Here is a 144179-nt window from a genome sequence, read left to right as displayed (position 1 = left end):
TTCGATTCTCTCTATGTGCATGTAAACGTAGTGACTGAATGCTTCGAGTCTGAAAATGACCTGTGGGAGCATTTTTTTGCTGTGTTCACACTTATACCGGTACGAAAGTGGTATAACTGTATCGATACAAAGTATACCGGTACAGTTTAGTGCATCTGTCCACACTAGCGAGAAATGTTTGCGGTTTTCTTTCACGGTAGTTGAAATGCGCGTGCGCGAAATGTTTCCGTGGTTACCGAGTAACTTCCTTTCGAGAATATATGGCATCCGTTATTTCGAGATCTCGAGAAAACAAAACAATTATTTCATGATCTCAGCTGGATCACTGTACCGTATCTCCGTCGGTAGAGACGAAGCCGGGCCAGTCTTCTGCGGAGGTGCCGCGGACTAATTTTGAAATGATCCCTTATTAAAAGACTTAATGCAATCTCTCCCTGTGTCAACCCCTCATCAAAATATTGCCTTATTAGGTGATCGATTATTCCAGACATTCTAATGACCAAAGTTGCGTCTATACAGAATGAGAAATAGCCCCAAAGTCAGCATATCACAAGTCTCTTGGTGCACCTGAATGAACCATTTCTCAGCTGTTTACTTGAGATCATGAATTGTTTTGTTTTCTCAAGATCTCGAATTAGTTGTGTTTTCTCGAGATCACAGAATAATTGTTTTGTTTTCTCGAGATCCTGAATTAATTGTCGTTATCTCGGGATAACAAGGTGAATAAAAAAAAAAAAAAAGGATTATATGAAGGGCCTCTCTCGGCTTCCGTACGTATGAAACCGTGTGTGCGCTTTTTGTCAATGTACAGTCTGTATTTCTGGTGGTCATTTATTCAGTCAAATCGTATAAAACGCGCGAGACAGTTGAGAAAGAAACAAACGAATCTCCGTTCTTCACTATTTTATTCAGCGAAGACATCGATTGAGGTGTGTGACTTTGCACATGCGCATTATATTTGTATCGATACAGAACCGCTTCATCTGTCCACACTACAGCGAAGCGCTACAGTACCGATACTGTACCGGTACGAAACCCATACATTTGTGGGTTTCGTACCGATACAGTTATACAGTTACAGTACCGGTATAGTTGCTAGTGTGGACAGGTGTTGCAGTACGAAAGTAGTTTCGTATCGGTACAAAATCCCTAGTGTGGACAGGGTATTTGAGTCATGTGTTAGTGATGTCCATCACCATGGTGGCCCAGTACCTTGCTAAGATGTATATAATTTTATTTATTTTTTTAAATGGCTTTTCATTTTATTTGTCACCCGTCAAAAAATATCCTGAGCTTGGTTGTATGTGGTTTAACATGTTTGTGTTTTGTCCCTTGTTTAGATGCCAGTCCTCTCCTCTCAGCCCTAGTCATTCTGAGTGTGATTGTTATTCTGGGATTGTCTGCAGCTGTGTGGTTTTTCCACCAAAGGAACAGCTCTGGCTCATTGTTCCCCTCTTTCGAGTACCATCCTCCTTTTAGATCATCCCCGGCTGATCAGACATGTTTGGTGGAGGCTGAAGAGCTCGAGGAAACTTCCTAAAGCCGGGAGTCTTGGGTCTTAATAGTGTCATTGTGTGTTCAGTTTCACCCCATTAGGAAATCAAATGACACCATGGAAGACTAGTTGCATTCTACACAATCAGCTGTTACCTTTATATACGCCAGTTACCTAAAGTGATTCTGCAGTTAGCGAGTAGCTCTGGATCCATCCGAGTGATCCATTGTTGTCTGCTGTGATTAATGCATCATAGAGAAGTGAATTCATTGATGGTTGCTATATTTTTTTGGCTCAAATTTTTGTGACCTATCTGGGAAATGTTTGCCAACTATTTGGGCGATTTTTCTATCTAGATGTTACATAAACAATGACCGCACACTTCCTAATCTTTTTGATTGTTCAGGTATTTGTAAAGCTATTTTGTTGAGGTCATGTTTATAGCGTTCTTGTTCGTCGCAGTTTCTGGATGCTTCCTTTTTTCACAATACAGCATGCCAGTATTTTAGACTGTTTGATGCTATTCTTTACAGACAGAGCAAAGAATGACCTCGAGTTTTTAAAGGTGGGTTATTATTTTATTTTTTTTGAAACCTGTTTGAATAATCCTGAATTCGGAAAATGCTCTGTTTTTGTACAAAATATCTGTCTGATTTGACAAAGGGATTTCTTTTATTTTCTTGATAATTCGTATGCTACATTTGTAATATTAAATGTGATAATTGCATCATCTAAAAGTGAAATTGTGCCTTGGGAGAGAATCTGAATGAAATAATCAGCACAGCAAAAAAGCAGGTCTTTGTAGTCTAACAAGCATTAATGTCACTGTTTTATTCAGGATTGCACTTTGATTATGATATTCATTTTGAATTGAAGGATAAAATCTCTTGAGCCTTGTTTTGATAGATTTTATGCCATGGGCCAGGGAGAGAGTTAAAATGCTTTTTAATTGCAGGTTGTATGCGTACGTGTATGCACCCTGTCTTGTTAGCCTTAAATTGCAGTGCTATTGATCACTAGCATTGAAGGTCACTTAACATTTAAAGTGGGAAATGTTGAATAAAAATCAGAATTTATCATTGTTGGAGTTTTGTTCCTATATTACACAAGTCAGGTGTCATTTTATGTAAGACGCACAATATGATTTGATTTTTGTGCACAAAAAAAATTAGTTTTGTTCCCTCTTGTATGTATACCCTTAATCAGAAAAAGTGGGGATGATATTTTGAAATTAAAACTGAAAACAAGGATTTATAAATAATCTTTGACCTATATTGCACTCAAAACAATACAACGGTGATGTACATCATGAGTTTTTTTTTTTTTTCCTCAAAATCGGCACATTTCATTTTTGATTATTGCAACACCTTTCAAAAACAGTTGGGTCATTTACCACTTTATAATGTTGCCATTCCTTCTGCCAACACTTAAAAGATGTTTAGGGACTGAAGACACCAAGTGATGAAGGTGGTGTTTACATTAGACCGTATCGTTTTCGTTGCAGATGCACTGTCCGTGCACATTAAAACACCGGAAAACGACTCCACAGGCGGAACAGTTTGAATCCGCCAGGGCCCACGTATTCAACCCAGTACGTATCTGATCCGGTGCTGTGTAAACATTGAGGAACGAGGATACGCAGTGCTGAGCTCTAGCTGACGTCGTCATTGGACGACGTCACTGTGACATCCACCTTCCTGATTCGCTGGCGTTGGTCATGCCACGTTGGTCATGTGAATGAGCAATACAGGAAGTGTGTTGAGGAAGTCATTAAGTGAATGAGCAATACAGGAAGTGTGTTGGTTACCATAGCACTAAATAGTCTTGTTGTAATCGCAAAAAACGGCCGTTCTGCGAGGTGAAGAGTGTACCGAACACTGTTAGATCCTTCTAGCATAAACACGAAGGCCATACACGGTGTAAAAAAGGCGTCATTGTAGTACCAGTACCGCTGATAACAGACTGGCATACTTCATTTTTTACAACGACATCCTTCCACTTGCAAGTGGTGAGTGACTTGCGCATGCCCGATATGCACTGGGATCATGTGACGTGCCGTCTAATTAGTCATGTGATTAGCGTATTGGTGTTGCTGTGTACACGGGGAACGGTTTTGTTGCGGGCACAGAAATTGTGTGTGTACGCGAATCGTTTTAAAAACGTTAATCTGATGATCCGCTGATTCGAAATAATGTAAACAGGGCCGAAGCGTTTCAGGTGTTATTTTGCCCCATTCTTCCTGCAAACGGGTCTTAAGATGTCCAACAGTATGGGGCCGTCATTGTTCCCTTTTTTGTTTCAAAATTCTCCCCACGTTCTCTATTAGGGACAAGCACCCTCTTCTTCCACAGCCATGCCTTTGTAATATGTGCAGAATGTGGTTTTGCATTGTTGAAATATCCCTGGAAAAGATGTCATCTTGAAGGCAGCGCATGTTACTCCTAAATCTGAGTGTACTTTTCTGCATTAATGCTGCCATCACAGACATGTAAGTTGCCTTTGCCAAGGGTGCTGACACAACCCCATACCATGACAGATCCTGGCTTTTGGACTTGTTGATATTAACAGTCTGGATGGTCCAGTTTGTTTGTTTTTTTCCAGGGCATATAGTGTCCATTTCTTAAAAAAAAAAAGACAAGGAATACTGATTTGTCTGACCACAATACACGTTTCCACTGTGTGATGGTCCATCCCAGATGTCTCTGAGTCCAGAGAAGTCAACGGTACTTCTGGACACAGTTAACACAAGGCTTCCTTTTTGCACAGTAAAGTTTTAACTGGCATTTGTGGATGTAGCTTTGTATTGTAGTGCTTGGCAAAGGTTTGCCAAAGTAATCCCGAGCCCATGTGGTTATATCAGCTGTAGAAGAATGATGGTTTTTGATGCAGTGACGTCTGAGGTAGCCAAGATCACGGACATTCAGCTTAGGCTTGCGCCCTTGCCCTTTACGCACCAAAATTCCTCCAGATTCCTTGAATTGTTTAATGATCTTGTACACCATAGAGGGTGAAATATCCAAATCTCTTCCTTGAGTAACATTGTTTTTCAACATTTCATTAATTTTCTCACACGTATGTTGACAAACTGGAGATTCTCGGCCCATCTTTTCTCCTCAAACGCTAGGCCTTTCCTGGATACTGACTTTGTACCAAATCATGATTACAATCACCTGTTGACATCACTTGTTTCATATCTCATTCTTATTAAATTGTTTTATCCCATTACGCTAGCCCTAAATTGCTCCCACCCCAACTTTTTTTGGAATGTGCTACTGGACTGAAATGCAGGATTTGATGTATATTAACAAATGAATTATCTTGGGTTCATACTGTCTGCAATGAAATACAAATCAGAATAAATTTAGAAATCATTGCTTTTTTTAATTTGCATTTTTATTCTGTCTCAAGCTTTTCTGATTTTTGGGTTGTATTTGGCGGGCGGCACGGTAGTGTAGTGGTTAGCGCTGTTGCCTCACAGCAAGCAGGTTCTGAGTTCAAGCCCAGCGGCCAACGGGGGCCTTTTCTGTGTGGAGTTTGCATGTTCTCCCCGTGTCTGCGTGGGTTTCCTCCGGGTGCTCAGGTTTCCCCCACAATCCAAAGACATGCAGGTTAGGTTAACTGGTGACTCTAAATTGACCGTAGGTGTGAATGGTTGTGTGTCTCTATGTGTCAGTACTGCGATGACCTGGTGACTTGTCCAGGGTGTACCCCACCTCTCGCCCATAGTCAGCTGGGATAGGCTCAAGCTTGCCCTTGACCCTGTACAGTATAAGCAGTTATAGATAATGGATGGATGGGTTGTATTTGCAGTATAGAATACAGCTTAAGTTTTATGCATTTACAAACCCCATTTCCAGAAAAACTGAGATTTCCAAAATGCAATAAAAACAAAAATCTGTGATTTGTTAATTCACATGAACCTTTATTTAACTGACTAAAGTAAAAAGAAAATATTTTCAATAGTTTTACTGATCAACTTAATTGTAGTTTGTAAATGAAGTTAAAATCTGATGCCTACAACACACTCAAAAAAGTTGGGACAGACACAAACTAAGACTGAAAAGTTTATAGGATATTCAAGGAACACCATTTTGGTAAATTCCACAGTAAGCGGGTTAATTGGTAAGATGATTAGGCATAGATGACTTGCAACCACGTGATCAAAATGTGCTACGTCAGGAGCGTCTGCCATGATGGTGGATATACAAAGCAACTAGGATGGTAGCTGCTGTAAGTGTGTCTGTAAAGAATGCTGAATTTTCTCAGTATTACCATGATTTGAACTATCAAGCGAAGATTTAATACAAAGAGAAGATGGATATGTGTGGTTTTGACCCATATTATTTAAAAAAAGTCAGACTTTTCTGAAGCTAAGACGCTTCTACCGACCATCAAGTACGAATACAGGTAATTTCGTCCAATGCCTTTTTGTCCAATAGTTAAGATGTTTTCATCCAAAGCCTTTTTCGTACACACTATCAATTATTTTATATTTCAGGTATTTGTTTGTTTGAAAAAAGGAGGAATTCTCAATGAAATTTGACCGAAGCAAAACACATTTTTGTAAAGCAAATGAGTGTCATTGTACGTGCGCTTCGACACTAAAGACCGTACTAAGGGGTGTAACCATGTCGGCCCGTGCTACTTGCTGACCCTGGGATGAATTAACTCCCTTGTCATTGCAGGCTGCTTGCTTGCATGTCTCTGTTTCCGGCATATTAAATCTTCAGTCGTGGAGCAGCGCTCTTGCAGGGGCTTCGTTCACGAATACCAGGCCAAGGCGCAGTCCTACTAACCCAAGACCATGCTCTTTCAAAGGGGGAAGCTTAAAGGGAGGTGCCTGTAAAATTTGGCTCCACTGTGAGCTCTGTTGGCCGAGTTATTCATTTTTAAAGCGGACTGGATTGTATTAAATCTTTAGGCATGGAGCAGCGCTCTTGCAAGGGCTTTCATTTGTGAACACCAGAATACCTGAAATATAAAATAATTGATAGTGTGTATGAAAAAGGCTTTGGACGAAATGTCTTAATTATTGAATGAAATGGTCATTGGAGGCGGCACGGTGGTGTAGTGGTTAGCACTGTCGCCTCACAGCAAGAAGGTCCGGGTTTGAGCCCCGTGGCCAGCGAGGGCCTTTCTGTGTGGAGTTTGCATGTTCTCCCCGTGTCCGCGTGGGTTTCCGCCGGGTGCTCGGGTTTCCCCCACAGTCCAAAGACATGCAGGTTAGGTTAACTGGTGACTAAATTGACCGTAGGTGTGAATGTGAGTGTGAATGGTTGTCTGTGTCTGTGTCAGCCCTGTGATGACCTGGCGACTTGTCCAGGGTGTACCCCGCCTTTCGCCCGTAGTCAGCTGGGATAGGCTCCAGCTTGCCTGCGACCCTGTAGAACAGGATAAAGCGGCTAGAGGTAATGAGATGAGATGAGATGGTCATTGGACAAAGTGTCCTGATCCTCTCGTCTCCTCTCCATACTAAGCCTCAGAGTTTCCTCGCCCTCTTTCCGAATCACGGACAGAATTTGAAAAAATCGGAACATGCCTCGGTGATGAGTACTGTTGTGACCACAACTATATACAGCACAAAGATATGGCATAGCTAAAAGAATGCTTAAAGCAATGGAAAAACAAAGGGAGTTGCGCACATGTGACTGTTTTGTATGGAATGTCACTTGACCCCACATTTGTATATCCACCAACATGGCCGACATCCGGGTTTCTATTTTGCTTTGACGTCACTTGCAAGTCAAAGATAAAAGGAGCAGGCACCAAAAGCTCAGTCTTTGCAAGCAAGGATGGGTCGTGGTTCACCTCTTTGTGCCAAAATTTTTGAGAGAATTTTTAGTCGATCCAAAAAGATCATTTCTCAGTGCAAGATTGCAGAGAATTTCGGTCTTTCAAAATGTACAGTACATAATATTATGAAAAGATTCAGGGAATTCGGAGACATCTCAGTGTGTCAAGGACAAGGTCAGAAACCACTGTTGAATGTGTGAGACCCTCGAGCCCTCAGGTGGCACTGCCTGAGAAACCGTCATGCTAAGGTGACAAATATAGCCACATGGGCTCGGGAGAACTTTGGAAAACCTTTGTCACTTAACACAGTCCGCCGCTGCATCCAGAAATGTAACCTGAAACTGTATTACACAAGGAGGAAGCCTTTCATCAATTCTATGCAGAAACGCCACTGATTTCTCTGGATCAGAACTCATCTCAGATGGATCAAAAGACAGTGGAAAAGTGTGCTGTGGTCAGATGAGTCCACGTTTCAGCTTAATTTTGGGAAAACCGGACATCAAGTTCTGCGTGCCAAAGGTGAACACGACCATCTAGTTTATCAAAGAAAGATATAAAAGCCAGCATCTGTGATGGTATGGGGTGCATCAGCGCCCACGGCACAGGTGAGTTGCATGTGTGTGAAGGTACCGTTGATGCGGAAGCATATATTGGGATTTTAGAGAGACATATGTTGCCATCAAGGTGACGTCTCTTCCCGGGAAGTCCATGCTTATTTGAGCAGGACAATGCCAGGCCTCATTTTGCATGGGCTACAACAACGTGGCTTTATAGACACAGAGTGCATGTGCTTGACTGGCCTGCTGCCTGTCCAGATTTGTCTCCTACTAAGAATGCATGGTGCATCATAGAGGAGAGTCAGACAACAGCAACCACAGACTGTTGAGCAACTGAAGTCTTGTATTAAGCAAGGACGGTCACAAATTCCAATTGCAAAACTGCAACAACTAGTATTCTCAGTTCCCATACGATTAAAAAGTGTTATTAAAAGGAAAGGTGACGTAATGCAATGGTAATAATGCCTCTGTCCCAACTTTTTTTCAGTGTGCACTGTGCAGGCATCAAATTGTGCTTTCGTCAGTTAAATGAAGGTTCCTATGAATTTTTAATTGCATTTTGGAAAATATCCTAACTTTTCTGGAAATGAGATGTGTCATTGAAACACAGCAATATAACTTGCAGACAAAAAGCTTTAGTTATGAGAGGGTTCCATCACGCCATGATCTGACAGAACAAGTTGTTTCCGCTGTTTCCTACATGTACCTCATTTGCTAGAATGTACACTGAAGTCACTCAAAAACTGAAGTAAACTGAAATGAAAATGTCCATGTCTGTCTTATATGGATGATGAAATGCAGAACAGTATGAATTAGATCAGCAGATTGAGGCCAGGTTAATTACTCCTAGAGGCATTAATACATGCAGCGATGCGCCCTGGAAGTGACATTCAACCAGTTCCACTCCAGCTCCAGTGTCTCACGCTGGTGTTTACAGAGTCTAGCATTGCTATAAGTCTTTGGGAGCTGTAAATACTTCATTATTCATGATTAATGAGTACTTGTGGAATGATAAAGTTAATATTGTACTTTAGATTATAACTGCAGTCATACTGATTGGCAGCACTAATTCATATTATGAAAAGGAGAGCCATTTTCATGCAGTTGCTCACATAAATATTAGACGTGCCATCATTTCCAGTCAGCAATGCCTCATGTAGAAGAAGAAACAATTGTTATTCTTGTTTCCTCTTTATTGACACCATTTTAAATATAGAGAGTGACATATTGAGTTCTGTGTTAAATGTCATGTGCATATTGAGTCAATATGGGGATTTACAATATTGAATGATTCATTTCCCAGCATGCTTTGCGGTTATAGCACTTAGCATACAATGTTATGCCAAGTTGTGCTGTTTTTGTCGAGTGTGAAGTTTCTCACTGTTCCTGTGTACATGGATGGAGTGAGCGCTGTTATGTGAGGAGTCGTCTGCTTGAGGTGAAAGCTTGTGGCTTTACTACTTTTGAATATGGAACCCCAATATCTACGGTCAAGAATGACTATTCCTATGTTCGAGAAATTTGTAATAAATAATAACAACTTATTTTGAGTTATGTGTTCAAAGTCTGGACAAATCTGCCAAGGTTCGAGTATTTATTTTAGGAATCACATTATTTGGCAATAGTCATTGGTTTGTTAAGAATATAAAGTAGTATTGTGACCACTAGAGTGCGCTGTGTTTCATGTAAAATACACTGAGGGTTCCCTGTTTTCCCAGACATCCTCAGTGAAAAGTAGGTTAATTAATCAGACAATAAGTGTACAAAGATAAGTGCAAATTTTACCCTTTATAATAATTTATAACCCTAAGGGCAGTGGTGGCTCAACAGGTCAAGGCTCTGGGTTACTGATTTGGGTCAGGAGTTTGAACCCTGTTGGGCCCTTGGGCAAAGCCCTTAACCCTATTAGCTAAACCTATTTACATCAACCCCACATAGAAGTAGGAAAATTATGTAAAAAGAAGGTCCATCCATAACCGCTTGTCCTGTACAGGGTTGCAGGCAAGCTGGAGCCTATCCCAGCTGACTATGGGCAAGAGGCGGGGTACACCCTGGACAAGTCGCCAGATCATCGCAGGGCTGACACATAGAGACAAGCAACCATTCACACTCACATTCACACCTACGGTCATTTTAGAGCCATCAATTAGCCTAACCTGCATGTCTTTGGACTGTGGGGGAAACCGGAGCACCCGGAGGAAACCCACGCGGACACGGGGAGAACATGCAAACTCCACACAGAAAGGCCCTCGTCAGCTACTGGGCTTGAACCCAGAACCTTCTTGCTATGAGGTTAGCAACAATGCTAACCACTACACCACCGTGCTGCCCATGAAAAGAAGATGATCATTCATAATCCATTGGTGCAGTGCAAATATTAGCATTACAAATTATCAGATGACACCAATCATACAAGTGAGTTAGTTCATTTAGCATGTAGCTCCCATGAACAATATTTACCACGACTGCCACATTTTAAACACAAAACATTCGAATTGACATTTACGGTTTTCTTCATTGGAGGTCCCTGCTGAAAAATCCTGCTCAGTCTGAACCAAAACATACCCGATGGTTTAGACTATTTTCCAGCTTCCTTTCTTATTTGACTAAATTAGTCAGCAAATGTTTGATTTTCCAATTGCCTTACTATCGTGTTCTCATCTCATCTCATTATCTCTAGCCGCTTTATCCTGTTCTACAGGGTCGCAGGCAAACTGGAGCCTATCCCAGCTGACTACGGGCGAAAGGCGGGGTACACCCTGGACAAGTCGCCAGGTCATCACAGGGCTGACACATAGACACAGACAACCATTCACACTCACATTCACACCTACGGTTAATTTAGAGTCACCAGTTAACCTAACCTGCATGTCTTTGGACTGTGGGGGAAACCGGAGCACCCGGAGGAAACCCACGCGGACATGGGGAGAACATGCAAACTCCGCACAGAAAGGCCCTCGCCGGCCACGGGGCTCGAACCCGGACCTTCTTGCTGTGAGGCGACAGCGCTAACCACTACACCACCGTGCCGCCCTACTATCGTGTTATTTCCTACAATTGAATGGTTTGACCATCAGCTTGTGTTTTGGCAGCTGGTAACCACTCAGACGAAGATTTTTCAGTAAGGTCAGCGTATGTGTATGAATTTGAGGTTGTTGAGCTTCATGGCATTGAGTGCAGGATGTAATGAACAACAGCCACTTTCTGTCATTGTAATCACTGCTCCAAAGTCCACTAGGCTAAGTGCAGGTCAGCATATTCACAGAAACAGCCTGATGTGTATTATTATGACACACACATTTCCTGTCTCAATCTGAGCTGCCTTCGGATGCAGCTGAAACCGGATCTTACGAAACTGGTTATGGAGGTATTGTATGTAAGCCACTTCAAATGTGGTGCTTATTTTCCATTTGAGAAGAACAGCGAAAATAAATTCCTCTGATGAATACAAGTAATGCATAAGTAATGTATGATGTGTCCCAAGAGACATTTTATAGTATGGATGATTATAAAGAACTGACACCCTTCACCATTCCTTCTCGATATAACATGTGAATATTTGTCTGAGGCTGTCAGGGTTTAGAGTAACGAGAATCATGGAACATTGTGTCCTGCGATTTCTCATAATCATACTCTTTGAAATAGCAACCCAGTCATGCAGGGTGTGTGTGTCTGTGTGTGTGTGTGTGTTTTCCAACAGTCACTTGCAGTCTTATCTGCACTCAAAGTGAATCATCAGCAGAATAGCTGTAAGGTCAAACTGTGTCTCAAACACTGAACACCACACACATGCCTTCCAGAGGTTTGACTTCCTGATTCTACCATGTCAGTCTAGAGCTAAGATAAACGGCTATTATAAGTTAAGAAATGTAACGCTCTCCAACCTTCCCCACTTTTTTGTCTTTTTTTTTTGTTTGTTTCTCCTGCACAGATATCTCAGAAGACAAGAATTCTCTGTGACATTTTATCCCTTTCTTTCTTGTAGCTTTCCCAGGGATCAGGGGACCATTGCAACCTCTTAGGTCCAGACGACGGAAAAGAGATGTGCAAATGCAACAAAAGCCTATTTTATTGGAAAGGAATACAATTACTTCCTAAGAGAGGGGTAGACCGCAGGGGAAGAGCCCCCACACCAAAGTGCACTGAAATAACAACAGGAGAAATGCAACTACCCACTTCTTACATGCTGGCAGTTTTATTTTACAAGCCAACATGCAAACACTAATCTCTGAGATAAAGGTAGTGGCAGTGCTGTTTGGAAAAAGCATGATCAAGCAGTACAGGCTCCCTGCCTTAGTGTCGTCAGCTTGATTAAATGCAAGTCTTGCACAGATGCAGTATACAGTACATAGCATTTAAAAAAAAACAGTGCATTATAGCATATTTAAATTTTCTTACCCTGACATATCACATTCGTGTTGTTAATTTCTTGACAAAAATCATGAACTAGACAATAGCTAATATACACTGATTTAAAAATGAGCAAATTGTCTGTCCTTCCTAGCACTTTGCTCTTACATTGGTTTTCTTAAATTGCATGTTTCTTATCTTGCGTCGTGGTGATTAACGTAATTAATGGACTTCTTGGTATAACTGGAAAAAAGAACCCATCCTCTTTCTATGCATGAGAATGATGGCCCCAGCTTTCATTCTAATTACCCTGGCCTGCATGGCATGGTGCTTTTTTTTTTTTCTCTGACAGCCTTCAGCTTTTGTCTTATCTCTCCTCTCGCTGCTCTTGCTCTCTCGCCTGCCGTGGCCTGCTCGCCTCAAAATGGATGGTTTGTAGGGAACATGCATCACATGAGGCTTGTCACCATTATGATTATGCTTGTAATGGCCTATTTTTGATCAAATAACACGAAAGGGATCTCATTCACACATCCCTGCTCTTTGCCGCTGCCTGAAGGCGTTACTGCTGACCTGAAATTGCTAATTAAAATGGACAGTGGTGTGCATTAATACAGCATGTCATCTCATAACAGCTGGCATAGAAACGTGATCACAAGATAGGCTTTTATAGCTCCTGCTGCACGTCACAAATTTGATATTTGTTTCTCACACACACACACACACACACACACACACACACACACACACACATATGAGTCTTTAATGGCTTAAATAATTCTCTTTAAATGGGCATTTTGCACTAAGCCTGTTTTCGATTTTAATATGGCTAAAGGTGCTCTATTTCTGATGATTACACATCTACAAAAGTCAGCCAGAAGCCTCCATATCTATTTCTCATGTGGGATCCTTGTCCTGCCTTTTGCTTATTAACTACCTGCTCACTAACCCTGACCCAATTAATACAGCAAAAACAAAGTGGAATTAATATGGCCATCAGAGAGTGATAGTAAAGAAAATGGTGTGCCTACACTCATTTGTCTTCCCACATCATCATTGTACAGCTTTAACCTTTTCATGCATAAATTATTTATACGCATATTCAGATTCTTTTAAATATTTTCTCTTTTTTTCTTCCTTAGAATGGCATGATGTCGGAATTTTGATTCTGCCTAAATATTACTTACATATACTAATAAGTAAATGGATTGTCCCTGAGTAAAACAAGTTTAAATAGTGTGCTTGAAATAATATTAATTTGAAATTCATTTATTTATTTATTTATTTATTTATTTATTGTGGAGACTGGCACAAAAAACATTTTAACTTTCTTTTTTTTTAATGCAGAAAGTTAGTAAAGCTTGAGAATGATAAGTAATCTAAATAAGAGATACAGATTGTGCTAATTTACAGTAATGCTCTTAATTGTTTTGGAGTTGACTGACATATTTACTTAACGTGCCTTAAAGTGACTGTCCATAAGTGTGGACACTATGCATGGAAAGGTTAAAGTGCATATCCTGGACCAAATTCATTAAAAAAAATATATATATATATGAAAGTATGTCCCTTTAAAGGGTAATTTTGCACAAGGCCATCTGTCTACAGCAGAAAAAAATAAAATAACAAAACGCATCTGGAAAAATCCCAAGGGAGTCTGGAGCCAGATTCGTGACGTCACGTGCGGATCCGCCAGCAGGCTGCGAGAGCTTGCACGGTTTCAGTGCACAGCCTGTGTAGACCAAGTTTAGCAGCTAGCAATTTTGCATTGAAATATGGAATTGTCACCTGAGCGCAATGTGGGAAACGATGAGTACTAATCCCATCAAGATTAGTGCTGCTACACCCTCCTACGATACATCTGTTAACCATTTTAATAATTACGTGATAACGTTGAAGAAATTTGCAGAAAACTACCAGGTCATATTCTCATAAACAAACCAGCGCTGACGTAGGATTCAGAGGGAGGTGTCCCACACGTGACGTCACGAAAATCAATGTTTCCCGGGAAATCCAAATGGCAAGTTTTTTCAGAGGCAGACCAATTCACCTCAAATGGCTTGATTTCAATTGAATTTTTCTGGTATTGCGCAAGGTAAAGAAAATTGCACAAAATGCAAAATGTGACAGATATTTGACCAAAGTTTAATATAAAATAGGAGAATTACATTGATCTTGCTCCTGAATTTACCCGTGATATGCACTTTAAAGCTAGACGGCCTTTTGATTTCATAAAATCGGTGAAATTTAGATCCCCCTGCAATTTGGTAATTGTAATATATTTTTTATTTCTGTAAAATCTCACAAAATATCAGGCCTTTCTGTGGCTGGGAAGTTATTTAATTTGAGGGGATTCCTGAGCAAATAATTTCCATAAAATCGCTCGCTTCACGCAGTCAAGCAGACAGAATAAGTCCATCTGTTTCTTTTTCTTCTTTTGGGTTTTATGGCAGTTGGCATCCAGTGTTGCATTACTGCCATCTAGAGGTTTACCTTTAACCATGCAATGACAGTTACATCATTCTGTCGCTAAACAAACAGCTGATCACACCGTGGTGCTCGCTGACTGCCGAAATGTATTAGTTTGGTTCTGCGCTTCCTTTCCTTTGCAACATAACGTCTTTTGTTCTCATTTTCCATTACTGTAGTCAGTCTTTCACGTTTCATTTGCATCCTCCATTGGTCTCTCCTGTTTCAAATTTGTATTCCACAATGCCTTGTGCGAATGGGGAAAGCCCACCATGTGATGCATGACGTAGTATCTTGAATTGGGTCATGGTGAAGCAGGGAAAAATAGCGGAGAATTTAGGGCCATGTGGCCCTAAATTTATTAATTGTTCTATTTTTTTTAACTAATAAAATTGGAAGTCTGTGATTCAAATTCAGTAGCTTGCAGTCCAATAAACAAAAATAATTGGGTGTCAGGGAAAATTATTTTTATGACCTAAACTTGAAAAATTTGAAAGGCAGTACAGCTTTTAGTTGAAGTTGAAGCTGGTCCTGTGACAAACATCATCCCAATTATAGAAGCTTTGTTTACTTGATGAAGCACAGCTAGCAAAGTGAGATCTAACCGGAAATGTTCTTTATGGTTTGTTTTTTATCTGCACCACATGTCAAGGAATATCTGTTTAAAAAAAAAAAAAAAAAAAAATATATATATATATATATATATATATATATATATATATATATATATATATATATATATATATATATATCATGCTTTCTATAATGCTGTGCTAAAGTTTGCTGTCAGTAGCATGATGTATATGTATACAGTACATAATTTGCGATACATTGTCCTTTACAATCTATTTAAAAGCATATTACTTGTAAAATATTCCCTTTAAAGCATATATATGAATAAAGTACAGCATGAGGATCTAGTATAGTGTGTGTGTGTGTGTGTGTGTGTGTGTGTGTGTGTGTGTGTGTGTGTGTGTGTGTGTGAAAAGTAGATCCAGAGTAGGTGCTGTCTATTTATTACACTTCACTTCTGAGCTTGACTCAACATCTGTGACAATACAGATCATGTAAATATGTTAATTAGATATCATGGTGATTATAGCAAGATTATAGCTTGTGGCTGTCAGTTTAAGTTGAAAAGGCCAATAGTAACCAGCAGTGCACTGTAGACTGTGAGACACTTCTGTCCTATGATATAAAAGTTTAAATGTCAGATACTGTATATCTCATCTCATCTCATTATCTCTAGCCGCTTTATCCTTCTACAGGGTCGCAGGCAAGCTGGAGCCTATCCCAGCTGACTACGGGCGAAAGGCGGGGTACACCCTGGACAAGTCACCAGGTCATCACAGGGCTGACACATAGACACAGACAACCATTCACACTCACATTCACACCTACGGTCAATTTAGAGTCACCAGTTAACCTAACCTGCATGTCTTTGGACTGTGGGGGAAACCGGAGCACCCGGAGGAAACCCACGCGGACACGGGGAGAACATGCAAACTCCGCACAGAAAGGCCCTCGCCGGCCACGGGGCTCAAACCCGGACCTTCTTGCTGTGAGGCGACAGCGCTAACCACTACACCACCGTGCCACCAGATACTGTATATTAAATCTCTGAAAGTAAAAATACCATAGCCGTGTAAATTTGTTCTCATTTAGAACGAAAAAATCTTTTTTAACCAAATATATTGTTCTATAATGTCGTGAGAAAACTTCTAGTATATTATAATATATCCATATTGATTTTTTTTTAAACTCTGAGAGCTTGAAATGCCTACAGGCCATGAAGTAGATAGTGAGTAATCAATGTATAAAAAAGAGGTATTAAAAAATACAAGATTTCACCAGACAGCAGACAAAAACAAATGTATATTTGAACAGAAATGTATCTTAGCTTGCACTATATATCCTATATGGGCACAAGTTTGTGGACATCTGAAAATTCCAGTCCAGATTTAGTCCCTCTTTGCTGTTATACAGTAATAACCTCCATTCTTCTGAGAAGGATTGCCACTAGATTTTGGAATGTAGGGATTTGACCATTCAGCCACAAGAGCATTAGTGAGCTCAGCCACTGATGCACCTCAGCGAGATGTGTAAAACATTCTAGACCAGATATGATGTTTAATTTCATGAGGGAGCAAGTCCATATTGTTGTAAAAACCTCAAGCTGAGAGATCAGCTAGTTAGCAACATGGCACCAGTCAAGCTGCATCACATCTCTGTTGAGAGAGTTCTCTTCCTGTTTCTGAACATTTGTTTTGTTAAAGAAAAGGCTATTTATCACATTTTGTTTTGCAAAAACATTTTTCTACTATATGAAGGAATTTGCAGATCTGAAGGCATCAGATGAGACATATGAAGCGTACAGGAGCAGAAGATGGAGAAGCCACTTGAGAAAAAACGCAAAGGTGTAGCTAGTTTTTTTTTTCCCCAGCAATTGCGATTTACATTACAGCCAGCAATATCACGATCAGTCACAACATGTTAATCCTGTGGTTCCAATTCCCACTGGAGCAGTGGCAAAAAATTATTACTTCTGCCAGCTTTGTTGGAGGAGGTTATGTTTTCGCCTCAGTTTGTTTGTTTGTCTGTTCCCACTGTAACTCAAAAAGCACTAAACTGATTTAGATGAAATTTTGAGGAAAGGCGAACCATGGGCCAAGGAACAATTGATTAGATTTTGATGCAAATCTGGATATGTACTGTATGTGGATCCAAGGGTGGTTGTCTTCTTTGGTCTGTTCCCAACATAACTCAAAAAGTAGTGAACAGATTTTGATGAAATTTGGTGTACAGCTTTAGTATTATGCTAAGTTCAAGAGGTTTGATTTTGAGGTTGATAATATGTGGCTTGGTAGAGATATGCACTCTACCGAGTGCCCTTCTAGTTGTTAATGTTACTAGTTAGCAAAGGCTCAATTGACGTTTCAAATTTACTGTTTTGCTCCCATTCCTACACAACACCGTTACAGCATAATAGCGTTAAATAAACTGTTTTCAGTGTGAGTGTGAATGGGACATATGGTTTTATCAACCTCGGTTTGTGCATAGGGACACTGTCATGCTGCAACACTTTTGGCTCTTTAGATCCAGTAAAGTGAAATTTTAATTCTACAGTATACACAGACATCCTATACAATTGCGTACTTCCAACTTTGTGGCAACAGTTTGGGAAAGAGCCACATGAGGGTGTGATGATCACAAACATTTTTTATTTCCCATACTGTATCGTCTTCTTCTTTCGGCTCTTCCCTTAAGGGGTCACCACAGCGGATAATGTCCCTCCTGTCCTCCATATGTTTTTATGTAGCACCAACCATCCTCATGTCTTCCTTCACCACATCCATAAATCTCATCTTTGCTCTTCCGCTTTTCCTTCTACCTGGCAACTCCATCTCCAGCATTCTTTTCCCAATATACCCTGGATCTCTCCTCTGTACGTGTCCAAACCATCTCAATCTCGCCTCTCTCTCACTTTGTCTCCAAGCTGTCCTACGTGTACTGTCCCCCTAACATTCTCATTTCTAATCCTGTCCAACTTTGTCACTCCCAGTGAGAATCTCAACATCTTCAGCTCCACTACCTCCAGTTCAGCCTCCTGTCTTTTTGTCAGTGCCACTGTCTCCAAACCGTACATCGCTGCTCTTACTACTGTCTTCTACACTTTCCCTTTCACTCTTGCTGGCAACCTTCTGTCACAAATCACTTCCCATAGTATATATTGTCCACTAAAATTTAAAAGTTCTATGCAGAATGCTACAATAGTGTTTCATAAAGGGCTCTAAACAGAACCATTTTTGGAAGATAAGAACAAATTGAAAATTAATGCTTCCAATAACCACTTGAAGAGCCCTTGAGGAATCAATTTTGCTAGAAATGTAGAATATTGACCCATAACTGAGCTAAAGACAAATCACTTTTCACTGTCTATAAATTTGCTCTCGTTCAATGCAGACATTTTTCTAATCAGTCTTAAATTTATATGAGTAATACCTCTGGTGGGTTGTGTAATTTTGTAATCCTGTTATTTAAAATACAATATAAATATTTATTTTTCACTAGAAATCCCTTTTAACCAAAATAATTCATGAACATACCATAAGGATTATGTTAAGCAATAACTTATTATGGTCTTTACGGTTTGCTTTAATTTTAATTTCTTTTGTGTCTGGCTCTTTTGTGTCCAGCTGTGTGAGAGGCTCAGTAGCAGTGCTGGCGTGGTCGTGTGTGTGTGTGTGTGTGTGTGTGTGTGTGTGTGTGTGCGTCCACCACCTCTCACTGCACTCCTCTGATGTCTCATCATAAACACGCCACTCTCAGACCATGCATTAAATATTGATACGCATATGGAATGATGAAATTAAGGACATTTCTTATTTATAAATACAAATACAAAACTATCAGTAAGTGATACAGCGTTTGAATATTTGAATACATCAGTTCCTGCAGTAAGCATATTTGCTGTCACAGTCGAAGGAGAAATACATAGTGAAACATGACAGTAATGTATTCACAACACAACTACAGTTATAGGACTATTATCTAAAATAATCACATTTTAACCACTGAAACAATCAAGGTAATGATGAATTATATTTGAAGTAGGTTGACCACAACGTAGGAAATAATGCCTTTATTGTTAGTGATCTTTAACTAGTCATTAATGTTTTTGACAAAAGCTGAGCAGGGGGAAGCCTAGTCAAAGACAGAAATGACATTTCAGTGAAATATTGTCTGTTATTTTCTCCAGGTGCTGGAGCTCAGGCTTTCAGTGAAATTATCAGGTAAGCTGGAGAATGATTAAAATCTGTGTTCTTTAAATGTGTTCGGAGAAAATCAATAACAGCAAGCACAAGCCTGGCAGCTGATTACACCAGGATGCTCTGTGGGCTAATAGAAAAAAAAAAGAAAAAGAAAAGCAAATCAATCATCGCATTAATTTGTTTTCCATCAGTCCTGGGAGAAATCATCTTTATGCTTTTTTTCCCTGTCTCATTATACTTTTTAATCAAGACTCTGTTAAAGCTGCTTTTTAAAGTAAATAGGCTATTTGCCCTTCCCCCTACAACATACTTGTTTTGCAGTCATTGTACTTGCACTTATTATGCTACAAAAGGCTGAGCAGGCCTGACATTTCCATGGCATGCATAAGAGCTTGGTATGCAAGCCTTCTGTGATAATGACATTGCTTTGAGCTCGTCCCTCCCCCCCAAGCCTTTGCTAATCAAGATTCTCCAATACAATTAAAATCCCAGCAGCTCACTGCTAGGGTGACAAACGTGTCAAATCATTTCTCTCTCGGACGGCATCGAGCCAGACGGTGTTGTCTCTTCCTGCATCTTTAAAAGAAATGCAAAAACTGACCCCCCTCGCTCACAAGCATGGAAGATGGGGGAAATCAATGAGGTTGCGAGACAGCAAGCAGCCACAGAAGCCTGCTTTAAATTCCAAAAGCTGAATAAGGATATTCACACATCTTTAATTCAGGAGGGTCTGACTTTGTCTCTAAATGACTTCCACTATACAATTACCAAGGGCAGCTATTCTCTGCATGGAACTGACTTTTATGTGATCGGAAAGCATTAGTAATTTACAATCGTCCATTTTTTCATTAAAAAATACATCGTAGCATGATGCGCATTTGTAATGTGCATTAAGGTAGGTTGAATCAAGATGCAGCACTGTACATTTGTGCCGCAGGGATTATTATCCTTCCCAATCAGTAGTGTTGAAGCAACCATTAAAGGATTTCCAATAAACACTTCACATTTCTCATTAAGTTAGAGGATCCTATATATCCTCTACGTTTCACGTTGTCACCTTAGGGTTGAAAATATAGCAGCTTACATGGCTTGGACCCTTCTCATTTTCTGTGTACGACATGTTATGTCGATTTTTTTTTTTTAATACTATTTCACCATTCTCAACCCCTTTGCTCAAATCTCATCACACCTGGCCCTGTTCAACCTATAGATTCAAAACTGTCTCTGGTCCTCATTTGCATAACAGAAATCTCTCTTGAACCCTAAACTTGACAGACAGCCTTTTATCATAGGACATATAAACATTTTTACAGTATAACAAATACTTTTCTCTACATATTCCAGCTTGGAAGGAAGTTAGGGACATGGTACAGCTATGGAACAGTGATGTGTTAAGGGCACTGGTCAAAGAACCAACAGTGGCAGATTGGAGGGGTTGGGATTTATACTGTCAGCATTAATCCAGATCCATAACAGATGAGAAACTTGTCCCCCCCCCCCCCCCCCCCCCACACACACACACACACAAGGGATTTTACACAACATTTCCCATAAGACGTTAGAGGAGTTATACATATTTTGTGCTATATGAAGTCTGCTGTACAACAGTCCAGTAATATTATATGTTCATTATCCTGGGCACGATAGTTTGTCCAAACATGTAGGTTGCATATACAGCTGAGTGCAAAATTTTAATGTGCTTCAGAAACATGAAGAAATTGAATTTAAACCAACAGGACATGTACGGTGTTATATTTCATATACAGTATGTTCCTTTGGGCGGCACGGTGGTGTAGTGGTTAGCGCTGTCGCCTCACAGCAAGAAGGTCCGGGTTCGAGCCCTGTGGCCGGCGAGGGCCTTTCTGTGCGGAGTTTGCATGTTCTCCCCGTGTCCGCGTGGGTTTCCTCTGGGTGCTCCGGTTTCCCCCACAGTCCAAAGACATGCAGGTTAGGTTAACTGGTGACTCTAAATTAACCGTAGGTGTGAATGTGAGTGTGAATGGTTGTCTGTGTCTATGTGTCAGCCCTGTGATGACCTGGCGACTTGTCCAGGGTGTACCCCGCCTTTCGCCCATAGTCAGCTGGGATAGGCTCCAGCTTGCCTGCGACCCCGTGGAACAGGATAAAGTGGCTAGAGATAATGAGATGAGATGAGAGTATGTTCCTTCATTATGATACTCACAAGAAACAAGGATCAAATATTGTATGTTGCTATGATAAATTTAAGAAATGTAGAATTTCAAACACTGTAAAACCTACAACTTAAAGTAGGAATGAATAAAGGACAGTGTAGTTTTGATGTATACTATACGGTATGTGTAGGTGAAAAGTAGGTGATTCAGCATAGGTGCTGTCTGTTTATTAAGCTTCTGGACTTTTGAGCTCGACTTAAAATCCCCCAAATAAAGATGTTAATTAGATACTCGTGGTCATCACTCCAAACTGAAAAGGCGTTGGATAATTAACTGATCATTCATCTGGTTCTGTGCATTGTAAACTTTTTGGTACAATTGTATAATTTCAAACGTTTGTATCTTCTATTCTGAATGTGGTAATGATTTTTTTTCTCAAACTTTCACTTTTATAGCTGCCGCCAATACAACATAACCTTTGAGTAGCTTTAGGGTCCTCTGAGGTGTAATATTAACCTCGACTTTCTTCAGGACGCTTCTGTTTTCACTCTGCCAGATTACTTGGCCAGTCTTTGCTTATTTTTCTTGACATTGGTCAGCTTTGCCAGATGTCCTACACTCCTCCTCAGATCAGTTCTAGAGACTAAGATTGTCATGACATAACTTCTTTCTTTTGGTTATTTTCAAACTAGTTGACGTTGGGGGGGGTGTCAACATTGTCAAGAAATACAAGTTCCTGGGTGTCCACATAGACAATAAGATGGACCAGACTAAAAACACAGAGGCTATGTACAAGAAAGGACAGAACCGCCTGTATCTTCTGTATCAGGAGACTCGGATCTTTCAACGTCTTCAGAACTGTACTGCAGATGTTTAATCACTCAGTGGTGGCCAGTGTCATCTTCTACATTGTAGTGTGTTGGGGCAGCAGGGTGAAGGCAGCCAAAGCAAATAGACTCAGTAAACACATCAGGAAAGCAGGTTCTGTCCTGGTAGTGGAACTCTGTCTTTGGTCTTTGGTGGAGGTGTCAGAGAGGAGAATGCTGAGGAAGCTACTCAGTATTATGGACAATGCCTCTCACCCCCTGTACGCCACAATGGAGTCATATGAGAGCACCTTCAGCCGTAGGCTGAGACCACTGAGGCGTACCAAAAAAATGCTATAGGAGATCTTTTCTACCAGTGGCCATCAATCTGTAAGTCCTTCCCCGTCTCTGTTCTGTAGGAAGAACAGCTCAAACATCAGACACTGAGAACAATCGTGCAATATTACTAATTATTATACATACAGGACACTTTTTCAATGGAATAAAAACATGTATTCTATTCCCTTCTAGCAGGTTTCATTCATTTGGTTTGATAGCATGCAATATTGTTATTGCATATCGCTTATCTTACGTGTATTACGTCACTCTACCCAATGGAGAATGAGCATTGAATATGGTTCACGATATTGCATGGTTGTCAAGACAACATGACGTCACACATTGGAGACGTAAAACTTCCACACTAGTGAGGGACTGTGACAATTTGTAAACAAACATGGCCTCCAGGTTTACTTTGTTAAATATGGAAGATTTTGAGAGAATTTTGAAAGAGAAAGACGCGTTGAACACCTGAAAGGAATGTGCATGTAAAATAATAATAATAATAATAATAATAATAATAATAATAATAATATTGGCTCAGGGCGGCACGGTGGTGTAGTGGTTAGCGCTGTCGCCTCACAGCAAGAAGGTCCGGGTTCGAGCCCAGTGGCCAATGAGGGCCTTTCTGTGTGGAGTTTGCATGTTCTCCCTGTGTCTGCGTGGGTTTCCTCCCACAGTCCAAAGATATGCACGTTAGGTTAAGTTAATTGGTGGCTCAAAATTGACAGTGAGTGTGAATGGTTGTTTGTGTTTCTATGTGTGTGTCAACCCTGCGATGAGCTGGCGACTTGTCCAGGGTGTACCCTGCCTCTCACCCATGGTCAGCTGGGATAGGCTCCAGCTTGCCCCCCACGACCCTGCACGGGATAAGTGATTACAGATAAAACAAACAAACAAGCAAACAAACAAACCACTCAACACCAACCATCATTGGCATTATTACTGTACTTTCCTACTCTTCTTCTTTTTAGTTTACTTACACTACCATTCAAAAGTTTGGGGTCACCCAGACAATTTTGTGTTTTCCATGAAAAGTCACACTTTTATTTACCACCATAAGTTGTAAAATAAATAGAAAATATAGTCAAGACATTTTTCTGGCCATTTTGAGCATTTAATCGACCCTACAAATGTGATGCTCCAGAAACTCAATCTGCTCAAAGGAAGGTCAGTTTTATAGCTTCTCTAAAGAGCTAAACTGTTTTCAGCTGTGCTAACATGATTGTACAAGGGTTTTCTAATCATCCATTAGCCTTCTGAGGCAATGAGCAAACACATTGTACCATTAGAACACTGGAGTGAGAGTTGCTGGAAATGGGCCTCTATACACCTATGGAGATATTGCACCAAAAACCAGACATTTGCAGCTAGAATAGTCATTTACCACATAAGCAATGTCTCATCTCATCTCATTATCTCTAGCCGCTTTATCCTGTTCTACAGGGTCGCAGGCAAGCTGGAGCCTATCCCAGCTGACTACGGACGAGAGGTGGGGTACACCCTGGACAAGTCGCCAGGTCATCACAGGGCTGACACATAGAGACACACAACCATTCACACTCACATTCACACCTATGGTCAATTCAGAGCCACCAATTAACCTAACCTGCATGTATTTGGACTGTGAAACCGGAGCACCCGGAGGAAACCCACGCAGACATGGAGAGAACATGCAAACTCCACACAGAAAGGCCATCGCCGGCTGCTGGGCTCGAACCTGGACCTTCTTGCCGTGAGGCGACAGCGCTATAACCACTACACGACTTCCTCTGGTATTACATACCGGTATATATTTATTACTATGTTGTTTTTTATTCTTATCTTATCTGATCATTTTGGGCAGTGGGTAGCATTATGTTTCCTAGATGAGATGGCAGTAAAGCTCGAGCTAACCTGATTAATGCAAGGGGTTAACAGTTTTTTTTTTTTTTTTAAATGCATGTTTAAAATTGGGTGGCACGGTGGTGTAGTGGTTAGCGCTGTCGCCTCACAGCAAGAAGGTCCGGGTTCAAGCCCCGTGGCTGGCGAGGGCCTTTCTGTGTGGAGTTTGCATGTTCTCCCCGTGTCCGCATGGGTTTCCTCCGGGTGCTCCGGTTTCCCCCCACAGTCCAAAGACATGCAGGTTAGGTTAACTGGTGACTCTAAATTGACCGTAGGTGTGTCTGTGTCTGTGTCAGCCCTGTGATGACCTGGCGACTTGTCCAGGGTGTACCCCGCCTTTCGCCCGTAGTCAGCTGGGATAGGCTCCAGCTTGCCTGCGACCCTGTGGAACAGGATAAAGCGGCTAGAGATAATGAGATGAATGAGATGAGATGTTTAAAACTAGGAATAAACAAAACAAGGGGGGTTTCGAAACTAGTAGTGCTCCAGCAAAGCTGCATACTGATGATTAAAATGAGCTCTTATTAGGGATTATGAACAGTTAGTCTGTCTGCATTTTATTCCCCTCCCTGCTGTATGATCTACAGGAACAATGGGCATCTGAGTAGCTCAGTCATGCTGACTCTTCTCCTAAATGCCACTTTTAACTCCATGACATAACTTTTCAGACAGGAGACAGGAGATAGTGTGGAACCTGTTATGCTGGAAGTTTAGGAGTTATGTTTTGAATAAAAGCAGGCGCTCAGACGGAAAGCGTGTGACGTCACGGCCGTTGGCTGAAACGGAGCAGAAGTGAACACAGTGTGAAGAGTCTCTTTTATCTGCTCACACACACACACACACACACTGCTCCACTCTCCGGCTCTGACATCTGCTCACTGGCGCGGCGCTTTTTATAAATCAGGAAGAAACACAGATCTGTGTGAAGACGGAGAACAGAAAGGTCAGATTATTATTATTATTATTATTATTATTATTATTATAGCTATCACCTCTAGTACTAAGCTTTGGTAGCACTGTGTGTGTGTGTGTGTGTGTGTGTGTGTGAGAGAGAGACTCTGTACATAGTGGGTTACAGCTGTTGTTTAGTGACATTGTTTACTTACAGCTTTGCTCTGATTATCTCACAGGCTCTTAATGCTCAGATAAAAATGAAAGATTGTTATTACAGAGACAGAGAGGCTATGCCGACTTCTCTTCTCCTTCTGCTTCTTCTTCTTCTTCTTCTTTTTTTAAGTTAGTTTCTTTAAGATAAAGCCGGGCTGTGTCAGCACTTCAAACTTATTAAACTCTCTTTCTGTTGGTTTTATTTCGTTTGTTTGTTTGTTTGTTTGTTTGTAATGCAGTGAGCAGGCTAACAGGGCTGGCTAATCTCACAGGGAGACTGACCTCTTTTGTCTCAACTCGAGACTTCATTCATGTGGTTAGGAACAACTGAGGAAGAAATAAGTCCCTGTGTTGCAGGGAACAAAAACAAAATATTTATTTTACAAATTTTGTGAGGTTTTTTTTTTTTCCTCCCTTTTTTTTTGGGGGGGGGGGGGGGGTGTCAACAACTCTACACTGTTCAGAAATAAAATGGCATAATTGGGTGTATTAATAATGCACTGTCAGGTAGTTGTAAACAAATGGATGGATGGATGTTTTTTTTCCTCCCTTCTTTTTTTTGGGGGGGGGGGGTCAACAACTTAACACTGTTCAGAAAGGTTCAGAAATAAAATGGCATAATTGGGTGTATTAATAATGCACTGTCAAGTAGTTGTAAACAAATGGATGGATGGATGGATGGATGGATGGATGGTTTTTTCCTCCCTTCTTTTTTTTGGGGGGGGGGTCAACAACTCAACACTTCAGAAAGGTTCAGAAATAAAATGGCATAATTGGGTGTATTAATAATGCACTGTCAGGTAGTTGTAAACAAATGGATGGATGGATGTTTTTTTTCCTCCCTTCTTTTTTTTTGGGGGGGGGGGTCAACAACTTAACACTGTTCAGAAAGGTTCAGAAATAAAATGGCATAATTGGGTGTATTAATAATGCACTGTCAAGTAGTTGTAAACAAATGGATGGATGGATGGATGGATGGATGGATGGTTTTTTCCTCCCTTCTTTTTTTTGGGGGGGGGGGGGTCAACAACTCAACACTTCAGAAAGGTTCAGAAATAAAATGGCATAATTGGGTGTATTAATAATGCACTGTCAAGTAGTTGTAAACAAATGGATGGATGGATGGATGGATGGATGGATGGATGGATGGATGGATGGATTTTTCCCCCCTTCTTTTTTTTTGGGGGGGGGTCAACAACTCAACACTGTTCAGAAAGGTTCAGAAATAAAATAGCATAATTGGGTGTATTAATAATGCACTGTCAAGTAGTTGTAAACAGATGGATGGATGGATGGATAGATAGATAGATAGATAGATAGATAGATAGATAGATAGATAGATAGATAGATAGATAGATAGATAGATAGAGCTCACTATCTATCTGTCTGTACATCTGTCTATCTAAATGACGTGCTATTTATGCAGCTCTTAGAACAGCACTGGTATAATGAAAGGATGTATGGATGGAGGACTTGTTGTTTGTTTGTTGTTTGTTTGTTTTTAAATTTATTGTAAACCCCTTTGCAGTTACTATTTTTCTTTTTATCACCAAGTGCCTTACTCACTCCATTTCACTTTCATTTCTACTTTTTTCCCCACTTTTAAACATTCACAGAAGAGAAGTTGTGATGTGATGTGATGTGATGTGATAGTACCTTGTAAAGATGCTGAAGGATTGTGTGCTGATTGAAACTGCTCATTACTTTTAATTGGAGAAAAAATAATAAGACAGACAAATCTAATTAGCATGACTGTGAAGGTGCTTAAGATTTTATAATGGCAGTGAATTTTTATTTATGTATTTTATTTATTAAGCATTTCTATTCTAATCCTAAGCAGTGGGTGTACTAATTCGTACCTGTAACTAGCTAGTTATAGCTCTTAAACTACAAACTTTACTCAATTTGCTCATTTTGATCTTAAGTGTGAGGTAAGAAGTGTGCTGTTGATTGTGAGCGGCTGGCTGTGTTACACGGCCAACAAGGTTGTGATTATGGCGTGGTTGAATGGAGATGGATACTGTGACATGCACAAGGGTGGGAGGAGGGGAGAGACGTTTAAACAAGCCGTTTACTTGTTCTGTCTTTGCTACTTGTGCCTTCTTGGCCCTGGGTCCTTTGCAAAACACTTCTCAGCAGACATCACCTGGATAAATAGATCAATCAGTAAATAATTGAATGTTAAATATATTTGAATGTATCACTAACTGAATTATTGAGTTACAAAATAGAGGATTTGATGTCTTCTTGTATAGCTCATTTTTAAAGCTGATATTGTTATATGTAGGCTAAGCGGAGACTGTGAAACGAGCTTAATTTCCCTGAGCCTTTTCAGCCTGCGCTAACAGGCATTCTTGTGTGTGACAGAGGCTGGAGTTGTAAATGCCCCAGGTCTTTCTCTGGTGAAGAGGGTATTTCTCATCAATGGACACAGCTCAGAGGCTTTGTGCTCCTCAGCAAATTGCACAACTCGCGTTACACAGAAAATGCCACTCTATTGAAGCAGCCTAACTCCCTAAACTCCAGTGGTCCATAAATGTATTCCTGTTTTATTTAAAACCAAATCTTTCTTATCTACTTTGTGGCAACATCCACAGCTCTATTGTTTTGTACGGCGAGGCTAATATAAGGAATGGAGCATCTGTTCTGCTCAGCGTTCTGATGTGCTGCTCGCCTCTTCTGGGAAATGCAGCTCGCCACTCTGATGCATTCACTTGACAGCTGCTTGATTCTGTGGAGATGCTTGGAAGCCATTAGTGGAAATGAATTGCAACCTCCCCCTGCCTTTTTTTTTTCTTCTCTTCTTATTCACAGGCTTGCTCCCTCACTAAGGCACACGCACCCACACACACTCACTCAGTTTGTAGTGCAAACAAATGGCCATTGTTGCTTTTTGTGGTACAGCAGCTGAACACAAAAAGAAGGTCTTGATATACTTGTCGTAGTACCTCAGCTGAAGAGAGCGAAGGAGAGAAGAGTAGAGCTGTCAGGGCTTGTTTTGCGGGTGATGTTTCCCAAGGAAACTATGCAGTAGTTTTTCAGACAAATGAGGTTTTGATATCACCATCTTGCTCAACATGTATAGTTGAAAGTTCACAGTGGGTTAACTTTGCATGGTTTCGGTTCATCAGATACATCTTAAAGAATACCAAATCAACCAAAGTCAATTTCCTTTCACACTGTGGGAACTTTTTTTTTTTTTTAACCACTGCTCTTTTTACAGCAATGTTGAAAACAAATCAGATATCTCTAGTAGTCAGAAGGTTTCCCCGTTTCATAAGGAAAATTAAACATGATGGCCCATGTGGTTTTATGAAAAGACTCAACGACAGAGTGGTGTAATGCAAAGCGGAGAGCCGGTACTATCCCAAAGTTGCTTATTTTTCAATTATAGCACATTATAGTCTTCTTAGACCTCAGGAATTTAGCAGTGGTTATGTTTGTGTTTCATTTAATGTTGTTGAACGTCTGTGAAACAAGTTAGTTCCTGTTACCACTTGCATCATAACTGTTCTAAACTGTTGTTCCTTCACAGTCTCTTGAAATTAGTAAGATCAAAATAACGCTTGTCATGTCATAAGATTAAAAAAAAAAAGCTTGTCATGATACCATGAAAGTGCATGTGGAGAACATGTGGAGCATCTGGACGTCCCTGTGTTACTATAGCAAGTTGTTACTATAGAAAAGATAACATATTTGAAGAAACGCATTAATATAAAGCTGTGATATTTAAATTGTAGCAGGAATTACTGTCACAGAAAACGAATCAGCTTCAGACCAGTCCAAGAAGAATCCAATAGCACTGTGGTGTAAGTAATAGTAATTGTCTAATTTTTTTTATACACAGTGATGAACTAGATTACAAATCAAATCTTTATTATTTACATAACCTAAAGAGCCTGACAGGCCAGTGATGCATATGGGTTTATAAATGCTGATGAATCAACTTGAAAGGTCATCATATTACCTCATATGCATTCATCAATGTCTTTATTGAAAACGTTTCCTTATTCCAAAAGCGGTCATGCGCTACTGCAAATTCAAGGACTGTGCTCGATTATTTAAGATTATGAAAAATAACACCATGGTGTTTGGGCATGGTGCAGTCCCACAGTCACAGTGACCTCAGAATGGTGCTTTCGTGAGGCTGCTGTTCTTTAAACGAGGAATATATCCTGTTATGTTGACCACCGTGTTCAGATCAGCTATTACTGTGGTTTGAATGTCTGCAGTTTGTTACTCAAAGTTTGTTACTAAGACCACGCTCAAAGTTTGCCTTGTAATGAATAACAGTTACTTGCAATGAGAAAACAATTCAGCTGCATCCTGGGGTATTACCTTTGAGCGTTTACATGGTCTTTTTAAAAGGAAATGATTGTTTTTATATCGATATCCTGAGCTTTGATGAATGAATGAATGAATGAATGAATCATAGCCATCCTGAGATCTGGGATCATAAAATGAATCTGGGCGGAAGATGGTGTCATTATTTATTTTCCTTGCTCATGTTTTCCAACATGGAATGGATTATAAAAAAAAAGATGATAGGGTTGGGTTGTTGTTTTTTTTTCAAAAGAAGAGCTGAACCCATCAGTAATTATGAACGCACATTCTCATAAATCACAGCCATCACCTTTTAGCACAGAGGTTCAGGGTAACACAAGTGTAGGCAAAGCTCAGAAGTAAATAATTAACTGTGGACTGTTGTTTAGATTGATGTTTTGTGATCAGTAGACTTTTAGCACACATTTGTTTCTAGGTCAGTGACACTTTCTGATTTGAGATAGGCGGTTTATTAGAAATGTAGTGAGGCGATTTATTCTCTCTATTGTTGTCTTTCCATCTCTCATCATTCTGTCTGATTGGCTGTGATGTTTTGGGAGCTGAAGCAGGGTTGCTGCTCTGATTAAGACCTCCTACTGTGTAAATGGGGGTGATGCTTGAAATGCCAGTACTTTGGGCTGTTTGCTCGCCTGCTACCCTCCATTAGCACCCTGAAGCAGAAGCGTGTGTGTGTGTGTGTGTGTGCTGTACTCACAAGAGCTGACGAGGGAAAGGGAGAAAGAGCAGTGTGTTGAGTAAGGTGTTGCATATTCATAACCAAGGGACAGCTGCTTTCACTGGAAGCCCAGAATCTTACTAGCACACACGCGCACACACACACACACACACACACACACACACACACACACACACACACACACACACACACACACACACACACAGCCTGCATGCACTTCTGCAAGCAGGCCCTGTCTTATTTATTGATCTCACTGCATTTAAAATCTGGTCACTGCCTCCATAGAGTGTCTCCATTTTAGCTGTGTTTGCAGCTGCTGCTATAAACAAGTGATTTTTTTTTCCTCTCAACGCAACACAAAACAAGAGAGGAAGGGTATGAAGAAGGTCTGTCCTTGAATGAGTGCGAGGCAAAGAGCAGAAATGCTTGGCCCATATGAAGAATGTAGTATGCAAACGATACACTTAGTTGTCAGTTTATCAATAACGCAGCGTACAAATCTTTAGGTGTTTAATGACTGACTGGAGTCTCAGTTGTGCTGTACACCCTCAACGCCATCCATCAATGGACAAGAGTGCTGTGGATAAACGGCCAGTAGCACTGCTGACTATGCTGGATGTTTACTAAGGCAAATTTTTTGCAGACTGTTTTCTAACCAAGAGACACCACATACTATAGTAAGTAAACTATCATTCAGTTGAATTGATGTATTTCAAGCAGGGCTTTGAACCGGTTCAAGGAACGAAAACGAAAACCGGGAACTTTTTCTATTTCACATGGAACAGAAACGAAACCAGAAACTTTATTATTTTTTATGTTCCAGAACAGAAACGCTTATTAAAAATAATGGTAACCGGTTAATACCGGTTTTTATTTCGTTCCTCAAAGTTTCCGTAGCCTACAAATAAAAAAGTCCTGCGCAAGTTTCTATGACCCGCTGGGGTTCACTTCCTGTGTGACATTCGCTGACTGAATGGAGAGAGCGGGAGGGTGGACTACGATCACGTCTCCACATCTTAAATAAGAGGTAAATATTGCAGTCTATCGTTATTCAAAAACATCAATTTCAAACACGATATCAATATATTTGTCCACGTTAATGAGAGGCTCGCGAACATTAAATGACGTTAACCTCTGTTAGCCTATCAATGCATAGGGCCTGACTAGCCTTTGGTAACACACTAAACGAATTATCTTTCATTTTTGGCACTTTTTCTGTTTGTGTAGATGGGAAGACATACTGAGAATCCAAATTGCCAACATTTGAAATAATAATTGTTTTGAATTATTTCTTGTCTTATTTAATGAAGGTTGTAATAGAATTAGCCTACATTTGGCTTAAGCTGGATGAGACTGAGACATAATTTTATAGCCATTTGTTAAACAGCTGACAGGGAACGTAATTAACCGTTCCGGGAACGAAATTTTTTTGTTCTAACCGGTTCGGGAACGTCTATTTAATGGTGGAACCCAAAACCGGAAACGTTAAAATTCCGTTTCTGTTCGGAACGAACCAATAGGAAAAAAATTCTGGTTCAAAGCCCTGATTTCAAGGGACACACAGACAGATATGGTTTTGGTGGTTGTGATTCCTGTGGATCACATTGTCAAACACATTCCCGTCCCTGGTCCTGGCGTACCCCATTTTACTGTCCTTCCGGCTCGAAAACATCCACTGTTAACACTCGGATTAGTTGGATTCGATTAGGAATTAGTGTTAAACCATGAAAAACACAAAACTGTAAAGTACTCCATGACCCGGGTTGGGATCCTTTTGCCTTAAATGATCTATCGAGTCCCATAGCTGTAACATTAGCCATCTTTGCCTGTGTGACACTTCAAAGACCTTTTAGTCAAAGGCCTAGTGATGACCTTCTGTGCTCCCCCACGGCACCGAAACTGAAACGGCAGGACAGAACAGAAATAAGACTCCTGCATTATTTCATGCTCACTCTCTGTAGACTGGCCGAGGTAAACTAGCAGGAAAGGGCTGTCGTGCAGAAGAGCCTTTTAATGGGAGATGTTTCTTCTGTTCTTTATTGCGGCTGGTATTGATGTGCTGCTGCTGGTTGTTGTGCTTTGATGGAAATCTCCTGAGCACCTCCAGGCGCGCGTGGCTCCCTGACACAAGGCACAGATTTAGACCTAAATAAAGCAAGCAGCACCACTGACTTTTCGGAAGCGATACATTAGGCTTTAAATGCTTCCTGGTAGAGCAAACAAGCTTTTTAACAAATCATACTGTTTTTGTATTTATTATTATTATTATTATTATTATTATTATTATTATTATTATGAGCATCCTGACCTAATGCAGTAATTAAGTCCTGAGACCTGGGTGGGATAAATGTCCTGAAAACAAATTGCATGAAATTAACTTTGCCATTAATAAGACACCTATCCCCATTCCAAAATAGCCATGACCAACTGGTGTACACCAGGTGTCGGACTGGGCACACAGGACTGACCCACGGTTTTTTATTAAAGGGTGAAGAACCACCAATATACCACTTTTGCAAGACATTGTTGACAGTCAAGCATACGTATTTTGCTGTGCTGTCCTGGGCTAAATGCCACAAGAGAACTTTTTTTACTCACAAAATCCCTTGGATGATGTTTTTAAGAAGGTGCCTCCACCAAAAGGGTTAGTTTCTGTCACGTGTGCTTTTAAAGCAGCTCATTTAGATTTATTCATTATATATTTTATTCGTTATGTAATTTGTATTTGTTTTAATTACTTATTTATAAAGTAATTGTAATATCTGCTAGAAATGTTTTTGCCGTGATATAGCCCCAGGTGCTGATATGGCATAAAAATATCACTCACTCACTCACTGAGATTTGAGAACAACGTATTGCTGAATTTCAAAAAGAAAAGCCGTTGAATAAAATGGATTGAGCTTATGGGTCTGAAAGCATTACAACAGTGAGACGTTTCAGTCAAAGCGCTGCAGTAATTATGTGCTTTGGTATCGTAACCAGTAATTTGCAAATGTTGAACAGCAATAAATAGATTAATTGTGATTATCATTGGAATGTGAACTTTGTAAAAGCTGAGTGGTTGTAATACAAGTGGTAGTACGCATGACATAAGTTAGAAGCACAACTGCACATTCCTGAATTTGATAATAGATTTGCAATTTGAAAGGCAGAGTCACAATTAAGGCATTGCTGTTCGTGCAACCACAAGTAGCACATTGTGTGATGCCTACAGCTACTATAGGTAGTGTGTGTGTGTGTGTGTGTGTGTGTGTGTGTGTGTGTGTGTGTGTGTGTGTGTGTGTGTGTAAATAAGGTGTAATGTTGCTCACAGGAGGGTATAAATACACCCCAGCAGTGCGGAAGCACACCCAGATGGATGTGTGTTTAATGAAAATAAAGCAGAGCTGCTGGCTCACCAGAATGTGTCAGAAGGGGAGGACAAGCTGGCAGTCGTGCTGATAACCTCCTGCCTCATCTAGAGTTGGAAAAAGCCAAGAAGTAGACAGAATTATTGTCTTGGTGGGTATTCACCACTGAAGATGTGCTTTAATTTTGGAACAGATTTGATCTGTGTGCAGAAAACCTTGGCACTGATCAAATACTATTGCACTGGGCTGTCTTAATAATCATAAGTGAGAGAATTAACCAAGTTTCCTCTCTCCCAACAATGAAATGGTTCCTGTAATAACGTGCTGAACGTATTACTGGGATATTTTATAAAAAAAAAACGTTTTCCTGTAAATTAATCTTGTCTCTTATGTGTTGCTTTTATTTGTACTCAGTGCTCCTGTACCGAGCCTGTTGTCTTAACGATCACCTTGATATCTAATTTATAATAATGGATCTCTCTCTTACTTGGATATGATTCACTTCAGTGTGCTTTGATCTTTTCACTCCTTCAGGGTAGAGAAAAATGAATAAAAAACCCAGATGAGGTGTGTGTGTTCGTGTTCGTTTTCTTTACAGGTTGTGGATTACTCATGTCTCTGCACTGAAGTTCACTTGATATTAATCAGTAAGTGTCTGCGAGCTGTGTTTTTGTGTACTGCTGGTTTTGTGCTCCACGCTTAAAGGGGCCAGTTCACCTTCATCCAGTGCTTGGTTTTGTTTACATACTGGCCATCTTGTGCATACTGCACATTCATCGAAACCCATGTTGAACTTGTTCTTCGTTCATGCGTCATGCATGGAAGTTTTGAACACAATATGCCTGATGTAGTCTTTCCTTTGTAGCCGTGTGTGAGACAGTCGAGGCCGGTTCTGGTCCATTACAACAGAATAACCATACGAGAATGGATCAGTTGAAAGACTGTAACAAGCTTGGCAAAATATCTTCAATTCAGAATATCCTACATTATTCTATCCACATTCGCTGGATATGAGCTGGATATGATCTTTCTGACTTGATGCGCGTCGCCATTTTGTTTTTCTCTACTCCCTGTATATGAGCTGATATCCTAGTAGTAGAGTTGCCAGTCAGAGCATGTGATTGCTCATATCCAGTGAATGTGGATAGAATAATTAAGTTGTTCCACTCAATCTCATCGTATATGGCTTATAGCAAGCTCGGTGCTACGCGCCTCTTCAGCTTATCGGTGCATATCCAACTCAATTTCATGGAATTACTGTTAAATGTATGATCTATGGCCTAGGATGTCATGTGTACGTTGTTGTAGAATATCGATGGCATCAAAAATGGCCATTTGCTACTTGGAGCAGAGGCTTCTGGGAAAGGTGAGCTGGCCCCTTTAAAGACAGATGTGTCACACAGGAAACAACTTAACAATAGAACATGCCTTTTTTTAATCTATATTGTTTGTTAGATGGTATTTTTATTTCTGTCTTTCTTTTCCACACTGCAATTATTTGATTTGCTCACTTTTTAATTGCAAGGTGATGCATCACTGCCATCCCAGTCTGTCTGTCCTGGCAATTCACAGAATCTGTCTTTGTTACCATTTTAATATTGACTTGTGCAATGAGGACTTGAGGAAGACAGCACAGCTTTACTGTATTTAAACGCGGCCAAGCGAAAGGTAATAAATGGGTCACGGGATCTGAAGGCACATCTGTCTTGCACTTTGTAGCTTTCAGCAGCAGCTGTATGACTGATTCAGTAATTAACCCTCTGATGCAGAATCAAAACATTTTTGAACAGAATATCGCAACATTTTCGATGTACACAATTTGTGCAGGTTAGGACTATTGTAAATGGTAAAGATAAAAATTATTATTATTACTGAAAAAGTTAACACGTTTATTGACGTCTGGCACAAAATATTTTATATTCAATTTTGTGTGCAAAAATTTAGCGGACAATTTGCATATAAAGATTGCAAAGATATACCGGAGACGTGCTGCGTTATCAATGCCAAATACTCTAGAGAGCAACAGGAATCAGGATAATGATTTCTATTTAATTACGTTAATGCTCAAGAGATTTGGAGGTGCTTACATCTTGTATTTCCCTTTAAAGCAGCCTTAAATTGACTGTCTGTCTGTGTGGACACTATACATGAAAGGGTTAATACAGTAACTGAGACGATGTCAGGTTACAGAGTCATCTCTGTTTTTAGCATAAAATGATAAATAATTTCTTCATAGATGAGTTTGGATCAGATTTAATGATCAGGAGTAGGTTAAGCCTGACTTATCTGTTGTCTTGAACTGCTGGAGCTGAAGTGTTCTGAATGGACACGTCTCTCTGATGTGGAAAATCTCAGCACTTCTACTGTGTTTCATGTGAGTAACCCAAGATCATATAGTAACAAGTTCACACTCTGCTCAACACGGACAGGAGAAGAGGTGTGTGTGTGTGTGTGTGTGTGTGTGTGTGTGTGTGTGTGTGTGTGTGTGTGTGTGTGTGTGCGCACGCGTGCCTGTGTGGGACCTTTTGTATAAAATCTTTGTGCTTTCAGTTAGTGGTGTATCCTTATGTTTCACTGAGCCGTGTTAGTGTGAAGGTGTGCATCTTCACGTGTGTGTTTATATATTATAGGTGTGTGTGCCACACACTGAGCCTGGTTTATTAACAGATTGCTGCCACAGCGGCGTGCATAATATAGTGTGGTTGTAAATATAGCAGCTTCCTACTTGGGAAGAGAGAAGGTGTGATACACAGAGGAAGCAAAAAGGTAGCCAATTAGGAATAGTCATTATCTCAGCTAATTTAACTTTGCTACATCCTTGTTATCTCATGAAGGTAAACATTTTTATTCAAAGTAAAGTCGAAAGCGGAAACAGAATAAGGTAGCTCTGTGTGTGTGTGTGTGTGTGTGTGTGTGTGTGTGTGTGTGTGTGTGTGTGTGTGTGTGTGTGTACTGTATGTGTGTGAGACGTGGATGACAGGGTCTAAAAGAACCTATTTATAAATGACTTGTGCTTATACTGATCTGTGCTGAAGCGCCATTAGATTGGCAGAGCATGGTGCTTTTTAATGCGAAACACATTATATTGCCTGAACACCGTGAAAAGTACAAAGCACATCCAGAAGGTCAAAAACAGCGGGTGGCAACACCCAGGCACAATTTTAAAGTGTATTGCATCAGCCAGATTTTTTTTTTTTGGTCATTTCTTTCTGTCTCTCATTTTTGACACCCCAATTTCCTCTTTTTTTTTTTTCTGCTACACACACACACTTCCATTACAGGCTTCCATCCATTGCTCCCTATGAATAGATACGTTAATTCTCTTTAGGATGCTTCTAAATGCTGTTAAAAGTAAAACTAGCTCTTCTCCCATTCTCCATTTCCAGTATCATTCTGGGCAGAGATGTAATGGTTCATAGAGTTGGTACCGGTACGTTCTCTTCATCTAAGATGTCGTGTGTATGTGTGGGGGGTCGGGTCTCTTCATCCATAAAGCTTTTAGAGCAGTTCAAGGTGCTGATAAGGTACACTTCGTCATTGTGGAACAGGGGTGTCAAATACAGAGTGTGACGAGCCACCCCTCTGTCCTGCAGGAATTAATGTTTTTCCTTGTCAAACGCTGAAGTTAATCCTATTGTACAAGGAAGAAAACATGACCAGGTGTACAGTTACATGAACAACAATGGCATGGGGTATGTTACTGTTGGTTGATTATCGTGTCCCAATGTGTTTTCTTCTTCTACTATAGCAGTTTGTTACTTTTGTTTACTTAAAAAAAGACATTTTACGTTTAATCAGTTTACAGTTGCATTTAATTTTGTGTACTATTCATGAAACAAATTAGTTCCTGTTTGCTCTTACACTGTAGCAGTTATAAACAATCATCCACTCACCAGCCTTTCTTCTCTTTCTCTGGGGGTTAATAAGACAAAATGCAGCTCGCCATGTTACTGAGAAACCAGAAAGCACGACGTTTTCTTTGTCCCTAAGACACTCCTTAGAATGAAAATATTAGAGTCCTGTCACACGAAGCGCCATCTATAAATGCTAAATAAACATTTCCTAACAGAAAGCTTCAACATGTGAACAGTTATAGGTTCTTAATTTGCGAAATAACATCTCATCTCATCTCATCTCATCTCATCTCATCTCATCTCATTATCTCTAGCTGCTTTATCCTTCTACAGGGTCGCAGGCAAGCTGGAGCCTATCCCAGCTGACTATGGGCGAAAGGCGGGGTACACCCTGGACAAGTCGCCAGGTCATCACAGGGCTGACACATAGACACAGACAACCATTCACACTCACATTCACACCTACGCTCAATTTAGAGTCACCAGTTAACCTAACCTGCATGTCTTTGGACTGTGGGGGAAACCGGAGCACCCGGAGGAAACCCACGCGGACACGGGGAGAACATGCAAACTCCGCACAGAAAGGCCCTCGCCGGCCACGGGGCTCGAACCCGGACCTTCTTGCTGTGAGGCAACAGCGCTAACCACTACACCACCGTGCCGCCCTAAATAATATCATATTTTAAAATCATATTGTAACAGTTCTTATGAATGGGTGGAGCACAGAGGACGGCAGGACAGAGATCAGGTTCAACAATCGTTTTATTTTTACACTTTTCAGTGGTCTCTCAAACACACACACAGCCAGACACGCGTGCACACACATCAGGTGTCTGGTTCGGGAGAGATCCTCTGCTCTCTGCTCTCCCTCCCTAAATAGGGCGCGGTCACTGGGAAGACACACACAAACAGGTTAATTGCAGTCAGGTGTAGGGATTCTGCCACTTACCTTCTCTGACTCCGCCCTCCTGTCACAGACCGGCGCTTGACCACGCCCCCGCTGCCACATACCCCCACCGCCCGACTCAGGCCAGGCGGCCGTCCGGCCTGCAGCCGACTCCCCCCCCCCTTGACGGGAGAGGAAGTCCGCCACGACCATCTGCGCCCCCGGCCTGTGGACCACCTTAAAATTGAAGGGTTGGAGTGCCAGATACCAACGGGTGATCCGCGCGTTGGCATCTTTCATGCGGTGGAGCCACTGGAGGGGCGCGTGGTCCGAACAGAGGGTGAAAGGGCGCCCCAGCAGGTAGTAACGGAGGGCGAGGACCGCCCACTTGATCGCCAGACACTCCTTCTCAATGGTGCTGTAGCGCCCCTCACGCACTGACAGCTTTCTACTGATGTAGAGGATGGGGTGGTCCTCCCCCTCCACCTCCTGGGACAAAACTGCCCCCAGCCCTCTGTCCGACGCATCGGTCTGCAACACAAAGGGGAGAGAAAAGTCAGGGTAGTGTAATAGTGGCCCCCCACACAGTGCAGCCTTTACCTCAGAAAAAGCCCGCTGGCCTTGCTCCGTCCACTGGACCGGATCTGGTGCCCCCTTTTTAGTGAGATCAGTCAGCGGGCTGGTGACATCTGAATAATTAGGTATAAACCTACGATAATAGCCAGCCAGCCCCAGGAACTGTCTCACCCCCTTTTTGGTCTTGGGCCTTGGGCAGGCCGCAATTGCTGCGGTCTTGTTAATTTGGGGACGCACCTGCCCGTTGCCCAAGTGGAAGCCCAGATACCGTACTTCCACCCGCCCAATCGCACACTTCTTTGGGTTGGCTGTGAGACCCGCTCGCCTCAGCGACCTAAGGACGGCCCTTAGGTGTTCAAGGTGCCTCGGCCAGTCATTACTATATATGATGATGTCATCGAGATAGGCGGCTGCATAGGTGGCATGGGGGCGGAGGACCCGGTCCATCAGCCGCTGAAACGTAGCGGGCGCCCCAAACAGCCCAAACGGAAGTGTGACGAATTGGTGTAAACCAAAGGGTGTGGAAAAGGCCGTTTTTTTCTCGGGATAGTGGAGTCAAGGGGATCTGCCAATATCCCTTTGTCAAATCCAGTGTCGAATAAAAGCGAGCCATGCCTAGTCGATCGAGCAGCTCGTCAATACGAGGCATTGGGTACGCGTCGAATTTAGACACCGCGTTGACTTTTCTATAGTCCACACAGAACCGGACCGACCCGTCGGCCTTGGGTACCAAGACCACCGGGCTGCTCCAGTCACTGTGGGACTCCTCGACGATGCCCATTTCGAGCATGGTCTGAAGTTCTTCCCGAACCACCTTTTTTTTGTGTTCGGGTAGCCTGTAAGGGCGGCTACGCACTACCACCCCCGGGGGCGTCTCTATGTGGTGCTCTATGAGGTTAGTGCGACCGGGCAGGGGAGAGAACACATCCGAAAACTCGGTCTGCAACTGGGCGACCTCCGTGAGTTGGGTCAGGGAGAGGTGGTCTCCACAGGAGACCGGAGAGGTACGTGATGCCAATGCCCCTTTTTGAACCTCCGGCCCCAGCTCCGCCTTCTCCGGAACCACCGACACCAACGCCACAGGGACCTCCTTGTTCCAGAGTTTAAGCAGATTGAGGTGGTAAATCTGTAGTGCCGCACCCCTGTCCGTTCGCCTCACCTCATAGTCGACGTCCCCGACTCGCCGTGTGACCTCAAAGGGTCCTTGCCACTTGGTGATCAATTTGGAGCTCGACATGGGCAACAGTACGAGTACCTTATCTCCCGGTGTGAACTCTCTAAGGCGCGTACCCTTGTTGTACAGGCGGGCTTGCCATTCCTGGGCCTGCCGCAAATTCTCCTGAGTTAGGTGGGTGAGCGTGTGGAGTTTTGCGTGCAGGTCCATAATGTACTGAATTTTGTTCTTGCTTTGTGAAGGTCCCTCCTCCCAATTTTCCCGCAGCACGTCTAGGATGCCGCGCGGCTTACGCCCATATAATAATTCGAACGGGGAGAACCCCGTGGAGGCTTGGGGGACCTCTTGCACTGAGAGCAACAAGGGCTCGAGCCACTTATTCCAATTACGTGCGTCCTCACTTACAAATGTTTTAATAATATTTTTGAGGGTGCGGTTGAACCGTTCTACTAAACCGTCCGTTTGTGGGTGATACACGCTGGTGCGGATCGGCTTAATCCCCAATAACCCATACAGTTCGCGCAGTGTCCGTGACATAAATGTAGTGCCTTGATCAGTCAGAATCTCTTTCGGGATTCCAACTCGGGAGATGACGCGGAAGAGCGCCTCTGCAATACTGCGTGCTGAGATATTGCGCAGAGGCACTGCTTCCAGGTATCGCGTTGCATAGTCCACCAGAACTAATATAAAGCGGTACCCTCGTGCTGACCGATCTAATGGCCAGACGAGATCCATCCCAATTCTCTCAAACAGGGTCTCGATTAATGGAAGAGGGCGCAAAGGTGCTTTTGGAATGGCCGCTGGATTTACTAACTGGCATTTGCGGCATGCCGTACACCACCTACGAACATCGCCGCGAATCCCCGGCCAATAGAATCGGGCCATTATTCGGGCTAGTGTTTTATCCTGCCCTAAGTGTCCAGCCATGGGATTAAAGTGAGCCGCCTGGAATATCAGTTCCCGGCGGCTCTTCGGAATCAAAAGCTGTGTGACTCGCTCTTTAGTCTGAGTGTCCTGCGTCACTCGGTATAATCTATCCTTCATAATAGAGAAATAGGGAAAGGACGGGGTGGCGTTCGGCGGAAGCGTTTGACCATCGATTACTCTCACTTGGTCAAACGCATGTCGCAGAGTCTCGTCTCGCGATTGTTCTAACGGGAAATCCGCGAGGGATTCCCTGAGAGAGGGAGGAGGAGCCTGGGGCTCCTCACTCTGACGCGGAGATGACGTAGACGGCTCTGTGACAGCTGCTCCCGCCAAAGCGACACCGGGACCTCCCCCTGCTAAATGGCAGGACCCACTCTTTACTAAGCGCGTCATCAAACCCCAAAATCCCGGCCAATCAGTCCCCAAAATTAAAGAGTGGGTAAGGCGAGGATTAACTGCCGCCTTCACTATAAATTTTTCCCCTCGGAAAAAAATGTGGACTGACACCAAAGGGTAGCGGTGAATATCCCCGTGCACACACAACACCTTCACCCCCTGTGCTCCCCCCAATGCCTCATTTTGGACCAGGCTTTGGTGAATTGAGGTCTGATTACAGCCAGAATCCACCAACGCCTGATATGTATCCCCTTGGATACTCACCGGTATACGATACGCTCCGGCCTGATCGAGGGCGGCCTCTGGCGCGTCAGGGATCCGAACCACCGCGCCCACCTCCATCGCCGTGCACTGCTGTTGAAAGTGGCCCGGCTCCCCGCAGTGCCAGCAAACCGGCCCGGGCTTTCCCTCTGCACTGGTGATCTGGGGCTCACTCACCTGAGGTGGGGGAGAGACAGACACAGAAGGGAGAAACGGGAGGGCACCGCGGGTGCGGTGGGCCGGCTGGGGTGGTGCCGGCCCCCGCCTCCGCGGTGGGGGAATGGGGCGAGGACGGAACACAGGAGGAGGGGGAGAGAGAGGGAGATTAGAGAAGATGCCGTCTGCTGTCCTGCCACCGGGACAGCCGCCAAATGGTCCTCCGCCAGCTCGACTGCCCAATCCAGCGACGCCGGGCGGTGGCACTGGACCCACTCCGCAGTTCCTGTTGGCAAGCGCGCGATGAACTGTTCCAGCACCACCTGGTCGAGGATTCCCTCGGCGTCGCAGTTGTCGGCCCCCAACCACCGCCAGCAGGCGTTCCGGAGCTGCTGGCCAAACGCGAATGGCCGGCCGACTTCCTCCAAGTGCAACGATTGGAAGCGCTGGCGCTGCTGTTCTGGGGATGCACCCCACGCGCTGGAGGACGGCCCGGCGGAGGTCCGCGTAGGCCAGCCGGCGGTCGGCGGGGAGCTGTAGCGCGGCCAGCTGTGCCTCTCCCGTTAGCAGGGGGAGGAGGTGCGCCGCGCGCTGCTCCATCGGCCACCCTGAGGCTTCGGCGACTTGCTCGAAGAGTGTGATGAACGCCTCGGGGTCGTCCTGCGGGCCCATCTTGGTGACGGTGAGGGGAGACGGGCCTGCGGTAGGAGCACTGGTGGACCCCGCCGACGCAAGGAGGTGCCGGAACGCCTCTCGATCTTCCTGTTGGGCCAACACCAGGGCCTCGAACCGCTGTTCTTGCTCCTTTTGGAGGGTGAGTAGCGCCTGGTGCTGGCTTTGCTGGGCCGTGGCGAGGGCGTGGACCAGTTCAGCGAACGGGGAAGACTCCATGGGGCTGTTGGGCTGCTGTGCTCCAGATCCCGGGTTTCGGCACCACTGTAACAGTTCTTATGAATGGGTGGAGCACAGAGGACGGCAGAACCGAGATCAGGTTCAACAATCGTTTTATTTTTACACTTTTCAGTGGTCTCTCAAACACACACACAGCCAGACATGCGCGCACACAGATCAGGTGTCTGGTTCGGGAGAGATCCTCTGCTCTCTGCTCTCCCTCCCTAAATAGGGCGCGGTCACTGGGAAGACACACACAAACAGGTTAATTGCAGTCAGGTGTAGTGATTCTGCCACTTACCTTCCCTGACTCCGCCCTCCTGTCACAGACCGGCGCTTGACCATGCCCCTGCTGCCACACATATGCTATTAGACCTAGGCTAGCATTCGCTGTGCAAGTCCCTGAGAATTAGCTGTTACTCTAGAGAAAATTATTTGAACAAGCACATTCATACTTTTAACAGTTATTCCACGAAATCGAGTCGTACATGAGCTAATAGCCGACGAGGCGTGTAGCACCGAGCTGGCTATAAGCCATGTATGACGAGATTAAGAGGAATAACTATTTTATTCTATCCACATTCACTGGATTTTGAGAAACGGAGCATTTTTATTTTTTGCAAATTCGATAAATAAAACATTTTTTTATACAAAATGTCTGACAAAATCATTTCCGCTTAGAATGTAAACAAACCGGCAAAATGACAGATGAAAAATGCTATAAAATAATTCTTGAAAAAATAATATATACGTCCTTACCATTACTTTTATTCAATATTTTGTTGCTTTTCTTTTGGGGGTGGGTGGGGGTTGTTTTCGAGTAGAGTTTTTATTTCATCCTCGGTTGGTTCAGCAACATGCTCCGCCATTTTGTTTTTCTCTACTCACGGTATATGAGCTGATAGCCTACGAGTAGCCAATCAGAGCGTGCGATTGCTCATGTCCAGTGAATGTGGATAGAATAATATATTAATGTAAACCTGTGGCTTGATTTACAGCCAGAAGTATTTACTGAGCTGATGTATTGGAAATCAACTTCTGACCAATCAGATATATAACTGACTGGTGACAGACATCACTGGTATGGTCTTATCGTTCTTGTCTGTTTTGTGCAGCAGCATACACACACACACACACACACACACACACACACACACACACACACACACACACACACACACACACACACAGTAGTGATCCAGCTTGATAACATGCTGCCTGTGGAAAGTCCTGTCTGTTTAGGGGACAGCCTCCCAACATGTCGTCACAACCCTCCATCCATCCTCCATGTCTCACTCTTTCTTTCTTTTCATCTCTTTGTCTCTCTCTCTTTTCTCTGTAGAAGCTCGGCGTAGACGGTAACTCCGAGCCTGCTGCTCCAGTGAACCTAATCCCTGTTAGCGTCTAATGAGACCGTGACTTACACAAAAGAGAAATGACCTCTGAGGGAGTGCAGTGTAGTGTTGTGTGGCTTTTGTTTAGTATGTAGTGTAGTTTTTAACATTTTAAACCTTTCACATACCCTCTTATTACCCATGATCCAGGAATTAAAAATGTAAGAACATTAGACAAATGTGCATTATTTATTTATTTATTTATTTGCGTCATTAGGGCATATATTTCTTATCCCCAATCCAGTTACCCAGTTTTAAAATATGTTTCAACATGTCTCAACAGAACAAAATGGCACAGAAATGAATGTGAATTAGAAGCACATTAGTATAGCAGGCATTATTTTAAAGACGATAATAATAAATTCAGACCCTTGGCTTCACACCCCACTGTCAGGGCAACGGGGCTTGTCTATGTTCGATCCCCTAAAGCAATATATTTCGCTTATGTTGGGTAGTTGTCCTAGTGATCATGGCAAAACTGCATGATCCCAGACTGCATGTGTTCGTACTGTGCTTAGAAGCAAAGTTGTATCTGAAAAGGCTTTGTGGTGCAGTAGGGACTTTCCTGATCCTTCTGGATAATCTCTTTAGTTTGATGCAGGTCTTTTTTTTTTTTATAAGTGCTTTTGTTTTGGCGAAGAGCGGGACTGAGGGTTTGACTGCAGGCTTCAGGGCACTAATTACAGACTGAGTAATAAGACACCCAGCTGTGCACCCTTATGTTAATTTCCTCAGGATAAATCAGAAAGAAACGGGACGACTTCTCAGTAAAGTCTGATGTAATTGTGTGTCAGGGTCAGTGTTATCTGATAAAGAAAGTTAGAGGGGCTTGTGTGTAGCTGGTCCCGTGAGGAAAACCGTTTTACAAAAATTTATACTTTTTATTGTAAAAAAAAAAAAATCAAGGGTGTGTGCGCATGTTTTTTTTTGTATATATGTATATATACATATATACAATACAATATATACATTGTATATGTATATACAATATATATATATATATATATATATATATATATATATATATATATATATATATATATATATATATATGTGATTCCACGCTTATGGGTACTGAAATGGGGACATGAACTTATTTTTAAAAATTCACCTAAAACCATTTCTTTTTTTTACCATCAGGTCACAAAACATGTAATCTTTAATGAATGATATGTTAAAAGATAACTTTAATTTTCTGAGATGTAATAAAAACATTTATATGCCAAAGTCAGAACGTAACAGAAGTGTTGTGGACATATATATTCTCAATTTTAACAATGTAGAATTACTTTTTGAAACATAGGAAGGTGATGTTTTAGCAAATATAATTAATAAACATGTGTAGTAGAATAAACATACATATTCTTTCAATAAGATTAACATGGTATATAGCTAGATTGTAATTAATTTGTAACAGACGCGAGATGGACAATCGTAACAGAAGTAATGTAACAGACATCATTTTGGAACTCATAGGCTTGACTTTGGCATATAAATATGTTTTTATTACATCTCAGAAAATTAAAGTTATCTTTTAACATATCATTCATTAACCTGGCGACTTGTCCAGGGTGAACCCTGCCTTTCGCCCGTAGTCAGCTGGGATAGGCTCCAGCTTGCCTGCGACCCTGTAGAAGGATAAAGCGGCTAGAGATAATGAGATGAGATGAGATGTTGTATGGAAACTGAATTTAGTGTTGTTTGGTTGTTCTGCCCAGCTGCCTGTTGACACTCCCAGTGCAAACTTCGAGACATCCTCTTCTCTCTATGCAGACTGTGACTTACCAAAATGCTCTAAGGCCACATCCTGCACACAGATAATGCTTTAAACACACACAGCCAGCACCTGACTCATTAATACCAATCAGTAATTAATACTAAACAGTAATCACTACCTTAATAAAAGATATCAAAAAACGGCTTCAGTGATATCAGAGCTGATAAAAGTGCCATCCTTTAAAGGAGCAGAGTAAATGCCACTTAGCTGGACAAGGGAGGGAGGGGGTGAGGGAGAATATATCCCTGCCGTCATCTCTTCCTTGCACTGATAGAGGTGACATCAATGTGAAGGCACACTTGGTTGGAAATCATTGATATTCTGACTTGCCGGCTGCAAATGGCTCAGTGGCAGATGGAGGCTTTGTCAGGGAAGAAAAATGGCAGCCAGGGAATGCGGCTGCTGTTTTCTCCCCCCACCGACCCTGTATGCTGGCAGCCTGTGACCTTCCACTGCTCGTGTGACGATTCTGCCTGTGCACTTTGATCAATTACTCCGCCTGCATTGTTTTTAAGGAAAGTGGAAGAATTAGAATGGTGTTTTCCAGGCATGTTAGCCGTATATACACACACACGGAATGCAAAGTGATGGTGATTTCATGTCTGGAATTCCTAAAACCTACCATTTTTGTGGTTTTTTTTTTTCATTTAATAGTTGTCCACGTTTACCGTTTCAGTGAAAATCTCTGGTGTGTGTGTGTTGTGTGCTTGTCAGCTTCAGCTGCTCACTCTGTGATGTTGAGACTGCCTGGAAGGATTTCTGGAAAGGCATATTGTCACTGTGTGTCTGGCATGAAAAGCACACAAATGCATGTCACTCCCCCCCCCCCCCCCCCCCCCCCCCATTATCCTGCAAGATGGTGGTGATCAAGGGTCATTTAATTTATTTATTTATTTATTATTATTGTTATTATTATTGGTAATCATATGGGGCCAAGTAAAATTAAGGATTAATTTCACGAGTGATTTCGAAGTTTTGAAAATTGACTCGGGCAATTTCAAAACTTCGAAATCATGAGTGAAATTGATCCTTAATTTTATGAGGAACCATACGATTACTTATTTATAATATATAGGGCCAAATTCATACTTCGGAAGCCATTCAAGTTCACAACATTTGTCATTCACGTTTTCTGAACCAGTCAGGGCGCAAGACTATCTTGCATGTTTGAATCAGTTTCTAAAGCGTCTTTCATCATGACACGGCGACACGACATGACACGATTTTGAAAGTGGTTTACAAAATTTTATTGGAACTTCTTTACACAAGCCATTTTGTTGACAAAATTTCCTAACTTTTTGTAACCGTAACCAAGCAACGAACTAGCCAATAGCATTTCAGAAATACGGCCCCATGTTAAAGGGATAGTTCGGGATTTTTGACATGAATCTGTATGGCATCCCCATCAATAGTGTCATGCAAACACACTGACTTACCCCTGACAGCATCCTGTGAGTCCAGTTCTTGTCCAGTTTTGGTCCAGACGAAAGTAGTCCGGCAAGTTTGTTGGGGTCACGAAAGTAAAACGTTTTTCGTCTCAAAACAGTATGTGTTCAAAAGAGTGATATATTTGCATCACAAAACTGTTGCCAAATAAAAAGTCAGACCTCGAAATCGCTTGGCACTATTTTCTCTCCCTTCTTATCACTGCGCGCTGCCGCCAGGTGACAGCCACGGCTGTTTCATTCATTGTTTACTGCTAGCAAAGTTAGCGACAACATGTCTGACTACGACAGCGACGTTGAAAACATTGACTTCATCTCACAGCCAAAGGGATATCTTTATGAACCCGAATATACAGATGAAGAAATTCGCCAGATGGAGTTAGAACGGGCAGAGAGAGAAAGGGTGGACAGAGAAGTGGAAGAAGGTGAAGCTGGAGCCGCAGCTTGTTAGCGCCGCTGATCTGAACTCCTAATCACTGCCAAACAATGGGAAAGGTGTTGATTCCTGCGCAGATGTCAACATGACAGCGCGCAGTGATACCGAGGGAGACAAAATATAGCGCCAAATAATTGCGAGGTCTGACTTTTTATTTGGCAACGGTTTTGTGATGCAAATATATCACTCTTTTGAACACATACTGTTTTGAGAAGAAAAACGTTTTACTTTCGTGACCCCAACAAACTTGCCGGACTACTTTCGTCTGGACCAAAACTGGACAAGAACTGGACTCACAGGATGCTGTCGGGGGTAAGTCAGTGTATTTGCACGACACTGTTGACGGGGATGCCATACAGATTCATGTCAAAAATCCCGAACTATTGCTTTAAGGAAAAAAGCCCTCCTTGATTGACCAATCAGAATTGAGTAATTTGGCCCTATGTATTATAATAATAATAATAATAATAATAATAATAATAATTATTATTATTATTATTATTATTATTATTATTACTGATCTCTCACAAATGTGATTGCTTTGGATTAGAACCTCTTTTTTATGTTAATTGTTAAGAAATGTTTGCTTCAAGCCTGTCCTGTGTAACAGTTCAGATAATTAATTTGACTTGACTCATTTGATCCTTAAACAAGATTTGTATAATGTCTAGTCATTAATTTGGGCATCACAGCGGTGAAGTAGATAGGGTTGCTGCCTCAAAGCTCTGATCCTGAGACTGTGCTACTGTTTGTGCAGAGTTTCACATTCTCTCCAAATCCATGTGGGTTTTCTCCCAATAATAAGAGAAGGTGGATTGACTTTTTTTTTTTGTGTGTGTGTGTGTGTGTGTGTGTGGTATCATGTGTTAACTCTCCTGGGACAAGCTCCTGATCCATCATGACCCTGACCTGGCTAAAGTTCTTACCGAAGATGAATTAATGGTCTTCTCTCATTTCCAATTTTTTCTCTAATTTAGTCTTAGTCAGTTCCCACCCACCAGTTACATCTCCCTTATCACACGACAGCTACCAATCCAGAAGGATCCTCGTGATTCCCCTGACACATCAAGCCAGCCAACCACATCAAACTGCTGCTCATGCTGCATCACAGGGTGGCGTAACACACTTAGAGGAAAGTGCTATCCGCCTCCTTCTGCATGCATGAACTCCCAGACACCCAGGATTGGCTAGTGTCTCTGTGATGTGATTGACAGGGGAGAGAGTATGCCATCCCTCCCTCCCTTTCTGAGAGCATGGACTCTTTTGGACTTCCAGCCATGGATGGCTGTGGCAATGTCGAGGTTTGAACTAGCAATCTCCAGGTGACGGGGCGACCACATGTCCGTTGCTTTCATCCTGCTTCTGGAAAGTAATTTATGTAATATTTGTCTTTTAAATGTTCACTTGGAACATTTACATCCTTTTTAAGCAGGATTAATTCTTTGCTTATTTTCAATGAACAGTAAAAAATAAAATAATGCTTTTTTTCCCCTTCAAATGACTGGTGTTAATTATCTGTTATAAATAAGCAGTAACTCATTTGGCTCTGGTTTGTGCAACATAAACCAAATAAAACGTGAGATATTCATTCATATTGTTTGATGGCACTTTTTATTATTAGAGCTAATAAACTGTCGGGATTCATAGTCAGTGAGGAAGAAGATCTCTGCTTTTCTGTTCTTTATAGATGAATGCATATTGTTTGAGGAAGATGATGGAGTGTACCGGTGTTTGAGTTTATAATTTAATAAGTTTGTTGCTTTGACTGTTCAGTGCCTCTGGTTTTGAATGTGGATATAAGCATTTCAAGGTTTGTAGCTTCAATAGCTTATTTCGGTGGTAGTAGTAGTAGACTTTCAGTCGCAAAGAGTTGTTTTTCTGTTATGAGGTATTTTCAGATTAAAGACTTAGTAAATCTTGGCAGTGCTTAGGCTTAGTCTTTGGAAGGAAAAATAAGCCCTGGGGCTAATTTCCCATTTGCACATTTTAAAGGAGGTACGCAGAACCTTTATTTTTAAATACATTTCCGAGTGGGTAGTATCTCCATCCTTGACTCTTGTATGCTGCATAAATGGGAATAAAAAAAATATTTTTGAGAGTTAAAATCAACCACAAAGTTGGCATTCGAGCTGCCCTGCTGAGCCAGCCATGCTGGAGTGCGTGACGTCACAGCAGGAACCGGTTTTAAGGCCGAGGCCTTTTACAGCTATAGGCCAAAGTCATATAAATACAAATTTATAGTGAAAGTAAGAAATACCGTTACTGACTTGCTCAACTAAGACTGATTTGACTTCACTGATTGTGGGTTGACTCTCATTAAATACAGGTTTGTAGCTTTAGTTATGCTGTTATGCTAAAAAAGTCGTACTGCTCCCCGGGCGCTGTTAGCATGGCTGCCTACTGCTCTGGGTATGTGTATGTGCTCATTGCTCATGTGTGTGTGTATGTGTGTGTTCACTGCTTCAGATGGGTTAAATACAGAGAGGAATTTCACAAGTGTGTGATGAATAAAGTTAGGGAAAAAAATTAAAACAGGATAGGTGTTATAATGTATACAAAATACATGTACATGCATGCATTTTCAGTGATAAAATGTAAAAGGCTAATTAAATAATCAGATGAACTGAGACAATCACATTCTGAAGCAAATTAAATAATCTTATACCGGTAACTTAAACACACAATACAAGTTACATATATTAATCTAAATGCAGGTAAACAACGAGTGTTGTTGTTTTTGTTGTTTTGCATCCAAATGAGAGTCGCATCTTACCCGTCTGTGTTCTCACTTCTTGAAGGCCGGCCTTGTGGCTGATTGTTTCAAAACAATCTGACTTTTTCAGTTGTTCGTTCAGTTCTCTGTTCGTTCATTTCTTCCACGTAAGGGCGAGATATTGCTGCTGAGGCAAGCATATCCAGCAGAGAAATCAGATGGCTGGTCCACTCATTCTCCATTTTCTCCATACTGAGTACTCCGCCATTACTGCTCGGCTCAGGCAATTACCAAAACCCGGGATAGGACATCACCGATTTTAGCAACAACCACGGGGAGATCACTGCCCGAGCAATAATATGTCATGTCCCGTTCCGTCCTGGGTTTTAGCAACAAACCTTGGCTCACACTCCAGGAGAACTGGTGCAACTGAACTTACTTTCCTTTTCTTGTAGTTTTCTTTTCTTGTAATTGTTGGTACTGCACCCTTTTTCAATACGGGCTTATAGCCAACGCTCCTCAACAGATCAGAGGTCTCGTACAAGTCTTCAGTAAAATGTGCAGAGCAGAGGAGAGACCACTTCGTAGCCGCCCAATGTGCCCGTGAACTTCTCGCAAAACGCGTCCAAATCTTTGCAGTTTGAACGTTCTTGGGCCATGAATGCAATGTAAATCCACCTTTTGTCGTGTTGCTGCACCCACCAGCAACACATCTACGTGGCATGGCGATAAATTAGCTCAAAATGGAGGATCGGAGTTGCAGTCAGCTCTGTGTTTTAGTATAGCGGAAATGGCGATGAGACCGATAGACTTCCTGCTATGACATCACAGATGTCAAGGTCATTCACTCAGACCGCTACCTATATGTATAATTTTAATCGTAAAAATTACTATATTAGATTTATTGTTAACGCTTAAAACTATTCCTATGCCATTCTTGAGGTCTCAAGGCATTTATAAACAAAAAGTGAAGCCATGGTTCTGCGTATATATCCTTTAAGTATAGGCTTGGTTTAAGCAAGTAGAATTGTTTTTTAAATATAAAGTTTTCAATGAAGAATTAGCACGGATGACCCATTTGATTGGGTTTTGATGAGGGTTACATGACCTGTGCGGGGTAATGAGTATGTACCTAGAGCAAGCTATGTAACATATGTAGATCATTATGAGTACTGAAGGAATAAATATGCAAAAGAAAGTGGTGTATTGGTAGACAGGAGGAGGCTCTAAATAAAAAGTGTGATTGCTATCCTGCGTGGCTTGAGTACTCGCGTCATGCCTACTGCTTTACAAGGCTCTATATTTTCAGGCATTTCTTAGTCACATTTCAGCCAGAAATAAGTAGAAATAGTAACTGATATATCAGTAGATGTGATGTGAATTTTGTAAAGACGGAGCAAAAAGGGGGAAAAAATTTTTTATTTTCTTTTAAATTGTGGCCATTTCCCCCCAAGGCTGATAATTTAATTGATGTTCTCTTGTTGTATCGGCATATTTCATGCTCATGTGTTCTACCAGAGATTGCAGGATATGGCAGAGGTTAAGTTTGATTTATATCCAACATCTGTCTCTGGCAGGTGTGTTATCTTGTCACGTTTGAAGCCTGTGCTTTCCAGATGTTGTTCTGTGCGATACGGACAGAGTTAGAGAGAAACATATTAGACCCCTTGAGGTTCAGTAGGTTTCAGTTTTCTGTGTAGTCCAGGTTTCTTTTCTGTTCTTTACAGTAGACTGCCAGGATTGTCCTCTTTACTGCCTGCTAGAAATACATTGTTTATAAAGCGTCTTGCTGTAATTCTAAAGAAGGCAGACTTTCACCTGTTCATCATTCACAATACCTGAACGACATCTAGACACTTGATACTGAAATGAGCCAAGGCTACGTCCACACTGATGCGTTTTAGATTTTAAAACACATCACTTTTGCTACATTTACACCTGGAGTCCACACTACTCCGGCGTTTTCAAGCCCCATAAATGGAGACTTTCGGAAATGCTGCTGGCCCTGTTTTAGTTTGAAAACTCTGGGGTAGCGTTTTAGTGTCTGGGTGAAAACCAAGATGTTTGGAAATGATGCAGATGTTACAGATGATTTTTGAAATCAGGTGAATCTGGATTCACCTAGGTGAATTAGGTCGACATTCTTAAAAGGGATTTTTTTTGTTCGGGGGCGGGCACCTCATTTTATCCATTCATCCATTATCTGTAGCTGTTTATCCTGTTCTACAGGGTCGCAGGGAAGCTGGAGCCTATCCCAACTGACTATGGGTGAGAGGCAGGGTACACCCTGGACAAGTCACCAGGTTATTGCAAGGCTGACACTTTTGGCCCTTTTCCACTACCCTTTTTCAGCCCGCTTCAGCTCACTTCAGCCCGACACAGCTCGCGTTTCAACTGCCTTAGAGCAGCACGACTCAGCTCGCTTCAGCCCTGCTTAGCACCCAAAACTCGCACGGTTTTGGAGTAGGGCTGAAGCAAGCCAAACCGAGCTGAGTGGGGCTAGGGGCGTGAGCAGACACTCCCCTGTGCACTGATTGGTGAGGAGGAGTGTCCTCACACGCCCACACACGCCCCGCGAGCACGCTGGGATCTGTAAACACCGTAAACCCGGAAGAAGAATAATTATGAATTACGAGAATTTCTGAAGCCTTATGCACCTCGCCTCATCTATACGCTCTTGCCAGTATCTGTTGGCGTTGTCGGTGACAACAAGCCACAGCACCAAGACCAGCAACACTAACGACTCCATGTCCTCCATGTTTATTGTTTACTATCCGGGTCGTGAGACTACGCTTAAAAGATCACTGATGTCACTGTTTGCGCCGCCTAACGACATCACGTGACGTCCACCCACTTTCGCTAACTCCACCCAACGTGTCCACCCACTTCCAGCCAGCACGGTTCAGCGCGGTTGTAGTCGAAATGCAACTCCAACAGCCCCACTCAGCTCGACTCAGCCCAACTCAGCACGGCACGGCTCAGCCCGACTCAGCCGCGTTGGTAGTGGAAAAGCGGCAATAGAAACAAACAACCATTCACACTCACATTCACACCTACGGTCAATTTAGGCCTAACCTGCATGTCTTTGGACTGTGGGGGAAACCGGAGCACCCGGAGGAAACCCACGGAGACATGGGGAGACATGCAAACTCCACACAGAAAGAGCCTCGCCGGCCACGGGGCTCGAACCCGGACCTTCTTGCTGTTAGGCGACCGTGCTAACCAACTGCTGCCAGGGCTCATTTTTAAATAAAAAAAAAAAATTTAGGGGGTTCATAAAAAAATGAGAACACTTTGACAGCCCCTTTTTATTGACCTTTCCCCCCTCGTTTCTCACTCACCCCACCATATCTTCTATCCTCTTATACCTCTCTACCCAGAATTATGCTTATGTACCTGTCTTTCTGTCTAACTTAATTGTTTGGTTTTTTCCCCCCCACTTTTTACTGTCCTTGCTGGGAATTGAACTCAGGACCTTCTGCTTTGAATGTCACCACTACACCACAGAGGATTCAGTTGCAACAAAGAAATTAAACATTCCACTACTAGATTACCTAACCCTAAATCCTAATTCACCTTAGTAAATCTAGAATCACTTGTAACACAGACAAACTCCTTCATTTCCTGATTGGTCCTCTCCGTCATGGTATCTTTCCCTGATTTATCATGCTTCTATCACGTAACCCTTTTCCAGAAGAAAACCAATGGCATCAGCTGTTTATACTGTGTATGTGAAAGGCCATGCGATCAGTTTTCAGGCATGTTAGTATGTACAAAGATCGTTTTAGTTTTAAAACGCTGTTTAACATTAAAAAATGCGTATTCGTTTGGACGTAGCCTAAATGTACCTTTTTTTAAAAATATAAATACTGATGCTTGTTTAATAGATGAAACCTGTCCTGTTGTGCCAGCTAAAATGGAGAATTGTTTGTTTGTTTGTTTGTTTGTATTCTTCGTGATTCAGCAATTTGCTATAAGTTGAGCTAAACAAAATTTTAAAAATGGCTACTTGGAGCGAAGATGTCTTCATGGATTCATTTCAGGTCGGTCTGTAGTGTTGTGTGGTGTGTTTTAAACCTTGGTGTTAAATATCAATAATGTTAATATTCTGCATGGAAAGAGTGAGTTTAATTTAATGGGTTGCTGTGGCACATTTATTCTTTAATTTCACTCTTAGCGCTTCATTGTAAAATGTCGGCCTGGCTTGACTAATTAGAAAAGTTTTATTGCTCATTATTAGGCTTGACCTCAGCGGGTACAGTGAGAGAGGTCTCTGGGATTAGACCTGTTAGGACCCAGACTTTGCAAATCACTTCCTTAAAGCAGATACGCAGAGCCTTTATTTTTAAATGCATTTCTGAGTGGATAGTATCTCCATCTTTGACTCTTGTATGCTGCATAAATGGGAATTTAAAAAATATATATATTTTTGAGGGGCGGTACAGTGGTGTAGTGGTTAGCGCTGTCGCCTCACAGCAAGAAGGTCCTGGGTTCGAGCCCCGTGGCCGGCGAGGGCCTTTCTGTGTGGAGTTTGCATGTTCTCCCCGTGTCCGCGTGGGTTTCCTCCGGGTGCTCCGGTTTCCCCCACAGTCCAAAGACATGCAGGTTAGGTTAACTGGTGACTCTAAATTGACCGTAGGTGTGAATGTGAGTGTGAATGGTTGTCTGTGTCTATGTGTCAGCCCTGTGATGACCTGGCGACTTGTCCAGGGTGTACCCCGCCTTTCGCCCGTAGTCAGCTGGGATAGGCTCCAGCTTGCCTGCGACCCTGTAGAAGGATAAAGCGGCTAGAGATAATGAGATGAGATATATTTTTGAGAGTTAAAATCGATTGCAAAGTTGGCATTTGAGCTGCCCCGCTGAGCCAGCCAGCCCTGAGCGCGTGACATCACAGCGGGAACCGGTTTTAAGGCCGAGGCCTTTGACAGCTATAGACCAAAGTCATATAACTAAAAATTTATGGTGAAAGTAAGAAATACAGTTACCGACTTGCTCAACTAAGACTGATTTGACTTCATTGATTGTGGGTTGACTCTCATTAAAACAGGATGGGTGTTATAACTTATGCAACATACTGTACATGCATGCATTTTCACTGATAAAACATAAAAGGCTCATTAAATAATCAGATGAACTGAGACCATCACATTCTGAAGCAAATTAAATAATCTTATACCGGTAACTTAAACACACAATACAAATTACATGTATTAATCTAAATGCAGGTCAACAATGTGTTTTGTTTGTTTGTTTGTTTTGTTTTGTTTTGTTTTTTTATCCAAATGACAGTCAGAGATTACCCGTCTGTGTTCTCGCTTCTTGAAGGCCGATCTTGTGGCCGATTGTTTTTAAAACAATCTGAGTTTCAGTTGTTCGTTCAGTTCTCCGTTCATTCGCTTCTTCCACGTAAGGGCGAGATGGCAGTAATATCCAGTTTAGAAATAAGACGGCTGCACCACTCATTCACTTTTCTTTATACTGTGTATTCCGCCATTACTGCTGGGCTCAGGCAATTACTAAAACCCGGGACGGAGCGGGGGGATGTCACCAGTTTTAGCAACAACCCTCGGCTCATTCCAGGAGGACTGGTGCAACTGAACTCCCTTTCCTTAAAAAAAATAAAATAAATAAAATAAATAAATACTTTCCTTTTCTTGTAGTTTTCTTTTTTTTAATTGTTGGTACTGCACCCTCTTTCAATACGGGCTTATAGCCAACGCTCCTCAACAGATCAGAGGTATCATACAAGTCTTCAGTAAAATGTGCAGAGTGGAGAAAAGACCACTTCATACGCGTCCAACGTGCCTGTGTACTTCTCGCAAAACGCATCCAAATCTTTGCAGTTTGAACATTCATGGCCCAAGAATGTTCAAACTGCAAAGATTTAAAGGTGTAAATCCACCTTCTGTCATGTTGTACCGGCCAGCAACACATCTACGTGGCATGGCGATAAATTAGCTCAAAATGGAGGATCGGAGTTGCAGTCAGCTCTGTGTTTTAGTATAGCGGAAATGGCGATGAGACCGATAGCCTTCCTGTTGTGACGTTACGGACGTCAAGGTCATTCACTCAGACCGCTACCTATATGAATCACTTTAATCGTAAAAATTACTATATTAGATTTATTGTTGACGCTTAAAACTATTCCTGTGCCATTCTAGAGGGCTCAAGGCATTTATAAATGAAAGTGAGGCCATGGGTCTGTGTGTATGCTTTAAAGTCTCTGTGATCTCTCCTACTTTTCGATTTTAAAGCTGAAATAAAACACCATCTTTTTACTCACAGTGCTACTTCAGTTTATTTTCGTCTGAAATCCAATGCTCGTGTGTATGGTTTTGATGTTTATGGTTATTTGTACTTTTCGTCCCTTTATTTGTCCTTATTCAATCACATCTGTTTGTTCTGATTGAAATATGCTTTATCTGTGAGTCATGTTTATTTTGTTCTATTGACATTTGCCCTTATTTTATCTCAGCTACTTCTGGATTCTTTCATAGGTTTTGTAAAGCAATAATCAGTTTGTGGATTTTGTAAAGATGCATACGTTACTTTTAAATTGACTCCACAGTGAGCAGAAAAAAAAAGAGGTTTGGAGACTAACTAGTTTGCTCATAAATTAATATTTGTTCCATGACCAAGTGAGAATATGTTAAATTAAAATGTCAGGCACTGTCTAGATTGTTGGAATTAGCTGTATTTGGTTTATTTGTTTTAGTTAGCAGTAATTATTTGCACATGCAAGTTTACAAATCCCAGCTTTCCTGAGCTGCATGTCCTATCAGTTCCATTCGGGTTTGAAAGAAATGGGCACATGTTTAAGCCTTGAGGGTGACTATAAATGATTTTTTGGCACACATTTTCCCACTATCATATTTTTGGGATTATTTTTAGACAGGCGGTTTATTTTTTTTTGGTATTGGAGTGATTTGCTAAGTGCAAGTAAAAATTCTTGTGCTGTGCACACACACATTTTATATATATATATATATATATATATATATATATATATATATATATATATATATATTAGTGCTGTCAAAAATGTCGCGTTATTAACGCGTTAACTTGACTCAATTTTAAAGGTGATAATTTTTTTATCGCGAGATTAACGCTCTGTGACATGATGCCACGCCCCGCACAGCCAGAGTCCTCTGCCCTCCCCCGAAGAGCCACAGTGCTCGGCTTAGGTTTCGTTTCCCATCGGCGGCTCCAGCCCCACTTTGCAGTGGCTGTGACAAGACGTGTTATGCTCTGCAATAAAAAAAAAACATTGGTACAACCAGTGTTCGAACTACGCCGATATTTTCGGGGGGGGGGTCCCTTATTTTCCCTTGGGGGGGGGAGGTGCTTGCGCTTGTCTCAGAGCGCGGCTCTCCATCGCGCGCTCACTTCGGATATGCAAATGCTTCCCGTTACACACGATTGCTATGTCAATAAACATCATTTTGCCAATATTTTAGAGACCCCCCAACATTTCCCAAATCATGTTTTCAAGTGATCTCATGTCTGTTTCAGGGGATCTCGGATCCCCCGAGTACCCCCGTAGTTTGAACGGTGAGCAAGCCCATTCACTTTTTTATGCTGATAAGAGAATTACAATGGTTTTTCATGTGACAAAAATGTGCGATTAAATTGCGATTAATCGCGAGTTAACTATGACAGTCGCGACATTAATCGCGATTAAATATTTTAATCGCTTGACAGCACTAATATACCAGTATATATATATGGGCGGTTCGAGCCCCGGGGCCGGTGAGGGCCTTTCTGTGTGGAGTTTGCATGTTCTCCCCGTGTCCGCGTGGGTTTCCTCCGGGTGCTCCAGTTTCCCCCACAGTCCAAAGACATGCAGGTTAGGTTAACTGGTGACTCTAAATTGACCGTAGGTGTGAATGTGAGTGTGAATGGTTGTCTGTGTCTATGTGTCAGCCCTGTGATGACCTGGCGACTTGTCCAGGGTGTACCCCGCCTTTTGCCCGTAGTCAGCTGGGATAGGCTCCAGCTTGCCTGCGACCCTGTAGAACAGGATAAAGCGGCTACAGATAATGAGATGAGATGAGATAAACGTATTCTAATCCTTTTAAGAAGGAAATCATGGGACACTAAAAGACAGCATTCGGTTTGGCCTAGTTGCATCGCATTTCAAGGTGTTGATTGTAATGCAAAATTATTATTTTTTTATTATTGAATTACACGACTACTGCATTGATGCTTCATTAATCTTTAGTGCAGAAATATCTTTTGAGTATAGGCTATGTTTAGGTCACACGTGCCATTTAATGTAATTGGCGTCTGAAAATGAATGCCAACTGATTTATATAGAGAGCATATTTATGTGCACAGTTACATTAGGCTCTGTTGGTCGTCATTTGCACTGCATCATTACAGCTGTTACAAATGTGCGTTTTCATTTTTCAGTGATGTGGTTGTAACGAATCATACTTATACTGTATTTCTAATTGTAATTATACAATTTGTAATTGTACTATATTATTATTATTATTATATGATAGCATTGTGGTGTTACGAGCATAATGTCCACATGCTCCAGCTTACTGTGTATTTGGTTGAGTTTTGTATGTTTGGAGAGAACATGATCTCATTGCTGATTATAGTTTAGTTTCTGTCTGTCCTACAGATCAAAACATAAGACCTTGATTTGCTTTTGTCCATCATGTTATACCATACAGTAACTTGGTTGATAAGATTTGCTTTAGAATAATGACGATGTTTTTGCTGCCTTAATTTGAACAAAGTGTTTGTGGTAACTTCAGCTGTGTATTATCTATTTTGCAGTTCGTGAATGTTTAGGTTTTTGATACAGAGATGCCTTCAGTTCACATGGGTGGTTTAAATATACTGATGTGCTTGTGACCCATCTTTAGCCACCATTTCATGGCTGATTAAATAGAAAGAATAAAGGCACGGTGTGTTCTGTGCTCATATAAAGACCAGGCTTGGTGTCAAGAAGCAACTATCATTGATGTATTTTATTTCTTCTCCTTCTTCATATTTCTATGTTTAATCTTTCAGTGTCCACTGGCCTGTCTTAAATCACTTTGGTTTTATACCAAGACAATATAATTCTGATGTTATTCTTCAGCTTGAGAAAACTGTCTTTTAAAATTCTGTAGGCTTCATTCTTAATATAAAGTCAGGTTCATAAATATGTTGACAGTAACGTCCATCCATTATCTGTAACCGCTTATCCTGTGCAGGGTCGTGGGCAAGCTGGAGCCTATCCCAGCTGACTATGGCGAGAGGCGGGGTACACCTTGGACAAGTTGCCAGGTCATTGCAGGGCTGACACATAGAGACAAACAACCATTCACACACACGGCCAATTTAGAACCACCAATTAACCTAACCTGCATGTCTTTGGACTGTGGGGGGACACCACACAGACACGGGGAGAACATGCAAACTCTACACGGAAAGGTTCCTGTCAGCCACTGGGCTCAAACCCAGAACCTTCTTGCTGTGAGGTGACAGTGCTAACCACTACACCACTGTGCCACCTTGGACAGTAACATCCATCCATCCATTATCTCTAGCCGCTTTATCCTGTTCTACAGGGTCACAGGCAAGCTGGAGCCTATCCCAGCTGACTATGGGCGAAAGGCGGGGTACACCCTGGACAAGTCGCCAGGTTATCGCAGGGCTAACACAGAGACAAACAAGCATTCACACTCACATTCACACCTACGGTCAATTTAGAGTCACCAGTTAACCTAACCTGCATGTCTTTGGACTGTGGGGGAAACCGGAGCACTCGGAGGAAACCCACGCGGACACGGGGAGAACATGCAAACTCCACACGAAAAGGTCCCCGTCAGCCACTGGGCTCGAACCCAGAACCTTCTTGCTGTGAGGTGACCGTGCTAATCACTTCACCACCTTGAACAGTAACATGCTTTTTGTAATTTTGCTTCTGAGCATTACCACAGTGGATTTGAAATGATGCAACCAAGATGTGATTGAATTTTTGAATTTCTGCTTTAATTCAAGGTATTTTTGTTAAATATTGTATTAACCGTTTAGGAATAACAGGCTTTTTTTTTAACATAGTCTCTCCATTTGCACATTCTCAAAGGTAATAGGACAAACTACCAATTATAAATGTAAGGATTATTTTTAACACTTGGATGCAAATCCTTCTGCACTCAATGACCACCTGCAGTCTGGAACCCATGGGCTCACCCTTCTCAGAATCCAATGCATTGTTTTTGTTTTAAAAACATAACCGCAACCTGTTTAGCTCTCTGTGCAGCAAAACCTCCCCAAATTCAATGTTGGTGATCCCTTCAAAACCCATCTCAAACTTTTTCTTCATTTGCATGTTATATGTAGAATTTCGGCGGCATGGTGGTGTAGTGGTTAGTGCTGTCGCTTCACAGCAAGAAGGTCCGGGTTCGAGCCCCGGGGCCGGCGAGGGCCTTTCTGTGTGGAGTTTGCATGTTCTCCCCGTGTCCGCATGGGTTTCCTCCGGGTGCTCCGGTTTCCCCCACAGTCCAAAGACATGCAGGTTAGGTTAACTGGTGACTCTAAATTGACCGTAGGTGTGAATGTGAGTGTGAATGGTTGTCTGTGTCTATGTGTCAGCCCTGTGATGACCTGGCGACTTGTCCAGGGTGTACCCCGCCTTTCGCCCGTAGTCAGCTGGGATAGGCTCCAGCTTGCCTGCGACCCTGTAGAAGGATGAAGCGGCTAGAGATAATGAGATGAGATGTTCCAATTTAAGATCTATGGCCTAGGATATCGCCATGTTGTTGCAGATTGTTTGCATTGTTCGCATCGAGAATGGTGATGCAAAAATCATTTAGTTGGCCAAGGAGATGCTCTAGAGCCTTCGTGCTTTATTTAACTCTTGTGTACATGAGATCAGTCAGATTACTGTGTTAAATAGTGGAAAATATTTTAGTTTGGCATGTAGTGCTATCTCAAATGTCATTTCAAAAACCAACCACATTAACTAAAAATATATACCATTTTACTGCATTACCACAAACATATATTTTAAAAGTATAACCTCTCCCAAAGTGTTAATTTTCACCTTCTAACTTGACACGACTTTCCTTTGCTACATTACTTCTCTGGTATGGAGGCCTGGAGCTGTTTAATGTCAAGCAGATGCTCTTTGAATCCTTTATTGTTCCAGCAGTGTCTTCTCTTATTGTCTTCCTTTTAAAATGCATGTCATGTACGTTTGCATATCATCATGCCAAAAGTCACGTGGCTGGAGATGGTCTGCTCTCCTTATATTTATTTCTCAGAAATTTTAACCCTTCGTTTGACTGAATATATTTATTCTCAAGCCACACTGCACCTTGGTCTGGAGCATAGCTCCCAGCCACAAACGTGGCTTGTTGATTTAGAAATGAGCTTCCGTGTTCAATACCTGGTAAAGATAAAGCTCAGTATTAACGCATCTAACCAAGCCGGGTATGGAGCGTGAGTATGTTCGTACTGAGTTTGTTCAGCTTTTGAGATGTACCATTGTGTGTTTCTGGATTTTGATTAAAATGAAATTGAGTGTTTTGTGCTCCTGTTTCATGGCTCTTCTGTGGATATTACATCTTTGTTGTTTTATTATCAGCAGATCATCATGGCAATGTCGACAGAGCAAGAAACAATTTCTGCAACAATTTAGGAATAAACAAGATGAGAGAAATGAGCTTTTGTATCATTTACAGCAGTAATGAGTTATTATTGTCTCCTAACAAGCACTTTCTTCATGGCAGTAATGCATTTCATAACCGAGTATATTATCTCACCTGAAATCTACAGTTGCCATGTTTACTGGTGATAATTGTGTAGAGAAATTATTTAACTCTGTTCAAAATCTGAAATTAAATCTCAAAGGTACCGTCCATGGCTGTGACACCGAGCAAGAATCCTGAGAGATGGAAAAATCAATCATGCACTTGTGGTTGTTGTTTTTTTTTACACACTAACTAATTAAAACTGAGGGAAGTTTTAATTTTCTATAAACTTTTTTCTGAGACTGTCATTGAGATCTCACGAATCTACTTTGATTTGCTTTGAGTCAAATATTGTTTCAAATGGCTCACTTTGATGCGCTACACATCATTAATGCTGCATGTGTGCTGTAAAAGAACCCATTGGGACATATTTAGGTTAGTCTTAAGCCTAGGTCACAACCGGACATACGATTTTTTGGCCGTGCGATTTTTGGCGTTTCCCAAATCGCTGCGTTTTTTTTTTGTTCACGGAGAAAGACGCACGTTGGCCGTAAGTTTGTCTTGCAACCTGAAAAAAACGTAAGCGCCTGTAGAGTTTGTTTGACATGACAAAGAACCTCTGTGGCCGGTCTGCGGCCAGCCTACGGCTTGAAAATCAGCACGTCACACGCGCGCCCTCCGTGCGTTTCACGCGTGCCCTCCATGCGTTTCTTGCGTTTTTTGCACGTACACCAGCTGTAGGAACACGTACGGACGGTTTACTGTATGTTATCTGTACTTTCGTTTTGGATCTGGTTCCACAATAGCTTATTATTCTATCCACATTCACTGTATATGAGCAATCACGTGCTCGGATTGGCTACTCTACTACTAGGATATCAGATTATATACTGTGAGTAGAGAAAAACAAAATGGCGGCACGTGTTGCTGAACCAGCTGAGGATGAAATAAAAACTCTATTTGAAAACAAAACCCCAAAAAATACAAAACAAAAAGCAACAAAATATGGAATAAAAGTATTTCATGGCAAGAGCGTATTATTATTATTATTATTATTATTATTATTTTTCTCCCCCCCCCCCCCCCCCCCCACACACACACACACACACACACTTTTGTGAAAGTGTTTTTCACAAATTGCAACTGTCATTTTGCCAGGCTGTTTACATTCTAAGCGGAAATTATTTTGTCGGATGTTTCATACAAACTTTTTATTTATTGAATTTGTAAAAAATAAAACTAAAAATGCTCCATTTCTCAAAATCCAGTGAACGTGGATAGAATAAAACCATTCTATCAGCTCATGTACGACTCGATTTTGTGGAATAATTGTTAATTGTACACTCTGGCTTCTTTATTTATTCTCTCTGCCTCTAAACCTAATGGACATCGCTCAGCTATATACTTGCATCTTTTGTAAAACTTCTACATAAAGAGATGTATCATAGTGAAGTGCTTAATAAACTGCACTGTAAGTCATCTTTGTAAAAATCCTTCTGTCTTACTGTTACACTCCTGTAACGTTAGACCGTATACAAATAACACAATCCCATAGACTATAACTATCTAAAGTAAGCTAATGATGAAGGCAGTGTCACATTATGGCACTCATGCTTAAACCGAGCATGGTTTATTGACTTTTGACATTTTACCTGAAGCTGCATTGTTTCAGGTTCGAGCTGCCTTTACAACCCCGATTCCAAAAAAGTTGGGACAAAGTACAAATTGTCAATAAAAACGGAATGCAATAATTTACAAATCTCCAAAACTGATATTGTATTCACAATAGAACATAAACAACATATCAAATGTCGAAAGTGAGACATTTTGAAATTTCATGCCAAATATTGGCTCATTTGAAATTTCATGACAGCAACACATCTCAAAAAAGTTGGGACAGGGGCAATAAGAGGCTGGAAAAGTTAAAGGTACAAAAAAGGAACAGCTGGAGGACCAAATTGCAACTCATTAGGTCAATTGGCAATAGGTCATTAACATGACTGGGTATAAAAAGAGCATCTTGGAGTGGCAGCGGCTCTCAGAAGTAAAGATGGGAAGAGGATCACCAATCCCCCTAATTCTGCGCCGACAAATAGTGGAGCAATATCAGAAAGGAGTTCGACAGTGTAAAATTGCAAAAAGTTTGAACATATCATCATCTACAGTGCATAATATCATCAAAAGATTCAGAGAGTCTGGAAGAATCTCTGCGCGTAAAGGTCAAGACCGGAAAACCATACTGGGTGCCCGTGATTTTCGGGCCCTTAGACGGCACTGCATCACATACAGGCATGCTTCTGTATTGGAAATCACAAAATGGGCTCAGGAATATTTCCAGAGAACATTATCTGTGAACACAATTCACCGTGCCATCCGCTGTTGCCCGCTAAATCTATAGTTCAAAGAAGAAGCCGTATCTAAACATGATCCAGAAGCGCAGACGTCTTCTCTGGGCCAAGGCTCATTTAAAATGGACTGTGGCAAAGTGGAAAACTGTTCTGTGGTCAGACGAATCAAAATTTGAAGTTCTTTATGGAAATCAGGGACGCCGTGTCATTCGGACTAAAGAGGAGAAGGACGACCCGAGTTGTTATCAGCGCTCAGTTCAGAAGCCTGCATCTCTGATGGTATGGGGTTGCATTAGTGCGTGTGGCATGGGCAGCTTACACATCTGGAAAGACACCATCAATGCTGAAAGGTATATCCAGGTTCTAGAGCAACATATGCTCCCATCCAGACGACGTCTCTTTCAGGGAAGCCCTTGCATTTTCCAGCATGACAATGCCAAACCACATACTGCATCAATTACAGCATCATGGCTGCGTAGAAGAAGGGTCCGGGTACTGAACTGGCCAGCCTGCAGTCCAGATCTTTCACCCATAGAAAACATTTGGCGCATCATAAAACGGAAGATACGACAAAAAAGACCTAAGACAGTTGAGCAACTCGAATCCTACATTAGACAAGAATGGGTTAACATTCCTATCCCTAAACTTGAGCAACTTGTCTCCTCAGTCCCCAGACGTTTACAGACTGTTGTAAAGAGAAAAGGGGATGTCTCACAGTGGTAAACATGGCCTTGTCCCAACTTTTTTGAGATGTGTTGTTGTCATGAAATTTAAAATCACCTAATTTTTCTCTTTAAATGATACATTTTCTCAGTTTAAACATTTGATATGTCATCTATGTTCTATTCTGAATAAAATATGGAATTTTGAAACTTCCACATCATTGCATTCCGTTTTTATTTACAATTTGTACTTTGTCCCAACTTTTTGGGAATCGGGGTTGTAGATCTGACACACATTTACCAGGAGTTATTTAACAGAAGCTCTTGATTTAGATTTTTTTTCCAGGTGCTGCATGTCCATGTATTTCAGCTCCTACATCTGTTATGTGATTTCATTAGTGCCTTGGTGAAACTGCAAATCAGACCACTAATGTTGGGTGAAGACTCTGGGTTCTGCCTTTATACAGAACTGAAGCCCAGTGTTTTCTGGAAAGAGCATTCTTCAGTGCTCCCCCCCCCCCCCTTTTTTTTCTCCTTCTACATCTTCTATCTGTCCACATCTCACCTTCCTAATGACCTGAGTGGAATGGAAGGAATTATTAAGACAGGAAAGCAGAGCAAATCAAAATTTAATTTCCTTCCTTTTCATAGTATGGGACTTATTATTTAGGCATTTATGTAGCTTTTATTCTGATTAATTTGTGTTAAAATGGTGTTCCAGCTTCATTAAAATTAATTCAACTTAAAGCTACTAAATACAATTCTTGATTGATCCAGCTTACTTGAACTTGTCACAGGTTAATCAAGCACAATGACAGCAAATCAGAGGTGGACCTGCCTTCTAGCATATGGGTGCAAACTAGGGCTGGGTATCACCAGATACCTCACGATACGATACTATGGCGATATTTTGCCCACGATAACGATAATATCACGGTACAGCTATTCTGCGATAATCGATATATTGCAAGAAATTTCAACCACATCACGATATCTGTGTCACTGAAGAAAATCAGAATTTATTGACCACTGTAAAATTACATTTCACATACATAACTACACACTCTTGCCAGACATATATTTGTCTCTATTCCACTGCTGGCAAAACCAAGAGTTGCTTCACTACAACATACAGAAAATTCCCATTTCTGTGCTAGTATTATCAACTTTTCTGTAAGCATGGACACATCAGTGCTGCTTAACAAGCAGAATCAAATTGTTTAATGAAAACTTAAAACTTGCACTGCAGACTGCACATACATTTCAGTGCTAACACTAATATCAATTTGTTCTTTGTAAACTTGAGAACATATACCGGAGAACATTTAACTTGTGCTTATTTTGCAGGAACAACACACTGTCTGAAACACATTGAAAAGTGCAGCGGGCATCTTAGTCTCCCTGAGCACAATTATGAAACAAAGTGCAGTGTGGGTCAGTGTCCACACACTGAAACTGAACTGAAACCTCAGTGAATCATGTTTCTTCTGAACTTAGAGTAAATACTCAAAATAAAATGCAGTGTCTCACACACACTAAAATTGAAAATGCAAGATAAAGTGCAGCTTCTTGCCTTTGGCCTTAAATTACAAAATTAAGTTCACAGTTACAGTAAGTCACACATCACTGAAGTAGACGGGAGGACTTTGGCACTGTCCAGTGTAGTTTGCTTCGGGTCGGGTTTCGGTGGCTCCGGCTGAGCTAATATGTCGGGGTGGTGTCATGCTAAGTAAGTTCGCAAGTTTGTTGTGTTACCTGAATATCTAATTGGACCGAAACAGGTTTTGCAGAGTGCATACTCTTTGTCCGGCTCACTGTTTTTTCTCCTTTCCTTTGGAATCCAAAGTGCCTCCAAACATCTGCCTTAAAGTTCGGCGGCGTCTCTAGGTTTACGTTAACAGCCATGCTTGCTTGTTTTTTTTTCCCCTCACTGCAACCGCCGGGGAAAAAAGAGAAGATGAAGAGTGCCTTGCAGTGAGGGAGCGGCACAGCGACACCTCGCGGAGCGGAGGTGCGGAAGTCGTACTGGATTTACAACCCGTCTGAAACATGATTTATTATTTGAAAAAATATCGATATTCAAATTTTGAGTATCGATATTGAATCGGAAGACAAAGTATCGCAATATATCGCCGTATCGATATTTTTGCACACCCCTAGTGCAAACGTAAATTGTATAGCCCTGCCAAACATGACATGACTATAAAATTCAAAATATGAGTGTTTTATTGTAAGAAAATGTGGCCTTTGTGCAAGAACAAAAACCACGGCTTGAAACCAAAACTCGAGGTGTGTGTGTGTGTGTGAGACTGTGGATTTATGAACTCTGAATAACTGCCAGGGCTTGTGAGAATGTCTGGAGGTGCCAATAATCCTAAAATAAATTTACTTCAGTTGAAGGTTAGTTTTCTCTTGTACATATAATGAGTGTGTGATTAACTTAATAAACTACAAACATTTTTAAATCCTCAGTAACACAGGATGTGTGGTGAAACACTGATATACATGTTAAATATTATAGCAACCAGCATGTCTGTTTTGTTTTTTCTTCTGAAACCTTGCCAGCCAGCCTAAATATAGTGATGCATATCGTATATTGTGAAAGTGTTTGTTTCTGCCATTTTGCCAACCTCTAATGGCTGACTGTGAGCAGCAATCCATACACACAGACACGGGGACAAAATAGCAAAGAAGATCCTTCACAAATAATTCACCACTCTGTATCATTCCCTTTCTTTCCTTCTATATATTGTGTGTTGTCAGCCCCCCCGCCAAGTGATTTCCACCTGCTGTTACAGTGGCAGCTCCCCTTCGCCTGTCTGTGTCTGGGGTTTTTTTTTCTTCCTTCCTTCCTTCATCCATCCATCCCTCCTTCCCATAGCTGTGTCTGCTTCCACCTGTGTGATTGGAAGTTTGTGCTCAGTAAATCCAATGTTTTAGGAGACTGGGTCATGTTGCTCAGTTTAGAGAGCAGTGTTGTAGTCCAGGTGCTCATGTGATGTAGAGATTGACCAGGAGCACTCTGATTTTTCAGAAGGATTTATCCTTGTGTTAATGAACATCGTGTGTGTGTGTGTGTGTGATTCATGACTGATGTTCCATGCTGATGACCAGCCATCTGTTAGCACACTCCCAGACAACACACGCAGAGAGAGAGAGAGTCTCAACACTATTAAATAGTTAGCTCCATCTGAAATAAAAACCTGAGGAAACCAACTACTCTGGAGGAATCTTTTCTTTTCACCTCAGAGATCAGTCACAGATGTGGTATTTTTATTTCAAATAACACTCAAGTGGCTAGTGCGACAGCGAAGTTTAATGAGTTGAGAATTGTATTAACAGACTTTAGGGTGTCCATGGCCACTAGAAGAAAGATCATGGAAGCGTGCATTTGTTCGTGACTTATCTACGGCACGCAAGCATGGCTTCCAAGTGAGCATCAAATGGCCAAGCTTGAGGCTTGCTGGGCACAATGTCTGCATAGTATGGTGAAGGGTGGGTGGCGCCGGAAGGTTTCCAACGAGAAGGATGAAGCGTTTCACTTCGTTTACTCGAATGAAGACCTCTTGAAAATAACAGACTGTGGCCATCAGATATTCTCAGCGTGCAGTATCTTAAATGGATTGCTCATGTGTGTAGAGAAGAAAATGGAAGACTCATGAAAAAGGTCTTATTTGCATTGCCGACAAGAAAATTCTACAGAGACCCCTGGATAAAGATCGGCAACCTGTTGGGGATCACAACCGAACAGGAAAAGAGGGCCACGCAGTTCAAATTTGAGTTTAGCAGGCTCATTAACACATGTTTTGGCCTGCCTCCGGGGTGACTGTTGTCACTTAAGGAGAACTGTACTGTACTGTACTGTACTGTACTGTGCTTAAAATTAAATAAGGGCAGGACCTCAGTGTCAAATTTTAGATAAGCTTATTCATCTAATTGACAGTTTATATGATTGTCTTATTATTCCTAATGAGTAAGGCTGGACAATATGACAATATAATATTAATATTGTGATAAATTGTGTGTGGATATCATAATATCGTTAATAAATATTTTAAATTTCTATTTAAAAAAAAATAAACTATATAATTACAAACTGACTTGAAGCTGATTTGATGCAAAAACTCTACTTTTTCAGTGTTAAATATTTTATTAGTTTTTTTATGTAAATATTTTCTATGAAAACAATTTTATTTTTGTACACAGTAAATAAATTATTGAATAGGGTTTTTTTTTTACTACTGTGTTGCTAGGAATTTATTTAAAAAAAATTTTTTTTAATACATCGTGAGGCGTATTACGGAAATGTCTTTGAGAATCATGATCTGACGGTCATGATATCACCAACCCCTCCTAATGAGCTTACTGGCCTTTTGACTAACCACATTAGACTGTATAAGCTGTCAAGTTGAAAATATGTTTAATTTGCAAATCATATGGGTTTAGGATCTCGTTGCAGATCCTAATAATGACCTGCCAGAAAGCATCATGCATCATTTATAGATCCAGTTAAATTAATTCCTGTCTCTGGCTTTATTCTAATTAGTAATTTTAAAAATACAAAACAAAAGCTATATTTATTTTGTGATTGTATTATTGTAATCAGCATTGTTGTGACAGTTTTCAATCATGTAAGCAGATAGGCTATAAATAAGTACACGTGTATTTTAAAATGAACGATTGGGGAAATACCTGCCTATTTTTCATATTTATGAGTATTCATATTTTTCTTAAAAAAATGGTAATGAAATATTTTACTCTGGAATTTTCTTAAAGGTGGATGAATGGGGAAAGAAATTAAAACATAACTTTGGCTTTATATATACAGCACTAAGCAAATCAGATTTCTGCCAGTCAGCATCTCTGCTTGTCACCAACTTGCTCAATTATAATTTGCAATGTATTAAAATGTGCAAATGATTTTACAGCCAATTTGATTTTCTGCACACACAGACGTTTACCTAATGCATAATAATACACTGTCAATGCATGTGTGTTTGATTAGGAGCAGAGATGCCTGAATTTATATTCTGTAGGGTAATATCTGTCCATCCTCCTAATTATGTTATATATGTGTGTGTGTGTGTGTGTGTGTGTGTGTGTGTGTGTGTGTGTGTGTGTGTGAGAGAGAGAGAGAGAAAACCAAGAGCCAGGGTTTGATGTGCTGTGTGCTGGTTTATTATTGTTCTATGTTTCTTCTGTACTGCATTGTCAGCTGGAAGATATACTGTGCATGTGCATATGTCGAAGTATTGCCTGCTTGTGAAACCCAGCTCTGCACACACATTAATCAAAAACAAATCAAATCAAATTTAGTTGTATAGCGCTTTTAACAATAAACATTGTCGCAAAGCAGCTTTACAGAATTTGAACGACTTAAAACATGAGTTAATTTTATCCCTAATCTATCCCCAATGAGCACGCCTGTGGCGACGGTGGCAAGGAAAAACTCCCTCAGACGACATGAGGAAGAAACCTCGAGAGGAACCAGACTCAAAAGGGAACCCATCCTCATTTGGGCAACAACAGACAGCCTGACTATAATATTAACAGTTTTAACAGGTATAACCCTCAACTGTCCTCATGGGGCCGTCCTTCACAGGAGTGGGGCGATAAAACTCCGACCAGACACAGGGCACCAGGATGGATCAAGCAGGTCCGGGGGGCAGAAGAGGCCAGCATCTCAATCCCAGGATCAACATGTAACTCAGAGGGACAGATTGGGGGGGGGGAAGAGAGAGCGAAAGAAAACACAGGTTGTTAGGTATGCCCTAAAAATGACAAGTATTAAATCTGTGTGGTAGGCTCGCAGAGACGAAATATCATGACCTGCTCTGGCTGGATGCTTGATTGGGTGATGGGAGCACACTCCTCAGCAATGATGAGATGCAGATGGGACCCTTAGGGCTGGCCAAGACAATTCAGTTACATTTCACCGGGTCTGGGACATGTGACAGAAAGTCTGACGGCCGATTCCCTGCAGGCTACGATAGCCAGTCGAGGTCTCCACCCTCTCCACCAAAAGATTTCCTGTTGACTCCATGTAACTCAGAGGGACAGATTTGGGGTGGGGGGGAGGGAAAGAAAACACAGGTTGTTAGGTATGCCCAATGTCACCTGAATAAGTAGGAGCAGTATACATATTGCACCGAGTACAAGCAGGGACTCCGGCAACTAACTATGACAGCATAACTAAAAGGAGAGAGCCAGAAGGTAACACAGGCATGAGGGAGCCCCGGGACATAAAGCAGCAGCCACTACACCGTCAACAAACTCGAGTGAGCAAGCGAGTGGGGACTGACAGCATCCATACATCCCAGTTTACCAAAACACTCTATGTCTGAGGACCCTCCAGATCTACTCCTTTACCTCATAAACACCATTAACAAAAGGCTTGACTAAACAGATATGTTTTCAGCCTAGACTTAAACGCTGAGGCTGTGTCTGATTCCCGAACATTACTTGGAAGGCTGTTCCATAACTGTGGGGCTTTGTAAGAAAAGGCTCTGCCCCCTGATGTAGCCTTCACTATACGAGGTACCAGCAGATAGCCTGCACCTTTTGATCTAAGTAGGCGTGGCGGGTCATAGAGGAGCAGAAGTTCACTCAGGTACTGTGGTGCGAGACCATTTAGTGCTTTAAAGGTCAATAGTAGTATTTTATAATCAATACGAAATTTGATTGGGAGCCAATGCAGTGTGGATAAGACAGGCGTGATGTGGTCATATTTTCTAGTTCTAGTAAGGACTCTTGCTGCTGCATTTTGAACTAACTGGAGCTTGTTTATGCACTTATTGGAACATCCAGACAGTAAGGCATTACAATAATCCAACCTGGAGGTAATGAAAGCATGGACTAGTTTTTCTGCATCATGCAATGACATTAAATTTCTTATCTTTGCAATATTTCTGAGATGAAAGAAAGCTATCTGGGTGATGTTATCAATGTGAGTTTCGAATGAAAGACTGGGGTCAATAATCACTCCGAGGTCTTTTACTGCTGCACGTGAAGAAACAGAAAGGCCATCCAGAGTTACTGTGTAATCAGAAAACTTACTTCTAGCTGTATGTGGTCCTAGCACAAGTACTTCAGTCTTGTCAGAGTTAAGCAGAAGGAAATTAATAAGCATCGTGTCTAATGTCCTTAACACATTCCTCAATTCTATTAAGCTGGTGTCTCTCATCAGGTTTTGCAAAGACATACAACTGTGTGTCATCAGCATAACAGTGGAAACTAATACAATGTTTACGAATAATATCGCCCAGAGGTAACATACATTACATTAAACATGTACAATGAATGCACACACATGCACATTATCGGAATTTCATGCAATCTTTTATATTCATTTCCATTTTTGCAGTGTATCGAAATAAAAGTGCACGCATATACCTTGAATTGTTAGCTGGACATTTAAATAATTTAAATGTAATAAATGAAAACGTTTCAACAGCACTAGTCTTTATGCTAACATATATTGCACTAAGATGTATTATCCTCTGTATGTGCGTGCTGATTTGTTGTGTGCAATGTTTTGCAGTTATGGAGTCTGGAGAGAGATTGCCATCGTCCACCCACTCCCAGCCATCCTTCAGCTCCTCTGCCCCACCTCCAGCTTCATCACCAAGCAGAACAAGCGATAGTGGTAAGATGATGACCAGTGCGTGCACATCTATGAACACACTAAAACACAAGGCGTGAGTCAATATACATTTGCATAAAGAGTTCCTGCAGTATTGAGCAAACTAACTATAAGAAATGGCAAACACAGAAATGCTGCTGTCTTGATGTATTGAGGTGCAGAGTCCACACCATAGCGTAAACCCTATTATACATACAGGACACTTTTTTTGTGATGGAATAAAAACGTGTTCTATTCCCTTCTAGCAGGTTTCATTCATTTGCTTTGATAGCATGCGATATTGTTAGCATATTGCTTATCCTACGTGTATTCCGTCACTCTACCCAATGGAGAATGAGCGTTGAATATGGTTTACGATATTGCATGGTTGTCAAGACAACATGGCGTCACACGTCGGCACTGATGCAAATATCCAACGAGAGAATTTTCTGCTGTGCATGCGCAGAAGCATTTCTTTGTTCGCTGGGAAAGAGAAAGATGTGTTGAACACCTGAAAGGTTGCCAAAACTTCATTAGATATTCTTCATGCATATTTACAAGAGAAAAGCATACCAATGGACATCAAAAAACTGGAAAAGAGTGGGACATCAGTGGTGAACCGTTACTATTAGAGCTGGGACTTAAGCTCAGCCAAACCTTAGCCAGCGACACCAAAAAAGCAAAAGGGCAAAGGATTTTCCAAGGGATTCGCGGCAGGGTGCCAGGTTCGCTCCGTTGTGTGTAGCTGTCGATGTTGATTTTAAAAGTAACAAAGTAAATTACATCGGGAAATGAATACGAATCGGGAAATGAGTGAAAAATACCGTGGCAAGCATGCATGGAAGAAGAGTCTGGAGACAGAAATCTTAGGGCCCGTTTACACGAGGACGCTGTCGGGTAAAAACGACTAAATATTTTATCGGAAGTGCCTTTCGTCTACACGGGGACGGCGTTTCCGAGGCTGAAAAACGGAAAAAATTGAAAACGCCTTCCAGAGTGGATAAGTTAAAAACAGCCCCCGTTGCATATCCGTCTAAACTACCCAATACGCGAAACTCTGCTCGGATCTGCTCACGTCGGGTACGCGTTTACGTCATACATATGTCATATACTGTACATGCCAGCCCAGCAAGTAAGAAAGTAAGTAAAAAAGTAAGAGCATGTCTGATTAGATCGATCCAACGGACCTTCAAGCTGCTCTGGCAGCTTTAATAAACGTCCAGGAGTCCTTCAAACATCTATACCGAATCTGCACATATACCGTTAATGAACAGAGGCAGGTATAGTATGCTCTTACTTTTTTACTTACTTTCTTACTTACCATAGCCAGAGTAGTCAAAGTTTTCGCGGCGCAGATGTGCAGATCAGACAAGACGGAAGACGTTGCGCATGCATGCAGACATAGCGGAGGTCTTTCACAGCACCACCTAGCCGCCTGGCATGCACATCCAATTGAATTCCACACATTTATGCGTCACCGTATAGATGCAGATTTCCTCCTTGAAAACGGTCGTGTAGACGCGGAAAAAAGTGAGAACGAAAACGGACTTTTGCATTTTTGTTTCAGACTGTCCCCGTGTAAAGTGGGCCTTAGTTTCTCGGTCATTAGCCTGTGCTACTTGCTCTCGATAGCACTGGCTTGAGGGCTTTATTAGCATTTGCTAACACTACTGATGAACACTATACCGGCTGGAAGGTTACTTCTCTGCAGCGCTAACGGTGCCGATTCGCAGTTAAGCTAGCATTGGCCTTCAAGAAGGCCTAGAGCGATTTTTAAAATTTTGGTCCCTCTCATTACAAATAAATATCTGATTGGTCAGTTCATCTGTCACTTCCTACATAAACGTACACTGCCATGGCCTTCTGTCTTTGATTCGTTCAGTGTCATGCTAGCTGAATGAAATGTATCTGATATACTACACTGTGGGCGGCACGGTGGTGTAGTGGTTAGCGCTGTCGCCTCACAGCAAGAAGGTCCTGGGTTCGAGCCCCGTGGCCGGCGAGGGCCTTTCTGTGTGGAGTTTGCATGTTCTCCCCATGTCCGCGTGGGTTTCCTCCGGGTGCTCCGGTTTCCCCCACAGTCCAAAGACATGCAGGTTAGGTTAACTGGTGACTCTAAATTGACCGTAGGTGTGAATGTGAGTGTGAATGGTTGTCTGTGTCTATGTGTCAGCCCTGTGATGACCTGGCGACTTGTCCAGGGTGTACCCTGCCTTTCGCCCGTAGTCAGCTGGGATAGGCTCCAGCTTGCCTGCGACCCTGTAGAAGGATAAAGCGGCTAGAGATAATGAGATGAGATGAGATACTACACTGTAAAAAAAAATAGTTGAGAATACTTGAAATTTCAAGGCAACCGTCTGCATTAAGAATTTTATGTTTTGCCAACGATGTGCCCATGATAATCCAAACTATGATAAAACTGTTATCTTTATTAAGAATTCTTAATTAAGTCAATTTTCAATTCCTCATTCTGCCAACATAGATTTCTCTTTTTGCTGAACAGTGGCATTCACAGTAGTGCAAAAAGGCAATTGAGGTTATCACAATTTTTTTTTTTTAGATTTTTTTGGGGCTTTTTTCACCTCTATTTGGATAGGACAGCGTAGAGACAGGAAATGAGCGGGAGAGAGAGAGACGGGGAGGGATCGGGAAATGACCTCAGGTCGGAACCGAACCCGGGTCCCCGGATTTATGGTATGGCGCCTTATCCACCTGAGCCACAACGCCCCTGAGGTTATCACAATTTATCATTAAACTATACATGCCTTTTTTCATTGTTCTACACAATTACAAAACTTCAATATTGAAATAAAGTTTTTAAAACCCATGTCGTGGGTATGGCGTCGTGGCTCAGGTGGCTAAGGCGCCATACCATAAATCTGGGGACCTGGGTTCGATTCTGACCTGAGGTCATTTCCTGATCCCTCCCCGTCCCTCTCTCCCGCTCATTTCCTGTCTCTACACTGTCCTATCCAAATAAAGGTGAAAAAAGTCTGATAACCTCAATTGCCTTTTTGTACTACTGTGAATGCCACTGTTCAGCAAAAAGAGAAATCTATGTTGGCAGAATGAGGAATTGAAAATTGACTTAATTAAGAATTCTTAATAAAGATAACAGTTTTATCATAGTTTGGATTATCATGGGCACATCATTGGCAAAACATAAAATTCTTAATGCAGACTGTTGCCTTGAAATTTCAAGTATTCTCAACTATTCTTTTTTTACAGTGTACTCAATGCCAGCCAATATTATTCAAATATAAAATTCTGTGCCACAGCTTGCCAACTGAGAGGTGGCACGGTGGTGTAGTGGTTAGCACTGTCGCCTCACAGCAAGAAGGTCCGGGTTCGAGCCCCGTGGCCGGCGAGGGCCTTTCTGTGCGGAGTTTGCATGTTCTCCCCGTGTCCGCGTGGGTTTCCTCCGGGTGCTCCGGTTTCCCCCACAGTCCAAAGACATGCAGGTTAGGTTAACTGGTGACTCTAAATTGACCGTAGGTGTGAATGTGAGTGTGAATGGTTGTCTGTGTCTATGTGTCAGCCCTGTGATGACCTGGCGACTTGTCCAGGGTGTACCCCGCCTTTCGCCCGTAGTCAGCTGGGATAGGCTCCAGCTTGCCTGCGACCCTGTAGAACAGGATAAAGCGGCTACAGATAATGAGATGAGATGAGATGAGCTTGCCGACTGTGTAGTTCATTATAAAAAGTTTAAAAATAATCCTGTTGAAAAGAAACCCCCCGACCGTATTGGTGGTGGGAGGGTGGATACAGGGGGTATTCGATGGCTACTATAAGCCTGATCCCTACAGTAAAGTGCTGATGTGCACAGATTTTATGGCACCTTTCTCAGTTAGCTATGGTGAAACACATGCATGCTGTAGGCCAGAGCAACTTAACAAAATTCAACGCAATTTGCACAATTTTTGTCAGGTATGAATCACCATTTCAAATAGTGCTCAAGTCTTCATCTTCTTGTTATGCTATATGGATCTCTCCCCAGTCAAATGGATAGGAGCCTGATCTTGTACAATCGAAAATAACTGCCTGGGAGTATTGCCAAGATGGCCGCCAAGTGGATAGACTTCATTTATAAGGACTTTGGGTACACTTACAGTCATATGTTCAACTTCGTGCAGAATTAAACTGACTGCACAGTAAAAGTTGTTGGTTTAGATGGCATGTATTTATGCCAAGACACCAATTAGCTTTTCATGGAAGGTATTTTTGGATCTTTTTAAAATATGTTGTTTATTTAGATACAGCGCTTCAAAGCAGGAAAAGCAGGAGTGTATATAGTGTTCTTTTGCTGCCAGTCGCCTAATTCCCATGTAGGAAATCTGAACCCAAAGTACATATGAGAAAGTTGTACGAATCTGAGTGCATGCACACACTTTCCATCCATAAAATGCAGATATGTGCAAGAAGGGCAGTGTAAATATGAGCTTGCGCATAGGTTTTGTGCAAGAGCAAAACAAATCTGTCATGAGCAAGATTGATTTTTGTACACAAACTGCTCATGGAATAAAATAACAGCCTATGCACGGTGTTATGTTAATGATGTGTATGCTATTACGGCGGAGAAAAAAAGCCTCTAGCAGCCCTGGCTAACACGTTTCTGACAGTTTGGTGGCAAAAGGAGAAGCTGCTGCTTTAATGAATGCCAACAATTAAAAAGCTTCTCTTTCTTTTCTCTCAACTGCTGACAACCTTTAGCTCTTGTTTACCACAAGGAGAGAAAGAAAGGGAGGGAGACAGTGAGGGAAGCTGCTTTATTCTCTGCAGCAGTCGTATAGTGGGTAGGCGAATACTAGTGCATATATGTATTTGAATTTATTGTTTGATTTCCCAGGATAAAAAACATCAAGCAAGTGTTCTGTGATTTTATGCCATTTGTTCAGGATAAGAACAGAAAGTAGTTGTCTTGCTGTGCATACACATTGCATGCGTGTGGGAGATGATTAAAAAAAAAAAAAATCACCCAGGCAGGGTGGTGATTAAAGCAGACCGATCAGTGACACCTTTGATGTCAGACCAGAAGAAATAGGAGATTGCTACTCATATATATGGTGGGAGCTTCCCAAAGGAGCACATTATAGAGGAATTTTACATCTACTGAAGATAGTACGTGATGGCTGTGTGTCCTTTTGTTATTAATATGCTCAATTGCTGTCAAATTCTTCCACAGTTGCTTTTTCTCATGACAAGCATCAGCAGTTACTAGAAAGATGTTGAGCCTGTTGGAGTTCATGCTGATTACATCCATACAGGCATCTTTAGATATTTCCATGTGTTGTCTGGTGTCAGTGGATTAAAGTAGATAAAAGATGAAAAATGAGCAAAAATTGACCCTCTTCTGACTTTGCGAGGTCGCCCACATGATAAAAGACGAATGTGTTGATGCATTTTATTTGACAGGAGCAAACGACGCTCTCTGTTTACTGGAGATGCTGCAGTGTCTGAGCACAGAGCACTAACCGTAGTGGTGTATGTGGAACTTGGACTTTAATTGTTTTGAGGCTGGGGATAATGATGCTATTAATATTAAAAAGGTATTTACTGATGTCATTGTGGCATGCTGAGGAGACTGTGGAGAGGAGGAGATGGATGTTGGCCTCCTCGGCATTCCCGTCTCTTCGTCTCCTCTGCTATAGACATCGAGGCCTTTGGAGAGCTGGTTGATAAATATGCAGCTCATCAGAATGAGAATGAAAAGAGGATGTTTTCCTGGTGTGTATGTAACCTGGCATGAAGACTTCTGAGTGCAGGGAGTCTTTTTGTTTCTTCTGAAGAGATTTTCTTTGTCAGTTTTTGTCCTCGTCTGTGCAACAAAACTATGGATTACACACTTTACCTGTGTGTGTTATATAGTTATTCCATGAAATCGAGTCATACATGAGCTGATAGCCGACTAGGCGTGTAGCACCGAGTTGGCTGTAAGCCATGTACGACAAGATTGAGTGGAATAACTATTTTATTCTATCCACATTCACTGGATTTTGAGAAACGGAGCATTTTTAGTTTTTGCAAATTGGATAAATAAAAACTTTATACAAAACGTCTGACAAAATCATTTCCATTTAGAATGTAAATAAACTGGCAAAATGACAGCAGCAATTTGTGAAAAATGCTATAATAATTAATTCTTGAAAAATAAAGATACATTCTTACAATCAAATACTTTCATTCCGTATTTTGTTGCTTTTTTTTTTGTATTTTTTGGGTTTTGAGTAGAGTTTTTATTTTGTCGTTGGTGGGTTCAGTAACACGCTCCACCATTCTCTTCTTCTTCTTTAGGTTTTTTTTAGCAGTTGGCAACCCAGCTTAAACATGCATTACCGCCACCAACTGGGCTGGAGTGTGAACAGGAGATTTGGGGGGGGGGACGCCTTTTAAAAATATCATCTCATTATCTCTAGCCGCTTTATCCTTCTACAGGGTCGCAGGCAAGCTGGAGCCTATCCCAGCTGACTACGGGCGAAAGGCGGGGTACACCCTGGACAAGTCGCCAGGTCATCACAGGGCTGACACATAGACACAGACAACCATTCACACTCACATTCACACCTACGGTCAATTTAGAGTCACCAGTTAACCTAACCTGCATGTCTTTGGACTGTGGGGGAAACCGGAGCACCCGGAGGAAACCCACGCGGACACGGGGAGAACATGCAAACTCCGCACAGGAAGGCCCTCGCCGGCCCCGGGGCTCGAACCCAGGACCTTCTTGCTGTGAGGCGACAGCGCTAACCACTACACCACCGTGCCGCCCCCTTTAAAAAATATATATATATATATATATTTATTTATTTATTTAGCTATTTCGGTTTCTTTTAACCCCTTCAGCCATAATGTGTACAGTTGCACACATGAAGTTCCATAGCATGAAATTCCATGGCATTTTTCCTTGTGTTCAAAGGGGTTATATACTTGATAAAGTGATATATCTGACTTGATGCGCTCTGCCATTTTGCTTTTCTCTACTCACAGTATATGAGCTGACAGCCTAGTAGTAGAGCGCACGATTGCTCATATCCAGTGAATGTGGATAGAAATGTATATAATTCCTCTTTGTGACATTATTTTTAAGATACACTATGGCCAAAAATTTGTGGACACCTGACCTGCCCCAGCCATATGTGCTTGTTGGACATCCCATTCCAGTTTTAGTCCCCTCATTGCTGTCATCATTTAGCCACAAGAGCATTAGTGAGTTTGAGCACCGATGCCAAGCAAGAAGGTCTGGGGCAAACTCTGTGTTCCAGTTCATCCAAAAGGTGTTCTGTGGGGTTGAGGTCAGGGCTCTATGTAGATCACTCCAGCCTTAGCAAACCATGTCTTGATGGAACTCACTTTGTGCAACAGGAATATTGTCATGCTGGAACATGTTTGGGCCTCATGGTTCCAGTGAAAAATGTGTAATATTCCAGCAAACACGCACATTCTACACAATTGTGGCAACAGTTTGGGGAATACCCACATGTGGATATGAAGGTCAGGTGTCCACATACTTTTAGCCACATAGTGTATGATTTAAGGTGTCATGTTGTCCAGTAGAATGATTAATAATGAATAAATAATCAAATAAATGGTTGCAGTCTGTCCCGCTAATTGATTCTCTTATGCCATGTTCTCCTCGTCCTCTGCTTTGTACAGATCTGCATGTGCATGGCTGAGAATGTCAAGTGTCATTTCACTCGGTGCTCAAACCCTTGCTTACAAAAATGTCACAATAGTTTCGCATGTATACAGATAATTGTAGTTGTCTGTAGTGCAGTTATACCAGGTTTTTTTTAAATTGATGCTTGTATAGAATACATAATGTTTTTCCATCCTAGTCGTGCTACTGGTTATTCATGTGTGCCTCATTTGTTTGTTTGTTTTTAATGTGGTTTATTCTGTGTTCCTCACAGTATGTTTGCCAGATTGACCCGTTACTGATTAACGCACTAAAAACACTTACCAATCTGAGCTTTTAATCAATTCGCCCAGATAGTGTGAAATGAAAGACGTCGATGTACACGTTGTTTTTGGTGTGATTTACAGAACACTGTCTAATGGAGTATATGAATCTACAAATTCCTCTGTATCTTCTCCTCTTTTGTTTTCTGTCTGCAGGACGTCTGTTTCAGCTGGTTAGTGATCCGGGTTTCAGAACGTCTTTCCCCATGTTGAGCCATCCGGCATTCAGGCTGTATGCTCCTCTGTCTGGATGCTCTGATTTCAGAGGCCTGGGGATTTTGGGATTGCAGGGAGGCTTAACGTCCCACCCACAGCTTGGAACGTTTCCAGGTTTGTTGTCATACAGTTGAGTGCAACAAGGTGCATATGATGAGAACTAAATTAGAAAAAACAAAAATTAATTTATACCATATTGGCCAAACATTTTATGGTTAATTTATTAATAATGAACAATTTTAAAAAGAATATCTGTTTAAAAGCACTCCTTCTTCTAAAGCTCTACGAACTTGTATGGTGGCCCATTGCCCTTATAACTGCTTTTACAATCTTTTTTTTCCTCACGTCCTTTACTTCATATTGTAATATTTGATCCTCGTTCTTTGGTAGCTGCCAGATTGCTGGGACAACTTTTGCCATGCTCGCTGACCTACAGTACCAGTCAAAAGTTTGGACACGCCAACTCATTCATAGGTTTTTCTGTATTTTGACCATTTTCTACATTGTAGGACAATACTGAAGACATCAAAACTATGAAATGACACATGGGGCACATATGGAATTATGTGGTAAACAAAAAGGTGTTTAAAAAAACTAAATATGTTTCATATTTTAGGTTCTTCAAAGTAGCTACTGTTTACCTTGATGATGCTTTGTACACTATTGGCATTATCTTAACCAGCTTCATGAGGTAGTCACCTGGAAGACTTTTTCCACTGAATTAAGGAAAGAGAAATGACAGTCCATCATTACCTTAAGACAGGAAGCGTCTTAATTAATAAAAATAAAGAAAAACGATTGATATAGGTGTGTCCAAACTTTTGACTGGTACTGTATTTGTTTCAGGTATTATAGGTATATACTGCCTTCCTCAAATCTGGAGGCAGTCAGGGTTATGAGGAAAAACTTTGATTTCTTTCTTTTGGTTATTTTCCTTTTTTATATCCAGAATATGTGGGGAAATTCAGACTTTTGCACTCAGTTCCATACATGACATTTTTTATTGATGACTTTCTATGTTTTAACTCTGTAAAGCACTTTGGTCAACCTGTAGGTTGTTTTAAATGTGCTATATACAGTGGTGTTTGAAAGTTTGTGAACCCTTTAGAATTTTCTATATTTCTGCATAAATATGACCTAAAACTTCATCAGATTTTCACACAAGTCCGAAAAGTAGATAAAGAGAACCCAGTTAAACACATGAGACAAAAATATTATACTTGGCCATTTATTTATTGAGGAAAATGATCCAATATTACATATCTGTGAGTGGCAAAAGTATGTGAAAACCATCTCTAAAGAGTTTGGACTCCACCAATCCACAGTCAGACAGACTGTGTACAAATAGAGGAAATTCAAGACCATTGTTACCCTCCCCAGGAGTGGTCGACTAACAAAGATCACTCCAAGAGCAAGGCGTGTAATAGTTGGCAAGGTCACAAAGGACCCCAGGGTAAGTTCTAAGCAACTGAAGGCCTCTCTCTCACTGGCTAATGTTAATGAATCCACCATCAGAAGAACACTGAACAACAATGGTGTGCATGGCAGGGTTGCAAGGAGAAAGCCACTGCTCTCCAAAAAGAACTTTGCTGCTTATCTTCAGTTTGCTAAAGATCATGTGGACAAGCCAGAAGGCTATTGGAAAAATATTTTGTGGACAGATAAGACCAAAATAGAACTTTTTGGTTTAAATGAGTAGCGTTATGTTTGGAGAAAGGAAAACACTGCATTCCAGCATAAGAACCTTATCCCATCTGTGAAACATGGTGGTGGTAGTATCATGGTTTGGGCCTGTTTTGCTGCATCTGGGCCAGGACGGCTTGCCATCATTGATGGAACAATGAATTCTGAATTATACCAGCGAATTCTAAAGAAAAATGTCAGGACATCTATCCATGAACTGAATCTCAAGAGAAGGTGGGTCATGCAGCAAGACAACGACCCTAAGCACACAAGTCGTTCTATCAAAGAATGGTTAAAGAAGAATAAAGTTAATGTTTTGGAATGGCCAAGTCAAAATCCTGACCTTAATCCAATCGAAATGTTGTGGAAGGACCTGAAGCGAGCAGTTCATGTGAGGAAACCCACCAACATCCCAGAGTTGAAGCTGTTCTGTATGGAGGAATGGGCTAAAATTCCTCCAAGCCGGTGTGCAGGACTGATCAACAGTTACCAGAAACGTTTAGTTGCAGTTATTGCTGCACAAGAGGGTCACACCAGATACTGAAAGCAAAGGTCCACATACTTTTGCCACTCACAGATATGTAATATTGGATCATTTTCCTCAATAAATAAATGACCAAGTATAATATTTTTGTCTCATTTGTTTAACTTTATCTACTTTTAGGACTTGTGTGAAAATCTGATGATGTTTTAGGTCATATTTATGCAGAAATATAGAAAATTCTAAAGGGTTCACAAACTTTCAGGCACCACTGTAAATAAAGTGACTTGATTTAAGCATATTGTCTAATTCATCTTCATCAATCATACCTTACTGTCATTAAGAATTTAGCTCATATTTTTGTGTTTGGTTCTTAACACAGGAGTAATGGATGAATTATGTGTACTTCATCTTCACTGAAACATTTTACATGTTAGCTGCAACTGGATGGTTTTATATAAAAAACACAAGGTTGTATTTTGTCATGGTTGCATTTTTTTCCCTCTCTCTCCCATCATAATTTTTTTTCTGTTAATTGTGAGAGGTGTGTTCAGGGCTTGGCATTTATAGCAGGATAACTTGCTGGGGTCAAAGACAATTCTTTGACCTCAGCTTGCACACAATTTCAAACTTGTCACTTTTAGAAATGCTGCACTTTCTGCTATATGAGAAGAAAAAAAAATATCGCTGTAAAATATTTGAGGTCCTGAACATTTTCTCTCCAGAGAGCAAATTTGTTTATAATCCGCTGGATTGGGTATTGTTCTGCTTTAACTCTCCTTTTAGAAAATGTGAGGTATTGATACTTGTTTGTCTGCTCCCTTTATCTGTGTCCCTGGCTTTTTCATGATTCTGTTCTCAGTTGGTCTGAGTTTACTATTTGCCATAAAGTGGATGGTTAAAAAAGTTGTTTTCACAGTTGGGTAGCATTTTGATGGCACTGACTGTTTGGAGATGAAAAGCCTTTTCTGTTTCACATTTACATTTCTCACCAGTAATGGCCTGCAACCAAAGTAGATGGAATGTGCAGGTTGTCTGTCTAGGTTATTGCTTAGTCTGATCTCTGTGTTTACTCTAATAGAATTTCTCTACTAATAAACCATTTAGACTGGTGGCGGGCGTCCGATGCACAACTTCATGGAGCTGCTGCTCTCTTTCCTCCTCTCTTGGGCCTGCCTCCTCTATTCACCACTCCATCACTGAGCCAGTCACACACTCCCAAGAAGAGCACACGGGGCTCTGCTAAAGGTATCCTGGAGCCTTTTTTTAAATGCATTTATTTATATAAGATGTATAAATTTTTGTAGCTTTGATTGTGCTAGGGGCGGCACGGTGGTGTAGTGGTTAGCGCTGTCGCCTCACAGCAAGAAGGTCCGGGTTCGAGCCCAGCGGCCGGCGAGGGCCTTTCTGTGCGGAGTTTGCATGTTCTCCCCGTGTCCGCGTGGGTTTCCTCCGGGTGCTCCGGTTTCCCCCACAGTCCAAAGACATGCAGGTTAGGTTAACTGGTGACTCTAAATTGACCATAGGTGTGAATGTGAGTGTGAATGGTTGTCTGTGTCTATGTGTCAGCCCTGTGATGACCTGGCGACTTGTCCAGGGTGTACCCCGCCTTTTGCCCGTAGTCAGCTGGGATAGGCTCCAGCTTGCCTGCGACCCTGTAGAAGGATAAAGCGGCTAGAGATAATGAGATGAGATGAGATGATTGTGCTAGTTATGGGGACAGTGCTCTTAGGAGTGAGCATGCATTACATTACATTACAGGCATTTATCAGACAACAATACAACATACCCAGAGCAGCCTGGGGAGCAGTTGGGGATTAGGTGTCTTGCTCAAGGGCACTTCAGCCATTCCTGCTGGTCCAGGGAATCAAACCGGCGACCTTTTGGTCCCAAAGCTGCTTCTGTAACCATTAGGCCACGGCATGTTTACCGTATAAATCCTCTCCAGTCCAAGTATGATAAATAAATTACGTTATCATAAGTGGCAAAATGCTTCCAGTTGGGCGATCTAATGTTTGAATTCAGGTGACTGCAATTACTTGGTGATTTCCTGTTGTTTTGCTCAAAGGTTTTAAGCTGGTTATAGCCCCAGAGCAAAAACAGTATGTTGGTCTGTAGGTACAGTACAAGTTGGATACACCTTCTAATTCAGTGTTTTTTCTTTATTTTTATTAAGACAATTCAAGTCTTAAAATAACAATGGACTGTTGTTTCTTTTTACTTAGTTAAGTGGCTCTTGACATAACATGGATTACTACAGTTGTCTAACAGTTGTTGTTACTGTATTGTTATTATTTACTATTTGATCTCAAACGCATTAAGAAGGCAAGAAATTGCACTAATTAACTTTTGATGAGGCACATCTGTTAACTGAAAAGCATTCCAGGTGACTCCCTCATGAAGCTGGTTAAGATAATGCCAATAGTGTGCAAAATGTCGAGGTAAACAGTGGCTACTATGAAAACTCTAAAATATGAAACTCATTTTTTTGCTGGAATGCTTTTATTTACCATATAATTCAGCATGCGTTCCATACAGTCATGTGGAAAAAAGAATAAGTACATCTCATAGAAATTGTAGCCTTTTCTCGACATAATATCAACAAGCAAATATTTCACCCTTTTGATACAGATAAAGGTGATATACTTGAACAAAACAACAAAGAAAATGAACTCTTTCAGTCATTTATTCAACAAAAATATCAACAGGTGTAATATTCTTCTGTGGAGAAAGTAAGTACACCCTTGGCTTCAGAAGATAGTATTGCCCCTTTAACAGAAATAACTTCTTGTACGCGTTTTGCTTAATTGTCCACCAGTCTCTGACATTGGCTTGCTGAAATTTTTTTGACCGCTCGTCCATGCAAAATTCCTTCAGTTCCAAGACGTTTGAGGGTTTTCTTCCATTTACTGCCCTTTTCAAATCTCCCCATGACATTTCAATGGGGTTCAAATCTGGGCTTTGACTTGACCGTTCCATAACCCTCCATTTCTTCTTTTTGAGCTGTTCCTTGGTGGATTTGCTCGTGTGCTTAGGATCATTATCCTTGTTGAAAGGTCAACCTCCTTCAATTTTTTGAACAGATGGCCTCGCATTATCTTCAAGCACTTTTGTTTAGAATTCAGAGTTGAGTCAATGAAGGCAAGCTTCACAGTCCCTGAAGCAGAGAAGCAACTCCAAATTGTAACATTTCCACCATCACGCTTCACAGTTAATATGAGGTTCTTCCCCTGAAAAGCCATCTTTGGTCTCTACCAAACGCATACTCTTACTCTGGTCAAACAACTGTACCTTTTGTTTTGTTTGTACAGAGCATGTGATTCCAAAAGGCCTGGTCTTTGCCTATATGTTCATTGGCAAACTGTAGTCTTACTTTAATGTTCCTTTTGGACAGCAAAGGCTTTTTCCTGGCATGCCTCCCACGCAGGTCAAATTTGTCAAATCTCTTTCTGATTGTAGATGTACCGTATGCACTTTCACACCAGTAGTTGTAAGAGTTACCTGCAGAGCCAGTGATGAAATTTTGGGGTTCTTGGAGACTTCTTTTAGTATCAAACAGTCTGCTCTTGGGCTGAATTTGCTGGGGCGCCCAGTCCTGGACAAATTGGCATTTGTTTGAAATCTACACCACTTATAGAGGATTTTCCTTATATCCATCCATCCTCTACTGCTGATCCAGATCCAGGTCGTGGGGGTAACAGCCTAAGCTGAGCAGCCCAGACTTCCCTCTCCCCAGCCACCTCCACCAGCTCTTCCAGATTTTCCTTACAGTTAAATTATATTTCTAATAATTTAGAGATCTTTCGAAATCCTTTGTCAGATTCATGGGCATTCACAACCTTTTTTCTAAGGTCTTTCGAGAGGTCTTTAGATTTTGGCATGATGACACCACACACTTCAACAGCAAAGAGTTGTGAGGTTTAAATATAACTGGTTCCACCTGCACCTCCATCTGCAGGAAGTTCTAATCAATGCTAATTTCTAATTTTATGGAAAGTGTGATAAATGTAAGGGTGTCTTTTTTAATTTATTATTATTATTTTTATTTTTTTTAATTATGAAAATTACTACAAAATGTAAATTTTATGTGTCATTTGTTGGAGTTTATTACCTTTATCTGTAGGCACTGTATTAAAGAGAGTGAAATGTTTGCTTGTTTAAATATGTTGAGAAAAGTTTACAATTTCCATGGGATGTACTTTATTTTTCCACAAGTGTATTTCATAGTGTTAATATCTTCCATATTGTTCTACAGTGTAGAAAATAGTCAAAATACAGGAAAACCTATGAATAAGTAAGTTTATCGAAACCTTTGACTGGTACTGTATGCTAAACCTGAAATGCTTAAAGGAACAGTCCACCGTATTTCCATAATGAAATATGCTCTTATCTGAATTGAGACGAGCTGCTCCGTACCTCTCCGAGCTTTGCACGACCTCCCAGTCAGTCAGACGCAGTCAGACGCGCTGTCACTCCTGTTAGCAATGTAGCTAGGCTCAGCATGGCCAATGGTATTTTTTGGGGCTGTAGTTAGATGCGACCAAACTCTTCCGCGTTTTTCCTGTTTACATAGGTTTATATGACCAGTGATATGAAACAAGTTCAGTTACACAAATTGAAACGTAGCGATTTTCTATGCTATGGAAAGTCCGCACTATAATGACAGGCGTACTAACACCTTCTGCGCGCTTCGGCAGCGCATTGATACGGAGCTCAGATATCAATGCGCTGCCGAAGCGCGCAGAAGGTGTTAGTACGCCTGTCATTATAGTGCGGACTTTCCATAGCATAGAAAATCGCTACGTTTCAATTTGTGTAACTGAACTTGTTTCATATCACTGGTCATATAAACCTATGTAAACAGGAAAAACGTGGAAGAGTTTGGTCGCATCTAACTACAGCCCCAAAAAATACCATTGGCCATGCTGAGCCTAGCTACATTGCTAACAGGAGTGACAGCGCGTCTGACTGCGTCTGACTGACTGGGAGGTCGCGCAAAGCTCGGAGAGGTACGGAGCAGCTCGTCTCAATTCAGATAAGAGCATATTTCATTATAGAAATACGGTGGACTGTTCCTTTAAAGTGCATTACTCCTAACAGAAAAAAGAAAATGTTTATATTAAATAAAGAGATTTATTACACAATGTAGTGAAATTGATATAATCCATGTGTGTTTTTGTCCATCATAAAGGGTTGAATGGTGCGGTCAGTGGCAATAACAAAACAAAATCTGCTTCCTCTGGAGCAAGCTCTACTTCCTCCTCACCCTTGCAAGCTTCTACAACCTCTGAACAGATCACTACTCTGAAATCGGGTATGAACCCTCAGAACAAGACCACCAAAACCATCTTCAACAACTGTAAAACAGAACAGTCAGCCACCAGTCCTCCAAACTGGAGCAGGAAACAGAAGATCAAGACCAATCAAGCCCAAGAGAGAACCAGCCACAAAACAAAAAAGGTATGATCATCCTGGTTCCTGCAAACATTGCTATAATTACACAAAAAAATACATGCCTGTGTTGATATTCAAAAACTATAAGAATGTGTGTCTTCTGAGAATGGGAGTTTTAAGCAACATATTGTATTTGATCATTATGCTCAATTAGATATGCAATGTGTATATAAAATACTATTTTGATATAATAGTATTAGAGTCCTGCTCTGGGTGCTGTCCTGGGCAGATCTGATTTTCAGAAGCAGTTCTATTTATGGAGGAGAACTCTTAACAGGTTTGCTGGAAGCATGGTTCAGATTGATAGCTGAGATACATGTGTGTATGGAAGGGGAGAAAATGAGTTGTGTATGTGTGTTGTCTATATATGATATGATGTGTCACTCCTCTCTGACAGAAACTATGTACGACAGTGCCAGAGATTTCCAGCAACAGTGACAGCCAATCAGGATCCAGTTCTGACAGCTCTAGTGACACTCTCAGCAGTTTGGGCTCCATTGACCTGGAGAATGAAGATGATGAGGATCTGAGCATATGCAGCAGAGAATCAGACTCTCAGAGAGGACAAAGAGTGAGTAGGAAGGTTAAGGTGCGTCATCCAAACTACTGATGCATAACGATGCATAGGTTAGATACAAATGATAAATGTTTTCTTGTATTGGCAACTTTTTGGATGGCCTTAGGTCATTAAATGCAGGGTTACCGCTGGCACTCTTCATCGACGAACATAATCCATCAGTAACAAAGAGAAAATTACTAGCAGTCGTCACAGTGACGAATGTATTTGTCATCTTTTATCAGAAGTCCTCTTTTCTAGAAATCCCTCCACAAATCCCTCTGTTTGCTGAAAGCCAACACCAGGGAAGAGACTTCCCACAGTAGACCTCCTTGGCTCCATTGGAGTGCTGTGGTCACGTGGTTTGAAATGGGTAAACAAACGCCTACACGCCTCATGTGTTTGTGTGGATTATCTGTATTCGTGAACTACAAAGTCTGAGATATAGCTCAAAATGGTACATTATTGCACAGCTTATGGCTGCAATAACAATTCAACTGATAGACTACTATCATTCAATTCTTTTCCATGCGATAAAAGACTTCAGGAGGTAAGAAACTATTAAAGTCCCATGTCTGATCCAATTTCTGTTTGGTGACAGTTTGCTACACACCCCTTCTGTAGATCATGTAAAAAAAAAAAAAGAATTTGCAGTGCGAGGTCTCATATCTGATCCAGTTCCTGTCAGTGACCCTCTGCTACTGCTGAGCAAGCACACTTTGCATTTTCTCAGCACAAATTCCAGCTCGTGCTTTCTTTTTTAGCATCATTGTGGCATTTAATATGCTACACAATGAGGCATACTTATTTAAAAACTGATAAATTCGGTAATAAGTGTTGCCAGGCAAAACAAACCTTGCCCAGTAGCACTTATGATGAATATGAAGGAAGATATCATGAAAAAAATAGGTACCCTATGGATACATGTGGCTACTGCTTATAAATAAAATTGTTTTCTGATACCATGTCTATACAGTAAATATAGCATATATATTTACTCTATGAGGCAGTAGCCACAAAAATGAAGCGTAATCCAAAAATGAACAATTAAAAAAAAAATCACAGAAGTAAAATATACCGTGTCTGTACTTTATATTATTCTACTCTTACCGCTTACAGTTTTCGAAACTGAAACCTCCGAACCAAGGCTGACATACACACGCTGTCACCATGACCGAAACTCTTATTTCCCGGAAATGGCCTGGCGCTAGAGCTCAGTGGAATGCACTTTCCCTCTGTAGTAAGCATAAACATGTCTGAAAGCAATTTCTTTAGTCTAGTCCATTTATTTCGAATGGTGAACTGAATTGTATACACTCACCGGCCATTTTAATCAGAACACATGTACCGTATGCGCAGTGCGCGATTGTTACACTCTTACATTCTTACAGCACAATGACAGTGGCTAGTGCCTGTATATGAGGCAGTAGCCACAACAAAAATTATTTTGACCTTTTTGGTGACCTTGACCGGATGACCCTCAAAATGTTGGAGGTTCTACTTTAGACCAATGAAAGTTTCATGAAAATTGGTCCAGCTGTTTTCCCGTAATATTGTTAACAAAAAAAAAAAGAAAGAAACCCGACTGAAAACAATACCTCGCCCCTGCTGGACTCCGTCCCGGGTGAGGTAAAAATACTTATAAAATGTTTGTTTGTTTGTTTTATGTTACCCCTTTTCCACCAAATCAGTTCCAGGGCTGGTTTGGGGCCACTGCTGGTGCTGGTTCACAACTCGTTCAATTTGCGAGCCAGCTGAGAATCAGTTTGCTTTTCCATAGCTTGGGGTGCTAAGAGGAGCCACGTCATTACGTCGCTGTATATGTCAGTTATGTCACTGCGTTTGCATAAACCTTGGCGCAAACATCGAAGCAACAACAACATGGAGAAGAAGAAGCAGCAACAACAACAATAATGGATGACTTCGCGTTTGTACAGCTGCTGCTTCTCATCGCTTAAAAATGGTGACCTTTCGCGGTCTTGCAATTGTTGTTGGTCTTAACAACTCCGCCCCCCACTGACGTAAGCGGTTCTTTCCTCTGGCCCAGCAGAGAGTTGGTGCTAGCCTGGAACCGGTTTTTCTGGCCCCAGAGCCAGTTCTTTGTCAGTGGAAACAGAAAACCCGGTTCCAAACTAAGCACTGGCCCCAAACCAGCCCTGGAACTGCTTTGGTGGAAAAGGGGCATCTGTAACCGCTTATCCCGTGTGGGGTCATAGGGCAAGTTGGAGCCTATCCCAGCTGACCATGGGCAAGAGGCAGGGTACACCCTGGACAAGTCGCCAGCTCATCGCAGGGTTGACACACACACACAGAGACATCAAATACTTATTTTCACAGTCAATTTAGAGCTACCAATTATCCTAACCTGCATATCTTTGGACTGTGAGAGGAAACCCATGCAGACACAGGGATAACATGCAAACTCTACACAGAAAGGCCCTCGTCGGCCACTGGGTTAGAACCCAGAACCTTCTTGCTGTGAGGCGACAATGCTATCCACTACACCACTGTGCCGCCAAACTATGATGCAAACAGAGAATATAAACAGTTGCTCCAAGCGACCACTATCTGACGTCATCACACACGTCACTACCACAGGAAGCCCATCCATATTCTTAAAAACAAAAAAATGCATTTTTCTCAACTCTATTTGGTCTCACAAAATTAAAGTTTGATATAATATATTTTTTAAATCTACGACTAATTTTACATAAAATAAGTTTGAAAAGGGATCCTCCAGCGGACTGATTTACATTTATAAACAGATTCGCGTTTAGTAGTTGTGTGCGCTGTAGTATTAAAACCTTCGTTTACCACATTTTGAAAGATGATTTGCGATAGTAATCGTGGACATTTGTCATTTTATGGAGGTTTTTTTTTTTAACCCAAATTGTATCACTTTTTGGCCGCACTAGTAGTGCTATTAGTGACCGCCACGCTGTGCAAAATGGAGAAACTGTAAGCCCTCCTTCCCTGGATTTATTAATGACTTTAAAATGTTTTTTCTCATCTCATTATCTCTAGCCACTTTATCCTGTTCTACAGGGTCGCAGGCAAGCTGGAGCCTATCCCAGATGACTACGGGCGAAAGGCAGGGTACACCCTGGACAAGTTGCCAGATCATCACAGGGCTGACACATAGACACAGACAACCATTCACACTCACATTCACACCTACGGTCAATTTAGAGTCACCAGTTAACCTAACCTGCATGTCTTTGGACTGTGGGGGAAACCGGAGCACCCGGAGGAAACCCACGCGGACACGGGGAGAACATGCAAACTCCACACAGAAAGGCCCTCGCCGGCCACGGAGCTCGAACCCGGACCTTCTTACTGTGAGCCGACAGCGTTCCTGTCAATAATCAAACTCCAGCTGATGTTTTCATATTTAATTTATAGGCCTACATCCATGACATTGGACAGATCACACAACACTCAACTGTTCCTTTTTAAAATTCAACACCCCCCACCCTGCTTGCTTATCTATCTATCGATCGATCTTTCTTTCAAAAAAGCTTGTTGGTCAGACATTTCTTTGCCTGTGTGCAATGGCTAATAAACTTGTAAAGGTGCACTCACTGTGCCACCCTTGTTTTTTCTTGTCTCTTAAAAAAACAGACTGTAAAATTGCAAGAAAAACAAGTATAGACATTGCTCGTTATTTGTTATTGTAATCTATGAATCCTTGTGTTCATTCTATGTTCATTTAATTGCCTAATTTAAAATGTAATTTACATGCACCTTTTTTTTCCTCTTACATGTATCCCCTAATCTTTAATTTTAATCCATATCCTCCCTGAGAGTTTATATATTTTCCTTTGCTTAATAAATAATAATTTATATATATATATATATATATATATTAGTGACCGCCATTTTGAATTTGTGTTTCCCATTCCACGTCACGTGACCTTGAGTTCCAGGAAGTCTGTTGATTCTCGGAATCGACAACAGGAAGTCAGAGTGTAAACAGTCAGCACGTGCCTGCGCCGAGCTTTTTGACCAATCGCAGCGCGGCTTAATCGGCCTGGTGTGGTGATGTAATCATCTCTGCGTGAACCGAACAATGGCGCAGTTTGAGCTGATGGAGTTTTTGGGAGGGCTTCTTCAAGCACTGAGGATGATGTAAGGGCTGAAACAGCCACGGGGGAGGCACACTCCGAACGTCCCCGAGCACATCGGACAGTGTCAGTAACAGGGGTCGGGGGAAAAAAATAAAATAAATTATATATAATTTATTTATAAAATTTTATAAATTTTATAAATTTTATATATAAAATTTATTTATATATATATATATATAAGTGCTGTCAGCCAGCAAGTGGCTGAAGGGACTCGATCTCAGGGGGCGTGGTGTGTTTGAGTCCCCGTGGCTAATTACTGTATGATGTGAAACAGAGTGTTATTCTATGTTCATGTCATTGCGTGTTAGGTTTGTAAATCCACTCCATTTTTGTTCACGTTAAGGCTTGTTTAACAATCAGGGTACAAAGTTTGTATCACAGGGGTCCAGAATTCAAATTGATTCAAACTGGTTCTTGTACCAGTTTTCAAGTGAAGGACAAGTTAAAGAACAGATTTCAGGTAATTTTTTGACATGTGTGTATGGTAGTTTTGTGTAATCTGCTATAAGATGGGAGAAACAAATGAAGTGATTCTCGGAGAGGACATTTTTTTTTTAAATCCACTACTTCCATAGTGCTTTTAAATATAAGGCTGTAAGCTTTGTGTTAGTTGTCTCTAATATTTATGTCCCAATATCTTGACCACATTTTAGGATGAAAATAATCATTTTAGATATATGTTATTTTGTATTGAAAAATTAGCTGTCTCGGAGAGGACTTTTTTTTTGACACAATTACATACTAATTTGATCAAAATAGTCTGAAAACTTGCTGGCATTCAACATTAAAACTTAACTATGTTTCCAATGATATGGAACCAAATATTTGTTTTATGGTATAAAGAATGATTTAAGTGCATCCCTTTTGGAGCTACCTGTGGTCAAAAAAAACACTTTTTCTAAATGACACGAGTAATTTTGCTAAATATGACATGTATTGCCATACATTCACCAAAAATAACATTATCACCAAATTTGTTTTGCATGGTAAATAGAGCTATCACAGGGCTACAATAAACAACCAAGTTTATTTAATTAAGCCTTTTGATATTGAAGATAAGTGTTAAATGTGATTTTTAGTTTGCGTACCATGATTGTAAAACAACCCTTAAAAGAAAATACCAGGATTTTATTTTATTTTTTTGTACCTAGGCCCTATTTTTCCCATCTCTTTGGGTCTAAAAATTTGACTATGGACAAAAATTATTGAAATCACTCTAGTACTGAGTTAAAACACTACAACCACCAGCAGCAAAACAGCTGTACAATGTAATTCTATGGGGAAATCATCTGCTTCAAAGCAAACTGCTCGTTTGTCATTGACAGGTTCATAATATTATAAGAGTCTGACAACATGGAAAGAACAACACCACCACCCCAGAGATACACCTGTGTCTGTTTACCTCAATAACTGTAAAGAAACTGTAGAAAATAGCTGTTTCTGCATTCCTTGTTTAACCTCCGGTCTCGCCCGTTCAGTGCCTCTAGTCGATTATTGCACAAGGGCTGTTTTCTGATGTTTTGCATAAGAAGTCATGCAGATTTTTTGTGAAGTCTGTTTACAAAGTAATGGCAGAATATTTAACTGATTACAACAATAAAAATGCGCGTGTGACAACATGGAAAGGATCTCTTGTGTAAACATGAGAAATGGATTTCAAAAGGCTTTATGCTTTTCTCATGCATCCAGTCAATGCTTGGACAAATCTGCAACCCACACAGTTGGTGTGAAATAAAATCATTCGGTAAAACAAAAGCACACCTGTTCCTTGAGACAGTATCACTAAAGTGTTAGTTAGTTGGACTTCAGGCGAGTCAGGTCTGTTCAAGAGGTCTGTGTGTGTGTTTGCGTATATGCACGTACTTGGAATTAGAGAAAGGAATTGTATTGGAGAGAGGAAATGGAATTTGATATGGAACTGGAACTGGAATTGCAGAGAGAAGACTATTGTAGTAATGGGGTGTCGCCTGTGTGACTCATTTCTGTCCTTTTTTTATCAGGACACCTCACCGATGGACCAATCTAAGCGTTGCTTCTCTAGTAGACCAGGTATGTACTCTATGGACCAAACGCAATCCCAGGCAGCTCCGTTACTCTCCCGCAACTCTGAAACCAGAGAAGAGCAGAGCAAACACACCAGTGTCATCCAGGCGACAGGAGTAGCAGGCAGCAGCAAGGCTTTCTCCCTCCCTCTACACCCTAACCAAGATGCCTTGTCCAGACCTCTGTGTCTCACCTCATCTCCCAAACCTCTTCCTGTGTCCTCGTCGCCAATGCATCGCTCCGTCTCTACATCTCCAAAAGTAGCGGCTTTCTCCTCCTCTCCCAGCACATCCAACGCCACCTCCTCACCCAAACCCATGTCCTTAATGAAAGCCAGGAGTTCTCCAAATGAGTCCCTCATGCACATCAATGACTTTAATCAGCGCAAGCAGGTAATAGTCTGCCGCTTTTACTGTTTTACACTCTTATCCATCTCACTTTGACATTTCTAGTACTGCATTGCGGGTCAGAATATACAATTATAACGGACCAGCACATGAGAAATGATATCGAGTCAAGTGGAAATATTATATTGATGTATGTTCAAGTTAAAGTTAAGTTTAAGCAGATTGTGTATTCCCCAAGGTCCTTTTGTGTATCTTACCGCAACACCATGTTTGTTTATTTTTAGTTTATTCTTAAGTTACTTGGTTTGTGGCATGCAGCCTTGAAAAGGACAGTGCGAAACAAATGTAGGTCAGACATGCAGGCCAACTCACCTCGGAAAACAACAGACAGGAAAAGACCTTTATTCAGGCAGACTGTCTGATTTTAAAAATGCTGGGGGGTGTTCCCATGATTTTCCATTTTTCCCTTTTGTTCTTTTCTCTTCCCATATTTACTTTTCTTTAAGCATCAGAACTGTTTTTGGTGGAAGACTTTATCCAAATCAATCTGGCTTTTTTTGGAGATTGTTTGTTTGCCTTATTTTTGGTCCAAGTAAGATTTTTTACATAATATATCCAGAGAAGGATGTGTTGCAGATGAGGGGGAAAGTGGAGGACAAACTCAGGCTTGTACATGAGATTGTATGCACTTCAGTTACATAATACAGTTTTTGAAATAATTTGGTGCAGTTGTTCTCGTTTGTCAGGGCAGGGGTTGGTGGAATTTCATAGTGCAGGGTTAGTTATCCATCTTTCTTTTCCGCAAAGAAGATGCTGGCTGATGCAGGAAATGGTGGCTAATGGATGAATCCCCCCCTGCCTTAGGGCCTCATTGATTTACTCCTACATCGCAGCAGTTTCCTTGCCAGATTAAAGCTGACTCAGAAGGGCAGCAGAGTATCCTCTGGGAGGTCATCAGTGGTACAGTTCCATGAGCAAGGGAGAGGAAGTCCTGTGGCTTGGCTCTTAAAGACTCCTAGGCCAGGTTGTTGTACTCCTGAGAAATTTCTACGCCCTCTGTGAAGGTAGACTGGAGCTGGAAGCCACAATCATTTCATTTGTGTGACCAAGCTACAGTTTCCCAGTAGGTCTAGAAATATATGGGTTGTGGATCTCCAGCCATGGTAATTCCAGAGCAGATAACTGTAGTAAGGAAAGTACATAAATACTAGGGTTTCATAATGGGTAGGTTGTCGGCCTGCTAGTTTCTAGTCTGCTATGCTTGTAACCTTGGTATCATTGTTTTCCCAGCTGCAAACAGATAGGAATCTGAAAAGTTGAGGAAACACATTTTATTAAGAATTCACTGATAAACACAAAGAGTCACACCTGCCTTCTGTCTGGCAGACTATTGAGCTCTCGAATGTTAGGAAGGTGGTATTTATGCAGCCTATGCTGAGGGTGGTGATTGCAAACAAGTGCTGGTACTCAACAGGGTAATGGATCTGTGTCAAGCATAACTCTTTTAAACATGCACATGCATTGTTTAATACAGGACCAGTCACATGAGACAGGGTTGTTGGAAAAAGGCTAGAATTTGCTAGAAAATCAGCAAATACTATTGCTGGTTAATAGCCATAACTGCTATGTCTTTACTATTCGGTTTGGTTAAATACACTCATATTGTGTAGTTGGTTATTTTCTTGCTTCAGAATAAGTACAAATAGACATTTGAATACAGACACTCTAAGTGTGTTATGATGACTGTGTTGTATAGCATTGTAGTTGCGGCAGAGTTACCCGTCTAAGTATCTGGGGCCTCGTACTGTAATTTTACCATGATGAACATGACACCATGATGATATGCATTCATTTGTTTTTATTAGGTCTAATAAATTAGATCAGCTTTTATTTTTGCAAGGAAATCTACCATAAGACCATTTAAAATAAACGTGATTAAACTTAGCATTTTGACATTTTTCCAAATCGTTTAAATGTGCATTTTGGAACACAAATGGAATCTAATGCCTTGTACTAACAGTAGTTATTTTATTAAATCTGTTGTTCTATTATGCTATTAACTTTGTTCCTTGCAGCACTGCAGCTATAATTTCCATTTAATAAAAGTAAAATGGAAGTACTTGTTCCGTTATTAAATCTTTTATGTGCATCGTTTGCCCCGTAGGCAAAGGAACACCATGATGCAAATAAATCCTTGAAGAAAAGTGTGTCGTCATCGTCCTCCTCACGATCACCTCAGAGTAGTCCTAAGCTGAAATCCCCCAATCTCCAATACTCCAACCTGTTTCTCACCCCCAGCCTGCTGAACAACTCTCCCCATCTTAATGGAGTTGTTCAGAGTTCTGTGCAGGAGGTTCCCCTGGCACTTATTACCAAGCCTCGCCCTCACAGCTCTAAAACCCCAGATAAGCCTTTATTGGCAGCTACCAGTCCCTTCTCTAACATGCCCATCAACCTGAGCACTGGAGCCAGACAGTCTTACTCTGGGCCTCTTGCCTTAGACCGAGCCTCCGCACAGCGAGAGTACTGCAGGGCGAGCGCAGGGTCACTGCCCCAGAGAACAATGTTCAGGGAAACGGAGTTTGACATTCCCAGCAGCAAAGACTCTGATGATTCAGAGGAATATGATTATGATGATGATTTAAGTGACAGTCTTTCAGGTATGTATAGTTAAAATCTGCCATATTTTAGTGTGAATGTGTGTGTAAAAGCTGTATTGTTTGTAATCTGCTGTTAATATTGATTCATTATCCCATGTGACAAGTCTAACCTTCACTTACCTTCCTGCTCTGTAGGCTCTGGCAGTAACATGGACACTGACTCTGAAAATGATGAGGAGGACGTTAAAGATGATGAAATGGATACTGATACAGAGAGCATGCCCCTTAAACTTACTAAAAGCCCAACCTCTTTGACAGACCCTTCTACTAGCAAGGTCAACAGCTCCAGTTCACTTAACCTGCAAATCCATAAACCTGCTAACATTTTGCATACTATGAACAGTTCTTGGCCTCTGACTTATCACAGCACCCCAAGCTCATCATATGTGGCCACGCCCCCAGGTAATAAAATACACCCAAAGCAGCCTTCGTTAGAGCCACCATAAAACATACTCTTCTTAGATCTTAGCCTAACTATTTTGGGTATGTTTTCAGTTACCATAAAAAAAAATCTGGAAAATACATGAAATTAGATTATGCCAACTTAAGAAAAGAGATTACAAGCAAATTATGTCCAAGTAAGTTTGTGAGCACTCATTACTGGTGATTTTCCACTTTCAGTAAAGAGAAGAAGAGTGACAGATGAGCAAGCACTGAGGAGACCTCTCGAACACGGGTAAGAGATACAGTAATTGAAAAATGAAAAGCCAAGCTAAAGATTAAAAAAAAAAAAAGGGGAGGGTGTAGTGTAGGCCCATGCTTCACTTAAGTCAGGCTCAGACTTGCTTGACTAAAGCCATGGCACCTGTCCAGAGGAGAAAAAAAAGAGAGTGCCACTGTTTCTGGCTTCAATCCTTCCTCCATTTATCCATGTTTCCTCCAGTGATGCAGTCTGTTGGCACTCAGACACAGTGACTACATGTCTCTGGAGTGTTCCAGTGTGTGATTCACAGCTGGCCAATCCTGCTGTCCTTCATTTGAATAACTGGTCTGAGTTGTGCCAGGCTTCTGTATGGTGTAACTCTGACACCTTCACCAAGACAGTCTAGGCAGGTAGAACAAGAGAAATTACTGGGATTGCTTAGTCAGCGTGTATGTGTGAGTAGTGTCACTGGTACAGTTCTGAACCAATTCAGTACTTCTCTAGGTGGAAAAGAGAGACCCGTATCAGGAATGTCTGTGGCCGTGTGCAGGGAGAAGTGGCCTACTATGCGCCCTGTGGCAAAAAACTCAAACAGTACCCAAACGTTATGAAGGTAAGAATTAGTCCTACTCTAGAAATGATTTATTTACAGTTTCTGTAAAATAACAGGTTGTTTTTTTTTTGTTTTATTTATTAGGCTTGGATTATGTGGCGCATCTTCCATACAAGTCCTTGTATGGAAGCTGTTACTATAGAAATAACATGTTAGAACAAATGCATTAATATAAACCTGTGATTTAAATTACAGCTCGTACTAATGTCAGAGCTGCTGTAATAGAAAATAAATAAACACTTTATGGTCAATCATATTTGAGATTTCAACAGCACTGTGCTATAAACTGTGTTAAAATACCCCCCATAAGCTGGATATGGGATTTATATTTATGTGTATATACTGTACTAGTGTGATTATATCACCAAACCGTATCTGAATTAGGTACTTCAATAAGCTTTTTCTTATGCTCTCTCTCTCTCTCTCTCTCTCTCTCTCTCTCTCTCTCTCCATTTTTAGTACTTAGCAAGAAATGGAATAAGTGAGATCACACGTGACCATTTTAGCTTCAGTGCAAAAATAAGGGTTGGCAACTTCTATGAAGCGCGAGAAGGACCCGAGGTGATTTACTGTTCATTTTATATTGATTGATTTGTCTGTCATTTCAGTCTTAATTGTTGATGAGGAATATTCGTTGGTGTGACTGCATGGGAAACATTCTGTTGTAATCTTGTATGTGTGAAGACTTTTAAAATTTTGACAGTTAAAAGTGAATTATGTAAGATTTTAAAGAATGTCTGAAATAGCAGAACAGAACAGGAAACGCTGCTTTCTGTAATAATATGAAACAACCACTTAACTGAACAGGCCACTGGAAGGTCAGGTTTTTCCTCCCATATAATAGCCTTTATTAGCACCTGTTATTGCCACCTTCTGTGGTAGGATTAGTGACTATTTCTTACTCACAAACAGTTGACAATTGCAGAGTCGATGAGAAAATCTCTATGATATACCAAATGCTGTACAAGCCAGAATAAAGGCAGGTGGAATTAAAGATTCTTGACAAGTTCCTTTGGTTTTTTGGGTTTTTTTTTTTTTTAATTGTTTCTATGGTTATATAAACACCCTTTTCAAATGTCTAATAGACTAGTTTTGGATTAAATTTATTTATATACCCTATCGTTAATTATAGAATGAATTGTTCTGAAAGTAGTGTTGTTCCAACACTGAGTGGTTTTCTGGGTTTATGTCCTGCTAATTTCCAGGGTTTGCAGTGGTGCTTGCTGAAAGAGGACGAGGTTGTTGCCTGTATCTTGGCAATGGAGGGGCATAGAGGTCGTTCTAAGAGTCTGCAGCTCCAGTGTACTGATGATCCCTTCCATTCGCACCACTGGAAAAGACCACCTAGTGTGGGTGAGACTGAGATGGCTAATGCTGCATCGATTAAACTACAGCGGAAACTGGAGGCACAGGGTAAAATTCCACCGTCTTCAGTTGCTCTCAGGATTCTGACTGGCATCCATGCTACAGCTCTTTTAACATGAGAGAATAAGGCTACTCAATCTGTAAGCTGCAAAGACAGGATATTTGGAAGATAAAATATGCATCTGTAATGTGTAATATGAACTGTACAAAATCCTTTACTATAATTTGTAAAATAAAGGAGGATATGCAATTACAGCCTTTGGCGATGTATCATAACATGTATCGTTCAGCCCATTATATTTTTTTAACTTGTTTTCCTTTTGGAAATTGTATTGGGCAAAGTGCAAATGAACATTCACTCTCCACTTCCTGTTTTCTCTGGGTCAGAGTTTGCACGGCAGGCTGCTCAGATAAAAATGATGCGAAAGCTGGAAGAAAGGGCTCTTGCACAAGCTAATAAAGAGGCCAAAAGACAAAAAGGTAAAGCCATGATACACTGCACAGTTTGAATGCATTGCATATTGACAGGTCTGTTAAGCATGTAATTTAGAAATCTTTGTGTCTGTAGTATGTTTGCTTATAAAACCCGTGTTTGGTTTTTAATCAGATAGATTCAGATGATCTTTCATGAGTTAGAGGTCACTCCACATCTCATCTCATCTCATTATCTCTAGCTGCTTTATCCTTCTGCAGGGTCGCAGGCAAGCTGGAGCCTATCCCAGCTGACTACGGGCGAAAGGCGGGGTACACCCTGGACAAGTCGCCAGGTCATCACAGGGCTGACACATAGACACAGACAACCATTCACACTCACATTCACACCTACGGTCAATTTAGAGTCACCAGTTAACCTAACCTGCATGTCTTTGGACTGTGGGGGAAACCGGAGCACCCGGAGGAAACCCACGCGGACACGGGGAGAACATGCAAACTCCACACAGAAAGGCCCTCGCCGGCCCCGGGGCTCGAACCCAGGACCTTCTTGCTGTGAGGCGACAGCGCTAACCACTACACCACCGTGCCGCCGTCACTCCACATGTCACTCTTTTTTTTTTTTTTTGTTAAGATTTAAATCCACACCACCTGCATTCTAATTTACCCATGTTCATAACTGCCCTTGTGACTCACTCTCTCACAGTGACGGGGTGTGATTTAGTAAAACCTTCAACTCAAAATAAATCTCTAAATCTAGGGTTAATCACAGCTTAATGTGTGGCACAGGGACTAGATCCAAGTATGTGTTGTGTGATTTCAGCCCTACTGGAAGCAGAGGAGAAGCGCAAACAGAAAGAGCAGCTGAAGATTCGAAAGCAGCAGGTAGAGGCTTCGCTCATGCCGCCCCTCCTCTCTCTCTCTCTCTCTCTCTCTCTCTCTCTCTGATGCATACAACCTGCACAACACCACCTCTCAGAAGAAACCCTACATTTCCATTTGTCTTGCACTAGCAACATGCAGCCTAATAAATGTCGGTTGTTATTAATGGAACCTCATTTCTGTTGTCGGTATGTTTTGGGGGGATTTTCACACAACAAGCAAATAGGGTTTTTATTTGGTGTTTGTGCATGCATTCATGTGCATTCTGGTGTTTTTCACTTAAAGGGGAACAGAGGGCAATATATAGAGTAAATATAACAATAAAACACACATTAACGAACCTTATTCAAGACTTACAAAAGTTTTTTGTTCTAAGGTTGGAAAGTTAGTGTTTTGAAAGTAGCTCGAGCAAACTATTTCCGCAGTTTGAACAGCCCGCCATGATATTAATTTTATCCAATCAGAATGCACGTTCATTTTCTCTGCGTAACACTCATGACGTATGTATGTGCCCAGTTGTGTTGGCTCACTGAGGTTGGGAATGGCACGTGTGAAATACCTGTTTCTGCCTCTTGCGACGATTTCGCAAGTCCACGGGTGGCGCCTATCTCATTGCAGCAAATAAATTCTGCTGGACTTGTGAGCAACTCCACGTTACATTTTCCGCACGAGCACCACGCCGTGTCACCTGCACGCAGACGCTCTGCCCCACGCTTGCCATGCCCATGGTCAGCATCAGTCTCATCCTCGCCGTCATCCGAGCTTTCTTCTCTTATTTCATCACCGGAGTCGAGAGTACCTCTCCTAGGTTCAAACTGGTACCCTTCTAAGCCATAGCCTGCTTGCAGTGTGTCTTGCGGGATCTCTTCGTATGATTCGACAGAGCTGTCGCTTTCACTTGATGCGCCCGACGCCATGATTACACGCTTATCTCCTGTATTTCGGAGAGTTCCGCTAGTGCAGTGGGTAGCGCTGACATCACGGTCTTTTAAAAATGGCGACTCTTGTGCGGTTTAGCGTATAAAGTATTATATTTACAATTACCAAGATATTTCGTTGTTTTCTAGTATATAAATTTGATAGAATACGTTACTTTGTCACATCAGCAACTGTATATATTATATTTGGTACCCCTTTAATATCAAAATCACCAGGCTTTTTAAAAAGAGTTTTCAGATTGGATTAACATACGGTAGTAGAGGCCTAAATAAATTCAACATCAGCTATGTGACCTTGGTCTTGTTTTTTGCTCTCTTCTCCCCCCCCCCCAAATGTTCTTTCTCTGTCTTGACCTAACAGGAGAAGGCCAGAAGACTTGAACAGCTTCGTGCTGAGAAGGCACTTCGAGCTCAGCAGATACTTGAGGTAAAAAGATTCACATCTGTAGTGAAGCTGGACTGTGATTCAGATCAGAATTATAATGGCATGTCTCAAGAGACTAATCATAGAAATGATAAATCTGAAAACCGACAAGAAGCCTTTTAATATAAAGACGCAACAAAAAATAAATCTCAAATATTGCTTTTCATAAAAGTTTTAACCTTGTACTCTTCAGAGCATGTTTTTTTTTTTTAATATACATCGCAAAAGGCTATTCCATTGTTAAAGGATTTTTATAAATGCTCCTTCACTAGTTCTTGTTTTGTGTAATTATTTGAAATATCAGGAATCTGAGTGGTAAAATTAACCCTAGAGTTATCCTAGACCAAAACCAGTAGTCAGCTGAGTGAAACTGAGCAAGCTCAGAATTGTGTCTGCAGTTTTGTTGCCCACAGAGTGAAAATGCCACATTAACAGCCACTTGTAAAGCATGCAATTACATATTAAAATCTAAACCTAATTATACTTTCTCTTTTATGCCTCTCTTTATCTCTGTGAAGTGTTTTGTCATGTTCAAGTTAATGGGATGAAAGCGTGATTTAGCTTCTGACACGGAGTATGTTTGTTATATTAATCAGCCAATTCTACAGAAAGGTCGAGTTCAGTGTCCTCACCCACACACAACAGGAAAACCTCAACCACAGTGTTTAGACTGCTGTTGAACACTTTTTAAAATGCCCTTGCTAGTTGGGAAATTTTATATTGTGAAATCAGTATCTCTCACCATACATCCACATGCCACGTTCTCTCATTTAGTAGTAGGACTGCAGCAAACTACTGTTTCTATAATTGGTTAATGCGTCGACTATTTATTTATTTATTTGATAATCACGTAATCTAGTGATGATCTGTGTTTTCAATGACGATAAGATATTTAAATTACAAATGAGACATTTTATATATTTTAACTATGTCACATGAAACTAAAACGTGAAGATTCAGCTGAAGTGTGTTCATCTTTCTCACTTGCACTGCTAGGTTACGTGTAGACAAACTTGAACAGGCTCAAGTTTTACAGGCCTTTTAAAATCATGAAATTGCTGCAACAACATTTATTACGTAGTTTAATATTTTGTAAAACTGTGGCTTCCAGAAAACATTATGTAATATGAGTGTTTTTACAAGCAGGAACCTGTGGAGCCTTTAAAGAGACGTGTAAATTTAAAAGAAAGTTAGTTAGTTTCTGGTGCTCGTGAGAAACTACCTGCAAGAAGCATGAACTCCATAAATATGATAGTGTTGCTGACAGGAGATTTGGTTTTACAGAGTGATATATATATTGAATGTAGGCCTGCTGTCTATATCTTGAGAATGCAAAATGTACTAGAAGATATAATAAATCGACGAACAGATGACTTGCACACCGGATACTGTCTCGTGTACACCGGAAACTTTCTTGTGCGCATCAGATGCTTTTTAATTAATTTATTTATTTAAAATGAACACACGTCCCTTTTAAGGGCTCTGCAGGACCCAAATACAAGGTGTTTTTATTTTATATGTTTATGCATCATTACTTTCAAAGAAACTGACTTGTATCACCAAGCAAATATTTTTCCTATGTACGGTCTAAACACTCCTGACTCCCAGTGAGTAACTTAAATTTTGCATCTGAGAATCTGTTTCTTGTGTTCACTGAAAGAAAAGCTCTTTTAAGTGTTTACATACAGTACCAGCCAAAAGTTTGAATACGCCTTCTAATTCAACGTTTTTTCTTTTTTTGTTAATTAAAAGACATTTCATGTCTTAAAGTAATGATGGACTCTTTACTTAGTTGAGCGGTTTTTGACGTAATATGGACTACTACAGTTGTGGAATAGGGCTATTTGTCCTTCCTGTGCCAGCACCTGTTGTTCCCAGGCAGACTTCTTTCCAGGTCCTCAAGGCACATCAGGTGGGACTGATCTCCGTTTCTATAGCCCTTGGCCTCTCATCTATACATACTGTAGCTAGGGTTACAGTGGGGGGGTCTCCCACTGTACTAGTCCTTTTGGTAATCGCGAGAGTTTGATTCCCTACTAACATCTGTATAGACCCCTTCGCATGTTTGTAAACAAACCAACCGTTGCCAGGATGTGCGCGCAGCCTGGACTCAGAAACAATGACGCTGCCCATAGACCGGCATTATGAGCTGTCAGATTATGCCAAACAATTGTCGTTACAAGATCGAGAATGCTACATAAATAAGTTAACTCTAACAAGTGGACATCGCCTACCGGATCCGTATTTAATTAAAGAGTGGACGGACGATGTTAGTAAGTTCCCTGGTATACAATGGCCAGATATATACTTGTACTTTATTGACAAGACTTCAGTGTACAGCCACGAAAAACTTCGTGCCTACAAGTCTTTAAACGCATATGATTATGTGCGGGCATGTACAGAACGTGTTTTACACTGAAATTGTTTTAATCAAATTATGCCAGTGATGTGATGGCAATGTGGCTTTAGCTACAACAGCAAATACCAACACTAAACAGCAATTTGCAGGAGGTAATGGCATGAAAGGAATGATAGTGTAAAGAGTGCAGCTAAGAGAAATCAGAGCTGCGTAAAAAGCGAGAGGCAGAGACCAGAAATGAAACTGAACGGGGCGGGAGCTAGGTTAGAGCAGTCAGCGTAAGTTGGCATTTAGAGTGAGGGCACACAATTTTACCTTTCCATCCTTGCTTTAAAATTGTGATTTTCGGCATACACAAATAATGATGGCACAAAATCTGGACTGCTTGAGTCAAGCGAGAGCTCTCCTACAGACAAAATTGCATGCAAAGCTAAGTTAACATGCTAACAATATTCATTACATTGTGTAACTATGACCCAGCTAATCAGACAAACGTTACCAAATTATTTTGCTACATCAATAAACGAAGACTAGAAAGAATAAAAAAAGAAAGATTCAATAAATAGCCTGATCTTACCTATGATGAAGTGGGCGCTGCAAACCCGCGCATTTTTGATGGTGCTTTCATCCCAGTCTACACGTTTGATGGCTTGTAGCCATAGACGTCGGCGATTTTTTTTGGAATGGGTGAGATCCTGCTGGAATTCTGTACATTTTAACCCCATCACTGCTACGATTCTGACACCCGACAACACAACAACTAGGCATCGCTGAGTCTTTTTTTAGTCCAGGCTGCGCGCGCAGTTTCCTCTTGCGTATGAATGACGTTTACTGCGAAGGGGTCTATTGCAGTGTGCCTCACCAGATGGCAGTAGGTACCATTTTTATGATGGCCTTTGGTATGACCCAACAAGAAGTAGGATTTGCGATCTCCCATTCGAGAGGCGGATACATTAACCACTAGGCCATCTTGCGGTGGGATAGGTCCATTTACTGTATTTATATATTATTTACTGTTTGATCGCAAATGCATTAAGAAGGCAAGAAATTGCACTAATTAACTTTTGACGAGACACACCTGTTAACTGAAAAGCATTCCAGGTGACTACCTCATGAAGCTGGTTAAGATAATGCCAATAGTGCACAGTGTCATTGAGATAAACGGTGGCTACATTGAAGAATCTCTCATTCTCATTATCTCTAGCCGCTTTATCCTTCTACAGGGTCGCAGGCAAGCTGGAGCCTATCCCAGCTGACTATGGGTGAAAGGCGGGGTACACCCTGGACAAGTCGCCAGGTCATCACAGGGCTGACACATAGACACAGACAACCATTCACATTCACACCTACGGTCAATTTAGAGTCACCAGTTAACCTAACCTGCATGTCTTTGGACTGTGGGGGAAACCGGAGCACCCGGAGGAAACCCACGCGGACACGGGGAGAACATGCAAACTCCACACAGAAAGGCCCTTGCCGGCCCCGGGGCTCGAACCCAGGACCTTCTTGCTGTGAGGCGACAGCGCTAACCACTACACCACCATGCCGCCCCTTTGAAAAATCTAAAATATGAAACTTTTGGGTTTTTTTTTTTAACACTTTCTTGTTTTCCACATAATTCCATATATGTTCTGTATGTTATTTATTAGTTTTGATGTCTTCAGTATTGTTCTACAGTGTAGAAAATGGCCAAAATACATAAAAGCCTATGAATGATTAGGTGTGTCCAAACTTTTGACTGGTACTGCATGTAATGTAATTGAAAATATTTATATGTAAGTAGTATATTGCATTTTACCCAAAAATAGAGGCTGTGTCATCTTTCATCATGCATTTCCTTATGGTTGGGGAATTAGATGAAGCAGGTTCATGAGGAAAAAATGGGTACAATCAAATATTTGTGGGAGAAAAACAAAACCCAACAGCTCCAATGGCTTCAGGAGTATATTCCATTCTACTCAAAAAGAGAGACGGTCATTTTTTTCATAATGCATTTCTTGTGGATTTTTCTTTACCAACCATATCAATGAATTTTCACGATTGATTATGTCTGTTTTGTTGACATTGTTATAGCTCTACTCGGTAGTGATTAGTATTGAATAATAAAATGGTGTCATGGTGGGTCTGTAGGTTCAGGTAGTGTCAGGATGTCTAGGTAAAAAAAAAAACCCCTACCATCTGTATCATTAGATTTTCTTTAAAATAAACAGAACACCGATGCCAGACCAGGACTTACTTTCAGCTATTGAGTTTAATGGATAAAGCTCCTTGTGCTGTTTTTCAGGCAAAAAGGAAAAAAAAGGAGGAGGCCATCAATGCAAAAACACTAGAAGCTGAGAAACGAATGAAGGTGACAGTGATTACAGTGTGTGCTTTATGTGGAGGGTGTGTGGTTCTGATGAACTCAGCTGGTCCATGCTTGTGTGGCTTCAGATATATTTCTCCGATATGACAAGCAGACCTGTTCTAAATTAATAACAGCACAGACTGAGGCTCTCTCTGAGTAACTCCCGTCTTTCCACTTCTCTACACTTGGACACACACTTGCACATAGACACACAATCTGAAGCTGCCACACTGGGCCAGCTGAGTTGTGTGTGTAATGTATATGCCAGTATATGTGTGTGTACGTGTACACACACACACACACACACACACACACACAGGGGGCTGCAAAAGTAGGTATACAGTAAGGATTATTCTAATAGTGGTGCTAGGTTTCATTTAATACTAGAATTCATTAAAAGATAGGGTTTTCGCATGCAAGCCACGTTCTGTTGATGCCATGATTCAGTTCATATGGGAGGCTTGCCAGGAAATTGATGCTGATAAAGACCTTTGTGCCAGTGTGTGCATGGGTGTCCACACTCAACTAGTGGAGTGTGTGAATGCTGGGGGCAAACAGTTTGAACATTTGAGGGATTAATATGTTTATTATTGATTGTTATTTTTGATATGTTTGTATAAAATATATATATATATATATATATATATATATATATATATATATATATATATATATATATATATATATAGGGCGGCACGGTGGTGTAGTGGTTAGCGCTGTCGCCTCACAGCAAGAAGGTCCGGGTTCGAGCCCCGCGGCCGGCGAGGGCCTTTCTGTGTGGAGTTTGCATGTTCTCCCCGTGTCCGCGTGGGTTTCCTCCGGGTGCTCCGGTTTCCCCCACAGTCCAAAGACATGCAGGTTAGGTTAACTGGTGACTCTAAATTGACCGTAGGTGTGAGTGTGAATGGTTGTCTATGTGTAAGCCCTGTGACGACCTGGCGACTTGTCCAGGGTGTACCCCGCCTTTCGCCCGTAGTCAGCTGGGATAGGCTCCAGCTTGCCTGCGACCCTGTAGAACAGGATATAGCGGCTAGAGGTAATGAGATGATATATACTCAACCAGGATGTATGTACAGTATGCATGCCAGCCAAATTATTCTGCCTTGTCTTTAAACCTCGTCTGTGTGTTCTATCTTTGTTCAGGAGAAGGAACTGCGCAGACAACAGGCATCCGTTCTGAAGCAACAGGTATGCAGTAACAGGTCTTTCAGCTTGCTGTCTGCTATAAAGGGCAACTTAATCAAAAACATTGTTCTGTGGCTCTCCCTTGGATATCTCCCATGTTTCAGTCTTCATTCTTTTAACATTCTTGTGGTATTTGGGGTACCGACCACTTTGGGAACTGCTCATGAAGGTGGTAAAATGTCATTTTGTCTCTCTTTCTTAATTCTTTGCCAACTCTTTCTGGCAGGAATTGGAGAGGCATAGACTAGAAATGGTATGGGTATGTTTACTTTTGTACACTTCCCACTACGTTGTGACTTATTTGTGATGTGGTTGCCCATTGTAATGCATAAGCAGGCTGCTGTCATGCCTACACCTCCTTTGCATGTCTCTCATTGTTACATACTGTATATTTTCTGGCTGTGCCAGGGAGAGAGAAATGGTGTATACTATCTTGCAGAGTGACCAAATGGTATTACCAAGACATAATGATTTCTACTGATCATTCAAATGATGACCTCCAAAACACTGATTTTTGTTTTTGTAGTAAAAATAATGGGGTACATTTGTCCAGTTGTTTATAGCGGCGGATACCATAAGGTCTTGCACTTTTTCAATTATTACTATTTTTATGTGGGTTTTTCCAAAACGTCTGTTTAACTCTTATCCACTTTCAAGTCATACAGGTTTAAAGCTTTTAGGTTAGCTTTACTCTGGACTCATGAAATTATGCAGCACTGACAAGTTTCACAAACTGCATCCGCACAGAGAAATTCTGCTATCAAATCAGTTTAATGTCTGACTTGTTCATTGAAGCATTTTGTTAAACAACTGGGAGGAAGGACATGGTACTTATTGTGAAGGATTCTCCCACATCTCCCTCCCTTGTTCAGCTGACTGTGCTCTAAAGGGCAGCATGTAGAAACCTTCAGTTTAATGAATAACACTTGTCTAAACCAAAGAGGGATTCTATATTTTAGTGGCAGATGTTGAAGAGCTGATCAGAACTGGCTTTGCATATTTGCTTTATTTATACATCTTGACCACACTGCCTCCATACACTGCGCTGTATGTCTAGCATCTACCTATTGCATTATTCATTTGTGACGGTTGATTTAGCTTTCCTGTGCTTGAGCTAATATAAAATGCCTTGTTTTATTTTTTATTTACAGTTTGTACTTCATGGTTATTAAAGTCATGCCATACATGTATTTATGCCCATGCACGTGATGGTAAAGGGTGTGTTTGTGGTGTTGTAGGAACGGGAGAGACGCAAGCAGCACATGATGCTGGTAAAAGCCATGGAGGCTCGGAAGAGAGCTGAGGTGTGTTAGGAATTACGCAGTGACTACTCTTTTTGTTCCTAAAATAACATAATTTGTTCAGCAACATAGGAAATGAGAGGCAGCTCTTTCCTTTCCTTTCTGTTCAAGTGTGCACAGAGATAATTAACTAATCCTTGTCCTATACCTTTACTCCTCAGAGCTGTCTGTCTCTCGGAGACTTTTCTGAAATGTACGAACTGTGAATAAAAGTGTAAATGCATTCCTTGTGTAATTTCCAGTGAAAGTGCTCGGTTGAATAGTAATGACTTGGCTACAAACTACTCACACTTGTGTACTCTGGCTACAGGAACGAGAGCGTCTGAAGCAGGAGAAAAGAGATGAGAGACGCATAAACAAAGAGCGTAAAATGGAGCTCAGACGGCTGGAGCTAAAGATGGTTAAAGAACTGAACAAACCCAATGAAGACCTGTGTCTGCCAGATCAGAAGGTATATCCGTGCCATTGTTCCCCATTCCCCAGTTGTCCAAAAAATTACAATTGATTTTTTTTTTTTTATAAACTCAGTCCAGATGTTTTATGACTTGTCCATCCTTTTTTTTTTGGCGATTTCTGTTTTGATTCTTCATTTGCATCCTCGATTGTCTTGTATTGTCCATATGGGTCTGTGGGATTTGGATGACTGCATTGCCATCTAGTGGCTACAGGACATACAACAACTTAATAGATGACCTCTACAGTACATAGATTCAAGTTAAAGGGTACTGGCAGTGAAAAACATCGGCCAGACACATTACACCTTCTGCACAAATGCATTTTGACTACCCTGTGTTGTCATGCTGTGTTGCATAAAGCAGCGCTTTAAAATTTTGTATTCCTGCTCACTTGAGGGTGCAGCCATTTTGTGGGTGGTGTCTGACGTAGTATCGTTGATGGGTTTCCTGTATCTTGATTGGCTCGCTGCTCGTGACACCGCGATGTAGCTGTATGTACAAAACGTTGTTGAAAAAAATAGTGGAGTGCAAACAAAGCCTATGATTGGGAAAATAATAAACGTGATAATAAAGGAAAAGGGATTGTGTTCCATTGCTGACAACCAAGCAACGTAAACGGCTTGCTAAACAGTGGCTACACAACTTGGGAACAGGTCACACTTTAGAAACACTCTCCTTTGGCAGAAATTCTGCTGTTTGCGAGGACCATTTTGAGCCTGATTTGCTTTGAAAGGAATCTACAGGCCGAGCTTTTGGGCTACACAGGTCACATTAGACTCGAACCCAATTCCATGGCAACAGTATTCCAACACCATCCACGGAAAAGGGATTCAGGTTATGCAAGCCGATTAACTAGAATAGTATAGACCAGTGATTCCCAACCACTGTGCCGCGGCACATTAGTGTGCCGTGAGAGATCATCAGGTGTACCGTGGGAAATTATCCAATTTCACTTAATTGTTCCGAAAATTATTTATTTACTGCAAATAATTTGTCTTCGTTCATCTATGCCGGCAACGTATAGTGACGGGAAGAACAATTAAATACTCTTCCACTAGATGGCAGCAGGTAGCTAATTAACCTGTGTATCTACCTGTTGCCATTCAAACAATAGAATTAGTAATGCTTCAGGTGTGATGGTTGTGATAGTGATGGATAAATATTTGAAAAGAAAAAGTACACAATCCAAACTGGGTCCTGGAGAAAATTCTGACCCAGATGAAGGCCCTAGTATGAGTAGAGGTCAGAAGAAAGCAAAAAAGGTGATTTTCCACAACCTATCTATGTGAGCTGGGCTTTTCAAGCATGACTGCTATAAAAACTAAAAAAGGAGAGTGACTCAGAGCTGTTAAGGAAGATTCGTGTGTGTCTTTCTTCAATTCCTGCGAGTATATCAGCTTTGTGTTCAACTAAACAGGCCCAGGTTTCACACTCAGTAAGTAAATTGAGACTAGATGATCGTTATATTTCATTATATATACTTTTTGTGACATTTTTGTTTGGTGGTGTGCTGTGGGATTTTGCGAATGTAAAATATGTGCCGTGGCTCAAGAAAGGTTGGGAAACACTGGTATAGACATTCAAAGCTATGTATGGGGCACTGCTTAAAAGAGGCGCTCCCGAGGAGTGTAAAATGTGTTAGTAAATAATCCCACGTTATTTTTAAAAAGCAAATTAAAAATAAATGTTGGATTAAAAACCCATCTGTCTTATGGAAATAACGATACAAATTTATTGTCCAGCGCTCTGCTATAAATTCACACTTGGCTTCGAGCTGTCACTAGCTTGTATTTAAACCATATAAACTATTGTGGTGCATATTGCATGTCTGTACCTGCATTCACACACACAATCAATCAATAAATGAATAGGCTTCATAGCTAGTATGGACACACACAATCTACATAAATGCACGCACACACAGTTTCTATATCTAATAGGCTGCCTATCGATTTATAAGTTCTCCATCTGCTGATGGCCCTCTAGCATCAGGCTACATGCTAAACACAGGCTATCATGGCCTGTATATAGTCCATTTCCAATGCAGGTTTGTGTGCAACGTAAGTTTCCAAACCAGGTCAGATTTATCCGTGAAACAATTCAATGACTGAGCCTGTATTTTATCACCATAAGTTTGTGCTTTTTACAACAAACACGTTCAGTGTCAGTTTTCCGCTTGGCATGCTTTCCACATCGGCACCAGATAGCTGCTGAGCCCTTTCTCCTGCCTTCCTGACTTTGCACTTGCAAAGTATCATCCATTTCATCATTAGAATCATCTGATGATTTGCTGCTGAAATCATTTACCAGATGTAGATCATCCTTTTTCAGTGTTCAAAATACCCGGTTGCCCAGTTGTGCCACGCAACCAGATTTTGTTCCCCACAACCTATTTACAAACCCATTTTGTGGCAAAGACGCTTGCGGTACAGGTGGTGAATCACTCCCGGACATTGATTGACAGAGAAAATTTACGAACCTCGAGCCTCATTACGACATCATGATATTTCAAGTTTTCTGGAACTTTCTTGGAGTTTTGTGAACATGGCGAGTCAGAGCACTTTGTTCAAGTATTTTTCCAAGTCAGCTAGTCGAGGAGCTGAGAGTGAGACTGCTGCTACAGGTGAAAGTCCAGAAGAGCAAGGACAAGGAACGTCCAGGACTGAAACAGAGGTACAGCAAGAGGAAACGGCTAGTGAGCAGACAACGGCGGGGAAGCCTTCATGGCTACATCACGACACAGGAGAAGAGACCGAAAAGATGCTTTGTGACTGGTGCATAGAATTCGACAAGTCAGGAGGCAGAAATGCGTTTGTCAGTGGTTGTAAAACGATGAAGATAATAAGTATCACTGTACATAAGGGCTCAGCGACGCACAAAGCGGCAGCAGAAAAAAAAATGAGGATCATCACTGCCCCGTCAGGTTTGCAACTCTTGGTTATTTTCTTCAAATTTCATTGTAAATCTTAGTAGTGCCGGGGTAATTCCAAGACGCTTGTATTTCCATTGTACTACAATGAAAACAATGTTGGTAGATCGCTTTGAGAGCATGGCCATTGTTTTGATTTTTAACCCTCGGGTTGAGAGCTTCTCTGGTGAAGCTCGGCAGGTTTAGAATGAGTAGGTCATACATTTAGATAAATGTCTTCGAGTTTTTGCAGAAATTAGGGACTTAAAAGTGGGACAACCTAAAATGTTGAGGGGCAACCAAACTTCTGCCTCCAACCTGGTTCAAAAAAGTATTTCGAACACTGTTTTTCCAAGGTTCAAACAGAGATCCATTTTTTTTTTCTGATGTCCATACTGACTTGAAGTTAACTCCTTTCACAGCTGACTAAATCCAGGCTAACAAGTATGTTTACACTGGCTACTTGACTTCCCGTACCTGGCTATCAATGAATTTTTGTCACATCCTTGGCTACATATTGGTTGCCCAAGTGCAATAAAACTTGACGTGCTTTTGGAGTTTTAAGCTTATGATAGCTAATCATTTGGTAGCGTTTGTGTACATTATTATAATTGAGGCTTGTAGTGGTATTGATCATGTTTAAATGCTGTACCAGTACCCTTTAATTGAATCTGGCAGTGGATGCTAATTTTCTTTTTTGAGAGGAAAGATGCTGGTACAGAGCAAACTGTGTATCAGGAGTAAGCCATACACGTTCTGGGTAATTTTGAGCATGTGGGTGTACCTTTTAAAATAAACTTAACCTTCTTTTCATGCCATCTCCTGTAGGCTCTGCCTGAGCTGTCACGGTTACAAGGTCTGCTGTTACCGGATAGTTGTGTTGGGGACTGCCTGATGGTGATGCAGTTCCTGCGTTGCTTTGGGAAGGTACTGCATTTAGACTGCAGCACGAAGCTGCCCACCCTTCACATGCTGCAGGCAGGACTCCTAAACCTGAGCCCTAGTGCAGCTCAGCTGCAGGATCTGCTCATTGGCCTACTCTCTGCTGCAGTGTATGATCCAGGCTTTCCACCAGGATCGATGGTGAGGAACACATGCCTGCACACACAAACAGTAAATTGAAATTGATGTAAAGAGATCTTGCTGTTAGACCTGTGGAACAGAATCATGAAAACCTTTTAGTACAGCGCGTAATTTGTAATATAACAGGGCATAAGTGAATGAGTCCAAGAAGAAAGGAGGTGGTTTGTTGTACCTACTGCAGTAAGACAGGGCACCTGGTGAGATGTGTCAGGGGAAAGAAAGCAGGGGCATTAAGAATCCAGGATTATACAGTGGTGCTTGAAAGTTTGTGAACCCTTTAGAATTTTCTATATTTCTGCATAAATATGCCCTAAAACATCATCAGATTTTCGCACAAGTCCTAAAAGTAGATAAAGAGAACTCAGTTAAACAAATGAGACAAAAATATGATACTTGGTCATTTATTTATTGAGGAAAATGATCCAATATTACATATCTGTGAGGGGCAAAAGTATGTGAACCTTTGCTTTCAGTATCTGGTGTGACCCCCTTGTGCAGCAATAACTGCAACTAAACGTTTGCGGTAACTGTTGATCAGTCCTGCACACCAGCTTGGAGGAATTTTAGCCCGTTCCTCCATACAGAACAGCTTCAACTCTGGGATGTTGGTGGGTTTCCTCACATGAACTGCTCGCTTCAGGTCCTTCCACAACATTTCCATTGGATTAAGGTCAGGAGTTTGACTTGGCCATTCCAAAACATTAACTTTATTCTTCTTTAACCATTCTTTGGTAGAACGACTTGTGTGCTTAGGGTTGTTGTCTTGCTGCATGACCCACCTTCTTTTGAGATTCAGTTCATGGACAGATGTCCTGACATTTTCCTTTAGAATTCGCTGGTATAATTCAGAATTCATTGTTCCATCAGTGATGGCAAGCCGTCCTGGCCCAGATGCAGCAAAACAGGCCCAAACCATGATACTACCACCACCATGTTTCACAGATGGGATAAGGTTCTTATGCTGGAATGCAGTGTTTTCCTTTTCTCCAAACATAACGCTACTCATTTAAACCAAAAAGTTCTATTTTGGTCTCATCCATCCACAAAACATTTTTCCAATAGCCTTCTGGCTTGTCCACGTGATCTTTAGCAAACTGCAGACAAGCAGGAATTTTCTTTTTGGAGAGCAGTGGCTTTCTCCTTGCACACCATTGTTCTGCCATGCACACCATTGTTGTTCAGTGTTCTCCTGATGGTGGACTCATTAACATTAGTCAATGTGAGAGAGGCCTTCAGTTACTTAGAAGTTACCCTGGGGTCCTTTGTGACCTCACCGACTATTACACGCCTTGCTCTTGGAGTGATCTTTGTTGGTCGACCACTCCTGGGGAGGGTAACAATGGTCTTGAATTTCCTCCATTTGTACACAATCTGTCTGACTGTGGATTGGTGGAGTCCAAACCCTTTAGAGATGGTTTTGTAACCTTTTCCAGCCTGATGAGCATCAACAACGCTTTTTCTGAGGTCCTCAGAAATCTCCTTTGTTTGTGCCATGATACACTTCCACAAACATGTGTTGTGAAGATCAGACTTTGATAGATCCCTGTTCTTTAAATAAAACAGGGTGCCCACTCACACCTGATTGTCATCCCATTGATTGAAAACACCTGACTCTAATTAACCTTCAAATTAACTGCTAATCCTAGAGGTTCACATACTTTTGCCACTCACAGATATGTAGTATTGGATCATTTTCCTCAATAAATAAATGGCCAAGTATATATATTTTTTTCAAATTTGTTTAACTGGGTTCTCTTTATCTACTTTTAGGACTTGTGTGAAAATCTGCTATGCAGAAATAAAATTCTAAAGGGTTCACAAACTTTCAAGTACCACTGTATAAGAAAGTGAGCTCTGGGAAGCTAAGGGCAATGTCAATTATTATAGGTCCAAGCCATATGTGGTTAGATCGGACACATCAGATGTCAGATTAGGAGCCATACTGCTGCAGCAACATGATGACATGAGGGGAGATGATATGATATTCAACCGTCAAGAGGATATGTCTGGGATTATTTGGGGGATTGGTAACTTGATCAAATATCTCTATGGTACATATAATACCTTACAGAGAGACCTCCTGGTCTACCTCAAATTCCTTAATTACCAAATAATGAATTGGAACTATATCATTGCTCAACTTCAGCATCAAATTGCAAGCAATCACGAAGACCGATAATGTCAGGAACAGATAATTTGAGAAAATGCCTATAGATGACTTGCAACCACGTGATCAAAACGTGCTACGTCATGAGCATCCGCCATGATGGTGGATATACAAAGCAACTAGGACAGCAGCTGCTGTAAGTGTGTCTGTAAACAATGCTGAATTTTCTTAGTATTGCCATGATTTGAACGGTCAAGCGAAGATTTGATACAAAGAGAAGATAGATATATGTGGTTTTGACCCATATTATTTAAAAAAGTCAGACTTTTCTGAAGATAAGACGCTTCTACCAACCATTGAGGACCCAGATATCTGGTTTGGCTGCTGAAGAATCAAGTCCAACCTTGGATGAAACATAGCCTATTTTCTGAGTGAGTGCCCAGTCTGGATTGTTTCTATCGTATAATTTTGCTGGCGCTCCTAGAAGTGAAATGGTAATACTCGTGGTAAAATTATAACAATGACCGAGTGAACCAAGACAAGAGAACGCTCATTTTATAGCAAAATTCTAGCAACACGAAACAAAAGTCTTCCATGATATTATCGAGAAAGCTTTTTAATCTCACCTGAGATAAAATGATTACTGCAAACATGAGCTGTTTTGGTTTTAGCCTCTGTTAGCTCAGCCCTGCCGATGTTGTTCAGCCATGCTCGTCTCCTCTCCGTACTAAGCCTCAGTTTCCTTGCCCTCTTTCCGAATCATGGACGCAATTCTAAAAAATCAGAACATGCCACGGCCACGAGTACTGTTGTGACCACAACCATGTACAGCACAAAGATATGGCAGAGCTAAAAGAATGCTTAAAGAAGTGGAAAAACAAAGAGAGTTGCGCAAGCGTGACTGTTTTGTATGGAATGTCGCTTGATCCCGCATTTGTATATCCACCAACATGGCCGACATCCGGGTTTCTATTTTGCTTTGACATCTTTGACTTGAGTCCAAAGACATGCAGGTTAGGTTAACTGGTGACTCTAAATTGAGCGTAGGTGTGAATGTGAGTGTGAATGGTTGTCTGTGTCTATGTGTCAGCCCTGTGATGACCTGGCGACTTGTCCAGGGTGTACCCCGCCTTTCGCCCGTAGTCAGCTGGGATAGGCTCCAGCTTGCCTGCGACCCTGTAGAAGGATAAAGCGGCTAGAGATAATGAGATGAGATGAGATCTTTGACTTGCAAGTGACAAGGGATGTTATGGATACTACCATGGTATCAGCCAAACTGCAGTTATTTAGAGACTTTCTAACACATGGTCGTGTTTATATTTTCAGTGTCTTTTATAATTTATTTACATCAGTTTAATCTTTTGTTTTGCTGCATCATAGTGTGCTTTAGTATGCATCATAAGACACTATTCCCCAATATGAACCCTGACGAGAACAATTTTGGATCTTTCTGGAAATACATGTTATTTACCAGCTGGGAGGTCCATATCGTGAAATACCGTGACCGAGGTCTTGAAAGTACTGAGCGAGGCCCTCTGGGCCGAGGTCAGTATTCAAGGCCGAGGTCACGGTATTTCACCATACGGACCGACCTTAAGCTGGTAAATAATTTTATTTTTTTCTTTACCAAATTCTAACAGAAAATGAGAGCGTCTGAAAGGGAAAACCGAGCCGAGCCACCATTTTGAATCCTCATTCATGGTTATAATGCAAATTGCTTCCTTCTCGGTACACAAGTGCACTTCCATGGCAGGAAAAAAAAACTACGTTTTGCCACCTATGTAGTCCCCTATTTATACAAAATTGAGTCATTCAGGATTCAGCCATGTTTTTGCCTGGCATTAGCAACAGTTACAGGGTTTTTTTTTAACATTTTTTTTTCTTTACCAAATTCTAACAGAAAACGAGAGCGCCCGAAAGGGAAAACCGAGCCGAGCCGCCATTTTGAATCCTCATTCACTGCTGTAATGCAAGTTGCTTCCTCCTCGGTATACAAGTGCACTTCCATGGCAGGAAAAAAAACTACATTTTGCTGCCTATGTAGTCCCCTATTTATACAAATAGGAGTCATTCAGGATTCAGCCATGTTTTTGCTCGGTGTTGGCAGCAGTTAGAGGTTTTTAACTTTCTCCTGAAATGTTTTCTTTTATTTCTTCTTCCTCAGGGTAGTAAAACTCGCTTTCGCTGTGAAGACTGTCGTTATCACTATCCATGCTGTAAAATTAATGCTATTCTTCTGAGAAATGCTGGCAAAAATTTATAAGATTTTTGATAAAAATCTTACAAGTCTTATTTAAAAAAAAAAAAGATAAATGTTGATAAAAATTGCCACTATGTTTGTTGTTGTGAATGAGCGAGTCGCCAGAGGTCCGTATCTGGGGTCCATAACTGGGGTCCGTATCGTAGGATACGGACCTGCTCACCAGCCAATCAGAGCGCAGGATTTGATGGAAACTGGACCGTGAAAAAAAAAAAAATACTGAAGAATTCTTACACATGCTTCCAAGCTTTCATAAACTGCACTGAAAATATATTTTAGCGCTTGTCACATTACTCTGTATGCTTTAATCACATCATTATTTCACGAATGTCATATGGTAGGCTAAAACGGCTCTTGATGAGCACGTTTCCAGTGTGGAGATAAACCAGGAGAACATGTCCGAGATTTTGCAGATCTACATGGCCGCTCACTGCAGTCAGACGGAGCTCTCACCACTGGTAGAGAGTTTAAAGACCAAAGGCTTTCAGGCCCACACCCCCACTCAGAAAGCCTCCATGATGGCTTTCTTGGTCAACGAGCTGGCCAGCAGCAAGAATGTGGTTATGTAAGCCATTAAACATCTCACACACACATACCAGTAAAATAAAAATATATCAGTGTAATAATTCATTTGATTTTTTTTTCTTCTGGTTGGTAGGGAAATTGACAAAAGTTTTGACCATATGACAAACCTACGGAGAGAAAAATGTGTCATTGAGAGTAGCCTTCGCAAGTAAGTAGTACACAGGAATGATCTCGTTTTGATTAACTAAAGATATAGATTCAGTGTAAGATGACTGTCAGCTCATATTATGTAAGTCATTAAGATAAAATTTATATGTGTAGACTGAGAAGCATCTATGCTCAGCGGATTGGGAAGCGTGAGATCAGTGTAGGAGGTGAAGAGAGCCAGGCTTTGGGACCATCTACCACTGGTCATAAACGTAAGAGAAAGATTGGCGGCATCGAGGAAGATGATGACGAGGATGATGACAGTAATGATCAAGTAGAGGAGGATGAGGATGAAGAGGAAAACGGAGGGAAGAAACACAAGAAAACGGAGACATGTGAGGAAGAGGTATGTAGGAGAATATTAGGCAAGTGGCTCTGAAAACGAATGGAGAGTCAAAAAACTGGCATCATAAAGATTTCTTCACAAAAATGTATGTAATCATTGGCTTGTTGTAAACATTCGACTGCAGTCTGTTTCATATGAATAGTTGTGTTTTGTTGTTGTTGTTTAAAGGACGATGAGGATCAAACAGCCAGTGTGGAAGAGCTAGAGAAAGAGCTAGAGAAACTAGCCAAGGTAAATGCATATAAACAAATAAAAACATTTTTATTGCTGTTGTGATCGTTAACATTATGAGTGGGATTCATTTGCGGTGATGCTAAATGATAGATTGCATAATTTTAATGGCAACGCTTGTCCTTTGCAGCAACAGCTTCTGATCCGCCGTAAACTGTTTGAGTCCTCAAACTCCTTGCATTCAACAATGCTAGGGCAGGATCGCTATAAGAGACGCTACTGGGCTCTTCCTCAGTGCGGAGGGGTGTTTGTTGAGGGTACAGTGAGTAGAGAAGGTAAGAATAACATAACTTTTATTCTGAATGTCACTTCGTCGTTGGAAATTTAAAATATAAAGATATCTTATTCAACACTAACACTCTAGTATAATATAGTAATCTAATATACCGTGCACTAAGAGGCTCCGGTTGAAATTATGGATTCTCTGAGGTGGTTGGTATACAGTAGTACTATTTTTCTGAGGGGCACAGTCCCAAATATTTACCGGTGGCTCTCAGTGTGTGGTATATTTGATTGATATCCCTAATCAAGGGGCGGCACGGTGGTGTAGTGGTTAGCGCTGTCGCCTCACAGCAAGAAGGTCCGGGTTCGAGCCCCGTGGCCGGCGAGGGCCTTTCTGTGCGGAGTTTGCATGTTCTCCCCGTGTCCGCGTGGGTTTCCTCCGGGTGCTCCGGTTTCCCCCACAGTCCAAAGACATGCAGGTTAGGTTAACTGGTGACTCTAAATTGACCGTAGGTGTGAATGTGAGTGTGAATGGTTGTCTGTGTCTATGTGTCAGCCCTGTGATGACCTGGCGACTTGTCCAGGGTGTACCCCGCCTTTCGCCCGTAGTCAGCTGGGATAGGCTCCAGCTTGCCTGCGACCCTGTAGAACAGGATAAAGCGGCTAGAGATAATGAGATGAGATCCCTAATCAAAAAATTCCAAACTAAAAGGGTTAACTGGAAAGAAAAAAAAAATTAAAGGTCAAAGTCACCGTCTTCGTCCCTCTCCACCATGTGAGCCTTGCTAGGCATGATCATGATGCATAGATCTACACACAAAAAATGCTCATGGAGCCACAGCTGTGATTCGAGTCGGCTGTATAGGTTGAAATTGTGACATCAGTTCATGGTATATCCAGGATATACCATGACTGACTCACACCATATCCCTTTTTTTTCATGTCACAAGATATATTGCTTAATCAATGAATGGTGGAACTATTTTGTCACATGAGCCATCCTTGGCAATCCCTACACAGGAATTTTTTTGATGAGGGATAGAACACTAACTATTGTAGATCTATATGTATGAAGTGATACGACAACTGGGGTTTTGTCTTTGTTTTTGTTTTTTTTGTCCAGATCCACAAGGAGTTCAGCATGAGTCTGAGAGGTCACAGAGTGTTCAGTGCATTTCAGTGAAAGAGGAACCCACAGAGGTACCAGCTGAGAAACCTTGTGACGACCCACAGGCCAAGCATGAAAATTCCTGTCTGGATCCACAGCAGGAGAATGGCTCTTTCAATCTGTTCCTGCAGAAGCCAAGTTCTTTTTCCAAACTCAGCGAACTGCTCGAGGTCGCAAAGAAATCCAGGAGTGATCCTCAAGACGTCATTTCCACTGTTCCCCAATTGCCTACAAACACTTCAATGATGTTACCCAGCAGCCTCTCTACTAACTTAAATCAGGAAATTAAATCTGAGGTCAGCACTTTTCTAAGTCCTGTCCATGTTGGCAACCAGCAACATGAGCTACCAGTAAATAGTGACCAACTCTCTAGTACTCTGGCAGAGAAACCTGCTCACTGGTTCAGCCTGCTGCCACGTTCACCATGTGATGAGTTCTCTTTGACATCCAGTTCTACAAGTCCATCATCCTGCAGCGCCAAAGCCTCTTCAGTTGCCACCAGCAACAACATGACCCAGTCTACCTCCACGATCTCCTCCGGCAACATCGCACCTTCTGTCAGCCCTTCTGCTACTGCACCAATCAATAACTTTTTAAAAGAAGGACTTCAAGTATGTGTGCTGTTTATTCTGCATTCACACAAGCAAATGACAAGGCAAATGATCACCACCATTAAAAGTGATGTCTTTTTTTATAGATACGTAATACAATTTAGTTGCTTTTTTTTCCCTGAAATGTGGCATCATGGAATTGTGGGTTAGAAAACTGTGAATGCGCCATTTTAAAAAGTGTGTTCCTTTTTATTTGTAGATGAAGCACATGATGGACCTGCCATTTCCTCCCAGGCAACCTGAAGTTATCAGTCCAAATATGACCAACGACATGCCCATGTCCCCAAGACAAGGGGGCCCCCTCCTGAACCCTAGTGTGGCCACCAGTAAGAGCGAGTCCCCAGTACCATCCGGCGAGAAATCCCCTGCTCTAGAAATGGCTAGAAGTCACGACCTCCCCTCCCCACAGCCTATTCCACAAGGTAGGAGAGCACCAGTGACTACTACATTCATATATGCCTGTGAAAGCTCAAGATGTTGCTTCTGTGCTTTTGAAGGCTAGCTTGCATGTACCGTATGTGCCATAGGTCAGTGTTTCTCAACCACTGGGCCGTGGCCCGTCATCTAGTGGGCCGCAAATTTTTTTCAAGTTTGAAGCCAAATAGTTCAGGATGTCGTAGTATCCCAAATCCTGTAGCTGGTTTGACGTACACCTTTCAAGTAGAATAAATAAATTTGTGGGTAAATTAAGAAGAACAAGTCTTTTATTATTGTCGTGTTCCTCCTTTGCGTTCAACCTCCTCGCGCACGTGTACACACACACACACACACACAGCGTGCATGCACAGTGGGTGGAATAAATAAATGTGTTTGTGGATAAATTATATGGATCTGTGATGCCTGCTGGAAGAAAAGAGCAGGGAGGATTGAGAATCGAACAGCTGTGGTTTGTTTACGCCCGATACTAAAACTTCTAGCATCCTAGCAACCATCGCAAAGACACATACAAAGCCCAGAAATTCTTCCTTACCCAGGCAAAAATGATACAGGATTTATCTTGTGTTCTGATCCCCAGATCTTTAACCCAGCCACATATAAAAAGTTGTTTGCCTGCATGCTCTTCCAGGTTTTCATCTGTTTGTCCATGTATAACAATGTCTGCAGCACCAGGTAGTTTGAGATGTCCGGGAACTCAATGGATGGATAATTTTCCAGCTCATAATGAATGATTAGCTTTATTTAAACATGATAAGTTGATCAGCAGAGCTGGTGGGGTCGTGCATGTACAGATACAAATAATTACAAATACACTACCGTTCAAAAGTTTGGGGTCACCCAGACAATTTTGTGTTTTCCATGAAAAGTCACACTTTTATTTACCACCATAAGTTGTAAAATGAATAGAAAATATAGTCAAAACATTTTTCTGGCCATTTTGAGCATTTAATCGACCCCACAAATGTGATGCTCCAGAAACTCAATCTGCTCAAAGGAAGGTCAGTTTTATAGCTTCTCTAAAGAGCTCAACTGTTTTCAGCTGTGCTAACATGATTGTACAAGGGTTTTCTAATCATCCATTAGCCTTCTGAAGCAATGAGCAAACACATTGTACCATTAGAACACTGGAGTGAGAGTTGCTGGAAATGGGCCTCTATACACCTATGGAGATATTGCACCAAAAACCAGACATTTGCAGCTAGAATAGTCATTTACCACATTAGCAATGTATAGAGTGGATTTCTGATTAGTTTAAAGTGATCTTCATTGAAAAGAACAGTGCTTTTCTTTCAAAAATAAGGACATTTCAAAGTGACCCCAAACTTTTGAACGGTAGTGTATAAAAGACTAAAAATATACACAATCTTTAAAAAAAAAAACCTTATCTGTTAATTATCTTCACATTAGGTTATTAGTATGCATAACTATTGTCTTTGTATTTAGTTATAGCTACAATAGGATCAAAATTTTTTTCTACTAATGTCAAATTTAGCTGGTAAATTTTTCTTTCATTGGAAAAATCCTTCTTTGTTAACATGTAAGGATCTAATCCCACTGAGTGGTTTCTAAATCCACTTCTTTTGAGTGTACTTCTTGGTTTGAATAACTTCTATACACAATCATGGCAATAAGTTATTGTGTTAATGGACCAGACTCCACTTTTGGATCATTAATCCCTTTTAACTGAGAATGCCCTGCACGTATGGTTTGGCTTCTGGCACATCCATACAGTTTTAAATACAATACCTACAATTAAAAACAGTTTGTTTTTATTGCATTTAAGTAATTCCTGGGCTCCCATCTGTAACAGGGAGTGATGTTGCATCCCATTAATACACTTTTTACATTAGATTATTAGATTCTAATAGAACAGATGAGCCAAAATAATTGGTGATCTTTTTTTTTAATGGGCCCTGACTTGTTACAAGTATGAATAGGTGGGCTTCGAAGCAGAAAAGGTTGAGAACCCCTGCCATATGTTGTAGGGATGCTCACCGGGTGGTGGAAGGTGTCCAGCTCTGAGGAGTTAAGGAGTATTGTGAGTGCCTGTCACCCTCGTGGGATCAGGGAGAGAGTCCTACAGAAACAACTCCAGAAACACATGGAGTACCTCACTCAAGTCTGTGCCAAGAACAAAGACGGTAAATCCTATATTTCACTGGATATTTAAAGATGCACATTGTGTTTAAAAGCATTTCTAGAGCTGTAATAATAATATTTTCATAATTTTAAAAACACCTAAAACTGTCATTTGCTGCATTGCCATGCGATGGATCTGACTAGTTTGATTACTCTGTTTAAATTTTTTTTCTGACCTTGAAATTAGTTCAAATTATTTTTGCCCTTTTTTTGTTGGACAGCAACCCAGCAGCTGTATATAGCTTCGACAGAAGGTGTGTGTGTGTGTGTGTGGTTGGGTGGGATTGGAGCGTTTGTCATGTTTTCCTGCCAACTGCAGTTTCTTACAAACTGCTCCGTTAATTAATCTGCTAACTAAACAATTTATAGCTGAATGAATCATTGAGTTTCCAGCTCCATGAAACAGCATATGTTTATATAAACACACACACAAAACACTGTACTGATTTTGGGTGATTTGTAAACTAATCGGTGTTTCATCTATGTACCTGTACAGCTGCTGTGATTGATGTGTGTGAGCTGGAGCAGAGCCAGGTGTGTGAGGAGACGGTCCAGAGATGGTGTGTTGAGGAGCACGCCATGGATATGGATACTGCTGTGCTGCAACAGGTGGAAGAATTGGAGCGCAGAGTCATTTCTGCCAGCCTACAAGTCAAAGTAAGTGTCTTTTTGCTGCTTCTACCAATTCTTCAAAAAGACTTGGGAGCATAGGTACATTTTCCTGTTTTTCTGTTGATCAGGGCTGGATGCCCACAGAGCCACAGTCTGAGAGGAAAGACCTACGCTATTATGAGCACAAGGCTGTGGGCAAGAATGAAAACACAGACATTGTGCGACGGGCTGATAACCCACTGGATATAGCAGTAGCGCACCTGTTTGAGCTGGAGCATAACATTGAGAGAAAGTACCTGAAGAGTCCCCTAAACGCCACCATCCAGATCACTCTGGATAACCAGAGTATAGTTAGCATGCTGGCTCCTGCAACAACCACTAGTGCGGAGTATGATGGGTAGGTCATCCAGCATTTTAGTTTCCTCCATGATGTTACTTCTTTGGCTTGTAGTTGGTCTGTTAACGACTTGTATGTTACATTTGCTTATATCACACTAGTATATTGGTACGGTACATTGGTATAACTTGGTTGATCACAACCATCAATAGCTTGCTATATATGGGCTCTCTGCACTTTGTGGACCAGAATTTTGACAGAGAAACAACAATTTTGGACATTTTAGCAACAATGAGGTATTCAGAGCAAGATGTAGTCATTGGAATTAAAAAATAAAGTTGTGGTTCATGGCATCCTGCCCTCAGAAGAGCATCATACAAATACAGTGGGTGACCTTAGTATTATAAGGTTTATTTGGGTTAAAATGAATGGGAGATTTATCATACAATGGTCATGCATGGCCTATGATTGGTCTTCGGATAGTCATATCGCCATTTCCTGTTAAGAGATCAAAAACTACTAGGCATTTGGCTAAACTTTCAAGACGTGGCTCAATTCAATTTTCCAATTGCCTTATAATATTATAATGAGATAGTAGTTAGAAAATGTTGCATCTCTAAATTTTATATGTCTGTGGTGGCATTTTAGGTAGTAAGCCAGTCTGTCATGTTTGGCAAAACTTAAAAGAACTCTCATTCCGTAAACAGAAATGAACATGCTGCCTCTGATAGGCGTTTCGGATTTGTCCAAAAGTTCTGAGCCAGTCAGAGCTTTTTATCTACCCATCAAAATGAGACATCAACACCGTGCCTATTTAGGCAGCCTCCTTCTGAATGGAAGGCAGGGGTTGTGATGTGTCAAAGATATATCATTATATCCATCCATTATCCGTAGCCGCTTATCCAAGCTGGAGCCTATCCCAGCTGACTATGGGCGAGAGGCGGGGTACACCCTGGACAAGTCGCCAGGTCATTGCAGGGCTGACACATAGAGACACGCAACCATTCACACTCACATTCACACCTACGGTCAATTTAGAGCCACCAATTAACTTAACCTGCTTGTCATGTGTAACTAAAAATGCTGTTTTGCCTTAGTAGAGGCACACATCATTTCCTTTTGGGAGCTTTTTTATGGGTAATGCAGTTTGCATTGAGCATGGGTGTGGATGTTCTGTCTGCCCAGTGAGTGTTGCAAATATTTGCTTTTATCATACAGAGAAGGAGAAAACTTGGCCCCAGGGATAGAGCTGTGGAGGAAAGCACTGCGTGAAGTGCGTAGTGCTGCCCAGCTTTCACTCTGCCTACAGCAGTTACAGTGTTCTATCGCATGGGAGAGATCCATCATGAAAGTGGTAAGCAAGATACATATACACTGGAACAGTCCACAGTAGTTATGAATAAATAATATATTAATTGGCAATTCCTCCTATCTAAAGAATAGATGAGAGCAATTATGGCAGTTATAATGAGGATTTATGAAAGGCAGGAGGAGCTGTGCTTTGTTCCCTGATAATGCTGAGTGTCCGTGCTGTGTTGTGTTGCTGTCAGTACTGTCAGTTATGCCAGAAGGGGGACAAGGAAGAGTTGTTGCTCTTGTGTGATGGCTGTGATAAAGGATGCCACACATACTGCCATAATCCTCAAATTACTACCATCCCTGAAGGAGATTGGTTCTGCCCTACCTGCACAGCCAAGGTTAGGGAAGCTGTCTGTTGGGTTAATATCACAAAATAAATATATGTACAATAAAAAAAATGCAAAGATTTTGACTGCATCGTTAATGTGATGCATGATGGGATGTTCAATTTTCACACAGTTACACAAACTATTTAATGCTGAACCTCGGACTTCATGTTTTTAGCAACGTGGTGTTCTTTCCAAAAGATAGCTCTGCACCTTGCGGTGATTGTTTTGTTGTTTTCATTTTAATATAATCCTCTCTCTCTCTCTCCCTCTCTCTCTCTTTCTCTGCAGGTGAGTGACTCTCCACAGAAGAGTCAGAAGCAAGCCATTCGAAACAGTGGAGGGGGTGAAAAGCTGTCTGGAGCCAAACGCAGCAAGAAAGCGTGTATGACAGGAGAGGGCTCAGAGAATGACACACCCAGCACCAGTGCCAGCAGCACACCCAAGAAAGGAGGAAAGGAAATGAGAAAAAGAAAAATGGAGGACAGCCTGTGCAGCAACACCACTAAGCAGGAGAGCACAACACAAGTTAAAAGATCTAAAACAGCCCGAGACAGCAATAAAGACCTGGAGCTGTGCAGGTATCAGACTCTTCAGTCAAAGTGAACACATGAGTAGTATATACAGCTACTGTATACATACTAATGTGTAATCATGTCTTTGTTTATATATAGCATGTACGTGAGCAGACATTGTTTTAAATATGGTGTCTAAATCAGATTTACTTGCTTGCTTTATAATTGGGAACATTTCTAGATATCTTGGTTGGAATGTGTTTTATTTTGGTAGTCATGTGTGCATTATTACTGTGCAGATTGCTTTTGGCAGAGCTGCAAGCTCATCAGGACGCCTGGCCGTTTATGGCACCTGTCAATCCCAAATCAGTCCCTGGATACCGCAAAGTCATCAAGAAACCTATGGACTTCTCCACCATTCAGGAGAAACTGTCCACCAGCCAGTATGTATCTCTGTGCCCGACAGCTTTACTAAATGTGAAAAGTAATGTGTGTGTGTGTGGTGGCGGCCTAGGAAGAACCTTCACATAAGAGCTACAAGAAATCCATAACTGAAATGGGTTTCTCTTTTTCATACATCTCGACCACAAGTGGAGCATTTTAAAATCTGATTATCTCCACATGTGAAAAGAGAAGAAAATTTGCCAGTATCCGATTACAAACAGGATTTTTTTTTTTTTTTTAGACTTGTCCATTTCACATGGTCAGAGCTATCCAGAAAAACCCTGAGCAAATAATGACATTTCACTTTGTGAGGAAATTGCACAAGATTTTAGATGTATTTAGGCTGTTTTGTTGGTCTTGGGTCTTTATCAAACATTACGCTACATTATGGGCATTTAACAGACGCTCTTATATAGCGCGACGTACAACGTATCCAGAGAATGTTGTCCACAGAGCAGCCTGGGGAGCAGTTGGGGGTTAGGTGCCTTGCTCAAGGGCACTTCAGCCATTCTTGCTGGTCCAGGGAATCAAACCTTTGGTCCCAAAGCTGCTTCTCTACCCATTTAGGCCATGGCTTCCCCCAACATGATCTTTTCAGGACATGTCATCATTTTGGTGAAGTATATTTATGATTTCTTGATGCTGATGTGCCAAGTTAGGTACAGTGTCTTGCAAAGGTATTCAACTCCCTTGGCATTTTGTCGCATTACAAGCGAAAATTAAAATGGATTTTTGGGGGGTTAGCACCATTTGATTTACACAGCATGCCTACCACTTTAAAGGTGCAAATTGTTGCTTTATTGTGACACAAACAATAATTAAGATGAAAAAGCAGAAATCTGGAGTGTGCATAGGTATTCAGCCCCTTTCGTATGAAACCCCTAAATAAGAGCTGGTCCAACTCATTCACTTCATTAGTCACATAATTAGTTGATTTAGGATCCACCTGTGCGCAATCAAAGTGTCACATGATCTCTATAAATTAACCTGTTCTGGAAGGACCCTGACTCTGCAACACTACTAAGCAAGCAACATGAAAACCAAGGAGCCTCCAAACAGGTCAGAGACAAAGTTGTGGAGAAGTGTATAGATCAGGGTTAGGTTATTAAAAAAAAAATCCCAAACTTTGAATATCCCAGGGAGCACCATTAAATCCATTATAGTAAAATGGAAAGAATATAGCACCACTACAAACCTGACAAGAGAAGGCCACCCACCAAAACTCACAGACCGGGCAAGGAGGGCATTAATCAGAGATGCAACAAAGACACCAAAGATAACACTGAAGGAGCTGCAAAGATCCACAGCAGAGATGGGAGTATCTGTCCATAGGACCACTTTAAGCCGTACACTCCACAGAGTGGGGCTTTATAGAAGCGTGGCCAGAAAAAAAGTCATTGCTTAAGAAAACACATTTGGAGTTTGCCCAACAGCATGTGACAGACTTCCCAAACACATGGAAGATGATTCTCTGGTCAAATGAGACTAAAATGAATCTTTTTGGCCATCATGGGAAATGCCATGTGTGGCGCAAACCCAACACCCTAAGAACACTATTCTTACAGTGAAGCATGGTGGTGGCAGCATCATGCTGTGGGGATATTTTTCATCTGCCGGGACAGGAAAGCTAGTCAGGACTGAAGGAAAGATAGATGGCACTAAATACAGGGCAATTCTGGAGGAAAACCTGTTTGAGTCGGCCAAAGGTTTGAGACTGGGACGAAGGTTCGCGTTCCAGCAGGACAATGACCCTAAACATACTGCTAAAGCTACACTGGAGTGGTTTAAAGAGAAACATTTTAAATGTCTTGGACTGGCCAAGTTAAAAGCCCAGACCTCAATCCAATTGAGAATCTGTGGCATCACTTGAAGATTGCTGTACACCAACGCAACCCATCTAACTTGAAAGAGTTGGAGCGGTTTTGCCTTGAGGAATGGGCAAAAATCCCAGTGGCTAGATGTGCTAAGCTAATAGAGACATACGCCAAGAGACTTGCAGGTGTAATTGCAGCAAAAAGTGGCTCTATAAAGTATTGACTTGGGGGGGTGAATGCCTATGCACACTCCAGATTTTTTTTCCCATCTTAATTATTGTTTGTGTCACAGTAAAACAGCATATTTTCACTTTTAAACTGTAGGCAGGTTGTGTAAATCAAATGGTGTTAACCCCCCCAAAAATCAATTTACTTCCAGCTTATAATGCGACAAAACAGGACAAACACCAAGGGGATGAATACTTTTGTAAGACACTGTAGAAATTTTGGTGAAAACCAGATTTTTGCCTTTATTTTTGGCTGTTTGATAGATTTCAGGAACCGTAACATCCAGTGGGTTTTTTTTTTCCAGACTCCCACTTGTATATAAGTTTTTAAGGATGTATTGTCTTCAGCAGCTGTGATTTCACTTACTGGTATTTTTTCTTGCTTTTTCCTAAAATAAGTTTGGTAGGGAAGTTGTACACTGGGTCTGTTCTTGGAAGTTCTAAAAGTGATCCCTTTTAATTAGGTATGTGTGTTTTTTGTTTTCAGATACCTGAATCTGGAGACCTTTATCATTGATGTTAACTTAGTTTTTGAGAACTGTGAAAAGTTTAATGAGGATGATTCTGACATTGGACGGGCGGGACACAGCATGAGGAGATTTTTTCAGCGGAGATGGACTGAGGTCTTGAAACAAATAAACTAAATGTGGCTGAAAAGCCTCAGAAAAATACAGTTGACTACTGCTGCTTTAAATTTGTCATCAAGCAAGCCCTCATCTTTGAATTTATCCTTTACACCATCACTTCACTGGTTTTTCATCATAAGCCATAAGTACAAGTAGTTCATCAAGCACTCATGGTGGGTATGGTGTGGCATGATAACGTTAATCCAGAATGTTTCAGGTAAGATTGGGTGTCTGTTCAAGTGCAATACGAATTCTGTTTCTTTACAGAACTCATCACTTACAGCTGGGACTGACAAAAGAGCTTTCCATTCTGTAAAAATGTACTTGACGTTTTTCTTCAGCTTTTTTTCTACATATATAACTTTACTATTATGGTGAATGTATTTTATTTATTTTTTATTTATAATTAATTTGGTATTCTTTTTCTATGAAAAGGAAGAACATTTTAAAAATGCATTAAAGCATTTTTTACTGAAATACAAATATATTAAAAGAAATGTTTACACTGTTAGGTGCTTTAATGCTACCAGGAAACATGACACAGTATTGCTGTAAAACTGAATTAGCAAAAAATGTTTTGACCATTTGAAGAACAAAGTGTGTGTGTACAGTGTCTACATGTCTAACAAATATGTACGTGTGCAATTTTACAAACATATTCTTTGCCATTTTTTTCTGTTGTCTTTAAGTAGAATAAATTTAAAATCTTAAGTTAATGAAGAAAATAAAGAAAGAGAAGAGAACATACTGGGACTAAATCAAAATGCCAAAATACACAAAAGTATAAATGATGTAGGAAGAGTTGAAAATTAGCATAGTGCATAGCGATGAGGCATAGTATTGAGCTGTAGGCTTGTAAAGTTTGGTTGAAGCATAGGGTTGTTGTTTAGGCAGGGAGAATAGAGTGAAAGTGTAGCATTAAGGCACATCATAACATTTCATATGTAGACGTGGTTTGAAGCATAGCAATGAACTCAGTTCAAATATGAGTTTTATATTTTGTTCAAGTTGGTGCTTAATGTTGATACATGAGATGTAGCACTTTTAATAAAAACATTTTAACAAAGCAGCTTTAAAGGAGAACTGAAGTCTTTTTTAAACTTGCTTTATTTCTTAACATGTTATTCAATTACATTTTCGGTTTTAGTAACCTTATATCGTGACTCGTATTTGCAACTAATTGCAATTAAATGTTATACTTATCGGCCTATTCGGTTTTTAGCCATGTTGAATTTAGCTCATTTGGTCCACAGCAGGCGTCGCTTATCTGCACGATCTTCACCAGACTTGTGCGAGACTTCGAAACGTGAAGTGTCAGCCAGGTGTCAGTGCCGCCATTTTGAAAACTGTTTTCCAAATGAAATATTGCACAAAAACAAGTTTAAATGACGATTACTGCCTACTTTTTTCAAACTTTCCTGATTGCTATCAAAACAAAACTTCCGGCTTGATTTACATCAGCATTGGAAAGACGGCGCGCATGTCTTTTGACAACGTTGGCAGACGTCGGTCACTTTGATTTCCGCTGTACGTTTTACTTCCGTCCTACGATGTCTCGCATAAGTCTCAACGAATCTCGTTTACGGCCATTGCTTTGACATATGGACTGATATATTACATAGCATATTTCAAACACTCATAACTTGCTATAGCAGTGACAAAATAACTATTAAAATGCATTCCTATATTTAATAAAATGAGAAATAGAATTTTGATAATAAAAAATTGCCTTCAGTTCTCTCCTTTAAATAAATCCAGGTATAGAGACAACAGTACCATGGAAAATCTCGCTGAAAACACATTAGGAATCCTGAGGAAAAAAATATCCTCTTCTGGGCAACATTGCATAGTAGGCTTTTGATCATTTGAGTGAAAAGGCAAGAAGTACAAATGTTAGCCTGTGTGTGTTATTAGGGGTCTTGATAAGAATGTAAATCAAGTCGTGGCAGCAGTTTTTGGAAAGTACAAGTCTAGAGAATACAGGCGATTTTATTCACTGTAACAGCAATATGAGTTATAAGCATAAGTAGAGTTGGGAAGTGCATGAGTATCCAACTGAAGATGGGTAAATCAAAACTGTATATACTTCTAAGATGAACATGTAAAAGCTGATTACAGCATCAAGGCTTGTATTGTCATTGCGCAAGTGAGAACTCTGCCAGGCTTAGGGATGACTGCATAAATAAAAGGCAACACCGGAACAGCACAAGTCCCACAAAACCTATGGACTCCCTGAGACATCGGCATCCTATGGGACCATCATCAACAACCTGATTACATGAGAAAGGTAGGGTAATGGCACCAATATCAAGTTTACCACAAAAGTCTATGTCTCATAACGCCCAGATTTGCTTTTTTGTGTAGAATTAAAGCTGAGAAATGGAAATTGAGGTTTCCTCGGTATCCTAAACATACTAGGATATTTCATTGGTGAGGAACTTCTTAAAAAAATGAAAGTGTTGTTAAAGGCTGCATTCTGGACTAACTGGATGCACTTAGTTGAACATCCAGGATTACAGTTGTCCAAACAAAAGTAATGAAAGCATGATGTAGGTTTTTTTTTTTTTTATGCATCCTTTAAAGACATTCTATTCCTGCCTTGTTCCCATGATAGCTGTTGGACTGTGTCTAAGATGACGATAAAGCAGTTACAGAAGATCACTTTCAGAAGGTTAATTTCATTCATTCATCTTCAGTAAAACTGTAGGATCCAGAGCCTGTTCCTGTAACACTGGGTGCAAGTTGGGAATATACCCTGGATTTGATACTCTTGCACCATGCACACACGCCCGTGCACACACACCTAGGAAAAGTTTAGAGTAGTCTGTCCACTCTTCCACATACTTTTGGGACATGGAAGGAAGCCTGAGAACCCAGAAAAACCTACACAGACATGATAACGTGGAACTCCACACAGACAATAACTGGGATTGACACAGGGACCCTGGGCCTGTATAATTGGATAAATGAATGTTTTAAATTGATGGATAATCACTGCTACAGACTGTTGGTATGAGTGTTTCAGCGGTTGTCCGGCTCTTGGTTTTTCTCCTCTCATTATCTCTAGCCGCTTTATCCTGTTCGACAGGGTCGCAGGCAAGCTGGAGCCTATCCCAGCTGACTACGGGCGAAAGGCGGGGTACACCCTGGACAAGTCGCCAGGTCATCACAGGGCTGACACATAGACACAGACAACCATTCACACTCACATTCACACCTACGGTCAATTTAGAGTCACCAGTTAACCTAACCTGCATGTCTTTGGACCGTGGGGGAAACCACAGCACCCGGAGGAAACCCACGCGGACACGGGGAGAACATGCAAACTCCACACAGAAAGGCCCTCGCTGGCCACGGGGCTCGAACCCAGACCATCTTGCTGTGAGGTGACAGCGCTAACCACTACACCACCGTGCCTTTTGGTTTTTCTATTGTACTGAATTTTAAAAAGAAGTATAATTATTTTGAGTGTCTTCTACTCAGAGTAATGTGTTGTGAGGCAAACCTGCTCTGCCTTGGTAAAATGACAAATTCACACATCCAACTCCAGTGAACTCCTCTGACCAGTTCTACTGCCTGGACTGTATAAATTAATTTACCCCGAAACATTTACCTTCACTTTTATAGGTTCTACCTGCATTTAATCCACAAGAAAATACACAGATTTAGGAACTTATAACTTGTGCCTCTACCATGATTCACTCTGTTTCAGGGACGTACACTTCTAAAGCTAAAATCTGTTCCGCCAAGTGCCACTGTGAAGAATAATTAAACATCATTCAATACTGAATAAGGTTGAAGTCCATCATCTTGAAATATTATAGGATGTTGGGCCTAAGAAGGATTCCAGGTAAACATAATGAGAAATGTCTCTTGCTTCATCTAAAAAAATGATTTTCAAGTTGCAGGGAAAGATGAAATATTAAAAGTAAAAGCACTCATCTCATCTCATTATCTCTAGCTGCTTTATCCTGTTCTACAGGGTCGCAGGCAAGCTGGAGCCTATCCCAGCTGACTACGGGCGAAAGGCGGGGTACACCCTGGACAAGTCGCCAGGTCATCACAGGGCTGACACATAGACACAGACAACCATTCACACTCACATTCACACCTACAGTCAATTTAGAGTCACCAGTTAACCTAACCTGCATGTCTTTGGACTGTGGGGGAAACCGGAGCACCCGGAGAGAACATGCAAACTCCGCACAGAAAGGCCCTCGCCGGCCACGGGGCTCGAACCCGGACCTTCTTGCTGTGAGGCGACAGCGCTAACCACTACACCACCGTGCCGTCCAGTAAAAGCACTGATTTAAAAAAAAAAAAAGTTTTGGGAGCTGAATCACTGTGGATCTCTCGGGAAATGGATTAGTGGGGAAAAGGACCTGCACGATCAGTACACACCAAGCATAGAGCCAAAACAAGGGATTACCGTGCATCACTTAATCTCAGTGAGTGGAGTTAAAGCATATCAATGAGGTTTAGCAGTGAATTTTGTCACGTGGTTAGAACACAGGGTTGGAGTTGAAGTGTTGGACTGAAGTGGGATTGATTTATTTAATTTGTCATTAAATCATGGGATTAAAGTGTAGTTTTGGACCATAACATTGGAGTTTAGTATTGAATCCTATCATGTCATGTTGAAGGGTCACAAATGGGAAACGTAGAACTGAAGCCTCATATTTACATGTAGGCATAAGATGAAGCCTTAAAGCTTGTGGATTTTTTTTTCATACTAAAATCTTGGTTCGGGGCGGCACGGTGGTGTAGTGGTTAGCGCTGTCGCCTCACAGCAAGAAGGGCCTGGGTTCGAGCCCCGGGGCCGGTGAGGGCCTTTCTGTGTGGAGTTTGCATGTTCTCCCCGTGTCCGCGTGGGTTTCCTCCGGGTGCTCCGGTTTCCCCCACAGTCCAAAGACATGCAGGTTAGGTTAACTGGTGACTCTAAATTGACCGTAGGTGTGAGTGTGAATGGTTGTCTGTGTCTATGTGTCAGCCCTGTGATGACCTGGCGACTTGTCCAGGGTGTACCCCGCCTTTCGCCCATAGCTCCAGCTTGCCTGCGACCCTGAAGAAGGATAAAGCGGCTAGAGATAATGAGATGAGATGAGAAAATCTTGGTTCATTTTTTCTATTGAACATGAAAAAAGGCCCAGTTTAATTTTGGTTGACCGACTGTACCCCTCCCCTTTTCATATTATTTATATTACAAGCTATTTTCAGCAGATTGCAAAAAGTGTGGTGATTTATTCAAGACTTATCACTATGGCTCCTAAACAGTACATCCACTGCTAAATGGTGAACAATACAAGCCCTAAGGAGTTGACAAGTGTTGTAGGGGAGAGCAGGGTAATGTGAGCCATTTTTTACATTTGCTCCTCTCTAGCCAAGCTAAAATGATATATCAGTAAAATGTACACATTTCCTATTAATTCAGGATGTTTCCTAGCTATGGAAATTATCAGAATGTTTTCAGGACAAAGGGCAATGAAAATATGATTGTTTTTTAAAAAGTGGTCTTGTGTCTCACTTTACCCCAGCTCAGGGGTAAACTTAGACAGACCAGAGAAATCAAGGGGGCAAAGTGAACCAGTTGGGGGTAAGCTGATCCACTTACGTTTTCCACTTTAAGGCCCTGTCCACACGGCAACGGATTCAGGTGAATCCGATAAAATTTTTTATCGTTTCGGCCTGGCATCCACACGGCACCGGCATTTTGGGTGCCCCAAAACGATATTTTTTGAGAACGGTTTCCAGAGTGGAAAAATCTGGCAATGGCGCCGTTGCAAAGTCATCTGGATGAGTAGAACGGATTTGTTTACGATGACCTCACAATCACATGACTAGGACAAGCAGCACTCACTCATTCACGCCGGGTAGAAGAAGGGGTTTATGCGCATGCGTCCTACTTCTTCTATTGTTCTGGTGTCTCCGATGGGACCATCTTACAGCGCACGTAGAGGTGTGGGATGTGTATTGCATCGTTTTCAGCAAGCGTTGCGTTGCCATATGTACCTGATATTTTACTGATCCGTTGCCCATGTGGACGCGATGTTTTTTTTACCCGTTAAAAAAAAATCTCCTTGCCGTTGTCATGTGGATGTAGCCTAAAACTACCATAACAACACATGTTGTCTGTGAAGATTCTCAGTCATCCAGGTCATCCATGGTAAACTATGGGTGGTAAAAGAGAGCAACTGGACTTGCTTGAAGATTCTTGAAGACATTTCACCTCTCATCCGAAAGGCTTCTTCAGTTCTGTCTGACTGGTAGGGAGCATCAGGTATTTATCCTCTCATGGATGAAAAGCTCATCTAATGGCCCTTTTCCACTACCCTTTTTCAGCTCACTTCAGCTCGCTTCAGCTCACTTCAGCCCGACACGGCTCGCGTTTCGACTACCAAAAACCAGCACGACTCAGCTCGTTTCAGCCCTGCTTAGCCCCTAAAACTCGCACCGTTTTGGAGTGGGGCTGAAGCGAGCCAAACCGTGCCGAGTGAGGTTGGGGGCGTGAGCAGACACTCCCCTGTGCACTGATTGGTGAGGAGGCGTGTCCTCACATGCCCACACACGCCCCGCGAGCGCGCTGGGATCTGTAAACACCGCAAACCCGGAAGAAGAATAATTACGAATTACGAGAATTTCTGAAGCCTTATGCGCCTCGCCTCATCTATACGCTCTTGCCAGTATCTGTTGGCGTTGTCGGTGACAACAAGCCACAGCACCAAGACCAGCAACACTAACGACTCCATGTCCTCCATGTTTATTGTTTACTATTCGGGTCGTGAGACTACCGCTTAAAAGATCACTGAATCAGTGACATACAGAGCATCGTGGACGAGTTCGCGGAGCGCAAGGCTCGTCGTATGCCCTTCAAATAATGCGCGCAGTAGGCTATTGATGTTTTATTATGAGCCATGTACAGTATGTCGCCGAATGTTTTTTTGTTTCTGAGTTACATGTTCGTTTGAAGGACTTAATGTACAAAATAACATAGTTGCACCCCGTAGTGTTGAAATTGGTAAACACAGTGCATTCAGTGAGGTTTGCACCGCCCTCCTTTTATTTCTGACTCTTCCTGTCACCGTTGCAACCTCTGAGCGCTCATTCGTATGCCCTTCAAATAATGTGCGCAGTATAGGCTATTGATGTTTTATTATGAGCCATGTACAGTATCCTAATGTTTTTTGTTTCTGAGTTACATGTTCGTTTGAAGGACTTGATGTACTAAATAACATAGTTCCACCCGGTAGTGTTGAAATTGGTAAACACCGCAGTTGCGGACATTTTGTAGCCTAAAATGATGTTATGATAAGCTTTAATAAAGGGCCCGGTCATTTGCCCCGCCCCCGGCCCGGCTCTGACTTGTTCCGCCACTGTCACTGATGTCACTGTTTGCGCTGCTTAACGACATCACGTGACGTCCACCCACTTTCGCTAACTCCACCCAATGTGTCCACCCACTTCCAGCCAGCACGGTTCAGCGCGGTTGTAGTCGAAATGCAACTCCAACAGCCCCGCTCAGCTCGACTCAGCTCGACTCAGCACGGCACGGCTCAGCCGCGTTTGTAGTGGAAAAGCGGCATAAGGTGTCATTGAGTCATCCTGTTGGTGTGGGTCACTGGGGGCTGGTTGTGACCCGGCCATCACTGAACAGAGGTGGGGGTCTAAGACATCATTTATCAGCCACCTACAATGCAGTCCTTGGCACACTTCCCAGACAACTGAATGCACACCAAAACCCAGCTGTTTTCAGTGACTCACAGGAGGACAGAGAGAATCAGCATTCCATTGATCACCCTAACGGGCAATCCATTGATCATCCTAACGACTCTCAAGGCCGTTCACAACCAGCCCCCAGTGACCCACACCAACAGGATGACTCAATGACACCTTAGATGAGCGTTTCATCCATGAGAGGATAAATACCTGATGCTCCCTACCAGTCAGACAGAACTGAAGAAGCCTTTCGGATGAGAGGTGAAACGTCTTCAAGAACAACACGTTGTAACAATTAGAATCCTGACAGCTAGATTGACAACCACACATTCCAAAACTAATGTCGGACTAGTATCAGAATCATGGGGATTGGTCAATTAAGCACATTTTTTAAACACTTGAAAGTAACCCAAAGTACTAAAAAGTAAATCAAATACAACATAATATACTGTAATTCAAAATGTTTTAATTAACATTCACAGTGTGGGAGTCAGAACACAGGACCTTTAGAGCCAGCTAGTGTCTGGGGGTCAGAGCTAAGGACAATCAGAACCAGCTAGTGCACAGTCTGGGGGTCAGAACATGGACCCGTAATCAGAACCAGCTAGTACACAGTCTGGGGCTCAGAACATAGGACCATCAGAACCAGCTAGAACAGCCTGGGACTTGGGACACGGGCTAGACCCACCTGGATTAGAACATCAGCCTCATACTCTATAACAAGGCCTACTCTACATTCCAGCCCTAAAGGTTACAGGGAAAGGTGAAGAGTTGCTCTCTCCGTGTGGTTCCTCCAGGCCTATTAGGTTGAGCCAGCTTCTTCATCACATCACTTTTAGGAACGTCTGCATGTGCAGGGCTCGAAATTCGCGGTGGTCCGGTCGCCCGAGGCGACTTAATTTGTCATTTGGCGGGTAATTCCTGTCACTAGCCAGCCCGGCTGGCTAGTTGAAAATAAAAAATATATATGAAGCGAAGATTCAGACACACAGTCAACTAAAGCCGCCACATATTAAGCGCATGCCGTGTCTGTGTTAATCGATGTGTTTATCGGCAGGACGGAAAATACCGAAGAATTCCGAATCATATCGTGTATGAGTCAGGCTGTCCTTTTTTTCACTACTGCGCATGCATATAAGGCATCTCGTTGAATATCACGGTAATCACGTGTAGTATTGGACCAGGTGGGTGGAGCACAGAAGCACGGCAGGCCAGAACTGAGTTCTCAATGAACTATTTATTGCTAGCTTTTCAGCCTTTTATCACTTCCCAGCTGCGCGCGTGCACACACACGTGTTCTGGTTGGGGAGAGAGAGCTCCCTTTCTCTGCTCTCCTCTCCTTTTAAAGGGCGCAGTCACTAGGGAAGATACACAAACACAGGCTAATCCCTATCAGGTGCAATGATTCCACCACTTACCTTCCCTGACTCAGCCCTCCATTCACAGGCCACCGCTTGGCCACGCCCCCGCTGCCACATCTCATCTCATCTCATTATCTCTAGCCACTTTATCCTTCTACAGGGTCGCAGGCAAGCTGGAGCCTATCCCAGCTGACTACGGGCGAAAGGCGGGGTACACCCTGGACAAGTCACCAGGTCATCACAGGGCTGACACATAGACACAGACAACCATTCACACTCACATTCACACCTACGGTCAATTTAGAGTCACCAGTTAACCTAACCTGCATGTCTTTGGACTGTGGGGGAAACCGGAGCACCCGGAGGAAACCCACGCAGACACGGGGAGAACATGCAAACTCTGCACAGAAAGGCCCTCGCCGGCCACAGGGCTCGAACCCAGACCTTCTTGCTGTGAGGCGACAGTGCTAACCACTACACCACCGTGCCGCCTGTGTAATGTAATATTACACTAAATATCTCATCTCATCTCATCATCTCTAGCCGCTTTATCCTTCTACAGGGTCGCAGGCAAGCTGGAGCCTATCCCAGCTGACTATGGGCGAAAGGCGGGGTACACCCTGGACAAGTCGCCAGGTCATCACAGGGCTGACACATAGACACAGACAACCATTCACACTCACATTCACACCTACGGTCAATTTAGAGTCACCAGTTAACCTAACCTGCATGTCTTTGGACTGTGGGGGAAACCGGAGCACCCGGAGGAAACCCACGCGGACACGGGGAGAACATGCAAACTCCACACAGAAAGGCCCTCGCCGGCCACGGGGCTCGAACCCGGACCTTCTTGCTATGAGGTGACAGCGCTAACCACTACACCACTGTGCCGCCCTACGCTAAATATGTTTAAGACTAAACTTAACTTGTGCTTCATGGTGGGGTAAAGTGAGACAGTGTCTCACTTTACCCCACAGCATTTGTCTCACTTAACCCCACAGCCACCAGTTTAGAAAAAACAACATCTCTAACAATTCAGGCTAATCTTCAACTAGCATCAATCATATGGTTTTATATGTTGAAAGTTCATCAACATGTATGATGTTTTTCTACCTGAATCAATTTGCTTTGCCACAATAGTTGATTAAGTTCATAGCAAGAAAATTTACTTTTACATGCAAAAAACACATTTTTGTGAAAAAAAAAACAAAACATACCCCAGCACCAGCACCAACTTCACCTTCCTGGCAAGGGGGGAATGGGAGGGGCTTGAAAACATAATGGTCACATGACCACAATTGTGTTCCGTTGCCTAGATACAGGGGGTGTCTCACATTACCCTGCTGTCCCCTACCCAATGTAATGTTAATAGTGGTATGTCTCAATGCTCTTAAAATGGCTGGGTTTAGCTTAAGTTTGCTCTCCCAACCCTGATCCTGGATTTCCCCCTGTCCTGAACATTTTAGCATTTTCCCTGCTCCCAGCACAGCTTACTGAGTTGCAGTGTGTGTCTTTGGAGCAGAAAAAACGTTCAGATGTAAAGAACTGGGGGACTCCAGGACCAGGGTTGGGAACCTGTGCTCAAGAACATTACCCAGCTTCTGGGTTGGCAGTGCAAATCAGTTGCTGGCTTGTTTGTTTGTTTGTTTGTTTGTTTGTTTGTTTAACCAACCAACCCATTACCACACACATTTATGTATCTTATGAGAAATGTTATGTTAATCCGTAATGACGGAAGAAGAGCAGCCATTTTGGAGTGAAGAATAGTGTTAAAACATGCACGCAAATGTCAGCCGTTTTCAAACTGTTGTCACAGAGTTGGAAGCACAGAATTATCTTGAATGTCTTTGTATGCTGGAGCATTAAGATTTCTCTTCACTGGATCTAAGGGAACTAGTCCAAACCTGTTCCAGCATGACAATGCCCCTGTGTAGACTGTATGCCAAGCCTTCACTGGTGCCAGGATGGCTTGCCATCATTTGATGGAACAATGAATTCTGAATTATACCAGTGAAAAAATTAACTAAAATTCTTCCAAGCCGGTGTGCAGGACTGATCAACAGTTACCGGAAACGTTTAGTTGCAGTTACTGCTGCACAAGGGGGTCACACCAGATACTGAAAGCAAAGGTTCACATACTTTTGCCACTCACAGATATGCAATATTGGATCATTTTCCTCAATAAATAAATGACCAAGTATAATATTTTTGTCTCATTTGTTTAACTGGGTTCTCTTTATCTACTTTTAGGACTTGTGTGAAAATCTGATTATGTTTTAGGTCATTTATGCAGAAATGTAGAGAATTCTAAAGGGTTCACAAACTTTCAAGCACCACTGTAAGCATGTGGCTTACGCCATCTATGACCAGGAGTCTGTGAGAGCATAATTATCCTTGCTCTTTGGGTGGGAAAATTGGTTATCTGTTCGCTCATGTATACAGAATATGGCAGTTAATTCTCTCCTCCAGGTGTTCATCTGTCCAATGATGTTGCATGACCAGCAGTTTAAAACACTATGGTGGCTGACTTTATGTGCATCAGAGAACACATTATATCAGCATAGATATCCCCATTGGTGAAAAACAGCAAGCTTATTGTTTTTTATCCCTTTTCAGCCTAATGGATGTTATGTTGGGTAAAGAACAAATGAACACTGACTCTCCACTTCCTGTTTTTTTTCTGGGTCAGAGTTTCCTGTTTTCTATGGATCAAAAAAAGAGAAAAGGGCTCTTGCACAAGCTTGCACAAGCTGCTAAAGAGGCCAAAAAGCCTGGATGAATCTCGTAATCACAGGTCTGTTAAGCATGTGGTTTGGAAACCGGTGTGCAAGTGGTTGCTTAGT

General features: G+C 41.5%; 2 protein-coding genes across 9 annotated transcripts in view; both read left to right on the top strand.

Moving 5' to 3' along the window:
• cd302 (CD302 molecule) overlaps positions 1-2576 on the top strand; it is a 21211-nt gene extending 18635 nt beyond the window's left edge. The window contains exon 6 of the mRNA XM_060930104.1: positions 1341-2576. Coding sequence (XP_060786087.1) covers positions 1341-1540 — 200 coding nt within the window. The 3' untranslated portion in view covers positions 1541-2576. The remainder of the gene's footprint in view (positions 1-1340) is intronic.
• Positions 2577-25400: 22824 nt separating this feature from the next.
• Positions 25401-132918, top strand: LOC132891943 (bromodomain adjacent to zinc finger domain protein 2B). 8 transcript variants are annotated; one of them, XM_060930102.1, is made up of 38 exons: positions 25401-25540; positions 73210-73314; positions 81403-81576; positions 84734-84874; positions 88818-89086; positions 89478-89669; positions 95764-96198; positions 98318-98813; positions 98949-99215; positions 99435-99489; positions 99961-100069; positions 100529-100630; positions 101275-101482; positions 101822-101914; positions 102690-102751; positions 104048-104113; positions 108754-108819; positions 109960-110004; positions 110228-110254; positions 111240-111305; positions 111613-111753; positions 115494-115748; positions 120457-120680; positions 120774-120848; positions 120962-121193; positions 121362-121424; positions 121555-121699; positions 122770-123425; positions 123625-123847; positions 125849-126004; positions 126499-126659; positions 126743-127011; positions 128170-128305; positions 128502-128648; positions 128928-129217; positions 129451-129594; positions 130163-130210; positions 132124-132196. In XM_060930102.1, exons 2-37 carry the CDS (start codon positions 73212-73214, stop codon positions 130182-130184), a joined length of 6315 nt encoding a protein of 2104 aa, XP_060786085.1. In that variant the 5' UTR covers positions 25401-25540; positions 73210-73211; the 3' UTR covers positions 130185-130210; positions 132124-132196. The 8 variants fall into 8 exon arrangements, with proteins under 8 accessions (XP_060786085.1, XP_060786080.1, XP_060786079.1 ...); XM_060930097.1 differs by lacking the exon at positions 130163-130210 and having other exon boundaries at positions 89478-89651; positions 132124-132918; XM_060930096.1 differs by lacking the exon at positions 130163-130210 and having other exon boundaries at positions 132124-132918.
• Positions 132919-144179: the final 11261 nt, after the last annotated feature.

This window comes from Neoarius graeffei, chromosome 9 (genome assembly GCF_027579695.1).
Source record: "Neoarius graeffei isolate fNeoGra1 chromosome 9, fNeoGra1.pri, whole genome shotgun sequence".
Classification (NCBI taxonomy): domain Eukaryota; kingdom Metazoa; phylum Chordata; class Actinopteri; order Siluriformes; family Ariidae; genus Neoarius; species Neoarius graeffei.
Note: the sequence above shows the minus strand (reverse complement) of the source record. Positions and strands in the feature narration are given on the sequence as shown.

Excerpts from the sequence above, each read along its gene's own strand:
- LOC132891943 (XM_060930096.1), top strand. The coding sequence starts at position 73,212 with ATGGAGTCTGGAGAGAGATTGCCATCGTCCACCCACTCCCAGCCATCC. Across the intron at positions 110,005-110,227 it reads CATCCGTTCTGAAGCAACAG|GAATTGGAGAGGCATAGACT; the intron begins GTATGCAGTAAC and ends TCTTTCTGGCAG. Across the intron at positions 120,681-120,773 it reads AGCAGCAAGAATGTGGTTAT|GGAAATTGACAAAAGTTTTG; the intron begins GTAAGCCATTAA and ends TCTGGTTGGTAG.